At 48.2% G+C, this 107,579-nt stretch overlaps 2 protein-coding genes and 1 long non-coding RNA gene across 35 annotated transcripts; 2 read left to right on the forward strand and 1 right to left on the reverse strand.

The window, feature by feature from the left end:
• The first annotated feature begins 3,944 nt into the window (after positions 1-3,944).
• Positions 3,945-11,106, forward strand: COX4I2 (cytochrome c oxidase subunit 4I2). Of its 4 annotated transcripts, none has more exons than XM_016937636.3 (6): positions 3,947-4,053; positions 5,111-5,192; positions 6,031-6,195; positions 9,501-9,632; positions 10,393-10,445; positions 10,865-10,961. In XM_016937636.3, the coding sequence occupies exons 2-5, from the start codon at positions 5,111-5,113 to the stop codon at positions 10,428-10,430; spliced, it is 417 nt and encodes a 138-aa protein (XP_016793125.2). In that variant the 5' UTR covers positions 3,947-4,053; the 3' UTR covers positions 10,431-10,445; positions 10,865-10,961. The 4 variants fall into 4 exon arrangements, with proteins under 4 accessions (XP_009435286.3, XP_016793125.2, XP_525298.4 ...); XM_054674301.1 differs by lacking the exon at positions 10,393-10,445 and adding an exon at positions 4,585-4,761 and having other exon boundaries at positions 3,965-4,053; positions 10,865-11,106; XM_525298.7 differs by lacking the exon at positions 10,393-10,445 and having other exon boundaries at positions 10,865-11,106.
• Positions 11,107-31,506: 20,400 nt separating this feature from the next.
• On the reverse strand, positions 31,507-91,838 carry BCL2L1 (BCL2 like 1). Of its 30 annotated transcripts, none has more exons than XR_010154187.1 (6): positions 90,438-91,378; positions 89,475-90,150; positions 57,173-57,252; positions 43,932-44,341; positions 34,052-34,208; positions 31,507-33,147 (listed from the first exon to the last, which is right to left on the reverse strand). XR_010154187.1 is itself a non-coding variant. In XM_054674306.1 (4 exons), exons 2-4 carry the CDS (start codon positions 90,036-90,038, stop codon positions 33,066-33,068), a joined length of 726 nt encoding a protein of 241 aa, XP_054530281.1. In that variant the 5' UTR covers positions 90,039-90,150; positions 91,555-91,793; the 3' UTR covers positions 31,507-33,065. The 30 variants fall into 30 exon arrangements, 18 of the variants coding, with proteins under 18 accessions (XP_054530281.1, XP_054530280.1, XP_054530284.1 ...); XR_010154186.1 differs by having other exon boundaries at positions 89,475-90,168; XR_010154188.1 differs by having other exon boundaries at positions 90,237-90,441.
• Positions 42,191-84,652, forward strand: LOC134809162 (uncharacterized). Its single transcript, XR_010154194.1, has 3 exons — positions 42,191-42,526; positions 53,527-53,705; positions 84,436-84,652. It is a non-coding gene; the product is annotated as an uncharacterized LOC134809162 (long non-coding RNA).
• Positions 91,839-107,579: the final 15,741 nt, after the last annotated feature.

A 107,579-nucleotide genomic window follows, 5' to 3' on the forward strand; every position in this document is an offset into this window, starting at 1 on the left:
AAAAAAGACAAGGCATGCTCTCCTCCAGGTTCTTAAAGAAGGAGTGTCTTCCCCTGTCCTCTGTCCATAGGGCTATTCTGTAGAACATCCTGCTCAGCGACCGAGGTAAGGGGTGGTCCTTTTTTTTTTTTTTTTTTTTTGGAAAGGGAGTCTCACTCTGTGGCCCAGGCTGCAGTGCAGTGGTGCGACTTCGGCTCACTGCAACCTCCGCCTCGTGGGTTCAAGCAATTCTCCTGCCTCAGCCTCCCAAGTAGCTGAGATTACAAGTGCCCCCCCCACCACACCCAGCTAATTTTTGTCTTTTTACTAGAGACGGGGTTTCGCCATGTTGGCCAGGCTGGTCTCGAGCTCCTGACGTCAGATGATCCACCCGCCTTGGTCTCCCAAAGTTCTGGGAGTACAGGCATGAACCACGGCGCCTGGCCAAGGTGATCCTTTTGGGGGTCTCTCACGTTTGGAATTACCTTGGTTGGGGAAGGGGAGGAGCAGCTCCCAGAGTGACCAGCAGAAGGCGCTGGGCCCAACATGTTCAGTTCTGGGAGCTGGACTCCTGGAACTCGGGAAGACTCCCAAGCTGCCTTCTCAAAGTTTTGTCTCTGGCAGCGTCTAGAATGGAGGTGATGTGCACTCTAGGGTCCCTCTAACACCTTCCCTTGAGCCCCTCACCTTCTAGGCTCATCTGCCCCCAGGACTAAGCCCCCTCCCTTTATTTATTTATTTGTTTGTTTATTTATTTATTTATTTATTTATTGAGACAGAGTCTCGCTGTGTCGCCCAGGCTGGAGTGCAGTGGTGCGATCTCGGGTCACTGCAACCTCCGCCTCAGCCTCCCTAGTAGCTGGTACTACAGGTATGTGCCACGACACTTGGCTAATTTTTGTATTTTTAGTAGAGACAGGTTTTCTTCATGTTGGCCAGGCTAATCTCGAACTTCTGACCTCCAGTGATCTGCCCGCCTTGGCCCCCCAAAGTGCTGAGATTACAGGCATGAGCCACCATGCCTGGCCAGCCTTTAGAAACTGTCTTTAGCAGGCCCCTGTGGACTCACTAGGGTATAGGAACCCTGATGGAAGGCATGGGGGCTGGGCATACCCCATGGACCTAGAGCCAGGAGACCTGGAAAGCTCTGGTCTCCAGGCCACCGAGGGGACCCCCAGCCCTCTCCCATTCATCCACCATCCGTATACTAACAGTCCTGGGACACATTTACTGAACTTGTGCTCTGCTTCATTTGAACACATCACTCCTCTTCTTAACTTTGGTTGCCTCCCACCTTCATTTTATTTTATTTATTTATTTATTTATTGAGACAGGGTCTCATTCTGTTGCCCAGGTTGGAGTGCAGTGGTGCAATCTCAGTTTACTGCAACCTCCACCTCCTGCCTCAGCCTCCTGAGCACCTGGGACTGCAGGGGTGTGCCACCATGCCAGCTTAATCACCTTCTTTAAATAAAATCCAAGCTCCTCACTACCGCCTACAGGTCCTTCTCGGTGGTCCAGCCCACCTCTCCCTCCATCCAGCCTCCCCTTTAACCATGACACTCTGGCCAAGATGACCTCTCTTCTTTTGTTATTGTTTTTGTTGTTGCTTTGAGATGGAGTTTCGCTCTTGTTGCCCAGGCTGGAGTGCAATGGTGGGATCTCGGCTCACTGCAACCTCCGCCTCCCGGGTTCAAGCGATTCTCCTGCCTCAGCCTCCCGAGTAGCTGGGATTACAGACGTGCACCACCACACCTGGCCAATTTTTTTATTTTTAGTAGAGACGGGGTTTCACCATGTTGGCCAGGCTGGTCTCAAACTCCTGACCTCAGGTGATCCATTCGCCTCAGCCTCCCAAAGTGCTGGGATTATAGGCATGAGCCACCGCACCTGTCTGTCTCTTCTGTTCAGTTGTTTTTTTTTTTTTTTTTTTTTTTGAGACGGAGTCTCGTTCTGTCGCCCAGGCTGGAGTGCAGTGGTGCAATCTTGGCTCACTGCAACCTCCACCTCCCGGGTTCAAGCGATTCTCCTGCCTCAGCCTCCCAAGTAGCTGGGACTACAGGTGCATGCCACCACGCCTGGCTAATTTTTTGTATTTTTGGTAGAGAGGGGTTTCACCGTGTTAGCCAGGCTGGTCTCGATCTCCTGATCTTGTGATCCACCTGCCTTGGCCTCCCAAAGTGCTGGGATTACAGGCGTGAGCCACTGCACCTGGCCTGTCTCTTCTGTTTTTTGAACATGCTGTGTTTTCCTGCCTCTGGGTCTTTGCACAGGCCTTTTCCTCTGCCTAGAACAGAATTGTAAGCCCTGTGGGGGCAGGAACTATGTCTGGTTTTGTTTGGCTCTATAGCCCCCAACATTTATCCTGGTAAACAAGTATGCAATAAATGCCAGCTGAAACAGGTCTTTATAAGTTTTTTTTTTTTTTTTTTTTTTTGAGGAGTCTCACTCTACCACCCAGGCTGGAGTGCAGTGGTGCGATCTTGGCTCACTGCAACGTCTGCCTCCCAGGTTCAAGCGATTATCCAGCCTCAGCCTCCCGAGTAGCTGGAATTATAGGTGTCCCCTGCCACACTCGGCTAATTTTTGTATTTTTAGTAGAGACGGGATTTCACCACGTTGGCCAGGGTGGTCTCAAACTCTTGACGTTAGGTGATCTGCTCGCCTCCGCCTCCCAGAGTGCTGGGATTACAGGCATGAGCCACCACGCCCAGCTTTATAAGTAATTCTTGAATAAATGTGCCTGAGGCTTGTCTATTTTTTTTTTTTTTTTTTTTTTTTTTTTTGAGATGGAGTCTCGCTCTGTCACTAGGCTTGAGTGCAGTGGCATGATCTTGGCTCACTGCAACCTCTGCCTCGCGGGTTCAAGCCATTCTCCTGCCTCGCCTCCTGAGTAGCTGGGACCACAGGCGCCTGCCACCGTGCCTGGCTAATTTTGTTTGCATTTTTAGTAGAGACGGGGTTTCGCCGTGTTAGCCAGGATGGTCTCAATCTCCTGACCTCATGATCTGCCCGCCTTGGCCTCCCAAAGTGCTGGGAACTTTTTTTTTCTTTTTCTTTTTCTTTTTTTCTGAGACAGAGTCTTGTTCTGTTGCCCAGGCTGGAGTGCAGTGGCCCGATCTCGGCTCACTGCAACAGCCGCTTCCCAGGTTCAAGTGATTCTCCTGCCTCAGCCCTCTGTGAAGCTGGGACTATAGGTGCGCGCCACCACGCCCTGCTAACTTTTTTTTTTTTTTTTTTTGAGATGGAGTCTAGCTCTGCTGCCCAGGCTAGAGTGCAATAGCCGGATCTCGACTCACCGCAACCTCTGCCTCCCGGGTTCAAGCGATTCGCCTGCCTCAGCCTCCTGAGTAGCTGGGATTACCGGTGCGTGCCACCACGCCCAGCTAATTTTTGTATTCTTAGTAGAGATGGGGTTTCACCATGTTGGCTAAGCTGTCTCAAACTCCTGACCTCGTGATTTGCCTGCCTTGGCCTCCCAAAGCGCTGAGATTACAGGCATGAGCCACCGTGCCCGCCCAATTTTTCTATTTTTAATAGAGAAGGTGTTTTGCCATGCTGGGCAGGCTGGTCTCAAACTCCTGACCTCAGGTAATCCTCCCGCCTCGGCCTCCCAAAGTGCTGGGATTACAGGCGTGAGCCACTGCTGGCCTAAAAGATGCTTCTGGAGTAGGAGGCATTGGGCCTGGCTGGAAGGTTTGCGTCTGCAAAGGCCTGAAGAGAACATCCCAGGTGGGAGAAACAGCAAGGAGGGGAGGTGTGGAGGAGGCAGGGAGACCGTGTACTTGGGACTACTGTCTGCAGAGGGTCTCCAGAGGCAGGACCCCGGTAGGGACACTGATGCAGGAGTCGCTCTGCAGTGCCTCCCCCCAATCTGTGGGCCGGGGTGCCCCCAGGGACGCAGGCTGTGCGCTCCCACGCCCTGCCGAAGCAGGACGTTCCCACGCTGGGGCGGCCCGAGAAAGGCTGTGGGGCGGGCCGGGGGCGGGCGCCCGCACTCAGGTCCCTCCGCAGCGGGTTCTCAGTTGGTCGCTGGGCAGACCCAGGTCGCGCTCCCACTGCCGAGCCCGCGAGGTGAGTGAGTTGGGGGAGGACCCCGCTACCCAAGCCCGCGCGGGTCAGGGGCGCGGCTCTGTCTCCTGCCTTCGCCGCTGGGTCACGCCCCAGTGGTCCCTGTCTTAGAGGGTTGGGGGGCTTCTTGTAGGTTAGAGTTGAAGACTCCTGGGGAGTCTGCATATGTGTGCCACCTCTTTCCCCAAATATAGATTACATCCTCCCTCTCTTGATATGTGGAGCTCTCCCACCCACTAATCATAATCACTGGCCGGAGCCCCTCTTTTCCAGAAGTGTGGGCCGCCCCCTCCCACTTATCACCTGTAGTGTGCCCCCTCCCTCACTCTATTTGTTGGGTGCCCCTCTCTCCCCCTAGATGTGGGACTCCCCTTCTTTTCCCCAGATGTGTGTCTCCCTCCCTCTGACCCAGTTAAGTCCCCATCCTCTAAAGCCCCTCCCCACCCCCATGGATGCCAAACCCTGAGTCTTCCCTGGGGGTGGGAGACTGGGCTCAGCCAGACTGGCTAAGCCCAGTCCCCCACCCCCAACCAGATCCAGCAGAGCAGGCCTGTGTGCACGTAGGCAGCCAATTAGGGGGGAAGGGGTGGGGGCCAGACCGTCTGTCTGTTCTGCCGGCGCAGGGGCCTCTGGCCCCTGCAGGGAAGAGAGACTCAAGACCTGCTCCCTCTCCACCTGGACCCCACCCAGCTTCCTCTGGGGAGCAAACAGGTGAGCGGGGTTCTCCAATCTGGCCAGACTGAGCTGGGGCTGGCACCAGAACCCAAGCCCTCAGCCTCAAACTCTTCAGACCCTGGCCCAAGACTTAGGCCTCCTCCCACTTCTCAGATGGTGAATTGAGGTCCCAAGAAGGGGCTCCAAAGGTCTAGGACCCCCATTGGCCCCCCGCTGGGGATATCAGACAAAATTAGAAGGGTCAAGGGCATGAGGGTGACCTTGAAACCCTGGGACACCCCTACCACTACCATACCAGTGGAAAAGGATTTTTCCATCTGGCCCTGCGGTTTGGGGGCAGAGGGTGATGTGGGGGCAGAACTCATCTATACCTTCACGCCCCCAGATGCTCCCCAGAGCTGCCTGGAGCTTGGTGCTGAGGAAAGGTGGAGGTGGAAGACGAGGGATGCACAGCTCAGAAGGCACCAGTGAGACCTGGACTCCTTTCTCCCTGCCTAACTCCAGAGATAGGGGCAGGGGTCCCCTCTGCAGGCTGCCCCCTTTGCCCTTCCATGCCACCCTGGGCCTGTTCCTACCACACTTCCCATGTTCCCATGATCCCACTCCTTGGTCCAAGGTCAAGTTTCTCCAGGAAATGGAGTGTGTGGGGTGAGCAGACAGTGGCCATCTCCATTCCAAGCTTCCTTAGGAGCCAGCCCCCAAGCCTCAGGCCCCTAGACCTTTTGTTCTGAGGTGGAGGGTGCTGACAGAACCTTGGACCCTGATTCCTCCTTTCCAGACCCTAGTTTCAATGCTAGTAAGAAGAAAGAGACCTAAAGTAGGAGAGACTTCAGCCAGATAGCAGAAGGGCCTTGCTGACCCATGGAGAATAACAAAGATAACATTTATTGAGCCCTTACTAGTACCCCAAGCTATTATAAACCTCCTTTTTTTTTTTTTTTTTTTTGAGATAGAGTCTTGCTCTGTCGCTCAGGCTAGAGTGTTCAGTGACGCAATGTCGGCTCACTGCAACCTCCGCCTCCTGGGTTCAAACAATTCTCCTGACTCAGCCTCCCGAGTAGCTGGGATTATAGGTGCCCACCACTGCGCCTGGCTAATTTTTGTATTTTTAGTAGAGGCGAGGTTTTACCATCTCGGCCAGGCTGGTCTCGAACTCCTGACCTCGTGATCCACCCGCCTCAGCCTCCCAAAATGCTAGGATTACAGGCGTGAGCCACCAAGCCCGGCCACCTTCTTTATTAATATAGTTAGAGATAGGGTGTCCCAAGGGCAGCCTGGACTCAGCTCCCTCCATTGTGTCTGCAGCCCATGGTGGGGGGAAGATGTCCCCCTACACCAACTGCTATGCCCAGCGCTACTACCCCATGCCAGAAGAGCCCTTCTGCACAGAACTCAACGCTGAGCAGCAGGCCCTGAAGGAGAAGGAGAAGGGAAGCTGGACCCAGCTGACCCACGCCGAAAAGGTGGCCTGTAAGTGTCAGGGTGGGGCTGGCTGGAGAGAGTGGGTTGGGGGCTGACTTTGGAAAGAATGGCCTGTCAGGGATCAGAGGGCAGAGAGAGGCCCCCAAGACAGCCAGAAACCTCCAAACACCTGAGGGGTGAAGTTCATGCCTTTGTTCGTTTCTTTATTCACTCACCTGTTTGTGCATAGCCTGATGCTAGGCAATGCTGGGGACATGAGGTGAATCACCTGGATAGTTCCTGCCCCCATGGTGCCCCCGGTCCCGTGGGGAAAACCAATACAGACTCCAATAATTGTAATACAGAACATGTGGCTAGGGTGAGGTGTGTTCAAGGACTGTGAGATGAAATCTTGGTGGACCTCCCAGGGGAGGGCACATTCCAGCTGGCCTTTAAGGGTGAAGAGGAGGGCACTGCCAGGGAGTGGGAACTGCATGGGGAAGGGTGTCAGAGCAGGAGACTGTGGAGGGCCCTGGAATTGAGTGATGTGGGGGAGATGGGACAGAGAGAGGGAGTTGAGGCGGTTGGGGAGGAGCCCTCTGACCCTGGGAGGCTGGAGGGATGTGTGGTCCCTTGTCATGTCCACCAGAGCATCCCTGAGCTGACCCTTTGAAATTTGGAGCACCTTATTTTCATTCCATGAATGGGAACACTCAGCCTGACCTCCAAGATTTCAAGGGATTCCTAGTGGGGAAACGTTCATGCTTCTCACATTCATTCATTCAGTCAACATCTTATTTGGCACCTACTACAATACCATGCACTGGGAATGCAGCTGTGAGCCAGCCAGGCTCCGTTCCTGCCTGTGAGCTTGCATTTCCAGCCCTCTCTCAGCACCTTTACCCTTTCTCTCTCTCTCTCTTTCTACACACACACACACACACACACACACACACACACACACACACACACAATCTTGGTTTTTTCTTCATCCATTTCAGAAATTGACACTCTTGGGGGGAGAGGGGAGGAATAGCATTAGGAGATATACCTAATTCTAAATGATGAGTTAATGGGTGTAGCACACCAACATGGCACATGTATACATATGTAACAAACCACATGTACCATAAAACTTAAAGTATAATAATAATAAAATTTAAAAAAAAAAGAGAAATTGACACACTTTATCTGAGCATGGTGGCACATGCCTGTCGTCCCAGCTATTCGGGAGGCTGAGGCAGGAGGATCACTTGAGCCCAGGGGAGCTGAGGCTAGAGTGAGCTGTGATTGTGCTACGGCATTGCACTCCAGCCTGGGTAACAAAGTGAGACCCTGTCTGAAAAAAAAAAAAAAAAGAGAGAGAGAGAAAGAAATGATGGACATTCCCCAAGCAAGATGATAATGAGCACCATCCCTAATATGTCCTGCACGCTTACATGTAGCAGGCACCGCTGTGGCGTTAGGTGCTCTCGTTAGCTCACATTTGAGAGACTGAAGCTCAGTGGCGTGCAGTCACTTGCAGTGGTCGCACAGCTAGAGAGTGGTGGAGGCAAGATTTGAAACCACATAGACAGGCACCAGGGGTTTCACCCTTAGCTGCTACACCACATTAGCTACAATGAAGGTTTGGTGGGATGCTTGGGGAGTTGCAGTGTAACCTCACAGCTCAAACAACTTTTTTTTTTTTCCTTTTCTTTGAGACAGGGTCTCTGTCACCCAGGCTGGAGTGCAGTGGCCCCATCTCGGCTCACTGAAATCTCTGCCTCCTGGGCTCAAGCGATCCTCCCACTTTGGCCTCCTGAGTAGCTGGGACTACAGGCGGGCGCCACCACACCTGGCTATTTTTTTTTGTATTTTTTTTGTAGAGACAGGGTTTCACCATGTTGGCCAGACTGGTCTCGAACTCCTGATCTCATGATCCACCCACCTCAGCCTCCCAAAGTGCTGGGATTACAGGGGTGAGCTACCATGCCCGGCTATTTATTTATTTATTTATATTTCTGTAGAGACAGAGCAGTCTCACTATGGTTGCTCAGGCTGGTCTTGAACTCCTGGGCTCAAGCAATTCTCCTGCCTCGGCCTCCCAAAGCACTGGGATTACAGGCATGAGCCATCATGCCAGGCCAAATGCCTTGAGTCTTGTCAGACCTCTTCCAGGGCAGGCAGGCGTGGCAGCACTGGAGTGCATGGCCTGTGTCTATGCATGGCTCTACCACAGCCACACTGAGTGGCCTCCACTGGTTGATTTCATTGTCTCAGCCTGAACTGCCCACCCAAGTATCTTCCCAAAACCTAAGACAGTTCCCTTTTCCCAAGGAATTCTGCTGCCAGCTTTGATTTTCCTTTAGATATTTATTTTCATATTTATTTAATGTACTGAGAAAGGATTACACACATAGGGTAATTTTTTTTTTTTTTTTTTTTTGAGACAGAGTCTCGCTCTGTCGCCTAGGCTGGAGTGCAGTGGCATGATCTCGGCTCACTGCAACCTCCGCCTCCTGGGTTCACGCCATTCTCCTGCCTCAATCTCTCGAGTAGCTGGGACTACAGGTGCCCGCCACCACTCCTGGCTAATTTTTGTATTTTTAGTAGAGACGGGGTTTCACTGTGTTAGCCAGGATGGTCTCGATCTCCTGACCTCGTGATCCACCACCTCGGCCGCCCAAAGTGCTGGGATTACAGGCGTGAGCCACTGCGCCCGGACTTACCTGGCTAATTTTTAAATTTTTTGTAGAGACAGGGTCTCGCTGTATTGCCTAGGATGGTCTTGAACTCTTGGACTCAAGCAATCCACCCGTTTTGATCTCCCAAAATTCTAGGATTACAGGCGTGAGCCACCAAGCCTGGCCCCCTCCCTAATTCTGTTAGAATGAAATCCAAACTCTTCTCCATGGATTCTAACAAGGTCCTGTGTGAACCGGCTCTGCCTCTCATTTGAGAGAGCCAGCCTCTCATTTGCTAAATTCTCTCTCTTTTGCTCATTTCACTCCAGCTACAGTGGTCCTCACTTCACACTTTCCCTACCCACTTCCTGCTTCAGGGTTTTTGCACTTCCTTCCAGTTTTCACCAACTTTCTCCCATTGATTTTTCAAATCTCAGCTCCAATGTCACCTCCTCTGAGACACCTTCCCTGGCCAGCCAACTGTTTGCCTGAAGCATTTGCCATTGTCTCCCCCTCTAAACTCCACAAGGGCAGGGATTTTCATCTGGCTCATTCACTGCTGTCACCTGTTCCTGGTCATGCTGTGCATATAGTACGTGCTCAGTAAGAATTTGCTGAATGAACAGCATCTGCTGCAGGGAGGGGGAAGCCGGGATCACTTAGAGTGGACGCACCTGAGGCCCCTTCCCCACACCCAACTGCCTCCAGTGTACCGGCTCCAGTTCAATGAGACCTTTGCGGAGATGAACCGTCGCTCCAATGAGTGGAAGACAGTGATGGGTTGTGTCTTCTTCTTCATTGGATTCGCAGCTCTGGTGATTTGGTGGCAGCGGGTCTACGGTGAGTGGCAACACCTCATCTGGCTGCAGTCCTGGGCCATGCCCTTGTGGTCACGGCCACCAGACAGTTTCTTAAAGGAACCATGCTGGCACTCATCTGAAGAGCTGAAAATTTCTGAAGAGGTGTAGGGTGAAGGACAGAGCATGGCTGTCTAGGTTTGAATGCAGGAACTTTACCTCTCTGGGCCTCAGTTTCGTCATCTCTAAAATGGGAATAGTAATGTTCCATCTCAGGGTACTTAAGAGGATTTTAATGAGAGAGGGCTGTAGGCCAATGTTTGGCTCATAGTCATGAATGGTGTTGTAACTGATTGTTGTGTATGAACTGTGTGTTTTTCAGTGTATATATATACTGAACTTCTGCCTCCCCAGTTCAAATGATTCCCCTGCCTCAGCCTCCCGAGTAGCTGGGACTACAAGAGTGTGCCACCACGCCCGGCTAATTTTTGTATTTTTAGTAGAGACAGGGTTTCGCCATGTTGGCCAGGCTGGTCTCAAACTCCTGACCTCAAGTGATCCACCTGCCTCGTCCTCCCAAAGTGCTGGGATTACAGGCATGAGCCACCGTGCCCGGTGGCCTGTCCCCATATTTTTAAAGTGAACACTCTTACCTACTTCCTACTTTCAACCCTCTTAGAAAGTAAAAGGAATTATTTCATCCTGGACCCTGCCCAGCAAGTGGGAACAAACTCAGTAATTATATAATTATAGTAAGTAACATGTATCAGGTGCTTAATATTTGTCTAACATTGTGCCAACAGCTTTGGAAATACTCAGGCCCCACAATCCTAGTGGATAGGACCTCTTTTGACAGGTAAGGAAACTGAGGCTCAGAGAGATGAAGTGACTTGTTGAAGGTCACAGGGCAAGGGAGTGATAGAGCCAGGATTTGGATTCAGGCAGTCTTCAAATCAGTGATCTTATTACCACAGACCACAGAGGTAGGTGAGGCGACTGAGCTGTGAAGGACCTTGGCCCAGCTCCCACAGTCCTTGGGGTCTAAGGCAAAGCTGGGATCAGAACCCAGAGGTGCCTGGGACGATGCTCTAGGAGAAAGTCTGGGGTGCGGGGCTAGACAGGGTGGAGTGAGCTCCTCAGTGCAAGATACTTCAACCCTGGAGTATCTTGTACCGTCAGCCTTGTGAGTGGCTGGGAGGCTACAGGGTGGCTGGAGACCCAGGCTGGTGTAGGAAGACTGGCAGGATCCTGATCCACCCCATGTACTCCCTGCAGTATTTCCTCCAAAGCCGATCACCTTGACGGACGAGTGGAAAGCCCAGCAGCTGCAGCGCATGCTGGACATGAAGGTGAATCCTGTGCAGGGCCTGGCCTCCCGCTGGGACTATGAGAAGAAGCAGTGGAAGAAGTGACTTGCATCCCCAGCTGTCTCCCTGCGGCTCCGCCCTGGCTGGGAGCCTCTGGCGGCCCCTCCCCTCCCCTGCCCTTAACCCTAGTAAAGCTCCAAAAAAAAATTTATTCTCTTCTGCCTCTCACCACCACTTCAGACTTTACTTGGCACCTAAAATTAGGCATTTTAACAGGTGAGGGGCAAGAAGGGCTCAGAACTCATCTAGTCAATGAGGGCTTCCTGGAGGAGTGGGGGCTACAGCCAAGGCTTAGGTGGGATTAGGAAAGGCAAGAAGAAGGGAAGGCATTCAGGGTGGAGCAAGTGGCTTAATCAAAGGTGAGGACACTCTTTTATTCAGCTAATTAACAAATACTTGGCCGGGTGCGGTGGCTCACTCCTGTAACCCCAGCACTTTGGGAGGCCAAGGAGGGCGGATCACTTGAGGTCAGGAGTTCAAGACCAGCCTGGCCAACATGGTGAAAGCCCCATCTCTACTAAAAATACAAAAAATTAGCTGGGCGTTGTGGCGGGCGCCTGTAGTCCCAGCTACTCAGGAGGCTGAGGCAGGAGAATGGCGTGATCCCGGGAGGTGGAGCTTGCAGTGAGCCGAGATCGTGCCACTGCACTCCAGCCTGGGCGACAGAGCGAGACTCCGTCTCAAAAAAAAAAAAAAAAAACAAAAATTAGCTGGGTGTAGTGGTGCACGCCTGTAGCCCCAGCTGCTCAGGAGCCTGAAGCAGGAGAATCACTTGAACTCAGGAGGCAGAGGTTGCAGTGAGCCGAGATCATACCATTGCACTGCAGCCTGGGCAACAGAGCGAGATTCCATCTCCAAAAAAAAAAAAACTTATTGAGCACCTACTGTGTGCCAGGTTCTAATCCAGGCCCTGGGGATGCAGCAGTGAACAAACAGGCAAAGACCCTGGCCTCATGGAGGAGACATTCCTCTATGCGGGGAGATAGAAAAATGAATATATAAGTGCAATAATTTGTAGGTTACATGGTAATAAGTGCCATGAAGAAACAAAACAAGGCAGCATGAGGGGACAGGATAAAGGGGATTGTGGGGTGGTAGGTAAAGGCCTCTAGGAAGAGGTAGTATTTCTTTTTTTTTCGGTAGGGTCTCACTCTGTCACCCGGGCTGGAGTGCAGTGGCATGATCATGGCTCAGTTCATCCTCGAATTCTCGAGCTCAGGTGATCCTCCCACCTCAACCTCCCAAGTAGTGGTACAGGTATGCACCACCATGCCCAGCTAATTTTTTTTTTTTTTTTTTTTGAGATGGAGTTTCACTCTTGTTGCCCAGGCTGGAGTGCAATCTCGGCTCACCGCAACCTCCGCCTCCCGGGTTCAACTGATTCTCCTGCCTGCCTCAGCCTCTAGAGTAGCTGGGATTACAAGCATGTGCCACCACGCCCAGCTAATTTTGTATTTTTAGTAGAGACGGGGTTTCTCCGTGTTGGTCAGGCTGGTCTCGAACTCCCAACCTCAGGTGATCCACCTCCCTCGGCCTCCCAAAGTGCTGGGATTACAGGCGTGAGCCACCTCGCCTGGCCTATTTTTTTTTTTTTTTTTTTGAGACGGAGTCTCGCTCTGTCGCCCAGGTTGGAGTACAGTGGCGCAATCTTGGCTCACTGCAAGCTCCGCCTCCCGGGTTCACACCATTCTCCTGCCTCAGCCTCCCACGTAGCTGGGACTACAGGCGCCTGCCACCACGCCCGGCTACTTTTTTGTATTTTTAGTAGAGACGGGGTTTCACCGTGTTAGCCAGGATGGTCTTGATCTCCTGACCTCGTGATCTGCCCGCCTCGGCCTCCCAAAGTGCTGGGATTACAGGCATGAGCCACAGTGCCCAGCCTAGTTTTTTCTATTTTTAGTAGAGACAGGGTTTCACCATGCTGTTCAGGCTCGTCTTGAACTCCTGACCTCATGATCTGCCCGCCTTGACCTCCCAGAGTGCTGGGATTACAGGCATGAGCCACCATGCCCGGCCTTTTTTATTGGTAGAGACAGGGCTCCACTATGTTGCCCAGGCTGGTCTCGAACTCCTGGCTTCAAGTGATCCTCCTGCCTCAGCCTCTCAAAGCGCTGGGGGATTTTATTCTAAGTGTGATGGGAAGCTGTGTCCATTTGGGTTCTTTGAGAAGCAAATGCCAAGAAGGAATTAACCATGTGAAGAGATTTATTGGGGGTGATGCCTGTGAGAGATAAAGGAGAGAGGAAGCAGGAGTAGGTTGGGAGAATCTTCAGACTGTGATGCAGATCTGACACCTGTGGAAGAAAAGAAGGGAAGAAAGGAGAATTGCATAGGAACAGCCTCAGACTTCAGGGCCTCTGGATCATTCTGAGTCCCATCAGGAGACAGAAACCACAAAGCAATTTAAACGGGTTCTTTAATATAAAAAAATTATTAATCTTACACAGGAAAGTAACCATAAAGATGCGAAGGCCGGGTGTGGTGGCTCATGCCTGGAATCTCAGCACTTTGGGAGGCTGAGGTGGGCAGATCACCTGAGATCAGGAGTTGAAGACCAGCCTGGCCAACATGGAAACCCTGTCTCTACTAAAAATACAAAAATTAGCCGGGCATAGTGGCACACACCTGTAATCCCAGCTACTCAGGAGGCTGAGGCAGGAGAATTGCTTGAACCTGGGGGACGGAGGCTGCAATAAGCCAAGATTGCGCCACTGCACTCTAGCCTGAGCAACAGAGCAAGACCTTGTCTCAAAAATAAATAAATAAATAGGCAAAGGCCAAGCACAGTGGCTCACGCCTGTAATCCCAGCACTTTGGGAGGCCGCAGCGGGTGGATTACCTAAATTGCGAGTTTGAGACCAGCCAGACCAACATGGAGAAACCCCGTCTTTACTAAAAATACAAAATTAGCCAGGCGTGGTGGTGCATGCCTTTAATCCCAGCTACTCGGGAGGCTGAGGCAGGAGAATCACTTGAACCCAGGAGGTGAAGTTTGCAGTGAGCCAAGATCACGACATTGCACTCCAGTCTGGGCAACAAGAGGGAAACTCTGTCTCAAAAAAAAAAAGAAGGCACAGAGACCTTTAAAAGGTACCCAAGGAGAGTCCCCAAGGAAAGATAAACTTGATACACTTGGAAGGGGGTGCCCTCCCCAAGTGAGGCTCAGACCTCACTGGAGAAGTTGTGGTTGGTTGCAGCCCACTGGATGGCGAGAAGTTGGGTGGCTTGCCTACGGCCAAAGCTGGTCCATAGTCCCCTGGGTAAGCAGGAATAACCCTCAGAGGGCTAAGGGAGCTGAGACTGGTGGGCGGGTGGAATTGGGGCACATTTGCAGATGTGAGGCCTAAAGCTTGAGGCATCTGCATCAGGAGGATTGCTGGAAGATGGTCCCCGGGCCTGAAGCCTGCAATGTTGCTATAGGCTATGCACACTGGGCTCATGGCTGGGGCAGATCACCACTAAATGTCCTCACCACACTGCTAAGCAACCAAAAAACAGGAGCAAGAACAGCGCGTGCACACACACACACACAAACCTCCTCTCCTCCTGAAAGTCTCTTCTAGCACTGACTACTTGCAAAGCTCAGCATCTCACTGTCAAGGAGTTCAGTTCATCTCCAGTGTGCAGAGCAGAGTGTATTTGGAGCTGAGCGGTAATACATTGATAACTGGCCCAGCATCTTTCAGAAAGTCTTGGCTAGGCCAGTGGGAAGTCCCAGAGCAAGTAATGCCCGCTAGAGGAGTCCTGTATTGGGCAAAATTAATGCATCCCTAGTGTATTAGTCAGGGTTCTCTAGAGGGATAGGACTAATAGGATAGATGTATATATGAAAGGGAGTTCATTAAGGAGAATTTATTCACACGACCACAACGGGAAGTCCCACAATAGGCCATCGGCAAGCTGAGGAGAAGCCAGTCTGAGTCCCAAAACCTCAAAAGTAAGGAGGACGATAGTGCAGCCTTTAGTCTGGCTGAAGGCCTGAGAGCCCCTGGCAAATCACTGGTGTAAGTCTAAGAGTCCAAAAGCTGAAGTCTGATGAAAAACTTGGAGTCTGATGTTCGAGGGCAGGAAGCACCCAGCATGGGAGAAAGATGAGGCCAGAAGACTCAGCCAGTCTAGTACTTCCACATTCTTATGTGTGATTATTTATTTATTTATTTGAGTCGGAGTCTCTCTCTGTCTCCCAGGCTGGAGTGCAGTGCCGTGATCTCAGCTCCCTGCAACCTCTGCCCCCTAGGTTCAAGCAATTCTCCTCTCTCAGCCTTCTGAGTAGCTAGGATTACAGGCATGGGCCACCAGCCTGGCTAAGTTTTGTATTTTTAATAGAGACGGGGTTTCACCATGTTGGCCAGGCTGGTCTTGAACTCCTGACCTCAGGTGATCCGCCCACGTTGGCCTCCTAAAGTGCTGGGATTACCAGCATGAACCACCACACCCGGCCCCTCTGTCTACTTTTAACCCAGCTGTGCTGGCAGCTGATTAGATGGTACCTACCCAGATTGAGGGTGAGTCTGCCTCTCCCAGTCCACTGACTCAAACATTAATCTCCTTTGGCAACACCCTCGAAGACACACCCAGGAACAATACTTTGCATCCTTTAATCCAATCAAGTTGACATTCAATTTTTTTTTTTTTTTTTTTTTTTTTTTTTTTTTTGAGATGGAATCTCGCTCTGTCACTCAGGCTGGAATGCAATGGCGTGATCTCGGCTCACTGCAACCTCTGCCTCCTGGGTTCACGCCATTCTCCTGCCTCAGCCTCCTGAGTAGCTGGGACTACAGGCGCCCACCACCAAGCCTGGCTAATTTTTTGTATTTTTAGTAGAGACGGGGTTTCACTGTGTTAGCAGGATGGTCTTGATCTCCTGACCTCGTGATCCTCCCACCTCGGCCTCCCAAAGTGCCGGGACTACAGGCATGAGCCACTGCACCCAGCTGACACTCAGTGTTAACCATCACACCTAGTAACTCCATTGTGCTCAGTCCCTGGTTGGGAGCGGCCCAGAAAGATCATGGCCTCAGCATGAACACTACAGCAGGTCTGAAAGTGTGGCAGCTGGAGGTGGTCACACAACTACCCTCTTCATAGCAGGTTCTCTTGAAGAGTCTGAGTAGCACGTGTCCATAGATGCCCTAGGTGCCAAAGGAAGAATTTAGCAAAGCAGTTGTGACAACAGTCATTCAACCAACAAATATTTATTGTGCATTTTAACTTAATCAGCTCTTTTATTTATTTATTTATTTATTTATTTATTTATTTATTTATGAGACAGAGTTTCTCTCTTGTCGCCCAGGCTGGAGTGCAGTGGTGCGATCTCGGCTCACTGCAAGCTCCGCCTCCTGGGTTCAAGCAGTTCTCCTGCGTTCAAGCAGTTCTCCTGCCTCAGCCTCCCGAGTAGCTGGGATTACAGGTGCTCACCACCACACCTGGCTAATTTTTTGTATGTTTAGTAGAGATGGGGTTTCACTATGTTGGCCAGGCTGGTCTTGAACTCCTGACCTCGTGATCCACCCGCCTCGGCCTCCCAAAATGCTGGGATTACAGGCGTGAGCCACTGTGTCCGGCTTAATCACCTCTTTTAAAAGGTCTTATCTCCAAATGCAGTCCCATTCTGAGGTGCTGGGGGTTAGAACATCCACATATGAATTTGGGGGAGACACAATTGAGACCACAATAGTTGGGCTCAGGGCTAGGCACGGTGGCTCACGGCTGTAATCCCAGGATTTGGGAGGCTGAGCAGGGCAGATCATTTGAGGCCAGGAGTTCGAGACCAGCCCGGCCAACATGGAGAAACCCCATCTCTACTAAAAATACAAAAATTAGCTGGATGTGTTGGCGCATGCTTGTAATCCCAGCTACTTGGGAGGCTGAGACACAAGAATTGATTGAACCCAGAGGTGAATGTTGCAGTAAACCGAGATTGTGCCACTCCACTCCAGCCTGGGCAATAGAGCGAGACTCTGTTTCAGGAAAAAAAAAAGTTGGACTGAAGGTTATTCTGTTTGTCTTTTTGTTCTGGGACCAGTGGACACCTAGGGCATGTTCTTCTCATGGCAGAAGTCTGAGACTTTGGCAGGGCAGAGGAATGGGTGGGGACACTCTTGAAGTCCAGGCCCAAAACAAGCACACACAAAACTGCACCACATTCCACTGGCCAAGGTATTCCAATTATGATTGCTGCATTACAAACCAACCTGAGACTGACTGGCATAAAACAATTATTTTACTATGTTCAGAGATTCTGTGAGTCAGGGATTTGGGCCAGGTATGGTGGAAACCACTTGCCTCTGCTCTAGAACATCTGGGGCCTCAGCTGGAAACACTCAAGGGCTGTGACTAGGATTGGCTGGAGGTGTTTTCACTCACATATGTAGCACTTGATGCTGGGACCACAGCTGGACCTCAGATCAACTGGAACACCACTTTGTGGCTTCCCTCCATGGTCAATCTGTGTGGACTAGTTTGGTCTCCCTTAAAACATGGTAGCTGGAGGTCGGGTGAGGTGGCTTATGCCTATAATCCCAGCACTTTGGGAGGCTGAGGTAGGCAGATCATGAGGTCAATAGATCGAGACCATCCTGGCCAACACGGTGAAACCCTGTCTCTACTAAAATACAAAAATTAGCTGGGTGTGGTGGCATGTGCCTGTAGTCCCAGCTACTCGGGAGGCTGAGGCAGGAGAATCACTTGAACCCGAGAGGCGGAGGTTGCAGTGAGCCAAGATTGTACCACTGCACACCAGCCTGGAGACAGAGCGAGACTCGGTCTCAAAAACAAAAACAGTGGCTGGGTCCCAAGAGAGCGAAGGGGAAGTGCCTTGTCTTTCTTTCTTTTCTTTTCTTTTTTTTTTTTTGAGACAGAGTCTTGCTCTGTTGCCCAGGCTGGCGTGCAATGGCGCCATCTCGGCTTACTGCAACCTCTGCCTCCTGGGTTCAAGCGATTCTTGTGCCTCAGCCACCCAAATAGCTGGGATTAGAGACGTGCACCACCACGCCCGGCTTTTTTGTGTGTATTTTTAGTAGAGATGGGGTTTCACCATGTTGGCCAGGCTGGTCTTGAACTCCTGACCTCAGGTGATCCGCCCGCCTTGGCCTCCCAAAGTGCTGGGATTACAAGTATGAGCCACCGTGCCTGGCCTGCATGGTCTTTTTATGATTCAGCTTCAGAAGACAAAAAGCATCACTTCTGCTGGAGCCCAATGGTCAAGGCACTACCAAAGGTACACCCAGGTTCAAGAGGGAGAGGACATGGAGTCCACCACCCAGTAGGAGGACATCAAGATCCCATTGTAAAATGTGGTGTGCATGGGAGAAGGGAAATTTCTTTTTTTTTTTTAATTTTATTTTAAGTTCCAGGATACATGTGCAAAACATGCAGGTTTGTTACATAGGTAAACGTGTGCCACGGTGGTTTGTTGTACCTATGAACTCATCACCTAGGTATTAAGCCCCGCGTGCATTAGCTATTTGTCCTGATGCTCTCCCTCCCCTCGCCCCCACAGACCCTGGTGTATGTTGTTCCCCTCCCTGTGTCCATGTGTTTTCATTGTTCAGCTCCCACTTATGAGTGAGAACATGCGATGTTTGGTTTTCTGTTCCTGTGTTAGTTTGTTGAGGATGATGGCTTCCAGCTTCATCCATGTCCCTGCAAAGGACATGATCTCATTCCTCTCTTTTTGAGACCAAGCCTCGCTCTGTCACCCAGGCTGGAGTGCAGTGGAACGATCATAGCTCACTGCAGACTCGAACTCCTGGGCTCAAGGAATCCTCCCGCCTCAGCCTCCCAAAGTGCTGGGATTACAGGCATGAGCCCTGCACCTGGCCAAGAGGGAAAATTTTTGAGATCATTTTCGAAAATACAGTCTACCACCTGAGGTCAAGCCCAGTGTTGATGGACAGATAAATATCCTACAGCCAGGGTGTGCATGGAGGCATGAGGAGAGAAGGCAGAATTGTGAGCAGATAATAAAATATTCTACAGATGTGGAGAAATGACCAACACAAAATGAAGTTGAAGGCTGGGTGTGGTGGCTCACACCTGTAGTCCCAACACTTTTGGAGGTTGAGGCAGGAGGACTGCCTGAGGCCAGGATTTTGAGATTAGCCTGGGCAACATAATGAGACCTATCTCATTACGGTTTTTGTTGTTGTTGTTGTTGTTTGAGACGGAGTCTTGCTCTGTCGCCCAGGCTGGAGTGCAGTGGCGCAATCTCAGCTCACTGACACTTCCGCCTCCTGGGTTGAAGCTATTCTTCTGCCTCAGCCTCCTGAGTAGCTGGGATTACAGGTGCATGCCACCATGCCTGGCTAATTTTTGTATTTTTAGTAGAGACAGGGTTTCATCATGTTGGCCAGGATAGTCTCCATCTCTTGACCTCATGATCTGCCCTCTTGGCCTCCCAAAGTGCTGGGATTACAGGCATGAGCCACCACGCCTGGCTGTGTCTCAGGTCTTAAGGTCCCTAGCTGGTCAGCCTTCTTTCCACTTTTCAGAGTTTCCTTTTCTTTTTCTGTCTTTCTTTTTTTTTTGAGATGGAGTCTCACTCTGTGGCCCAGGCTGGAGTGCAATGGCGTGATCTCAGCTCACTGCCACCTCTACCTCCTGGGTTCAAGCAATTCTCATGCCTCAGCCTCCTGAGCAGCTGGGATCACAGGCATGAGCCACCATGCCTGGCTATTTTTTGTATTTTTGGTAGATACAGGGTTTTGTCATGTTGGGCAGAATGGTCTCAAACTCCTGGCCTCAAGTGATCCATCTGCCTCAGCCTCCCAAAGTGCTGGGATGACAGGCATAAGCCACCGCGCCCAGCCTAAGTTTTCTTATTCTTATTTTATATACAGTGTCAAAGGTTCTTAGTTTTACTTAGGAGGAGAAATAGGGAAAAGTACATCTGCTCCATCTTCCTGGATGTGGAAGTCCAGTGGTTCTTCCTAATATATATTAAAATATCTTTTGATATATAATCTCTCTCTCTCTCCCTACCCCTCCTTCCCCTTCCATTTCATTTGTTGAAAAAAATTGAGTCATTTGTCCTGAGGATTTCCCCCAGTCTGTATTTTGGTAATTGCAATCCCATGTGTCACTTATTATGCCCCTCTGTCCCCGGTGTTTTCTGTAAATGGTGATTACATTTAGAAGCTTAGACTCACGCTTGATTTTTTTGGCAAGAATATTTTATGGGTGTGCTGTGTTCTCTTGGCAGGCAGCACATGACGCCTGGTTGTCTTTGTGTACCATTAGCAGCTTTCATTGGTCATTGTGTAGATTCATTAACTTATTAGGAGTACAGATGGCTTTCAAATACATGAAAAGATGCCAACCTCAATTAGATTTTTAAAAATGAAATTTTAAAGTATGAGTACTATTTTTTCATCTACCAGATTGACAAGGATCAGAGTGTTAACACGAATGTTGGCAAGAATGCAGAGGACAGGCGATTTCATAGGCTGCCTGATTGGACTGTATCCATCAAAATGACTAATGTATACACCCTTTGGCCCAGCAATTCTACTTTTAGGGATGTACCCTGTGGATACATGTGCATATATGCAAAATGATGGATTGCAGTATTGTTTGGATTAGCAGGAGTTAAAGCCTGGGCAACATAGTGAGACCTTGTCTCTACTACAAATAAAAAAATATTAGCCGGGCATGGTGGTGCATGCCTGTGGTCCCAGCTACTTGGGAGGCTGAGGTGGGAGGATCCTCAAATTTGGGAAATCAAGGCTGCAGTAAGTCACGATCATGTCACTGCGCTCCAGCCTGGGCAATAGAACAGACCCTGTCTCCAAAAACAAAAACAGTAACAACAGAAGTTGAGAACTACCAAATTGTTCCACCTGGAGTGCTACAAATTATCACAACTTGTGGCAGACGCTGTGGGCAATGTGCCTGCAGGATGCTCTCTGAAGCTTTGGTGGACAGTTCTCATTAAAGGGAACAGCCACCTGTGTGTTTTTGACCAAGCATGGGGCAGGCAGGAAATGCCAAATGTCAAGGAGAAAGTCCTGAAGCAGCCCTCCTCAGCCAATGAGGGATGAGTTGGTGGATAAACACCTTGGTGTTCTTTTCCCTCAGTGATAGAATTTTGAGCAGTGTTCCACGGGTTTTTCAAAGGATGCCCTGGTGGAGGAGCCCCATTGCCTGGAGTGGCAGCTTACTCATTATTACACCCTATATTGGCTGCCTGTCCTTCCTTGTGTCACTTCCCCACTTAAATCATTTGCCCCTGAATCTTTATTCTAGGCTTTGCTTTTGGGGGAAATCTACACTAAGGCAGAGCTTGGTGGTGGTTTGGCAGCACAGTCTGATACAATTTATAGTAGTTACTATAAAAAATAGTACTTACAGCCGGGCACGGTGGCTCACACCTGTAATCCCAGCACTTTGGGAGGCCAAGGTGGGCGGATCACAAGGTCAGGAGATCGAGACCATCCTGGCTAACACGGTTAAACCCCGTCTCTACTAAAAAATACAAAAAAATTAGCCGGGCAAGGTGGCGGGCACCTGTAGTCCCAGCTATGTGGGAGGCTGAGGCAGGAGAATGGCATGAACCCGGGAGGCGGAGCTTGCAGTGAGCCGAGATGGCACCACTGCACTCCAGCCTGAACGACAGAGAGACTCCGTCTCAAAAAAAATATATATATATATAGTACTTACAGTGCCAGATACCATCCTTAAGCACTTTACGAGCATTAAACCTGTGTAACTACCTCATGAAGTAGGTATGATTAGCACCCCTATTTTTTAGGCAAAAAACTCAGGAACAGAGAGGTTACGTCACTTGTCCAAGGGCACCTGCCTCCCCTGGGCAGTCTCGTTTCAGGGTCCTGCTCCAAACCACTACACTATCCTTTCTCTGGTCCCCTGCTGCTCCACCAGCATGAGCTGAGCTTGGCCAAGGTTGGCCTCTTCGTTTCTGGACCTCTACTGTAGTGGTCAGCTGTGGAGAATGGCCATCCACCTACCCTCTACAGTTTGTTTTCCAGGTGCCCAGAGAGCTTGGCACAAAGTTCAGATAAGATTGATATACCCTTTTGGGGACAGCCAAACAGCTGCGGAGGGATGTTCCACTTCATAAATGGTTTGTAAACTACAGCCCTATCATTATTTTAATTTATTATTATTATTTTTACAGTGCAATCATAACAGTTCTTTCTGGGGGAGGTTTGTTTGCTTTTTAAGTTTTTTTTTTTTTGTAGGGATGGAGTCTTGGTATGTTGCCCAGGCTGGTCTCAAACTCCTGGGCTGAAGCAATCCTCCTGTGTCAGTCTCCCAAAGTGGGATTATAGGCATAAGCCACCACGTCCAGCTTTTTGTTTGTTTGTTTGTTTCGAGATGGAGTTTTCGCTCTTGTTGCCCAGGCTGGAGTGCAATGGTGTGATCTTGGCTCACTGCAACCTCCACCTCCTGGGTTCAAGTGATTCTCCTGCCTCAGCCTCCTGAGTAGCTGGGACTACAGGCACCTGCCACCACGCCCAGCTAATTTTTGTATTTTTACCAGAGACGGGGTTTCACCATGTTGGCCAGGCTGGTCTGGAACTCCTCACCTCAGGTGATCCGCCCACCTTGGCCTCCCAAAGTGCTGGGATTACAGGCATGAGCCACCATGCCTGGCTTGTTTTTTACATCAGTGCAATTAGAGCCTGACGTGGGCACTTGCTGACGTGGGTACTGGTCATTTCCTATTCAGCAACAAATTTACAAACCATCTCATTGGCCAGGCCACTATGTTATGTTTATATTATTTTCTATTTCATATTCAGAAAAACTTTTTCTTGCTTTATGTCCACATTCTTGGTATCTTAGTATTTTAAAAATGAGTTCCTCAAATTTTAACATTGACTTGTTAACAGTTCGTAATATGGCCATTTAAATTTCATTTAAGAACTTCAAGAATTCACAAGACTCTCTATAATGAAATTATTAAAACTAATTATTTATATGTGAATTTATTGAAATGAGATGGCTTAAATAATTCAGGAGAGAATACTCAACATGGTCAGAATTCTCATGTGAGTTTATGCATATTAATTAAAAATCAGGCCAGGCGCAGTGGCTCACGCCTGTAATACTAGCACTTTGGTAGGCCAAGGCTGGCGAATCGCCTGAGGTCAGGAGTTCGAGACCAGCCTGGCCAACATGGTGAAACCCTGTCTCTAGTAAAAATACAAATTTAGCTGGGCATGGTGGCAGGCACCTGTAGTCCCAGCTACTCGGGAGGCTGAGGCAGGAGAATCACTTGAACCCAGGGGACAGAGGTTGCAGTGAGCCAGGATGGCACCACTGCACTCTAGCCTGGGCGGCAGAGTGAGACTCTGTCTCAAAAAAAAAGAAAGAAAGAAATGAACATATATGATCTATATAAATGTAGGTCTTCTTTGATTTTTATTTATTTATTTTATTTTTTTCGAGATGGAGTTTTGCTCTCGTTGCCCAGGCTGGAGTGCAATGGTGTGATCTTTGCTCACTGCAACTTTCGCCTCCTGGGTTCAAGCGATTCTCCTGCCTCAGCCTCCCGAGTAGCTGGGATTACAGGCATGCACCACCACGCCTGGCTAATTTTGTGTTTTTAGTAGAGACGGGGTTTCTCCATGTTGGTCAGGCTGGTCTCGAACTCCTGACCTCAGGTGATTTGCCCACCTCTGCCTCCCAAAGTACTGGGATTACAGGCGTGAGCCACCTTACTTGGCTATGCCCAGCCATTTCTATTATTTTCTTTTCCTTTCTTTCCTTTTTTTTTTTGAGACGGAGTTTTGCTATTGTTGCTCAGGCTGGAGTGCAATGGCGCAATCTCGGCTCACTGCAACCTCTGCCTCCTGGGTTCAAGTGATTCTCCTGCCTCAGCCTCCCGAGTAGCTGGGATTACAGATACCCACCACCATGCCCAGCTAATTTTTTTGTATTTTTAGTAGAGATGGGGTTTCACCATGTTGCCATGTTGGCCAGGCTGGTCTTGAACTCCTGACCTCGGGTGATCTGCCCGCCTTAGCTTCCCAAAGTGCTGGGATTACAGGCGCGAGCCACCACGCATGGCCCATTTCTGTTATTTTCTATATAGTAAGAAATAGTTCTTGTTATTTTTGCCTCATGACAAAGGCTATGATGGTAGAGATAGAAAAATAGAAAGCTGGGCATTATGTAATACATTATTTTATTGTACTTTGTGTGTGTGTGTTTTTTTTTTGTTTTTGTTTTTTGTTTTTTTTTTTGAGACAGCCTCTAGCTCTGTCACGCAGGCTGGGGTGCAATGGCGTGATCTCAGGTCACTGCAACTTCCACCTCCTGGGTTCAAGCGATTCTCCTGCCTCAGCCTCCAGAGTAGCTGGGATTACAGGTGCGCGCCACCACACCTAGCTAATTTTTTTTTGTATTTTTAGTAGAAATGGGATTTCACCATGTTGGCCAGGCTGGTCTCAAACTCCTGACCTCAAGTGATCTGCCCGCCTCAGCCTCTCAAAGTCTGGAATTACAGGCGAGAGCCACCGCGGCCAGTCCATTTTATTTTATTTTCTGAGTCAGGGTCTTGCTCTGTCGTCCAGGCTGGAGTTCAGTGATGTGATCACAGCTCACTGCAGCCTCAACCTTCTGGTCTCAAGCGATTATCTCACCTCAGGCTCCCTATTAGCTGGGAATACAGGCACGTGCCACCATGCCCAGCTAATTTTTGTATTTTTTTGTAAAGACGGGGTTTTGCCATGTTGCCCAGGCTGGTCTGGAACTCCTGGGTTCAAACAATCTGCCCACCTCAGCCTCCCAAACTGCTGGAATTACAGGTGTGAGCCACCACACCTGGCCTATGTAATAAATTTGATCATGACATAAGTTGCTGGTTTTTCTGCATGATTTGTTAATTTTTAAAAATTGCACAAGTGAACCAGGCACAGATGTTCACATCTGTAATCCCTAAACTTTGGGGGGTTGAGGCAGGAGGATCATTTGAGCCCAGGAGTTCCAGACCAGCCTGGGCAACATAAGGAAACCCTGTCTCTATTTAAAAAAAAAAAAACATTGCACAAGCAATACACAAAATTATTATCTTAAACTTCTATAGACCCAGAAGACTATAAAGAAGTGAAAACTGGCTAAAAAGCTTTTTTTTTTTTTAATTTAATAAATCATGAACAGGTGTTGGCTGGGCACTGTGGCTCATGCCTGTAACCCCAGCACTTTGGGAGGCCGAGGCAGGCAGATCACCGGAGGTCAGGAGTTCGAGACCAGCCTCGCTAAAATAGCGAAACCCCGTTGCTACTAAAAATACAAAAATTAGCTGGACGTGGTGGCGGGCATCTGTAATCCCAGCTACTCAGGAGGCTGAGTCAGAAGAATCACTTGAACTTGGGAGGTGGAGACTGTGGCGAGTCAAGATGGCACCACTGCACTCCAGCCTGGGCAACAGAGCAAGACTCCATCTCAAAAAAAAAGAAAAAAATGAACAGGTGTTGAATTTTACAAAATACTATTTTCATATCTCCTGAAATAATCATAAGCATTTTCTTTGTTAATTTTTCAATATAATAAATTACATAGATAAATTTCTTGGCTGGGTGCGGTGGCTCACGTCTGTAATTCCAGCACTTTGGGAGGCCAAGGCAGGTGGATCACTTGAGGTCAAGAGTCCAAGACCAGCCTGGCAAACATGGTGAAACCCTGTCTCTATTAAAAATACAAAAATTAGCCTGGCATGGTGGTGCATGCCTGTAATTCCAGCTACTTGGGAGGCTGAGGCAGGAGAATCACTTGAACTTTGGAGGCAGAGGTTGCAGTGAGCCAAGATGGCGCCACTGCACTCCAGCCTGGGCTACAGAGTGAGACTCCGTCTCAAAAAAAAAAAAGAAAGCAAAAAGAAAAAATTCCTATATGTAGTCAATCTTGTTTACCTGGAATAAACCCTACTAGGTTGTGATATATTATTCTTTTAATATTATGTTGTTTGTTAATATTAGGTTTGGTTTGTTAATATTATAACTTTGGCATACATGTTCATAAGTAATAGTGACCAATAATTCCCTTTCTTTTCCCTCCTTTCTTCCTTCTTTCCTTCTGTGTTTCCCTCACTCTCTCCCTTCTTTCCTTCCTTCCTCTCTCTTCCTTGGTGCTGTACAGCCTTGCCCAGTTTTTTTTGTTTTGTTTTGTTTTGTTTTTTGAGATGGAGTCTCCCTCTGTCACCCAGGCTGGAGTGCAGTGGCGCGATCTCGGCTCACTGCAAGCTCTGCCTCCCAGGTTCATGCCATTCTCCTGCCTCAGCCTCCCGAGTAGCTGGGACTACAGGCGCCCGCCACCACGCCCAGCTAATTTTTTTGTATTTTTAGTAGAGACGGGGTTTCACCGTGTTAGCCAGGATGGTCTCGATCCCCTGACCTCGTGATCCACCCATTTTGGCCTCCCAAAGTGCTGGGATTACAGGCGTGAGCCACCGCGCCCGGCAGCCTTGCCCAGTTTTAATAACAGTTATAATGGTAAAGAAAGAAAGAAGAGTTTAAAAGATTTATATCTTTTCCTGTTTTCTGAACTCATTATTTTAAAATATTCAAAATGAAAACGTACATTTGGATTGATTTCAAATCCAACTGAATACAAGAAATATTAACATTAATTTGTCAGTTATAGAAAGGAAGAGCTATTAGAATGTTTAAATATAATTTCAATAGTAAGCTTTGGAATGGTTTACATTTTTCTCTTATTTCCTACTTGAGATTATAATGTCTCCTTTTTTCTGTTTTGTTTTTTTTTTTTTTTTTTGAGATAGAGTCTTGCTCTGTGGCCCAGGCTGGAGTGCAGTGGCACAATCTCAGCTCACTGCAACCTCTGCTTCCCTGTTTCAAGCATTTCTCCTGCCTCAGCCTCTCGAGTAGCTGGGACTACAGATGTGGGCCACCACGCCCGGCTAATTTTTGTATTTTTAGTAGAGATGGGGTTTCACCCGGGTTCAAGTGATCTCACCATGTTGCCAGGTTGGTCTCCAACTCCTGGGCCCAAGCGATCCTCCCACCTCGGCATCCCAAAGTGCTGGGATTACAGGCATAAGCCACCATGCTGAGCCCTGTGTGAGCCATTTCTTTCTTTCTTTCTCTCTTTTTTTTTTTTTTTTTTTGAGACGGAGTTGCGCTCTGTCACCCAGGCTGGAGTGCAGTGACACAACCTCGGCTCACTGCAACCTCCGCCTCCTGGGTTCAAGCAATTCTCCTGCCTCAGCCTCCAGAGTAGCTGGGATTACAGGCACACGCCACCACGCCACCATTCCTGGCTAATTTTTTCTGTTTTTTTTTTTTTTAGTAGAGATGGGGTTTCACCATGCTGGCCAGGCTCTGGTCTCGAACTCCTGACCTCATGATCCGCCAACCTCAGCCTCCCAAAGTGCTGGGATTACAGGCGTTAGCTACTGTGCCCGGCCGAGCCATTTCAATAATAAAACCTCATATAAAAAGTTGCATTTACAGGACCAAAGTCAAGTTTTTAAAGAACAAATTTTAAAATATTTTATGTATTTAGATGTTTTAATCAAAGTTAAAACTTCATATTTTCTCTATGAAATATATTTCATTTCTTTCATCATAAATATGTAATATATGGAAATTGAATGAGTTTTTCACCAAGAACCACATAGAGAGTCCCAAACCCCCTCCAGCTTTCCCTTTGTGCAATTCCAAGCATGTTCCATGGCAATATATAAAGTTGGGAATCACTGAGCGGTCTGGTTAAAAACTTGTGGAATACCACACAGCTAGAAAAAAAGAATAAAGTTGACATCAGTTGGTAATTGTTGAAACTGCCTGGTGAGTACATGGGGATTCATGTGTGAATATGGAAACTTCTACAAGGCTGGGCTAGGTGGCTCAAGCCTGTAATCCCAGCACTTTGGGAGGCCAAGGTGGATGGATCACCTGAGGTCAGGAGTTGGAGACTAGCCTGACCAGTATGGTGAAACCCCGTCTCTACTAGTAAACACAAAAATTAGCTGGGCGTGGTGTTGTGCGCCTGTAGTCACAGCTACTTGGGAGGCTGAGATAGGAGAATTGCTTGTACCCAGAAGGTGGAGATTGCAATTTTCGAACCGGGAAGGTGGAGGTTGCAGTGAGCCGAGATCATGCCACTGCACTTTCGGCTTGGGCGACAGAAGGAGACTCTGTCTCAAAGAAAAAAAAAAACCTCTACAAGATACAGTATGCAGGTGGAAAAAGCAAGGGAAAGTGTGTTTAGTATGTTACTATTTGTGTAAAAAATCAGTGGAGGATCAAAATATATTTATATCTGTGCCAATATGTGAAAAGATGTTTCTGGGCTGGGCACAGTGGCTCACGCCTGTAATCCCAGCACTTTGGGAGGCCGGGGCCAAGTGATGGCTTGAGACCAGGAGTTTGAGACCAGCCTGGGCAATATGGCAAAACCTTGTCTCTGCAAAAATACAAAAAAATTAGCCGGGTATGGTGGCGTGCTCCTGTAGTCACAGTGGGAGGCTGAGGTGGGAGGATCACCTGAGCCCAGGAGGTCGAGGCTGCAGTGAGCTATGATCAGGCCACTGCACTCCAGCCTGGGCAACAAAGTGAGACCCTCTCTCAAAAAATAAAAAATAAAAATAAATAAATAAATAAATAAAAAGAGCGAGTGAAGACATTTCTGGAAGCCCATGGAGAATGTGAGGAAGGGACTTGAACGGCTATGGCTAGGGGCAGGAGCTGAGGACACATCATGGGGGAAGGCGTGAGTGGGAGGCTGGAGGCTTTGGTCTTGAACCAAACAAGATGGCGATTCTAACAGAGAGCCCATACAAGCTCTGAATCCAGTACCTAAGGGTTGGAAGTGTAGCTGTTTTTCTGGTGAGTAGGGTAGAGGATGGAGGACATTGGGGAAAGTGGCCCCCCGGCGAGAGAGGTCGTGTGCACTGAGCGGGAGCAGCTTGAGCTGGGGCTGGCTCTCAGGTCGCATCCTGTGGCCACCAGGGGGCAGTCAAGCCCACTCCGAAAAGCGGGCGGGGCGGGGCGGGGCGGGGCGCCCGGGGCATGTCCCACCTCCAGGCCTGCCCTCCAGCTGGAGCCCCTGACCGCTTTTCCCAGACCCCTCCTGGACCGCTGGACGCGGCCACGCGGGACTCCGAGAGTGCAGCACCTCCTCTCTTCTCCTGGAGAGCCCGGGGGAATGCCGAGTCCATCCCCGCGGTCACCCTCAACATCCAGTCCTCCTCCACTGCTTCTAGGTTATCTCATTCAATTGCCCATCACACCCATTTTGTAGAGGGGAAAGCTGGGGCACAGAGAGAGTAGGTAACTCACTCACTGGAAGCCACGGCTCGAGAAATGACGACCCGGGACACAAATCTGGCTGTCCATCCTCAAAACCGGAGCATTCATGAAACCATGGCTTCCTCACTGATCTCCGTGTTTCCACTCTGCTTCCCCCTCCGGAACCTTCTCCACCCATCAGCCAGAGTTTTGGGGGCTCTCGGGCTGTATCACTCCCTAACTTACCACCTTTCTCTGGCTGTCACTGCCCTCAGGATCAAGTTCAGTCCTCTCACCCCACCCTCTGTCATCATCTTAAACCCAGCAGCGCCCTCTCACAGCTCTGGACACACCAGCTTTTCAGCCTGAAGACAATGCTTGCTCATCTGGTGCATTTACTGCTTCTTCCCCAGGCCCACTCTCCTGCCTCCCCACTTAATTTTAAGTTAACCGTGATGCACTCTTCAGGCCCTGGCTCTCATGTCAATTCCTCCAGGGAGCCCTCCCTGACTCCTGATTCCCAGACAAGCTCAGATCGCACTTACTATGAGTCTCTTGGGTTGCACTGGCTTCAAACATGCACTTCATTTTTGTATCTATAATTTCATCACTATTCTAAAAATCTGTCATCCTTGAGTCTCTCTGAAGCTATCTCTACTCCATCTGAAATCCTGTGGGATGTGCCTTAAAAATCTGAAGTCTGACCCCTTCTTACCTCCTTCTCTACTAAGTCTTTCATGTCTTGGTAGAAGACCAAACCGCTTCCTCATGGTTGTTGCTTTTTCCTCCTTTGCCCTTACTGGGGCTTAGAAAACAATACCCCAAAGTATGGCACTTTGGCATACCGAATACTTTAAACTAAAGGAGGCTGAAAGGCCTCAGAAACAAGATCTCTGACTTTCTCCTGCCTTGCTGTCTCCCATTTCTCTTTCTCCCCTGAAGCAAGTAACAGAAACTAGCATTCATTCCTCTTCCCCAAGGTGGGTCATAGAAACTAGAACTCCTCTCCCCAAAGCAACTCATAAAACACAGAAATATATATATATATATATATATATATATATTTTTTTTTTTTTTTTTTTTTTTTTTTTTGAGACGGAGTCTTGCTCTGTCGCCCAGGCTGGAGTGCAGTGGCGCGATTTCGGCTCACTGCAAGCTCCGCCTCCCAGGTTCACGCCATTCTCCTGCCTCAGCCTCCCGAGTAGCTGGGACTACAGGCGCCCACCACCACACCCGGCTAATTTTTTTTTTGTATTTTTAGTAGAGACGGGGTTTCACTGTGTTTGCCAGGATGGTCTTGATCTCCCGACCTCGTGATCCGCTAAAACACAGAAATATTACTGTAACCTTCCTCTGCTCTACTGTGTAGAAGCTGGCCACAAATTCTCGGCTGGGCATGGGGATCACTGGAGGCCAGGTGTTCAAGACCAGCCTGGGCAAAATAACAAGATCCCCATCTCTACAAAAAAAATTTGAAAATTAGCCAGGCTTGGTGGCACTCACATGTAATTTCAGCTGCTCAAGAGACTGAGGCAGGAGGATCACTTGAGCCCAGGAATTTGAAGCTGCAGTTATCTATCACACTACTGCATTCCAGCCAGGGTGACAGGGCAAGACCCTCTTAAAAAACAAATAAATACTCTGACCTATGTCTTGTCTCCTGTACAGGGGATGAAGGAATGCTACACAGAGGCCAAGAAGAATCTGGACTGGCCTTGCTGGGTTGGCTAATTTAAAAATTTTTTTGTAGAGACAGGGTCTCACTTTGTTGCCCAGGCTGATCTTGAACTCCTGACCTTAAGCAACCCATCCCCCACCCGCAAAGTATTGAGATTACAGGGTGTGAACTGCCACTTTGTTTTTCTTTTGTTATAGGAATGTCAGTCACAGAACCTTCTGATAGGTGAGGAAAGGCATCACACCTTTCCCCCACACCCTACAGCAGCTAGAGCCGTGCTTATGTCTGTCTCTTCCACTAGAATGAATGCTGTGTAAAGGCAAAGGTTTTGTTTGAAGAAGTCCCCAGTGCCCAGGACTATGTCTGTGTAGAGCAGAGCTCAGTAAACACTTGCCAAGTGGCTGTGTCTCCCACTAGAATGTCAGCTCCTGAGGGCAGAGACTGTGTCTGTCCTGTTCACATGCAGCCCCAGTGCCCAGCACACAGCATCTACTCAGTAAAACCCTGTCACCGTACAGGTAGATAAATTCAGGCCCAGAAGGAAGGAAGGACTTGTCCAAGGCCCTCCCCTGAGGGCAGCAGAGCCAGGACCAGTACCCAGCTCTCCAGCGGCCCCTCCTTTCCCCGTCCCGGAGCACACAAGAGCCCAGGCTCTTTGTTCACTGAGTAAACACAGTTTATTACTGAACTGCACTTTCACCTTCACACAGACTATTTCAAAGAGCTGGAACAAGTGTGGGGTGGGGGTTGGGGGAGGGGCAGGTGCCCCTCAGGAGCCAGGACCCTCGGCCAGCTTCCCTGGACCAGGGCAGGGGAGGGAGCATCAGGCCGTCCAATCTCCGGGCACCAGCTCTCCATGTGCACGCGCACTGCAAGCCAGCAGCTCCTCACACATAAATACAGACACGCTTAACAAAAATAGTATATCATCTTCACAAGGAATAAAAACTAGTCTCAAATATGTACAGCAGAGAGCCCGGGGTGGCTGGGACCCCTGGGGATGAGACAGGCCAAGGGTGGAGCAGAAGAGAGAGGGAGGCCTGAAGAGCTCCTGGCCAGGCCACTCTGGCCTTGGCAGCCTGGCTGCCCAGGCTGGACAGGCATGGGGCACAGATCTGCCTGGCCAGGCAGGACTGGCCCTTCTAGTCAGCCCTACCCCACCCCATGCAGCAGGCTCTCCTTCCTGCCCTTCCTGCCTGAGGTAGGGAAGACCCTGGGGCTCCCATAGCTGTTCCTGATAGCTCCCTTTCACCTCAGGGCTGAGTCCCCTGAACCCGCCATGAGGAGCAGCCCAAGGCAAAGATGCTACAGGCTGCTCTTGTAGGAAGTGAGGCAGCTGAGGCCATAAACAGCTCTGGGGCATCTGTCTTGGGCCCAGTTGGTCCCTCAGTATGGTCATGGGAGCCAGAGAGGGGAAGGGACTAGGGTGGTGCTGAACTGCAAGGGCCACCCTAGCTTTGGCATGGGGTGCTTCCTGCAGCTATAGCCCCCTCCCTCCTGGGTGGGGCTGGCCTCTAGCCAGAGGTTTCTGGAGGACATTTGGACTGGGAGTGAGGACTCTAGCCAGTCCAGAGGTGAGGAGGGAGTCCTGGTCCTTGCATCTTTATCCCAAGCAGCCTGAATCCCTAGTCAAAAGTGGCCCCTAAATGGCTCTTAGGGGGTAGGGATGGAAGGAAAGGGAACCCAGGTTAGTGTGGGGAGAGTGGGGGGAAAATGATCAATTCTGAGGCCACAAACATCAAAACAAAGGCAATCTAGTCTCCTTTCTGGGGAAGAGGTTCTGAAAACTTTCAAGCTCCCTGGCAGAAAAACATTTTCAGGGAGGCTAAGGGGTAAGGGTTGCACCAATCAGGTAGGGCCCTCCTGCCCCCAGCCACAAACCCTTCCATACCTGCCAGCCTCCTTTGGACAGATTTTGTGGAAATTTTGTGAATTCTGAGGCCAAGGGAACTGAGGTGTGGGGGTCTCACAGAAGTGTGATAAATTCTAGAAAACTAACTGCAGGGGACCAGGTCTGGGCCCAACCCTGTGATGGGCAGGTGGGCAGGTGGGCATGGGCTGCATGTAGTGGTTCTCCTGGTGGCAATGGCGGCTGGACGGAGGATGTGGTGGAGCAGAGAAGGGGGTGGGAGGGTAGAGTGGATGGTCAGTGTCTGGTCATTTCCGACTGAAGAGTGAGCCCAGCAGAACCACGCCGGCCACAGTCATGCCCGTCAGGAACCAGCGGTTGAAGCGTTCCTGGCCCTTTCGGCTCTCGGCTGCTGCATTGTTCCCATAGAGTTCCACAAAAGTATCCTGCAGGGAGAGAGAAGGAAGGCGCAGTTTTAGTCCTCAGAGAGTGATGTAGGTGGGTGGGGAAAGGGGCCATCTGCATGCTATGGCCTTGGTGATGTGAAAAACTGTAGCCATCTGTGCCCACTCTGGGCCAGGTAAAGGGCTAAGGGTGGTCCTCTTTCTTGACCCTCCATTGGTGATAATCAAACCGTGTTACTGCTGAGAAACAGGTAGAGAGGAGGAAAGTGCCCTGTCTGAGGTAAGTCAAGAAGTAGCACTTACTCCAGAATCCAAGGTGGGAACGAGATGGGCAGGGTCAGGGAACTGATGGAAGCCAGGTGGCTGGAGCAGAGTGCAGGAGAGGAGGGCATGGGGGAGATGATGGTGCAGGGGTGAGCAAGAGCCAGACCATATGTGGCCTGGAAGCCGCAAGGAGCCTAGAGTTGAGTCTGAGGGTAGTGTGGAGTGTGGAGCCACTAGGCCTCAGATTTTCTACTGCTGCACCAGAGGGAGGGATAAGGAAGCCCGGGGCTAAATCCCCAGGGTCATTTGAAGCCAATTCAGGGGTAGAATGGGTCCTGGGACTTCAGCCAGAGGCTCCTCCCTCTGGAGGGAGCCTCTGGTGGGCAGGTTGGTGACAAGAAGAGCAGGGCAGAGGAGAGAGGGTAACAATGATGCAGGACTGACAGGCCTCCATCATGGGGTCTGTGAGGCCTTGTCCTGGACATCCTCCACTGCAGGGGGTGTGACTCTGGGCCCAGGAGGTTGTGATCAACAGCCCTCTGCCCTGAATCTAAGTCAGAAGGGAAGCACATGATAGGGGGAAGGAGGAGCTGTGGGCTAAATTACCCAGCCCAGGGCGCAGCAGCCTGTGGGGCAGGGAGAGGGATGCTTAGAACGTAACTTTTATGAGTAAGCGTAGTACCCAATTTGTCCTTTAATCCTCCCAACAATTCTGCAATGCAGGCTGTCTCTCCCCATTTACAGGCCAAGAAGCTGTGCCTCTGAGGGTCCAGGGACTAGATCAAGGTCACCCAGCTGTGTCAGTGGTGGAGCCAGAATCTAAAACTGGCATCTGGCACCTAGAAATATGTAAGAAAGAAGTAAGTTCCAGGCTGGGTGCGGTGGCTCATGCCTATAATCCCAGCACTTTGGGAGGCTGAGGTGGGTGGATTGCCTGAGGTCAGGAGTTCGAGACCAGCCTGGCCAACATGGTGAAACCCTGTCTCTACTAAAAATACAAAAATTAGCCGGGTGTGGTGGCACGCACCTGTAATCCCAGTTACTCAGGAGGCTGAGGCACGAGAATTGTTTGAACCCGGGAGACGGAGGTTGCAGTGAGCAGAAATCGCACCACGGCACTCCAGTCTGGGTGACAGAGACTCCGTTCAAAAAAAAAAAAAGGAAGTACGATAGTACCGTGTGTGTGTGTGTGTGTGTGTGTGTGTGTGTGTGTGTGTGTAAAATGAATGAGTTACTGGCTGGTTCTTGCCTCTCTACCAAGACCTCTGCCACACTGGGCCTACATTTCCAACCAGTCCCAAATGGCCGAGTGGCTGCTCCCTCAAGACAGGCATGCCATCTCCAGTTGGCCTCAGGTCTCACCTATCAATTTGCTCACTTATGACCCCTGCCTTGGCCCACTTCCAGTCTTGACAACCCCCTCAGTCCATGCTCCACACAGAGATTTCTAAGAACACTGGAAGCCCTCCAGCAGCATTCTCCTGCACTTAGAAGGGCAGCATCATTTATTTTTGTATCCCTGGTACCTAGCAAAATGCCATGTGCACTGAGCTGCTAACTTGACTGAAGGAATCCTCAACATTAAGGCAGTAGAGAGCAGTGACCCATGAATCTCAGCCCTTGCAGAAGCACACTCCGTTCAGTCACTCCAAGTTCTCAACCTTCCCAGGGCTTCCATCACACCTGAAATAAAGTCCCCACTCCTTACTCTGGCCAGCAAGGTCTAGTGGGATCTGGCTCCAACACTTTCTGGCCTCCTCCCCACCCCTGTCCCCTGAACTTCACTCCAGTCCCACTGGCCTCCTTGCTGTTCCTCCAATGTCTCCTGCCGCAGGAGTCTGCTGTTCCTGCTTGCCTGGAGCACCTGACCCCAGGTCATCGCCTGCCTCACTCCCTCATTTCACAACCATGACTCCCCTCAAATGTCACCTCCTAGGGGAAGCCTTCCCTGACTGCCTTGTCTAAAACAGTACACCACCCCCGTCTCTCTCTGCCTGTCCCCTTACCTTCCTTGATTTTTCTTCTCAGTTTTTTTTTTTTTTTTGAGACACAGTTTTATTCTGTCCCCCAGGCTGGAGTGCAGTGGCACAAACTGGGCTCACAGCAACCTTTGCTTCCTGGGTACAAGCGATTCTCCTGAGTAGCTGGGATTACAGACATGTGCCACCATGCCCAGCTAATTTTTATATTTTTAGTAGAGATAGGGTTTTGCCATATTGGCCAGGCTGGTCTCGAACTCCTGACCTCAAGTGATCCGCCCGTGGCCTCCCAAAGTGCTGGGATTACAGGCACGAGCCACCATATCTGGCCTTTTTTTTTTTTTTTTTTGGAGACAGAGTTTTACCCTTGTTGCCCAGGCTGGAGTGCAATGGCGCGATCTCAGCTCACTGCAACCTCCGCCTCCCAGGTTCAAGCGATTCTCCTGCCTCAGCCTCCCAAGTAGCTGGGATTACAGGCACGTGCCACCACACCTGGCTAATTTTGTATTTTTAGTAGAGATGGGGTTTCTCCACGTTGGTCAGGCTGGTTTCAAACTCCTGACCTCAGGTGATCTGCTCACCTCGGCCTCCCAAAGTGCTGGGATTACAGGCATGAGCCACCATGCCCAGCCACCATTTTTTTTTCTTGTTTTTAAAAGATGTGCCCAGACTGACTTTGAACTCCTGGACTCAAGCAATCTTCCTGCCTCAGCCTCCTGATTACAGGAACTACACTACACAGAATGACCACCATGCCAGCTTTTCTTCTCAGTGCTTTATTTTTTAATTTTTAAATTTTTGTGACAGTGTCTCGCTCTGTTACTCAGGTTAGACTGTAGTGGCGCAATCATGGCTCACTGCAGCCTTGACCTCCTGGGCTCAGATGATCCTCCTGCCCCAGCCTCCTGAGTAGCTGCCACACTACAGGCACACACCACCATGCCTGGCTAATATTTCTAAATTTTTTGTAGAGACAGGGTCTCACTTTGTTGCCTAGGCTGGTCTCAAACTCCTGGGCTCAAGGGATCCTTCTGCCTTAGCCTCCCAAGTGCTGAGATTACAGGCGTGAGCCACCATGCCCGGCCTCACCACCTCACCACATTTTCCCTCCATTAAGCTGTACTTCTCATAACTAGATTCTGTACTTTGTTTTTGTTGTGATGTGTCTTCCATACTAGATGTGTCTTTTTTTTTTTTTTTTTAGACGAAGACTTGCTCTGTCACCTAGGCTGGAGTGCAGTGGTGCAATCTTGGCTCACTGCAACCTCCGCCTCCCGGGTTCAAGCCATTCTCCTGCCTCAGCCCCCCCGAGTAGCGCCTGCCACCACGCCTAGCTAACTTTTGTATTTTTAGTAGAGATGGGGTTTCACCATGTTAACCAGGCTGGTCTCAAACTCCTGACCTCAAGTGATCTGCCCTCTTCAGCCCCAAAGTGCTGGGATTATAGGCGTGAGCCACTGCCCTCGGCCTATACTAGATGTGTCTTGATGAGGGCAGAGGTCCTGTCTCGTTCCTATACACCCAGTGCTCAGAACAGTGTCTTGCTCTGTAAATACATGAGAATACATGAGTTAACAAATGTATTGCATGTCTACTACATGTCAGGCATTGGTATCCCATTTCATCTTCATCAGAATCCTGAGCTGTAGATTTGAGCCACATTTCACAAATAAGATTCCTGAGGTTTAAAGCAGGGAACACTCAGCAAACAGATAGCAGAGTCGGGATCAAACTGCAAGACTGCCTAGCTTCAAAGGGAGGGCTGCTATGTCAGGACACTTCCCTGAAGTTGGAGGCTGGAGGGACCTGTCCTGTCAGTAGTGCTGAAAGGATGGATTTCCAGGAGAAGGAATGTGGGAGCAGGGTTGAGGTGGAGGATCTGGGGAAAGGAGGGCACTAGGGCCGTGGCTATGCTTCCCTGTCTCCCGCTCCATCCTAGCTAGCCTCTGCGGGTCTTGGCAGACAAAAATATTCTTACAGGAGGTTTGATTTTGTTGCTCCCAAGTACACCCAGGTGGAGTCACAAAATAGGCTTATCTGTGATGGGGGAGAGTTCCACACTATGAAGAGCATAGGAGAAGGCCCTGGTTATCCCAAGAGGCCAAATGTATCTCAAGAAACCAGGGACACTGGGGTTGCAGCCAAAATGGGAGAGGCCTGGCTCCCTTGATGGGAACTTTCCTGAAGTAGACGGCTGGCAGCCACAGGAAATTTTCAGCTCTGGGGCTGGGTTGGAGTAAACAGGCGCTGTCCCCACAAGGGCACAAAGCATTCACTGTCCAGGAACAGTCATTCCTGGGTGGAGGGAACATTCTCATTTCAGTGCCATAGAAACATTCTCATTTCACCTGCCCCAGCTTCCACTCATGTGTTCCTGGTCATGACAACCTTCATTTCCATTTCAGCTTCTTTTCCTGGGGAAGGGGAGTAGTATTTCCAAGGGGTGTGGATTCTAAGGATTGCTTTTGCAGAGACAGCATGAGCAAAATGGGGCGTGCTGTTCCAGGGCGGGTGCTGGAGAGGCGGTGGCGTGGGTATATTTAGCCCATGGTTCACACGACACACTTGGAAATAAACAGAGCCATTTTCTCAGCAGGCGGCTGCTCTGGATAAATAAACAGGATTGCAGAGCAGCCCTGGTCTGGAAAAGCAGAGATAAGCCCCTACTGCACCTTGGGTGGCTCCCACTGGTTTTAACCAGGCTGGCATGGTAGGCAAGGGATGAGGTTTAAGAGTGGGTTGCAGGGAGGTCTCTGATGTCACAAAGGTTTCTAGGAGACCCAGGCCCAAGGGCCTGTCTGCATCCTCTGCTTGAGTTAAGAGGAAAGTGGGGTAGCTGACTTCCATGTGGGGGTTTGTAGGGCCACTGGCGACAGGCAATGGCTAATGACCTCCACAGGAGAGTCATGGATTCCTAGCCAGGTAGGCCCATGAAGTCAGCAAGGCCAACCCACCTGCCCATTCTACGTTTCCACTGCTGGTTTGTAGTAGAGCCTACACTAGAAAACTGGGTCTCCTGACTTGGCCCCTAGGAGATGCCCAGGCTAGTATCACTTTCAAGGTCCTTCTTCCAATACTTCAAGAGGCTTCAACAGTCCTGGCCATCCACTTGGAATGGCCCCACACTACATACTCCTGAGTGCTTCAGGCCCTGGTGCCTTTGCCAACACTGTCCTTTAACTGGTCACTCCATATCTTCCTCAGTTAACCAACCCCTACTAAGCCTATAGGACTCCATTTTGGAGTCCCCTCTTCCCTGCTCATCCCTCTCCAACCTCTGGGATGAATGTCTCCTTTCTGCTCCCAGACTCCTTGGACTTCTGTTTATACCAGGGGTATGCACTGAGGCTGGCATTGGAGACTCAGCCGTGAGCAAGGCTTCCATGGAGCTTATGTTCTAGTCCATTCTCAATGGTGGTAAGATCACCTCCAATGGCGTGAAGTGAAGCATTCTTAGACATTACAGTGATTTGTGGCTCTCCACAGGGCCACAGCACATAAGGAGATATAGAGTATATAGTATATATAGTAAATACCTCAGCTATGCTATACTATATATACTAGTATATACTATATACATACTATACATACTATATATACAGTATGTATACTATATATATAGTATATATACTATATAGTATATATACTATACATACTGTATATATACTATAGTGTATATATACTATAGTATATATACAGTACTATATATACACATATGCTATATATATAGTATATGTGTATATATAGTATATAGGTATTGCCCTCCCATGAAATTTGAATACCTCAGCTATACTATACTATATATACCATATATATACACACAATATGTAGTATATATAGTACTGTATATACTATATATATACTTTACATATACTATATATATTATATATTATCTATATCTATATCTATATATACTATATATAGTATAGTATAGCTGAGGTATTCAAATTTCATGGGAGGGCAATTAGGACAAAAAAATCTGAAAAAGACTCCTTGCAGGGGTGGATGATAAAAAGAAAAGGTTGAGAAACCCTGTCTTACTGGGAAGCAGAGAGGATAACAAGAAAAAAAAAAAGATAATTTTAGAGATGATAGGGTTTTAAGTCCTGGGGAGGTGACAGAGAATATCTGGGGGAGCTGGGCACAATGACTCATACCTGTAATCCCAGCACTTTGGAAGGCCGAGGCAGGCAGATCACCTGAGGTCAGGAGTTCAAGACCAGCCTGACCAACATGGTGAAATCCTGTCTCTACCAAAAATACAAAATTAGCTGGGTGTGGTGGCAGGCATCTGTAATCCCAGCTACCTGGGAGGCTGAGGCAGGAGGACTGCTTGAACCCAGGAGATGGAGGTTGCAGTGAGCCAAGATCACATTATTGTACTCCAGTCTGGGCAACAAGAGCAAAACCCTGTCTCAAAAAAAAAAAAAAAAAGCCTGTTTTAGCAGAGTTAATAAGTGCAAAGGCCCTGAGGTGGGAGGGAGAGGAGGGGTGTTCCTGGGTTGATGGCCGCTGTGTGCCTGGTTTCCCCCAACAGTCTGGGGGCTCAGTGCAGGCAGGGACCAAGTCTGGCCCAGGACCTACTCAGACAGGCACAGACTGACTTCAGCTAGATCTCTGCCCAGAGGCAGCCAACTGAATGATGCAGGTCACCTTGTAGGTGCCTGTGACCCTGTAGAAGTCAGGTGAAAAGGTTGGCATGATGCCCTGAGGAAAGGGGCCCAAGTGCCAGGGGACCAGCCAGAGGCTGAAGTATAGTCCCTACTTGAATCTGATCTTTTAGTTCCCATCCTGGCTTCACTGCCCACATTTCCTTTTTTTTTTTTTTCTTGTAAATTTTTGGAGAGATGGAATCTCACTACATTGCCCAGGGTGGTTTCAAACTCCTGGCCTCATCCTCTACCTTGGTCTTCCAAAGTACTGGGATTATAGGCATGAGCAACTGTGCCCACCCTTCCCACTTCTTCCAAGTAGTGTGACTTTGAGCAGGTTACTTCACCTCTCTGGTCCATGGTGTCCTTGCTTTTCTTTTCTTTTTTTTTTTTTTTGAGATAGCCTCTCACTCTGTTGCCCAGGCTGGAGTGCAGTGGCATGATCTTGGCTCACTGCAACCTCAGCCTCCCAGGTTCAAGCAATTCTTCTGCCTTAGTCTCCCAAGTTGCCTGGGATTACAGGCACCCGCCACTACACCTGGCTAATTTTTTGTATTTTTAGTAGAGGTGGGGTTCCACTATGTTGGCCAGGCTGGTCTGGAACTCCTGACCTCAGGTGATCCACCTTCCTTGGCCTCCCAAAGTGCTAGGATTAAAGACATGAGCCACCGCACCCAGCCCTTACTTGTTAACAGTAATAAAATACTTTAGGAGCTGAGGCAGGAGGATTGCTTGAGCCCAGGAGTCTGAGACCAGCCTGGGCAACACAGGAGGACCCTGTCTCTACAAAAAAATTAAAAAAAAAAAAAAATAGCTGGGTGTGGTGGTATGCATCTATGGTCTCAGCAACTCAGGAGGCTGAGGAGGATCTTTGAGCCTGGGAGGTCAGGGCTGCATTGAATCATGTTTGGGGCCACTGTACTCCAGCCTGGGCAACAGAGTGAGACTCTGTCTCAAAAAAACAAAAGATAAAAACAAAGAAACAAAAAACTATTATTATGACAGCTGACCATTACCAAACATTTCAGTGTTTCACCTGTGCTGGGCACTGAGCTAAAGCACTCTATGCACACTAGGCCATATTTCCCAATTACATGTACAATCATCATATTCACTTGAGAGATTATTTTTTGTCCTGTCTCCCCCACTTGACTGTGTGTGGCTCTGTCACCTGTATCTCTAGAACCTGGTGTGCTATACTTGGAACACAGCAGATGCCATTCTAAATAAATCTATTTTAGAAGAACAAATGAATGCTTTCATTTGATCCTCATAACATTTATCAATAGCCCCATTTTACATATGTGAAAATGGAGGCTCCAGAATTTACCCAAGATCCCTATCTAGGAAGTGGCAAGAGTAGGATCTGTCTGAGTTCTGGCCTCACACCATTCTTTTTCTTTTAATCTATCCAAGATAGTACTTCATTCACACTCGTTCTGATGTCCAATCTTGCCATCTTAGACCCTGCTATCTCTACCCACAGAAAACCTGACTTCCTTAGTGACTTCAGCAGCAGCGCACACTTCCTGAGCACATACCCTGTAAGGTACTCTTCTTGGTTTTTTTGTAGATTAGTTCATTAGTTGTCTCTACACTCTGTCAGTGGGTACTACCATTAACCCATATAGCTGATGGATATGTGGCCCACAGATGATTTGTGAATTGCTCAAGGCCAATGTAGTGAGCTGGTGACCTAACTGGGATGCCTACACCAGCAATCTGGTTCAGTGCCTTTACTCCTAACGTTGATGCAGCACTCTGCTCAGTTTCTAAAGGACAATCATGGGCCAGGTCCATGTACTTCTGTGGCTGAGGAAGGCCTTCATTCTAAGTCCAGGTAACCTGAGGCTCAGAGATACTGAGACCTAGCTAAAGTGGATAAGTGGCAGCTAGCTGTGATGGCTCACACCTGTAATCCCAGCATCTTTGAGAGTTCAAGGTGGGCAGACTGTTTGAGCTCAGGAGTTCGAGACCAGCCTGGGCAATATGGTGAGACCCCCATCTCTATAAGAAAAATCTTAGAAATTTAGCTGAGTGTGTTGGCATGCACCTATAGTCCCAGCTACTCAGGAGACTGAAGTGGGAGAATTGCTTGAGGCTGGGAGGTTGAAACTGCAGTGAGCTGTGACAGCACCACTGCACTCCAGCCAGGGCGACAGAATGAGACCCCGTCTCAAAAAAAAAAAAAAAAAAAAAAAAAAGGGAAGCCATTTTTAAGCCCCAGTATGTTTGGCAGCAAACCCCATATTCTGAGCTAGGGCCATGGCCCTGGGTCTGTCAAGGAGGGTAAAGTAGCCTGAGGCCATCAGCTGAATGAATAAGCACTGGCTCCTGCCAGCTGAGGGGAACTGGTGCCACAGGAAAAGGATGTGACGAAGACCAGGAGGGAAAGTGAAACCCTTCCGTCCTGGCTTCAGTGAGGAACAAGCATGCCTGTGCCAGACGAACCCTTCCTTCCTCTTGGGTGACTCTGGAGGGCCCAGGCCCATTGCTTCCTTCCTGCTTGGTTATTTCAGGAAAGAGGTAGGTGGAGAAGAGGAAGAGGCTACTAGCAGCCAGGAAAAGTGCCAGGGACACCAGAACTGTACCTTGTTCTGTCCTTCTCACATCCCTGCATTGGCAGGCTGTGAGTCACCTGCAGAGTCACCTTATGCTCCTGGCCTCAGTTTCCCTGAGGGAGAGGCTGATAAATGTGTGCTGAATAGACAAACATGGTCTTGCTAGAAGATCGCTGGGAGATGGTAGGAAGGGGGTAGGGCAAACGGAGAGGCCTTATCACTCTTTTGGCAGGGAGTTGCAGGCGGAGACTCGGAAGAAGTGAGGTTTGTGGTTGGAATCCACTTCCTCTGGTTTTCCCAGGGGAGCTGTTGGCTCCTGAGATGTGAGAAGAACATGGCCTTTCTCCTCTCCCCCACGGAAACATAGGCCTGGAGGTGGGCAACTTGGAGAGGCAGCTCAGTGGAGGCAGGGAAAAGAGAGGGGTGGCAAGACTGTGTTGGGGTCAACACCTCAGTCCAGCTGGCCCAGGTATGGGTGGGTGCCACAGCAAGCCTTTTGGCTTCTGAGCCTCAGTTTCTCCTGCCTTGACCTCCCTAGCAGTAGTGGTGAGATCAGGGGGTGTCATAGAGGGCTCAAGCCATCTGGGCTATAGGGAATATTTGGTGGTATCCTCACAACAAACTTCATGTTTATCTTCCTCCAACTCTGACCTGTTCAATTCAGCTGCCAGCCTCTCCTCCTCCACCTCCTCCCCCACCATTAGTTCTAAGAAGCTGTGCCTGACAGATGCACTTGCATTTCTCAGAAAAGGAAGCGGTTGTGCCGGGAGGAGATAACACCTCCGCTGGGGAATCGAGAAAGCTATCAGGCCTAGCAGTGCGAGTGTGGGCTCTCCATCTCTCTGGCTCAGAACCAGGGTGATGGGCTTGGGGGCAAAGAGAGAGAATTCAGAAAAGCATTTACTGGGGGCAGAGATGCCCATTTGGGGGCTCATAACCTCCTTCCCTGGAACTGATGGAGATAAAACAGCTGATGTTTACTAAGTACCAGGCATGGTGCTAAGTGCTTCATGTGTAAGAATTTGCTTAATCCTCACAATAATCCCACCGAGTACATGCTGTTATTACTCTCCAGCTTACAGATGAGGAAACAGAGGCAGAGAGGACAAATCACCCTCCCAAGGTCACAGAGGCCACAAGTGGTAGAGTTGGGATTTGAATACAGGCAGTCTGTCTCCAGAGTCCAAACATTTAACTGTTCCTGGGTGGCTGCTATGTGCTCATATAGGCTCATCCCCTGGGATTCCGATGCCTCCCGTCATCTCAACTCTCTCATTTCAACCCTGGTGACTCCCTATTCTTTCGTAAGTAGATAGCCACAGCCCTCCATTCTTCTCCCAGTGTCCAGGGTGAGAAAGACCAATACTCACCCTTGGAACAGAGTCGGAGACTCCAGGGACCTTACAGCATGCCCATCCAACCTTCCATGTAATACTCAAGCTCACCACGAACACCCCCATTTCACAGACAGGGTTCAGAAGGGTGGAGTGCTGAAGTCCCACAGTGGGTCTGTTTCATTCTGATGGTCCACACCCATGGGAGTTGGTAGTCATCTCGAGGGCATTCTCTCCTTATGCACTTATGGAGAGCTCCCTCCTTCCTGGGTAGGACATTTCATCTTCGGACAGCCCCGTTGGAAAACTCTTCCCTGTCAGGGAGCTGATGCTCGTCTCCCTCTGTCTCCGTTGACTGGCTGGTCTTAGTTCTGCTCTCTCTCCGCTGCTGCTCTCCTGCTCTCCTCCAAGTATCAGTTGCCTCATTTGTGAAATGGAAGTGCTATCTGGATAAAGGCAATTAATTTCTACTTCTCTACCAAATTGGGCTGCCAGAGCACAGAGCAGGCAGAGAACCAATAAGTCTTGCAAACTAGATTAAGATATTTTGCTTTTGACCTCATCTGTACAATGTGGATTTTAAAAATCCTTATTTAATTTTTTTTTTTTTTTTTTGAGACAGAGTCTCACTCTGTCACCCAGGCTGGAGTGCAGTGGCACAATCTTGGCTCACTGCAACCTCTGCCTCCCACGTTCAAGTGATTCTTCTGCCTCAGCCTCCCAAGTAATTGGGACTACAGGCATGCACCACCATGCCTGGCTAATTTTTTTGTATTTTTAGTAGAGACTGGATTTCACCATGTTGGTCAGGCTGGTCTCAAACTCCTGACCTCAAATGATCCACCCACCTCGGCCCCCCAAAGTGCTGAGATTACAGGCGTGAGCCACTGCACCTGGCCCAAAATGTCCTTATTTCAAAAGAATACCATGAGGATTCAAATTAATACATGTAAAGGTCTTAGAACTGTGCATGGCACATAGTTAACTTTGAGTAAATGTCTGGTTTATTGTTCTTACTAGTAGACCATGGCTCAGCTTGTGTCTCGGAGCCTTCTCTATGGCCTACAAGGGCCTGCAGGGTTTTCTCAGCTTCACCTAGGGCCAGGCTGCTTCATTCCTCACATGCCATGTTCTGTTCAGACTCAGGACCTTTGCCCACACTGGTGCTTCTACCAAGCTCTGTCCCACTTATCTCTGAGGTCTTAATCCACAGGTCACTTTCTCAAGGAGCCTAGCTGCTCACTTCTTCCCCCATCTGACCATGGGCTCTGTCCCCTAGGCCTTGCCCAGTGCTGGGTCCAGAGAAGGTGCTGAAGAGTCTGGCTGAGTGTTGGACAGAGAGGAGGGAAGAGAAGAAAGGCCAGTTCCCACTCTCTTCATCCCTTTCCTCACTGCCTGGCAAAACTAGAAAGAGGCCCCAATATAGCAGGTGATTATGCAAGGTGTCCAGTATTCTCCAGACACTTTCTCTCAGGATAAGGAAAGGGGACAGGAAGCTTATGGGAAAGTTCTAGAAAAGGCATCTTTTGCACTGTGCTGAGGCAACAGGCAGGAATGGGGTAGCAATCTCCAAAAACTAGGACTTCTTTCTGAGGTCTTTGACCCCAAGTGCTCCATAGTCCAAAGCAGCTTCTCCTTCCTCCTCTCCGCCCAAAGCTATGGCGACTCCCTTGTCTGGTGCAGATCAGTGCTGGATGCTGTGGGGAAGAGAGTACTGGGCTGACAGTCAGTGGATGTGGATTTTGTTTCCCAGTTCCATTGCTGATTTGCAGGTGAGTCCTTTCCCCTGCCTGAGACTCTGGGAAAGTATGGGCCTTTCCCCAACTGTCAAATGAAGTGGGAATCATCTCAAAGGGCTCCGTCTAGGGCTACAGCATAAGGAGAATGAAAGTAACTCATGCAGACAGATGAGTGACTACCGGGGTTCTCTCTCTCAGGGGTATCCAAAAGATCCAGTAATTAGTGTGTAAATTGAGAAGCAACATTCTGAAGTAGGAGAACTTGTTGCCACAAAGGAGTCTGATCCTTCTCCACCTCAAAGCCCACTGGGCATTGCTCTGAACCTGCAGGATTCCAGGGGAAGAGAGCAATAGGCACATCTATGACCAGGCAGACTCCTGGGCAAGGCTAGATCTTTCCACGCTCTAGCTCCTGTGGCCTCGACCTCTTCACCCCAGCACCGCCTCCAACTAGTCCAGACAAGTCCCAAGTATTTTCAGCCACCTTTATCTGATCGGAAATGTTTGGAATTCCACAGCAGAAGGCAACAGCTCTGGAGGATTTGGGGAAGGGAGCAAATCCCTGCAACACCCTTCCCTCCCCACTGTACAGATGAATGCTCACACCCCATGTAACCAAAAACTCAGGGCTGAAGGCACCCACGGTGTTGCATTTCCTTCTATTCTGTGATGTGATGGAACTGGGAAACAAAACCCACATCCACTGACTGTCAGCCTCGTACTCTTCTCTGCAGCATCCAACATTGATCTGCACCAGACAAGGGAGTGGGTTCCTTCTTGTTTTCTACCCTATTCATTTCTGCCCCAGTCCATTACCCCTTTAAGGTGCAGAACAGTAAGATGCCTGAGATGGTGAGAAGTGGGCTAGGGTACTTTGCTTGATGTCGAGGGAGGGGGCACCCAGAGGTGTGCTGTTCACAGTCAATACCCAGAGCACCACCACCAGGAGGCCTGGAAGCAACTCACTGTCCCACTTGATGTGGCCTGTGGACCACCAGAAATTTCAGAGCGTCACAGAGATGTGTGGTTCGATCCTGAGCAGGTAAGAAACTGAGGCCCAGAGGAAGTGAAGGGACACCTCCAAGGCTTCATACAGGGACAGAGCAGAGCCTGGTCTCAGGCCTCCTTACCCTGGAGTGAGACAGTGTGGCTTCCAACCCTAGTTCTGTGACTACCTGGTTGCAGGACCTGGAGCAAGACACTTTCCCCCTCCAAGCCTGGTGTTCCGGCTGCAAAATGAAAACAGCTGTACTTACTTCACAGGCCTAGCAGCAGAGTTAAATGGTCCATGGTAAGTGTTCTGTAAATGTTAGCTGCTGCTGCTGCTGCTGTTATTATTATCGTTATTAATTGAGACGAAGTCTCACTCTGTCTCTGTCGCCCAGGCTGGAGTGCAGTGGTGTGATCTCTGCTCACTGCAACCTCTGCCTCCTGGGTTCAAGCGATTCTTGTGCCTCAGCCTCCTGAGTAGCTGGGATTATAGGCATGTGCCACCACACTAATTTTTGTATTTTTGCAGGCTAATTTTTGTATTTTTAGTGGAAATGGGGTTTCGCTATGTTGGCCAGGCTGGTCTCGTACTCCTGGCCTCAAGTGATCCGCCTGCCTCAGCCTCCCAAAGTGCTGGGATTATAGGCATGAGCCACTGCACCCAGCCTGTTTTTTTACAGCTAAAAAATCAGTGGCTCCATTTGTGCTTCTCATAGTGTCTCTCTTATTTGTAGCTATAAACAAACAAAAAGTAATAGCTAGTATTTGCTGAACTAATATTTACTGTTTGAATTCTCAAAATCTTGCAAGTAGGTGCTGTTCCCATTTTACCAATGAGGAAACTAAAATTCAGCGAGGTGATGAGACTTTGCCTGAGGCCCCTGGTTACTAGTGAGGGCATTCAACTTCACAGCATGTTAAATTTACCAGTGCAACAGGATACATGAAGAGATTTTACTAAGACCTTCTTTCCTTCACCCTTTCACCTACCCAATATTTACTGAGAATCTGCTATTCTTAGGCCTTCGAAGTCAGAGATGACTTTAAGTACATGGAAGTAGCATTCCCCCCTGGTTCCCTGGGTGCCTCGAGGGGTGAGAAAGGGAAGAGTGTGCTGAGGCTACTCAGTGATGAACCCACTTTCCCCTAAGCCAGATCTGCAAGGACAGTACTTGCAGAGAGAGTTCCTCCCTCTGTCTGATCTTTATCTTGGAAACAAAAGTGATGCCACGTAGCTTTGGTGAAGCTATTAGATGAGCTTTCTAAGATGGGACATGACCTATTTGTAAGCCAGGCTGACCTATGGAGTTGTAGGAAGGCCCAGACAAGCTGCCTTGCCTAGCTTTGGACACTCAGTCATTCAACAAATCTTCATTAAGTGCCCACTAAGAGTCAGGCACTCTACTAAGCGCTGGGGATAAAGCAGTGACTAAATAGAATGAAAATTCGTACCTGTATGAGTTTATAATCAAATGGGAAGAGACAGGCAATAAACATGTCAGACGGTGATGCATTAAGAAAGAATAAATGTGAGAAAGGGGGTACAGAGAAACATGGAAGAAGGTAAGATTAGAATCCATGGTCAGGGACAACTTCTTAAGGAGGTGAATTTGATCAGAGACCTGAATGAAATGAGGAAACAGGCACTGCAAAGATCTGAGAAAAGGCTGTGGGAACAAGTGCAAAGGCCCAGAGGCAGGAACATGCTTGAGGTGCTCCAGGAACAGGAAAAATGCCAGTGTGGCTGAAGTCCAGTGAATGTGAGGAGACTGGTTGTGATGAGATCTGGAGGTAGCCAAGGGCCCGATTGTGTAGGGCCTGGTAGGCCATTTAAAGACTTGGGCTTGTCCTGGGAAAGCACTGTAGGGTTTTGAGCAGGGGAAGGACATGACCTGACCTTGGTGTTAAATAGCGTCCATCTGGCTGCTGGGTGGAGATCTCCAGGGGTCTGGTGAGATAATCAGGAAAATATGACAGTGGCTTAGCCACAATGGTGCCAGGGAAGTTGGTGAGAAGCAGTCAGTTTCAGAATTTATTTTTTAAAGTAAGGCTGGGCCAGGTGGAGCGGCTCATGTCTACAATCCCAGCACTTGGGAGGCCGAGGTGAGAGGACTGCTTGAGTCCAAAAGTTTCAGACCAGTCTGGGCAACATGGGAAAATCCTATTTTTACAAAAAAATGACACAAAGTAGCCGGGCGTGATGGCATGTTCCAGCTATTCCGGAGGCTGAGGTGGGAGGACTGCTGGAGCCCAGGAGGCTGAGGCTGCAGTGAGCCATGACTGCGCCACTGCACTTCAGCCTGGAAGACACAGCAAGATACTGTTCTTAATCAATCAATCAATCAATAAAAGTAGAGCTGAAAGGATTTGCTGATGAATTAGATGTGGACTGTGGGAGTTGCCTGCCCTCTTGGCCCTCTGTTTCCCATCTATAAAAGGCGAGAGAAGAGGCCCTTGGGGATTTCTTTCCAGTTTGATAACTATGAGGACCTATATGAAGAAAGAGATAAAGCAACTATTTCTGCTGCTCTCATGGAAGCAAAATCATTTGCTCACCAGGCCTCAAAGTGTGGATGGCAATAAGATGAGGAAGGCAGAGATGGACAGAAACAGTGCAGCAAAGGGAGGGCAGGGCTCTGCCTAGGCTGTGGCTATTCCACTTTCAGCACACACATTACCGCCAGGCATATGCCAGGCCACAGAGTAGACAGGCTCCAGTGGGAGCGGGGGTCAGGGTAGCTTGCTTTATATTAGGAGAGAAGAAGCATCAGAGCTGCCGTTGTCCAGGGCCTACTAGGCAGAAGGTGCTCAGTGACTGACTGACTGAGTGAATGAATGAATAAATAAATAAGGTAATGCCAGAAGGCCAGTATATGTGCAAGAACTTCCCAAGTCCTTCCAAATTAACAGGAGGTAGGCCTGGTCCAAAGGATTGCTCTCCTGTCACTTTATCTGCTTATTCTAGGCTGAGCTTCAAGTTCTTGTTCTCTGTGAATGGGAGACTATGTGGTCTGAATCACTGAAGCAGGATTTTAGAGCTGGAAGGCAGCACAGACACATTTGGTCCACTCTATCCACAATTTCAGCCATCACTGCTTTGACCTTATATGTGATTCTGTTATTATTTACTTAACATTTTTCTTTTCAAGACAGGGTCTCACTCTGTTGCCCAGGCTAGAGTGCAATCGTGTGATCAAGGCTCACTGAGGCCTCAACCTCCCAGGCTCAAGCAATCCTCCTGCCTCAGCCTCCCGACTAGGTGGGACTACAGGTGTGCATCACCATGCCTGGCTAATTTTTTTTTCTTTTTCTTTTTTTGTAGAGATAAGGTCTCACTATGTTGCCCAGTCTGGTCCTGAACTACTGAGCTCAAGCTATTCTCTCACCTTGGCCCCCCAAAGTGCTGGGATTATAGCTGTGAGCCACTGTGCCTGGCCTACTTAACATTATTCTATCAATTTACTTACTTTTTATAAATTTAAATACATGTACTGAAAATTCTCAATTTCTTCCCTAAACCTGTTCTTTCTGCATCTTTCTCATCCTTAAATCCCCTCTAACACTCATCTGTCAGTATATCCTGATGAATCTGTATTCCAAATTTATCTAGAGTCCCACCATTTCCCACCACCTCCACTGCTATTATTTGGTCCAAGCCAGTATCATTTCTTGCCTGTATTGTCCTAACAGCCTCCTTACTGGTCTCCCAGCTTCTTCTCGACTCCATGGTTCCTTCACCACATGGCAGCCAGAGGGGTCAGCAAAGTCAGTTTCCTGTCTGCTCAAAACCCTCCACTGCCTTCCCATCTCACCCAGAGGAAGAACCAAAATGTCTCACCACTGCTCACACAAACTTTCCTTTCCAATCACTTCTCCTCTGCTTACTCTGTTCTAGCCACACTGATCTCCCGTGCTCTTCCTCAAACATGCCAGGCACACCATTCCCACCCTTCGGCCTCTGCACTTGTTCTTTATGTCTGGAATGTTTTTTCCATAGACTGTTACATGGTTTCCTCCCTCAGACAGATCATGCAGATCTCTGCTCATATGCCTGCTCCTCAGAGGCCTTCCTTAATTATCCTTTATTAAAAAGGCAAACACATACCAAAAGCCGCCTACCACCGGCCACCTAATCACTCTCTGTCCTCTTAGAATGTAAACTTCATGACGGCCCGGCGCAGTGGCTCACGCCTGTAATCCCAGCACTCTGGGAGAACGAGGCAGGTGGATCACCTGAGATCAGGAGTTCAAGACCAGCCTGGCCAACACAGTGAAACCCCGTCTCTACAAAAATACAAAAATTAGCTGGGTGTGGTGGCGGGCACCTGTAATCCCAGCTACTCAAGAGGCTGAGGCAAAAGAATTGCTTGAACCCGGGAGTCAGAGGTTGCAGTGAGCCGAGGCTGTGCCATTGCACTCCAGCCTGGGCAACAAGAGTGAAACTCCATCTCAAAAAAAAAAAAAAAAGAAAAAAAAGAAAAAAAAGAATGTGAACTTCATGAAGGCAGGTATCCCCAGTAGCTAGAATAGTGGTTGACAGATAGTAGACACTTAGCAAATATTTGCTAAATAAATAAATGCAATGAAAAGGCAACTTATTATTCTTCCTATAAAGAGTATCATTTGCCCCAGATGGAAATCAACATAAAATACACTGACTATTAAAACAGAAAATGTCCATCTGCATATCACCTCTAAGTTACCTTGAAGATCCTGGTCTAACACCTTTACAGAGGAGATATTTGAGACCCAGGGCAGAGTCAGCCAGCTGACCAGAAGCCAGTCCAGAATGGTCCACAGGTACCCCCCAACATGCCTTGGAACCACGGCCCTGTCCCCCAGGGTGTGGACAAACAGACTGAATCTCAGGAAAGGTATAGCTAGGTTGGACCAAAAGAACCTATCTGAGGGGCCAGAAAAGCCCTCCCTAGCAAGGCATAGAGCTAGCAGTTTTCCTGAAGAGAACAAAGGCCAAAGAGGCATGAGTGTGCCAGGCTGGGAGAGCCTCATGGGGCTGCACCGTGGGTGACAGGCACGTACAAACCTGTAAGTGAGGTCCACAGAGACCAGAGAGCTGAGAGCAGAAATGAAAACAGGATAGGTCCCAAAGGGTGGCAGCTTCAATCCCGTAAACACCAGACAGGCATGGGGTTCAGGTGTAGGTCTGGAGACCCAGCTGAGCCCAGGGGAAGGATGGGACCTCCCCAGTCTCCTCCGTCAGTGATGATTACTCTAAGGTGAGCTGAGCAGAAGCACCACCAATCCAGCTATAGTAACACCAGACATCAGACATTAAGGAGGGAAGAGCCAGATCCACCCTTCTCATCTCCACATTCCAGATGGTCTGTCTCCTCCCAAACCCACTCCACCCATATGAGCCCTTGGGGATCCAAACCCTATTAAGAAGGGACTATCCATTTCCCATCTTTGAGGGGCTTAGTGAACACGGCTACAGGTGCAGGGGTGAAGCTAGAGATGTTGTAACTGCCAAGCCAGCAATGCCTGACCTACATCTCCACGGTTGGTTGCATACAAAGAAAAATACCAGGGATTTCCGTTGGTGTTCACCACATGCAGCTGCCAAGGGAAGGCTGGGCCTTCTGAAGGCCTGTTGTGAATAGGGCAAGACAAGTGATAAGCTTGCTGGGATAGGCGAGAAGGCTGGCCTTTAAATTTACTGGCTCTGGGGACCTCCCTAGATTTTAGAGACTCTATATAATTTTTACCTGCTTTCTACCAAGGTCCTCCATTAAAGCTTTGTTTTTCTTCTTCTAGTATATTTTTAATAAGAATTGAGAAAGACAGCCAGGCGTGATGGCTCACGCCTGTAATCCCAGCACTTTGGGAGGCCGAGGTGGGTGGATCACGAAGTCAGGAGATCAAGACCATCCTGGCTAACACGGTGAAACCCCGTCTACTAAAAATACAAAAAATTAGCCAGGCGTGGTGGCGGGTGTCTGTAGTCCCAGCTACTCGGGAGGCTTAGGCAGGAGAATGGCGTGAACCCAGGAGGCGGAGCTTGCAGTGAGCTGAGATCGTGCCACTGCACTCCAGCCTGGGTGACAGAGCAAGACTCCATCTCAAAAAAAAAAAAAAAAAAAAAAAAAAAAGAATTGAGAAAGAGAGAAAAAGAAGATTCTATTTGGAAAAATGTTCCCCAAACTAAACAGCTGTTCTTATTGTAAACCACTGGTATTTTCAGTGAGGCTCTAGTTCCGCACAGAAAAAAGGCAATTTGAAAGTTCCACATGGTCAGGTTCAAGAAACGTGAGCTTACTCCTGCTTTGTGGTGGCTCTATTTGGCTATGGTCCTGTCAATTAAGCACCACAGGCCTCACTTTTCTCATCTGACAAGTGTGGAGGATGGATCAGATGATCTCTAAGGCTTTCTCTCCAGTTCCAAAGCACTAAGATCCTATCTCCAGGCCCTTTTTTTTCCCCTCAAGGGAGCAGTGGAGTGTAAGGGAAAAGTAAGCTTTCTTGGCAGACAAAAGACTGAGTTCTAATCTCAGCAATGCCATTTATTAACTTACTGTGTAACAATGGCAACCCACTTCCCCTCTGGGGGCACCTCATTTTCTTCATATATAAACCAAAGACCCAAAAGTGCAGTGAACAGGTACTCTAGGAGGCCTTTGGCATTATTATTATGCCTCCCTTACATTGTTCACCCATTAGCATATCCTGGCCTCCCAAAGAACCTGTTCTTTACTTGACATTGCTCTGACTTGCAAACCCCTGTCCTTGAAAATTAACAGGTTCCAAGAGCTATGCCATAGGAGCCCAAAGAGCCTCTGGGTCCCCAACCCCCTTCTGATGTCAATAAAAAGATCACTGCTATTTATTCAATGTTTTGTATATGCCAGGCCCTCATGTGTGTTTAAAATTCTTATTTTATGAAGACATGGACGGTCACAAAGGTGAATTCACTTGCTCAAGATCGAACACACACAAAATGGAGGTGGTTCAAACCCAGGTGTGTCTGACTGCAGAGCCTGTGTTCTTCCCAGTAGAGATGTGGATGCAGCACAAATGGTAGAAAGGACCTGAGACTTAGTCAGAAGACCTCAGTTCACCCAAGGTAAGAGGAAAACCCTATTTACCTCCTCCTAGCATCGTCAGAGGTTCAATGAGATAATGTGTGAACACAAGGAAGCACTAGACAAACTTTAGTTAATGATCCTATGCTATTATTTTATGACTCCAGCCTGGGTTTCACCACATTTGCAGAGAGAGTGGAAGTAGCAAGCTGTAATATCTTAGAGATGTTACAGCCCCACTTCTCTGTTTTGTGTCCTACTCAGGCTTTCTTTTGTTCACATCTGGTCCATCCTTCTAGATTCCTGTTACTTGGACCCTCCAGGCCACCCAGCATGATACCCACAGTGTTCTCCCTGAAAGGCCATGGAGCGGAGGGAGTAAGGGGTAAATGGAAACCACAAGTCTTCTCTAAAACAGTGTGAAGTAGATAATCCAGACTTACCTTCCAGAAAGGGCCTCAAGCAATAAGAAAAAATAAAAAAAGGCAGAGAGAGCCAAGGGAAGCCCATGGAGACCATAGTTAAGTGAGGGCTTTTGAGTCCAATATATTGGACTTGTATTCTGTCTTTATTAGCATTCAACCTTAGGACTATAATTTAACTTACTTTACACTCAGTTTTCTAATCTGGACAATGAGGACAATAACATGTTTCCCAAGAAGGATTATTGTGAAGATTAAAAATACTACACTGGCCGAGTGTGGTGGCTCACACCTGTAATCCCAGAACTTTGGGAGGTCCAGGAGGGAGGATCATATGAAGTCAGGAGTTTGAGACCAACCTGGTCAAGACAACAAGACCTCCATCTCTACAAAAACAAAACAAAACAAAACAAACTACACTGTACCTTACAGCATCTTGCACATGGCAGGCACTCAATAAATAGCAGCAACTATACTGTCATTAGTAAATTAAGCACAGATGGGTCATCCCTAAAGGACCCTCTGATGGCCAATAGATGCACACTGAGAACCAGTGACTTGAGGCTCTCTATAGCAAGTGAAGCTCTGAACGGAGAAAATTCTCGGTCGGGCGCGGTGGCTCACGCCTGTAATCCCAGCACTTTGGGAGGCGTCGGCCTCCCAAAGGAAGGAGTATAACGCAGGAGGATAACGAGGTCAGGAGATCGAGACCATTCTGGCAAACACGGTGAAACCCCTTCTCTACTAAAAATACAAAAAAATTTAGCCAGGTGTGGTGGCACGCGCCTGTAATCCCAGCTACTCAGGAGGCTGAGGCAGGAGAATCGCTTGAACCCGGGAGTCGGACGTTGCAGTGAGCCAAGATTGCCACTCCACTCCTCCAGCTTGGCGACAGAAAGAGACTCTGTCTCAAAAAAAAAAAAAAAAAAAAAAAAAGAAAATTCTCAAACTCTTTCCCTGGGAGGGAGGCAGGCAGCTCAGTGTAGACCAGAGGCCTCTGATCAGACATATGTGGGTTCCTCATAGCTTCCAGGCTGGCTGTTTTGTGGCCAGTTACCCTCTCTGAGCCTGATTCCTTATCTGTATTAGACAATAAGACCATATGTTCTTCCTCCTGAGAGGCAGGTAAGGGTGTACTGTAAGAGTACAGGCGTCAGAGGATTGAAACCTGGGCTTAATCCTAGCTCTGCCACTTAATAGCTGGACCATGACCATGGCACCCTATTTAACCCTTCTGAGCTTCACTTATCTCATCTAAAAGCCTTCCTCTTTGAGTAGTTATGAGGATTATCAGATAATGTGCTGGTGCCTGGCAAATAGTAACAATTTCACTTGATACATGAAAGTGTTTATCTTATATCCAGGGCCAGGTACAGGAAGGCACTCAAGAAATGTGCTGATGGCCGGCGCGGTGGCTCACACCTGTAAATCCCAGCAATTTGATAGGCTGAGGTGGGTGGATCACCTGAGGTCTGGAGTTTGAGACCAGCCTGGCGAACATAGCAAAACCCTGTCTCTACTAAAAATACAAAAATTAGCCCAGCAAGGTGGTGGGCACCTGTAGTCCCAGCTACTTGGGAGGCTGAGGCAGAAGAATTGCTTAAACCCAGGAGGTGGAGGTTGCAGTGAGCCAAGATCGTGCCACTGCATTCCAGCCTGGGTGACAGAGCAAGACTCTGTCTCCAAAAAAAAAAAAAAAAAGAAGAAAGAAAAGAAAAAGAAAAGAAAAGAAAAGAAAGAAAAAGAAAATGTGCTGAACCAAACTCTCCACTTGGGTGGAAGGGTGTTAAGAAAAAAGATTCTCCTGTAAACTGGTACCCACTGCTGTGGGCCCAGGCTAACTACCCCTATTAAAATCCCAAGTACACATACCCTTGGCCCCAGTAATTCCACTTTTAGGGATTCATCCCCCCCAGATATACTGTATTCATATATGGGCCAAATGACAAATATACAGGGCTATTCATTGAGTGTCACTATTATAACTGCAAAAGACTGGAAAAAAATGTGTCTACCAATGGGAACTGGTTAAAGTATAGAATAGTGCCCTGTGTAGAATACTATGCAGCATTAAAAAGACTGAGAAAGCTTTTATGTACTGACACAGAAAGATCTTAAGAGATACAACTTTGATATTTGCATCCTATGACAACAAAATAATACCACTACTGTGTAATCAACCACACTAGGGTTGCTACCATCTCTGACTCTTTGTCTTTGGATGCTGTTAAGCTAAAAGCGGACCAGGATCCATGATGAGGTTCCTCTATCCTCTGGGTTAAGTCTGTCCAGGTAAAATAATAGGGAAAGAAGAATACCATTAAAATAAAAATTGGCTGGACACAGTGGCTCATGCCTGTAATCTCAGCACTTTGGGAAGCCGAGGCAGGAGGACTGCTTGAGGCCAGGAGTTCAGGACTAGCCTGGGCAACGTGGCAAGACCCTGTCTCTATAATTAAAGAAGAAAAGGAAAGGAAGAAAGGGGAAGGGAAAGGGAGGGAAGGGGAGGGGAGGGGAGGGGAAGGGTAGGGGAGGGGAGGGGAGGAGGGGAGGGGAAGGGTAGGGGAGGGGAGGGGAGGAGGAGAGGAGGGGAGGAGGAGAGGAGGGGAAGGGGAGGGGAAGGGAAGGGGAGGGGAGGGGAAGGGTAGGGGAGGAGAAGGGGAGGGGAGGGGAAGGGAAGGGGAGGGGAGGGGAAGGGGAGGGGAGGGGAGGGGAAGGGGACAGGGAGGGGAGGGGAGTGGAGAGGGAGGGGCGGGGAGAGGGAGGGGAGGGGAGAGGGAAGGGAGGGAAGGGAGGGGAGAGGGAGGGGAGAGGGAGGGGAGGGGAGAGGGAGGGGAGGGAAGGGGAGAGGGAGGGGAGGGAAGAGGGAGGGGAGGGGAGAGGGAGGGGAGGAGAGGGGAGGGGGAGGAGAGGGGAGAGGGAGGGGAGAGGAGAGGGAGGGGAGGGGAGGGGAGGTGAGAGGGAGGGGAGGGGAGGGGAGGTGAGAGGGAGGGGAGGGGAGGGGAGGTGAGAGGGAGGGGAGGGAAGAGGGAGGGAAGGAAGAAAGACAGCTGGGTGCAGTGGCTTATGCCTGTAATCCTACTAACACTTCAGGAGGCTGAGGCGGGTGGATTGCTTGAGACCAGGAGTTCGAAACCAGCCTGGGAGACATAGTGAGATCCCGTCTCTACAAAAAAAAGAAAAAAAAAGAAAGAAAGAAAGAAAATAAAAATTATCCCATGGTGGTCCTGGAAGAAACAAGGGAAGGTAGGAAACTTAATCCTAGAGGCAGTAGTAGTCAGGCTCTAGGAGAAGGGCTGGCAACGGCCTGAAAATCCCCTCCCCAGTCTTTCCTTACCACTCCCTCTCCTGTTTTCTTTAAAATCAGTCTCTTCCATGCCTGCTAAGACCACTTTATCAGGAACTCCTGAAAGTAGATGGAGACTAAATTGGCTCTGAAGAATACAAATGGCTAACAAAACGTTAAGAAAAGATGTTCTGCCAGGCGCGGTGGCGCACGCCTGTAATCCCAGCACTTTGGGAGGCTGAGGCGGGCGGATCACTTGAGGTTGGGAGTTTGAGACCACCCTGACCAACATGGAGAAATCCTGTCTCTGCTAAAAATACAAAAAATTAGCTGGGTGTGGTGGCACATGCCTGTAATCCCAGCTGCTCGGGAGGCTGAGGCAGGAGAATTGCTTGAACCCAGGAGGCAGAGGTTGCGGTGAGCTGGAGATCGCGCTATTGCACTCCAGCCTGGGCAACAAGAGCGAAACTCTGTCTCAAAAAAGAAAAAAAGAAAAGATGTGCTACCTCACAAGTAGCCCTGGAAATAGTCCTTGGATATTTTTAACTTTTTTTTCCCCCTGTGACAGGGTCTCACTCTCATCCAGGCTGGAGTGCAGTGGCATAATCATGACTCAGTGCAGCTTCAACCTCCCGGACTGAAGAGATTCTCCTATTTTAGCTTCCCAAGTAGCTAGGAAGCTAGGACTACAGGTGTGTACCACTGCAAATGACTAATTTTTTTTTTTGAGAGACACAGGGTCTCACTATGTTGTCCAGGCTGGTCTCCAACTCCTGGGCTCAAGCCATCCTTCCACCTCGGCCTCCCAAACTGCTGGGATTACAGGTGTGAATCACTGCACCTGGCCAATTTTAAACTTATTCTTATGATAATATTTAATCATGTACAAAAGTAGACAGAATAAAACGAACCCATCATTCAACTTCAACAAGTACCAACTTGGTGCCAATCTGATTTCATCTGTTCCCCAACCACTATCTCTCACTCCAGTAGTATTTTGAAGCAAATCCCACACACAGGTCAGTATGTATTTCTTTTTTTTTTTGCAGACAGAGTCTCACTCTGTTGCCCAGGCTGGAATGCAATGGCATGATCTCAGCTCACTGCAACCTCCGTCTCCTGGGTTCAAGCGATTCTCATGTCTCAGCTTCCCAAGGAGCTGGGATTACAGGCGTGCGCCATGATGCCTGGCTGTTTTGATAAACTCTCTCCCACATGCTGGCTTTGAGAATCAATTGAAAAGTTAAAAAAGAAAAAAGGAAGAAAAGCCCCAACTTTTTCCCAAAGAGGGTACCTTTGTTCATTATGAAATATTAATACAGTAGGCCAGGCACGGTGGCTCAGGCCTGTAATCCCAGCACTTTGGGAGGCCGAGGTGGGTGGCTCACCTGAGGTCAGGTATTTGAGACCAGCCTGGCCAACATGGTGAAACCTCGTCTCTACTAAAAATATAAAAAAAATTAGCCAGGCATGGTGGCATACGCCTGTAATCCCAGCTAACTTGGGAGGCTGAGGCAGGAGAATCGCTTGAATCCGGGAGGCAGAGGTTGCAGTGAGCCGAGATCATGCCATTGCACTCCAGCCTGGGCAACAGGGCGAGACTCTGTCTCCAAAAAAAAAAAAAAAAAAAAAAGAAATATTAATACAGTATATACAATAAGCTCCAGGTACAACTTAAGTCATAAATAATTCAAATTTACAGCCTTTAACACCCTATGGAGGCCAGGCATGGAGGCTCACTTGAGGTCAGGAGTTGGAGACCAGCCTGGCCAACATGTTGAAACTCCGTCTCTACTAAAAATACAAAAATTAGCTGGGTGTGGTAGTGCATGCCTGTAATTCCAGCTTCTTGAAAGGCTGAGGCAGGAGAATCATTTGAACCTGGGAGGCGGAGGTTGCAATGAGCCAAGACCGTGCCACTGTACTCCAGCCTGGGCGACAGAGCGAGACTCTATCTCAAAATAAAAAATAAAATAAAATAAAATAAAATAAAATAAAATAAAATAAACAGGCTGGGTGCGGTGGCGCCCGGCGAACAAATTAATCCCAGCTACTCAAGAGGCTGAGGCAGAAGAACTGAAAGACTATATTTGTAACATGCATAGACAAAGTATTAGTATTCAAAATATATTTAAAAAAGCCTACAAACCCATAAGAAAAAGTCAAATCAAAAGGAAACGGAGCAAGGACTTGAACATTTTACAAAGAGGAAACATGAATGGCCAACAGATGTAAGAAAAGATTCACAGCCCCACTTGTAATCTGAGAAATGCAAATTAAAACCACAAGATACCATCTCACACCCACTAGCTCCATAAAAATTTAAGTCTGACCATATCAAGTATTAACAAAGAGGTAAAGTAATGGAAAACCCATATGCTGTTGGTGGCTGTGTAAATTCACACAAACACAGGAAAACAATCTGCCATTACCTTCTGATCAAGCAATTCCACTTCTGTGTAAACCCTACAACAATGATTCTCAGCGAGGTCCCAGGACCAAGAGTGGCAGCATCAGCTGAGAAGTTGTTAGAAGTACAAATTCTGAGGGCCCCAACCCTGACATACACAATCAAACACTTTGGGGGTGGAGCCCAGCAATCTGAGGTTTAACAAACCTTCCAGGTGATTCTGATGGGCAGCTAAAGTTTGGGAACCACTGCCTGGGAGAAACTCTTGAACATGTGCATGTGCAGGAGACACAAACAGTTTTCATAACAGCATTGTCTGAAACAGCAAAAACAAGGGAACAACCCAAATAACCACTGACAGCAGAATGGATACACAGCTTGAGACATGATCATATAAATGGATACGAAAATGAACAAATTATGCTATGCAAGTAACATGGATGGATCTCAACCTTGAATGAAAAAAGGAAACTGCAGATGATAAACACAGCATAATACCTAAATGAAGTTTAAAAGAATGCACAGGCTGGGCGCAGTGGCTCACGCCTGTAATCCCAGCACTTTGGGAGGCTGAGGCAGGCAGATCACGAGGTCAGGAGTTTGAGACCAGCCTGGCCAATGTGGTGAAACCCCATCTCTACTAATAATACAAAACTTAGGGCTGGGCGCGGTGGCTCACAGCTGTAATCCCAGCACTTTGGGAGGCCGAGGCTGGTGGATCACGAGGTCAGGAGTTCAAGACCAGCCTGGCCAAGATGGTGAAACCCCATCTCTACTAAAACTACAAAAATTAGCCAGGCGCAGTGGCAGGTGCCTGTAATCCCATCTACTCGGGAGTCTGAGGCAAGAGAATCACTTTAACCCACGTGGCAGAGGTTGCAGTAAGCCAAGATCGCACCACACTGCACTACAGCCTGGGCGACAGAGTGAGACTCGGTCTTAAAAAAAAAAAATTAGTCAGGTGTGGTGGCGTGCGCCTGTAGTCCAGCTACTCGGGAGACTGAGGCAGAAGAACCGCTTGAACCCAGGAGGCGGAGGTTGCAGTGAGCTGAGGTCGCACCATAGCACTCCAGCCTGGGCGAGAAAGTGGGACCGTCTCAAAAAAAAACAAAAACAAAAACAAAAACAAAAAAAAGCATGTAGAAGAATATCCTATATTGTTTAGGAATATATACCTACATATATATAGTAAAACTTAAAAAAAAAAAAAAAAAAAGGTAGCCAGGTGTGGGGGCTCACACCTGTAATCCCAGTGCTTTGAGAAGCTGAGGTAGGAGGATCGCTTGAAGCCAGGAGTTCTAGACCAGTCCAGGCAACATAGTGAGATCCCATCTCTAAAAAATAATAATAATAATAATTAAAAAATTAGCTACTTGGCAGGCTGAGGCAGGAGGATCACTTGAGCCCAGAGGTTTGAGGCTGAAGTGAGGTATGATCATGCCACTGCACTCTAGCCTGGTTGACATGGTAAGATATCACAAAAGAAAACACAGAACTCAGGAGTATGGATGGTGGGGTAGCTGTGATTGGGGAGGGGGTACACAGGGGGCTCTAAGGTACTCACGTTTATTTTTGTTTGTTTTTAGAGACAAGGTCTCCCTCTGTTGCCCACACTGGAGAACACTGGCACGATCATAGCTTACTGCAGCCTTAAACTCCTGGGCTCAGGTGATCCCCGACTCAACCTTCTGAGTAGCTGGAGTTATAGGCGTGCACCACCACGCCCAGCTATTTTTTAATTTTAGTTTTTGTAGAGATGGTGGTCTCACTATGTTGCCCAGGCTAGTCTCAAACTTCTGGCCTCAAGCATTCCTCCTACCTCAGCCTCCCAAGTGCTGGGATTACAGGCATAAGCCATCATGCAAGGCAAACATATGTTTGATTATTAATTAATCTGGGTGATGAGTTTACAGGTGATGATTTTCCTATTTTTAAAATTGTACATATGCATTAGATATTCTCTGTTGTATTTATGATAAATTTCTTAAAAAAAAAAAAAAGTGTACTGAAACAGTGCAATACTCTGAGCCAGAACTGTAACAACTAACTCAACATATGCAGTGTCCGAAGGGTTAAGCCTGTTTCTCTGCCTGTGGGTGGGAGGGCAGGCAGCAGCTGGGGCACAGTGGGAGTTCCTGGCTCCAGCTGGCTCCAGCCTGGATCAAGCACCACGCCCAGGAACTGGCACCTGTAGGGGGGGCTTCTGGACAGGTGGCACCTGTAGCCCTTGGTGACCTGATACATGTGAGAGGCTGGGCCCAGTCAGATGGGTGGTGGGCTTCTGTCAGAGCCCCTCCATCTGGTAAGGAAGTTTGCTGGTGGCAGCTTGGAGCTGGTGAGAAGGGGAAGAGGGTCTAGGACACAGGATGGGGGTGGGGAAGGAAGTGGGTGGGCTGGGCTCAGATACCAAGGGAGGGTGGTGGGATTAGCACCTGCTGAGAATGAGATTAGGTTTCTTGGGAAGGGCTCATCTATCTAATGCTCCCCGAAAGCTGTCTCCCTGTGGCTTTTCTCTGCTGGACAGATGGTGTCTGAGCTGCCTCTTGGAGGGCGGGCTCCTTGAGGGGGTGGTGGAGGTGGAGTGCGACCTGCTGCCTGCTTTCCAGAGGACCTTGAGGCCCTGGGACTTCTTGTCTTCCAACAATAGTAATAAGGATTAGAGCTAACTCTTACTGAAGGTTTACCATATGCCAGGCATTGTCCTAAGCCCTTCATACAAATTACCCCCATTTAGTTTTCACAGCACCCAACTGCCTATCATCTAGACAGTAGGCTTACATTGAAGGAAACTAAGGCTTGGCAAAGTCAAACACTTGCTCAAACAGTAAGCAGGGCCTGGTGGTGTACCTATAATCCCAGGAAGATAGAGGCGGGAGGATCACTTGAGCCCAGGAGTTCGAGACAAGCACAGGCAACATAGTGAGACCTCATCTCAAAACAACAACAAAAACAAAACAGTAAGCAAACTAGGACTTGAATGCAGGCAGTTCAACTCCACAGCCCTAGCAGGAAATCACTATCAGCCAAGGCATCTTCCCCTTATTAAATGGCAGTAAGGACTTTCCAGTTTCTTAAGCCAAAAACCTGGACTCCTCTCTCTCTCACCTCTTATCCAGCAAACATCAGCAAATCCAGTTGGTCCAACCTTCAAATTATACTGAAGCTCTGACCACTGCTCGCCACTTCCACCACCCATCCACCCTGGTATAAACTGCTGTTATCACCCACCTGGCTTCTCACTGGTCTCCTGCTCCCGCTCTTACCCATAGAGTTTGTTCTCCACATCAGAGAGATCCTTCTAAAACCTGTCACTTCTTTGCTTAAAAATCCTCCATGCCTTTCCACTGCCCTTAAAGCAAAGTCCCATGTGGCCCTACAAGACCTGGCCCCTGGTGACGTCTCAGACCTGATTCCTACCACTGGCTTACTCTACTCTGGCCATACTGGCCACCTTGCTGTACTTTAAATATGTTGGAGAGTCTTTTTTTGTACTTGCTTTATTCATTTTTTTGAAACAAGGTCTTGCTCTGTCAGCCAGACTAGAGTGGAGGTACAGGATCATAGCTCACTGCAGCCTCAAACTCCTGGATTTAAGCCATCTTCCTGCCTCAGTGTCCCGAGTAGCTAGCTAGGACTACAGACATGCACCACTATGCCCAACTAAACTCTGGCTTTGTCGCTCTGGCTGATCTCAAACTCTCAGCATCAAGTGATCCTCCTGCCTTGGCCTCCCAAAGTGTTGGGATTATAGGCGTGAGCCACTGCATCTGGCTTTTTTTTGTTTTACGGCTTGCTGTTCTCTATGCCTACAACACTATTCCCCCATATATCCGCACAGCTCATGCCCTCACTGCATTCAGATCCAATGTCACTTTATCAGAGAGGCCTTCCTAACTACCCTACCCTTCCTTTTCCCATCCCTAATCCCTTTTCTCTGCTTTATTTTTCCCTATAGCACTAAATACTACCTCACATGTTATTTAATTTTTAGAGGTGGGTTGTCACTATGTTGCCCAGGTTGGTCTCGAACTCCTGGGCTCAAGCAATACTCCCACTTCAGCTTCCCAAAGTGCTAGAATTAAAGGCGAGAGCCACCATGCCTAGCCCTGACATGTTAATTTACTTAAAATCTGCCACCCACCTTGGAATGTGCACTGGGTGAGAATAGGGACTTTGGTTTGTTCAGACTGTATGTCCAACCTTTAGCTCAGTCCCTGATATACGACAGGAATGCAATAAATACTTGTTAATGAACAAATGAATGAATGACCAATATCCCTCAGGAAATGACTCAGACTCAAAGGGGAGTAAGGCTGCCTGAGTGTCCTTGGCTTTCACAGCCCTGATGACCTTTGGTACCCCATGGCAGTGGTCAACGTCCTTCCCTATTACGAAATGTCCTGGGTGCATAGCATCACCACTGTGTCATCTACTTGTGCCTGTACCCATGCAAACACACAGGGACACAAAGCTGGAAAAGGGCTGGTTTTGAGAAGGAGTAACCCTGGGCAGTTGAAACCCAGGTTCGGTGTACTCTAGGGCACTTACTTCTAGGTGACTGTCCTTGCCACTGCTGGCCTACCAAGGTCTCCCAGTCATATGCCCATGCACTGTATACATTTTGGCATTTATTCTCATGAATAAAGCGTCATTAGAGGCCAGACACTGCTGGCTAATGCCTGTAATCGCAGCACTTTGGGACGTCAAGGTGGGAGGACTGCTTGAGCCCAGGAGTTCGAGACCAGTCTGGACAACACAGTGAGACCTTGTCTCTACTAAAAATTTAAAAATAAGCTAGTCGGCCGGGTGTGGTGGCTCACACCTGTAATCCTAGCACTTTGGGAAGCTGAGGCGGGTGGCTCATCTGAGGTCAGGAGTTCGAGACGAGCCTGGCCAACGTGGTCAAACTCTGTCTCTACCAAAAATACAAAAATTAGCTGGGCATGGTGGTGGGTGACTGTAATCCCAGCTACTCGGGAGGCTGAGGCAGGAGAATCACTTGAACCCAGGAGGCGGAGGCTGCAGTGAGCCGAGATCAAGCCACTCCAGCCTGGGCAACAGAGCAAGACTCAATCTCAAAAAAAAAAAAAAAAAAAAATTAGCTAGGCATGATGGCATGTGCCTATATTTTAGCTTCACTATTTTCACATGTAAAATGGATGTCACAGGGCATATGGCTCCTTGGAATATTACATGAGATAACATATTTAAATCATTCAGCAGTATACTTAGCACCCATGGAATGCTCAATGGATGGTAGCTCTGTAGATCAGCTCTCAATAGAGGGACAGGCCATTAGATAAGCTTGGGGAAGGCTTCCTGGAAAAGACTGGCTTGGTACTGGACTTTGGAGCCTGGATAGAATATACATGAATGTTGGCTGGAAGGAGCCTATTCAAATGGAAGAGGGAAGAGGACAGGCTTTGGATGCTGGCAGTTTGCTGTGTAATGACTTTTTTTTTTTTTTTTTTTTTAGACGGAGTCTCGCTCTGTCACCCAGGCTGGAGTGCAGTGGCACGATCTTGACTCACTGCAACCTCCACCTCCCGGGTTCATGCCATTCTCCTGCCTCAGCCTCCCAAGTAGCTGGGACTGCAGGTGCCCGCCACCACGCCCGGCTAATTTTTTGTATTTTTAGTAGAGACGGGGTTTCACCGTGTTAGCCAGGATGGTCTCAAACTCCTGACCTCATGATCTGCCCACCTCATCCTCCCAAAGTGCTGGGATTACAGGCGTGAGCCACTGTGCCCGGCCTAACAGGTGACTTTACCTCTCAAAGTCTCAGTTTTCTTCTCTGTAGAATGTGGATACCACTAGAGCATACCTCATAAAACTGTTGGGAGGATTAATGAGGTGCTATACTGATAAGTGGAAACCACTGAACAGAATCCTCAGCATGTGCTGTTGCTGTTTTTTGTTTTTTGTTTTTTTTTTTTGAGACGGAGTCTCGCTTTGTTGCCCAGGCTGGAGTGCAGTGGCACAATCTCAGCTCACTACAATCTCCACCTCCCAGGCTCAAGCAGTTTTCCTGCCTCACCCTCCTGAGTAACTGGGATGATAGGCACACGCCATCATGCCTGGCTAATTTTTGTATTTTTAGTAGAGATGGGGTTTCACCATGTTGGCCAGGCTAGTCTTAAACTTCTGACTTCAAGTGATCTGCCTGCCTCGGCCTCCCAAAGTGCTGGGATTACAGGCGTGAACCATCGTGCCCAGCCTGGTGATCCTTTAAAAATGTATGTCGGACTGTCATTTCTTGGTTCAAAACCCTCCAATGACTCTTTTTTCTGAGACAGGATTTTGCTCTGTCGCCCAGGTTGGAGTTCTGTGAGATGTGTTCATAGCTCACTGCAGCCATGAACTCCCAGGCTCAAGTGATCCTCCCACCTTAGCCTCCTGAGTAGCCAAGATTATTGGCGTGTGCCACCATGCCTGACAAATTTTTTGTAGAGATGGAGGTCTCACTGTACTGCTCAGGCTGATGTTGAATTCCTGGGCTCAAGTGATCCTCCCACCTCAGACTCCCAAAGTTTTGGGATTACAGGCATGAGCTACTGGACCCAGTCGATTTTCCTTCTTTTTTTTTTTTGGAGACGGTCTCGCTTTGTCACCTAGGCTGGGGTATAGTGGTGTGAACATGGCTCACTGCAACCTTGACCTCCTGGACTCAAGTGTTTCTCCCATCTCAGCCTCCCGAGTAGCTGGGAATACAGGTGCAAAACACCACACCCGGCTAATTTTTGTATTTTTTTGTAGAGACAGAGTTTCGCCATGTTGCCCAGGCTGGTCTCAAACTCCTAAGCTCAAGCAATCTGCCTGCCTCAGCCTCCTAAAGTGCTCAGATTACAGGCATGAGCCACCACACCTGCCCTTTTTTGCTTTTCAATTAGTGAGTCAAGGGGAGATCTCCAATATATCTCCAATAGTGTGGTGGCTGGTCTGCTCTGAAATGTAAGCAGTTTTTTTTTGTCCCCTTGACCAGACTCTAAAAGTCTTAAGGCCAAAAAGTCCACAAATAACGTTTTGTTTACCCATCCTGCAGTGCTAGGCCTAAGCCTCGGACTTAGGCAAAGGAGATCAGAAGGGTCATATGGCTAAATGTAGGTGGACAAGAGGGAGTCGGGGAGGGCCTTCCTGTGAATCCTCCTGCCTCTCAAGGACGCTCTGTTCCCTTAGCTTGAGAAGCCTTGAGGAAAGCTTTTTCCATGAGCAAGCTTTTAAAAACCTTTTAGCTCTTTAAAAGCAGCAAGTACCATTCCAGTCATGACCCTGCAGACAGGTGGAACACCCATACTCCAGCCTCATTCTGAAGAGACTTGCAGAGCAGGAAGGAAGGGGTAATGACTTTCAGTTCCAGTAATGTATCTAGAAGCAGCAGCTGATTCAGCTAGATGATGTCACCTTCCCAAACCTCCTGACCAGCAGCTGAGATGGTAAAAGCAGGAAACAGGGGATACTCAGCTGGCTAAGTCCGAACATGCCTCTGGCAAAGGCCTACAGTAACCCCAGGCTCTGGAGGCATCCTCCTGAAGATGAGGAGAAAGAGTCCTCTCAGCTGGGAGTACAGTAGGTGTCCTTCAAGACCCTCAAACCAAGATGCTTCTCCAACTCTCCTTTTGCTAAGCAGCTTTCTGCACATCCTGAACCAACAATCCTTCATTTATTCCAAGAGTGGAGCAGGGGAAAGAAGCCTGGCTTTAGAGCCAGCCCAATCTAGGTCCAAATCCAGGATTCACCATGTAAAGCTGCAGGACCCTGGCATGCAACTTCACTTATCCAAACCTTAGTTTCTTTACTGGAAAAGAAAGTAGGGCTAATGGACCATTTACCACACAGTCTAGGTGAGGGAATTAAATGAGAAAATGCATGTAGAGTACCTGACATGGGCTAGGTGCTCAATAAATGGTAGTCACCATTATCCCATTGGATCTCTGCAGAGGAGATTTGAAAGATCACCTCCATCTATAACACAAAAGGAAACAAAGGTACCAACTAGACCCAACAGTGTCAAAGCTGAGTAACTGAGTTGGCCCATGCATATAGTTGCTTCCCTAGATATTCCATTACTCAGTTTCATTTTCTGTACAGCATTTAACCCAATCCCTGAAATAATCTTGTTTGTTTCTCAGGCTAGCTGTCTCTCCCATTAAAGTAAGAGTTCTACAAGAGCAATGTCCTTGACCTTATCTTGTTTATCTTAGCATCTTCAGCACGTAGCACAGGGCCTGGCACATAGTTGGTGCTCAATAAACATTTGCCGAATCGCCAAATGAATAGCACCTGGGATGGCCAAAAGCTAAACTGACAATGGCCCCACACTTAACTCCTCCCCTCACTATTAGTTGAAGGCTCTGGCTCCCATTTCAGAAGCTGCCATTGCCATCTGGGAATCAGCAGCCCAACCAGTGGCCAGCATGGGCATTAGTCCCTGGGCACGACCTATCTATTGGGATACCAGGGCTGCCAAGGAGGGCCTTGGAATCCTCCCCCTGGCACTTGAAGATCCTACAAACCTGGTTCTAGCTGACCTTTTTGGCTTTATTACCTAATGAAAGAGACCCCTCCACATATGCCTAAAATTTGACTGCCACTGCCCACGGGTCTCTTCTTGAGAGTTGGTCTCAGCCTGCAAATCTTAACCCACGTTGACTCTCCTACTGGGAGCTACAGCCCCTCTTTTCCCTGCTTTGTGGTAAGGCTCGGTGTAAACCTCACCTCTTCTGTGAAGTCCTTCCCTCATTTGGCATTTAGCATTTATTGTTGGCTTTTACAAGATCTCCTTTCATGTATATTATGTCTTTTCTCTCTAATTCAACTGGAAGTATCTTGAGAGCAGAACTGGGTTTCCAATGGCAATATCTCAATTAATAAACCTTCTACAGAAAAGACTCCTTGAAACAAAGTTAGCTAGGTCCAGAGAGGACTGGAGAGGGGTCTAGGCTCCTCCCTGCTGGACCAGCCCCTTTGGCAAAAAGAGGAGATCGTGTTGCCTCAATCCAGGAGCCCAGCTGATGAGGCAGGAAGGGAGCCAGCAAATCCTAGACTATTAGGTGCAGTCTGGGACAATCCCAAGGTCATCTATGTAATTAGATTTTTTTTTTTTGGAGACGGAGTCTTGCTCTGTCGCCAGGCCAGAGTGCAGTGGTGTGATCTCAGCTCACTGCAACCTCCGCCTCCTGGGTTCAAGCGATTCTCCTGCCTCAGCCTCCTGAGTAGCTGGGATTACAGGCACGCGCCACCACACCTGGCTAATTTTTTGTATTTTAGTAGAGACAGGGTTTCACCATGTTGGCCAAGACGGTCTTGATCTCCTGACCTCATGATCTGCCCACCTTGCCCTCCCAAAGTGCTGGGATTACAGGCGTGAGCCACCACGCCCGGCCTGTAATTAGATTTTTAAAAAACCATCATTTTAAATGAATCTGGGCAATATTTGGTTATAAAGAATGGCAGAAAAACTGCTCAGTTCAAAGGACTTTTGTAACATACATTTGTGTGAACTAATTTTACTTTTGGCTTGTCTTCTTACCCATATTTTCCTTTCACCCGACTCCCTTAGCTACATTAACCTTTTGGTTGTATGAATTTTCCTAAGTTGCTTCCAACTCTTTGTAAAACAGAGCAAGGTTCCAATAAAAAATAAGATTGGTCCAGTTTTCTTTTAAGTGGTACAGTGGTATATATAAAAAATGATGTTCCAAACAACTCATTATAACAATTAAGAATAAGTGGCAAAAATAATGCATGTAAATCACTGAATACAGTGCTTGGCACTTAATGAGCATTCAAAAGTAGGATGAAAGAACACTATTAATTCTCATTAGCTTCTCTTCTCTGGGCCTCAGTTTTTTCATGTCTTAGGTTTTGTTCATTTGTTTAATAATTTATTCAAAAAGTATTCACTGAATGTTTACTACCTGCAAAGAACAGCTGCAGACACTGGAGATACAATGATGAACAAACCAAACGCCCTATAATCATGGGGCTTATATTCTAATAGAAGAGACAGACAAAAACAGGTACACAAACAAAAAGAAAATTCCAGGTAGAGGTTGTTGCTATGACAAAACTACAAGAAGACTGGAGAGGGATTTAGAAATAGCATGGCTACTTTAAACTGAAGGTCAAGGAAAGTCTCTCAGAGGAGGTGACCAGCAAGCTGAACCAAATGTAGGCCTCAGAAAGGAAATACTAGGGGCAGAACATTTCAGGCAGAGAAAAGAGCAACTACAAAGGCCCTTGGGCAGGAAGAAGTTATGCCAGGATCCAGGAGCAGCAAGGAACCCATGCGGCTTGAGTGGAGTAAGGGAGAGACAGAATGATGGAGGGGCAGCCAGGACCAGATCACACAGGCCTCAGAAGTTGGTAAGAAGTCTGGGTTTTGCTGGGTGCAGTGGATCACACCTGTAATCCCAGCACTTTGGGAGGCTGAGGTGGGCAGATCACGAGGTCAGGAGTTTGAGACCAGCCTGGACATCATGGTGAAACCCCATCTCTACTAAAAATACAAAAATTAGCTGGGCGTGATGGCAGGTGCCTTTATTTTTTTATTTTTATTTTTTGAGATGGAGTTTTGCTCTTGTTGCCCAGGGTGGAGTGCAATGGTGCGATCTTGGCTCAACATAACCTCCGCCTCCCAGGTTCAAGTGATTCTCCTGCCTCAGCCTCCTGAGTAGCTGAGATTACAGGCATGTGCCACCAAGCCTGGCTAATTTTGTATTTTTAGTAGAGATGGGTTTCTCCATGTTGGTCAGGCTGGTCTCGAACCCCCAACCTCAGGTGATCCACCCGCCTCAGCCTCCCAAAGTGCTGGGATTACAGGGGTGAGCCATCGTGCCCGGCCAGTGGGCACCTTTAATCCCAGCTACTCAGGAGGTTGAGGCAGGAGAACCGCTTGAACCCGGGAGGCGGAGGTTGCAGTGAGCCGAAATGACACTGCACTCCAGCCTGGGCGACAGGGCAAGACTCCATCTCAAAAAAAAAAAAAAAAAGTCTGGGTTTTATTCTAACTACAGTGGAAGACCACTTGGAGGGTTGTAAACAAAAATGCAATAAGATCTGAACTTGGTTTTTATTTTATTAAATTTTTTGAGACAGAGTTTCGCTCTTGTTGCCCAGGCTGGAGTGCAATGGTGCAATCTTGGCTCACTGCAACCTCCACCTCCTGGGTTCAAGTGATTCTCCTGTCTCAGCCTCCCAGGTAGCTGGCATCACAGGCATGAGCCACCATGCCCGGCTAATTTTGTATTTTTAGTAGAGATGGGGTTTTACCACGTTGGTCAGGCTGGTCTCGAACTCATTACCTCAGGTGATCACCCGCCTTGGCGTCCCAATGTGCTGGGATTACAGATGTGAGCCACTGCTCCTGGCTAATTTTTTGTATTTTTAGTAGAGACGGGGTTGCATCATGTTGGCCAGGCTGGTCTCGAACTCCTGACCTCAGGTGATCCACCTGCCTTGGCCTCCCAAAATGCTGGATTACAGGTGTGAGCCACCATGCCTGGCCTGAACTTGGTGGTTGTTTTTTTTTTTTTTTTTTGAGACAAGAGTCTCACTCTGTTGCCCAGGCTGGCGTGCAGTGGTGCAATCTCGGTTCACTGCAACCTCCGCCTCCTGGGTTCAAGTGATTCTCCTGCCTCAGCCTCCCGAGTAGCTGAGAATACAGTCATGCACCACCACACCCAGCTAATTTTTAAATTTTCAGTAGAGATGGGGTTTCACCGTGTTGGCCAGGCTGGTCTGGAACTCCTGATCTCAGGTGATTTGCCTGTCTTGGCCTCCCAAAGTGCTGGGATTATAGGCATGAGCCACTGAGCCCAGCCCTGAACTTGTTTTTTTTTTTTTTTTTTTGAGACGAGTATTGCTCTGTCACCCAGGCTGGAGTGCAGTGGTGCGATCTTGGCTCATTGCAACCTCTGCCTCCCAGGTTCAAGCGATTCTCCTGCCTCAGCCTCCCAAGTAGCCGGGACTATAGGCCCATGCCACCACACCTGGCTAATTTTTGTAATTTTAGGAGAGACGGGGTTTCGCCATATTGGTCAGGCTGGTATCAAACTCCTGACCTCAGTTGATCCCCTCGGCTTGGCCTCCCAAAGTGCTGGGATTACAGGCATGAGCCACTGCACCCGGCCCTAAACCTTTTTTTTTTTTTTTTTGAGACGGAGTCTCGCTCTGTCACCTAGGCTGGAGTGCAGTGGCGCGATCTCAGCTCACTGCAACCTATGCCTCCCAGGTTCAAGCGATTCTTCTGCCTCAGCCTCCTGAGTAGCTGGGATTACAGGCGTGCACCACACCCGGCTAATTTTTGTATTTTTAGCAGAGACGGGGTTTCCACCACCTTGGCCAGGCTGGTCTTGAACTCCCAACCTGATGATCCACCCACCTCGGCCTCCCAAAGTGCTGAGATTACAGGCATGAGCCACCGCGCCCGGCCTGAACTTGGTTGTTAAAAGACCACTTTGGCTGGAGTATTGGGCAAGAGTGATTTTCTAAGGTCCCTTCCCAGCTTTTTCCCTGTCATTCTAGGCTGCCATGAACTGGTTGCCTGAGCCATAAAGACACAGTTTCTGGATTAGAGTGACTGAAGAGCTTAGAGTGGTTCCTTGCCCTTGGCCGGAGTAGGGAATCTGTGTCACCTTGTTCTGCAGGAGATGGAGGAAGTGACTCCCTCAGGGAGGGGTGGGAATCCCATTTTGGAAAACATCCTCAAACCACCTGTATTGTTTCTGCCTCCTGTGTGGAAGTTTCTGCCAATGACACAGTGCTCTCTGGAATGCACCCCCCCAACGCACACACCCAATCTTCCGTTTACACAGGCATAGCTGTACTTTGCATTCCTCCTAGGATTTAGTTCAAAGCTAGCCTACAGGAAATGGTCGATAAAGAGTTACTGATTGATTACTAAAGAAAGAGCATATTCTCAGCCATTAAGCAAATATTAATGAGTTCTATGAGTATTATGTTGGTCTCTGGGGGTGCAAGGTGATTAAATGGGTTTCTAGTCTTCACTGAGCTCAGAATTCAGTGGATAGACCAAAAACTACAGACAACTACAATGCTGGATACAATAGTTATAACAGCAACATTTACTAGGGCCTTCCTTATCCAGGTAGGACAAGTTGGCTTTGGAGCCAGACTACCTGGGTTCAAATCATGGTTTTACCACTTACTCGCTGTGCATCTTTGAACAACTTTCTTAACTTCTCTATAGGAATAATAAGAGAACCTACCTGAGTGGTACTATTTTGAGAATTCAATGAACTATCTCATATAAAACACTTAAGTGCAAGTGCTCATTGTTAAATATTACTAAAATTACCTTAATACCTGCACCATATGATCTTACATACATTCTTACAAAAGGCTCTTAAATCCTTACAAAAACCCTATGAAGTATTATTATTATCCCCATTTTTCAGATAGGGGGACTGAGGCTCAGAAATGGAAAGGAATGCACCAAAAATCTAACAGCTGATATGTAATAGAGACCAGATTCAAACTCAACTCTGTCTGATTCCAGAGCCCATACTTCCAATTAACAAAATGATCTCCTTTTCATAAAGAGCCCCAGCACAGTGCCTAACACACAGCAGAGACTTTATAAAGGGAGCTATGGTTATTATGTCATTGTCCCTGGAGTTTCCAGCTGTAGATGCTGTAGAACCCAGAGGAGGGGGCCTCTCTTTCACCCTAAAGGGATCTGAGAAGGGTTTAAAGGTGCTGGGTGCCAACTACGGGCTTTGCTTGGGAGTCCCAAAGGTTTCCCTCACTGGGGCTTGGGATACTAATATGGAACCTACACTAGCACCACTAAATCAGACCCAGAAAGTTCCCCCAGGTGTCCAAACACCTGCATGAACAAGCAGGCAGTTTCCTCTAGGTTGACTTCTTGTCTGGCCCTACACATCTCTCAGTTTCATCACTCAGCCACCAGCCCTGGGTCTCATGTATGCACCTGCTGCTTGACCCAGTCCCAGGAGACACTGAGCCTTAGAATTGGGCTCCTTCTCTGGACCTTGCCCCAAAGGCTATTTCTGAGTGACTCCCTGGGACTTCCCTGACATGGTAACCCCTAGGGCTCCAACTGAACGTGGGTGCTGTGAGCAAGGGGAAATTCTTCTGAGTAGCAGATGGAGAGTGGGTAGAACAAGAGGCAGTTGTTCTGGATCAGAGATAAGCATGGGGTGAGAACCATAGTACACTGGATTTTATGTTTAAGCAGCACTGATCCTCGATAGTTCAGAACTCCTGCACTGAAGTCCAGCCTAGGCAGGTAAGGACAACCTGGAGCCAGGCATTAATACTCACTTCTACTTCCCATCTGAGTCATATTCAGAGTCTGGCCTTGCCTGTTACTTTGACTGCAGAAGGCAACCCATGGCTAAATCAAGGCACCTCAAGCCTCATAGAGAAAAGGGAAAGACTCAGCATTTGCTGAGCTTTTACTCTGCACTAGGCAATGTGTAAGTGCACTTTACATGTACCATTAATTATTAGGAATGTTTGTTAATCCAGTCACTAAACACTCAGCCACCAAGTACTAGGCCCAGCAGTAGCTGTTAAGAGTGAATAAGACATAGTTTTTATCCTCAGTAAGCTCAGAGCACCTCGTTTAGTCTTTCTCCCAACAACCCTCTGAAATGAGTATTACTTCCACTTTACAGATCTTCAGGTTTACAGAGGGAAGTAACTTGTCCAAATTCATGAAGCCAGTTAAGTGATAAGATATTGCTTCTACTCAAAAAATGCTTGTTGACTGACTCAATGAATGAATGAATGACACAGCTATGGCTGTGACTTTAGTCAAGGAGTAGCAACAAGACCAAATATTTATAGTTCTCAAAGTGCTTTTTCATCTATCATCTCTTTGGGCCTCCCTGCTAGCCCATGAGGGAGGCAAGGCGGGTGTTATCTTTCTTCAACATATGAGGCAACAGGCAGAGCTTGGGCAAGAGGCTTGAGGCCATAGAGCAAACAAGGAGTGAGTGGGGCCATCCTGGAAAAACTCCAGAGTTCCCACAATGCCATGTTTAATCATTCAAACCCGTGTCAAGCACCTACTGTGTGCCAGGCATGCTCCTTCCCACTTTAAATACTTAACTCATTATGTCTTCCACTCAGTCAACAAACAAGGAGGACCCTGGGAAGATAAAACAAAATATGCCCCATTGCCAAACGTCTAGTCAACAACACTGGCCAAACCTCTACTGTGTACAAGGTATGACTTGGGCCTTGTAGAGGAGGTAGGGGACAAGGTTGTGAGCCAAGGCCCCAAGCTTCAGGTACCTTAAAATCTCTAAACTCTTGGTCCAAAGATATCCACATATTCTGTCAGCCTGAAAGTTCACTCCTGGAGAGTAGATCCAATAGCAATGACAACAATTTGTTTACCAGTGATTGCAATGTGACAATAACAGTAATAATAGTAGCTTGTTATACTAAGTAATTACTATATGTTGGGCTCCTTGGTAAGTGCTCCATGTATCTTTTCAACTATTTTCATGCTCTCAAGAGTGTTTCAAGAAAAGCGCTGTAGGCCGGGCATGGTGGTTCACACCTGTAATCCTAGCAGTTTGGGAGGCTGAGGCGGACAGATCACCTGAGGTCAGGAGTTCGAGACCAGCCTGATCAACATGGAGAAACCCCGTCTCTACTAAAAAAACAAAATTAGCTGGGCGTGGTGGCGCATGCCTGTAATCCCAGCTACTCGGGAGGCTGAGGCAGAAGAATCACTTGAACCTGGGAGGCAAAGGTTGTGGTGAGCCGAGGTGGCACCATTGCACTCCAGCCTGGGCAACAAGAGCGAAACTCTGTCTCAAAAAAAAAAAAAAAGGAAAAAAGAAAAGCACTGTATATTGTTACCTCTTTTCCATACATGAGGAAACTAAGGCTGGGAAAGATTAAGTATTTGCCAAGGATAACTATTAAGCAAGTGAGACTCACCAATTCAACAACAGTTTGTCAAATTTCGTACCTGACTCTTAACAACGATGGAATTTCTCCCAAGGAGGCAAGGCAGACACCAGGAATACCAGGAGCAGCTGCTGCCTGAGAGAGTGGGGGGCCTCCAGAGCCCCCAGAAGAGTCTTCCTAACCTCTTTCCATCAGGTTTTAACATCACACTGAGATAGGGAGGTAAGGAAAGAATGGTTAGGTGTGCTCAATCTATCCTTAGGGCAACAAGGGTCTGGCCCTCTTTGTTGACCCTCAAGGGAAGAAGTTTGTGACTTCCCATTTGTCACTCACCAACTCTCTAGAGAGAAACAGAAGGGGGCAAGGGCATGGGAGTATTTTCTCCCTGGGGTTGGGGGGCACACACAAGGGAAGAAGCAGCAGCCTCACTGGCTCTTTCCTCCCCTGGGCAAGAAGCCTGTACATGTGATACAGTGTATGTCATTCACATGGAACCCCCTTGGGGAAATGCCAAGGTACCTTTTGGACCCAAGAAGCCTCAGAGAGGAGAGACTGGCAAAGCCCTGAACTGCAAGCTAAGCTGACAATTTCTAAGCATTGTAACTAGGTCATCAGGTTCCTGGAGAAGCCAGCTGTGGCTGGGGGATGGGGAGGAAAATTTTGCAGCCTACCAAGATCCCTACTTCCCTTTAGGCCCCACCCTCCCTGAAATCTGCACCTGCTCCCAAACTGACCCCTCCCCCCAGCTGAGCCCAGCTGTCAACGGCTCCCAATGCCCCGCCCTGCCTTCCTTAGGCCAGAACCATGGGGGCCTCTTGGGCAGGAGGTACCTGATTGCCACCTGAGCTTTGCAGAGAAGGAGCTGTGGGGCAGGGAAGGATTGGCCTCTCCTAGAAGATATTTCTTGCTCCACCAGGGCAGCAAGAAAGTTAGGCCCCTTTGGGCCTACCTAGGGTACCCTTCCTGGCATTGTCACTGCAGGTGGCAGGAGACAGGTGATGTTTACCCTGCTGAGGCCAGAGTTGCCAAAAGGCTTCAATCAATCCTTTGAATCTGCACCTGGCCCTGAGTCCCAAAATAACAACCAGGACAGCTTACCTGATCTGCAGGTTGCAGGTGCCTCTGGCTTTTCTCTCCCTGCAGCTCTGCCTGCTGAGCCCTGGCTGGCAAGAGATTCTTTTTCTTAGGGGTTACTGAGACCTAACTGCATCCCACAGGTGCTCTGGGCCTCTCCCCATTAGGCCCACCTCTACCATCAACCATCCCTCTGTCCAGAGGCCTCTGTCATCAGCCACCTGGTTTCTTCCCTGACCAACTTTATTGCTGACACAGACCATCTTCGGCTCTAGCCAGTCTGCCTCCTCATCTCTCAAATGCTTCATACATACTCCACCCTCCAGTTCTGTCTGGGTGGTTCTTACCCGTCTGGCCTGCTCGTGTGTGTGTGTGCGCACGTGCACGCGTGTGTAACTAGCCTGATCTTTTTGGTGTGTGTGTGTGTGGCAGAGTCTCCCTCTGTCGCCCAAGCTGGAGTGCAATGGCATGATTTCAGCTCACTGCAACCTCCATTTCCCGGCCTCAAGTGATTCTCCTGACTCAGCCTCCCAAGTAGCTGGGATTACAGGTGCCTGCCACCACGCCCTGCTAATTTTTGTATTTTTAGAAGAGACGAGCCGGGTGCGGTGGCTCATGCCTGTAATCCCAGCACTTTGGGAGGCTGAGGCGGGTGGATCACGAGGTCAGGAGATCGAGACCATCCTGCCTAACACGGTGAAACCACGTCTCTACTAAAAATACAAAAAAAATTAGCTGGGCGTGGTGGCGGGCACCTGTAGTCCCAGCTACCCGGGAGGCTGAGGCAGGAGAATGGCGTGAACCTGGGAGGCGGAGCTTGCAGTGAGCCGAGATCGTGCCACTGCACTCCAGCCTGGGCAACTGAGCAAGAGCAAGACTCCATCTCAAAAAAAAAAAAAAAAAAAGAAGAGACAAGGTTTTGTCATATTGGCCAGGCCAGCCTCGAACTCCTGATCTCAAGTGATCCACCTGCCTCAGTCTCCCAAAGTACTGAGGTTACAGGTGCGAGCCACCACGCCCAGCCACAGCCTGCTCTTGTTACATTCTTTTCACCTATTTAAACCCATCATGGTCCACATCTTCCTAAGACATAACAATGCCTAACATTGACTGAGTATATCAGACACTGTGTGAGGTGGTCTACACAGTCACTTATTCAACAAATATTTGCTAAGTGCCTCCTATGTACCAAGCACTCTGCTAGATGCTGGGGATGAAAGACAGGATAAAGCCCGTGTACTCTGAGAGCTTATGTTTTACTACAGGAGACAGATGGTAAACATGTAAACATGGTGACCTCTAGGGAGGTGATATCTGAGTTGATACCTGAATGATAAGAAGAGAGAGAGCCCTGATCAGATCCATAGGATGAGTGATACAGGCAGAGGAAAAACAGCAAGCCTATAAGGAAGAGATTACTATCATCTTCATTAAGAGATTAGTATTATCTCCATTTACAGACCGGGAAACTGAGGCCTCAGTGGAAATTGTACAAAGCTACGGTGCTGAGAAAGCTATGATTATTTAAGCTGTCAGTGACCTCTCTCCTTCCTAACCCTTTCCACTGTTGATGCAGAAGACAGTCTGGATTGGCAATGCAGTTGGCTAGGGAAAGGGTGCAGGTTGATGATACAGGCTGAGGGTGGAGGCCTCTGGGCCCAGTAATCAACTGGGTAGCTGATGGTGGAAGCTGGCCCATTTGGCAGAGGCCCAGGGCCCAGCAATGCAGTCAGGTGGGCTCAACTTCTTCCACTTTTGGTGTTTACAGGTTTGGCACAGTTTGCCTCAAGCCATTCACCAAGTGTTTGGGGTCTATTCCTACTGCTTCAAATGAGTTTGCTTCCTTAGGGGCAGAAACTTTTTTTGTAGCCTAACCTGTATCTAATAATAACAACCCTTCACGTTCATTGAGCAGGCCCTGGCTGAGTCCTCACCCAACCGCGGGCCCTGAGCCAGGTAGTCAGGGTAAAATAAGCCAGTCTGGGCTTGTAAGAAGCAATGACGCTTATAGTCTTTTGCATCAGACACATCTGAGTATAAGACCCAGCTCTGCCTCTTAGAAGATCTGTTACTGTGGACACATTAGGGAGCCTCTCTGAACCCTAGATTCTCCATCTTCACAGGAGAGCATTTGTGAGAACCAAGTAAGATGATTATATTGAGGGGATAAACACAGCACCTGGCACAGAGCAAGTAACTACTCAACCCATAGTATCTGTTATTATTGCCAAAAAACACACTTACATTTCACTTTCTCATTCATGCCTTACTTACTCTGGTGGCTTGGCATTATTCTCTCAGGCTTATGGATGAGAATTTGAAGCTGATTTGCTTTGTGTTATGCCACCAGCAAGGAGTCAAGCTGTCTCAAATGTGAGGCCAGAGTTTTGTCTGTGTATGTGTTGAAGGTGATTAATACATATCAACTATAATGAATCTTGCCTGGTGTGTCTGGCAGCTGAGGAGAAGGATGGATGGCACATGTAGACTGATTCAGATGGCAGAGGGACACCAGCAGGACCCAAGGTGTGGAGTATGGAAACAGACCATTGAGGGATGGGACTCAGTTTCAGTTACCACAATATCCACAGTATCACTAGCATTTAGCACATTACAAAGCATTTGTCAATATTTGCTGATTTAACAAAAGAAATGAAACTCCAAGGACAGCTCCAAGCCACACATCCAGCTTTAGGAGAGGCAGACAGTATTGATAATACTGTGTTAAAAGCCAGAACATGAATTCTAAGTCTGATGCTGCCATTTACTGTGGGACAAGACCCCTTATCTTAGTTTCCCCTCTGGAAACAGGGCTGAACATACCCACCTCTCCTACTTCACTGGGAAATAACTTATAAAAGGAGCTTGGTAAATTGAAAGTATTATCATGCACATAAAAAGAATAATCATGACAATACAGCCTACTAAGACAGTAGAGTGTGAATCCCAGCTCTTCTTGGTACTAGCCTGTGAAGCTCTGGGTGTATCACTTTTCTCTGAGCCTCAATTTTCTCAACCATAAAATGAAGGTAACAACACCTACTTTGCAAGATTTTTAAGGACTGGAGATAAAAAGGACAGGCTTCAGAGTAAGAGAGACCTGGTTTCAAATGCTGACTCTGCCTCTGGCTAACTATAAGCCCTCCCAAATCTCAGTGCCTATAATGATAAGGTTGTTGGGATAGTAACAGAGACAGTGTCACTAAAGGCTGTCACATAGTGAGCACTGGATTAATGCCAGCAGTCACCTAGACAATAGCGCACTGGACGAGGGAACACAGTGGAGTGTTTAAAAGGGGGAGGTTGGAAGCTACCCTCCCAGGCTTTGCCTCTTACTAACTGTGCTACTTTGCATAAATTGCTTAACCTCTCTGTACCTCAGTTTCCTCATGTGTGAAACAGGGATAAAAGAACCTACTTCAGAGTGCTGCTGTGAGAATGAAATCTATTAATACATGTAAAGCACTTTGACCAATGGCTGGCATAGAGTAAGCACTCAATAAGTGTTAGATACTATTAATAATAATGTTAACAATAATATTAATCACCAACTGGAGTAAGAGGGAGGGACTGTTTATCCTGGGACATGGGTGTCCCATGAAATAATTACAGAGAAGTCTCAGCAGCTGTTTGTAGGCAAGTTTTTAGCCTCGAAGACTCTATGGAAAGGACACGAGGCTGGGGGCTCCTGAGCAAATATCCCAGTCCCACTGACCAGGAGGCCAGCCTCTAGGGAAGCGAGTCAGGCTCCTTGGAAGGGACACTATGTTCCTATCCCTGCCTGACTCGGGGGAACAAAGGCACGTGTGTATGTGTGTGTGGCCAGGGAGGAGGGAGGGGAATGTTTCCCTTTCAAGAGAGGAACAAAGGATCTGAGGCATAGTTGAGTGCGTTCCAATCCCCTCCCAGGCTAGCTCCCATTCCTCAGATGATTGTCCAACAAGGTTTTCAACCTTCTAGCTTCCTCCTCAAAGGCGACTGGGGGAGGGGAAGGCAGGCTCTGTTTCACTCCACCCTTTATCATCAATTTCCAAGAGGCAGGATTTATATGTGCCAAACCTCAAGTTATCTCTTAAGAATCCCATCCTATGCAGGGGTGGGGTGGAAACTCCTAGGGGAACTCAGGGTTAATGGATGACACAGGGCACCGTAAGCAACAGGTTTAATGCATCTCCAGGGGAAGTCCAGGACTGAAACTGCTAATGCATGATGGAGCCAAGGAGAGAACCTAGGAATTCTAACTGACCTCCCTCACAGCCTAGCCTAGGGTAGGGGGTAATGGCCTGGCAGAACCAAGTAGAAAGGCATTTTCTAAATCTTGAAGGGATGATCACAGCTGGAGGGAGAAGCCAGGTGAAGGAGGAAAGGGTAGGGAGCAAAGAAAGTAATGGACAAGAGGAAAGGCAGGGACACGTCCAAAAAAAGTAGTTTTTGAGGGGCGGACCTCTAGGGACATTGCTTTCCAGTTTCCACACTCTTGCCGGCAGGGCTGGGACAGGAAGCAGTCCATGGAAGTCATCGCAATGGCATTTCCTGAAGAGCTGGAGAAAAACCTCCAGTTCCGAGGGGAGCACCGGAGGCTGCCCAAAAAGCTGTGTGGCTCAGAGTTCGCTGTAAGGCTCAAGCTTGGCCCGAGAGTCTCATCAGGGATGAAACCAAATAGCAGACGGTCCCAAAGGCAGTTTCTTTATACAAAACCACAATTTCAAAAATCAATATGTAAAAAAAGAGAAGCCAGATGATGTGAGTGAAGAGCCCTAGGATGATATGAAAGCCTTAAAAGAATGAATTAATTCACCCAATCTTCAGAAAAAGGTGGCATTATTATAGCCATTTACAAGTTAAAAGACTTGCCCAAGGTCACACAGCAAGCTAGTAGTCAAGTTCCAATTTGAAAGTCCAAAAACTGCCACTTCCTCCTGATGTAACCTTGGGCAAGTCAATTCATCTTTCTCACCTGATTTCTCTCCTTTGAAACGGAGATGTCATCCTTCCTGCTCACCTCTCTGGGTGGTTATAAGGATCAAAAAGGCAAGATGGATCTGAAAGTGCTTTGGAAGCTGTAAGGTGTTACATAAATATAGGGTACCACTATTGTGGGCTCAGTGATAAACTAGCCTGCCTTGACACTGGGTTTAGTTAAGGTGCTGACATATCTGTCAACAGGAGAGAGCCATTTTAAAATATAACTAATGTGAAATATGCCGTAATGGTGGAATCCGCCACAAGGCCTAAGGATAGAGAGAACCAGCATTCCTTTATTGCCTACTTCAAACCCTCCATCTTGCATAAAGGGAAACTGGGGACTGGCGGTGAAGTGACTTGGCCAAGGTAAGACTGAGAGTAGAACTGGGATTCCAACTCCAAGACCAGTGCTTACACCACCATTGCACACAAACACTGTGGAACTCCTACTACAACAGAAATGCTGCAAGGGCCTGCTCTGAGATGTGCTGATGGGTCACTATGGTATTTAGAAAAAGGAGAGTGGATGCTCAAGATTCCGTGAATGGGTCTCTGACATGCGTTCTGTGGAAAGATAATAAGAATAATGATACCAACATGGCTCCAGGCTTTATGCATCTCAGGTATACCTCACTGTGTCTTTACCATCGCCCCCTGTGAGGCAGGTATTATTATTTGTCCCAAGATTCAGAGAGGTAAAAGGAGCTTGCATAGGTAGACACGGATGAGTTGGGAACTGAACTCAGACAAATTTCATTTACTCAGACAGAAATACTGTTGGAGTGGAAGAGGACCATTCATCAGGATATCACATTTGGAGAGAACTATTCCCAAAGAACATCTATCTTACTTAACTTTGATTCTAGGACCTCCAAATAGTTGAAAAATATGGTTTCCAGGATGGCTGGACCCATCAATATACCATGTGCAAGCCTGGTCTTATTCTCCAGTCCCCCTCTCACTACACCTCCACCTCTAGGTCCAAGCCACTATTCTTTTTCACCTGGCAATTGCACCAGCCTCTTCACTGGGCTCCCTGTTGCCACCCTTAAGAATACAGACCAGGCCTGGGACGGTGGCTCACGCCTGTAATTCCAGCACTTTAGGAGGCTGAGGCGGGCGGATCACGAGGTCAGGAGATCGAGACCATCCTGACTAACACGGTGAAACCCCGTCTACTAAAAATACCAAAAATTAGCCGGGTGTGGTGGCGGGCGCCTGCAGTCCCAGCTACTTGGGAGGCTGAGGCAGGAGAATGGCGTGAACCCAGGAGGCGCAGCTTGCAGTGAGCAGAGATCGTGCCACTGCACTCCAGTCTGGGAGACAGAGAAAGACTCTGTCTCAAAAAAAAAAAAGGAATACAGACCATTCCACCAAAGCCAAATCCTCATCATGGTCTGTAATGCTGTATGCGATCTGGCCCCCACCTACTTCTCCATCCTCCTCCTCAACCATTCCCTCCCCACCTTCTACCCTTTTCCCCTTTGCTGTTTCTTCTCCAGCCACATTGACCTTCGTGCTCATCCTTGAAAATGTCAAGCATGCTCCCTCCTGAGTCCATTCCCTCTGCTTTAAACACCCTTTGCTGTAGGGTACCTACATCATCCACCGCCTTACCTCATTTAGCGCTTGGCTCAAATAAATTTAGGTAATACTTTTGTTGGGACTCAGGACATGCCATCCCAAAATATGACTGTAGGAAAACAGAATATGCCACCCCAAAAATATACTTCTTTGGCATATTTTGAACTGGTTATTCTGAGAAACTGCAGACATAAGAGTAGCTCTGAAAAGCTGTCCTTTTGTAAAAGAAATTCACGTCTAAAAAGGAAATCTACACTAGTAAAGGTATCTGTATTAGGAAGAGGGCTGCTCCAGACAAATTTTATTACCAGAGAGACTTTTTATTTTTATTTTTTGAGACAGGGTCTTGCTCTGTCACCCAGGTTGGAGTGCAGTGGCGTGATCTCGGCTCACTGCAACCTCCACCTCCCAGGCTCAAGTGATCCTCCCACCTCAGTACACCCCCTCAACAGTAGCTGGGACCACAGACACACGCCACCACCAATTCTTTCCCTCACTCTGCCATAACTTGGGTTGCTGCCACTCAAGCCCCTAACAGAAGTCCCAAGTCCCATATTCTTTTCTGTAGCTCAGGATGCTATATAAGCTTCAATTATCTGACCCTTCTTTGAGCCTCATATTTTGTAGGATTCCTGTGTACAACTATGTAATTAATTATTTTTCCTCCAGTTAATCTGTCTATGTCAATTTAATTCTCAGCCCAGCCAAAGGACCTAGAAGGGTAGAGGAAAGCCATTTTTTTCTCTCTTACACCTTCTTTGATCACTCTTTTAAAACTGCAGCCCCACCCTCCCTTGCTAGACATGCCCTATGCCCCAACCTGCTTTATTTTCTTCATAGCATGTACAATCATCTGATATAAACATGTAATTATATATTTATTGCCTGTCACTCCTCATTGGAATGTGAGCTCCATGAGGACAGAAACTTAGTTTTGCTTACTTTTGTTTACTGCCATACTCCCAGTATCTAAGACTGCCTGGTACACAGTAGGAGCTCAATAAACATTGTTTGACTCAATGAATGAATTATTAGGCAAATAGCCACTCCCATTATTGTTATTCTGGCTTGACAAGGGTCTGTTTCTTCAGAAATTTAGTGGGTTTCTCTTTCATTAGGTATCTGCTATGCCCAAGGCCTCTGCTCAGTGCTGAGGAAACAAGCATGGACAAGATGTGGCCTCCACCCTGAGGAGCTCCTAAATCTAGGACAGAGTAAATCTGTTAGAAATGTCTTCTCTGCACATAATTTAAGCTCTACCAACTGTTAACTTCTTTTCATTTATCCAAGTTTTGCCAGGTACTATACCAATAAAAAAAGACTCAGTCCCTCTTCCTTCAGATATCTGAAGCTGGTGATATTCTCCTGGGTCTTCTCTTCCCCAGGCTAAACAAAAAGACCCAGTGGGATTGCCTGACTCAGGTCTGCCAACTGGGAACAAGGAAGACAGACTGTCGGATAGAGGGGCAGAAGAGAAGAGGATCCAGGAGTAGAGTGACTCCTTCAAAGAAAAAAGAGGGAGTCCTTAGGGAGGACTCTGTGGAATTAGGTTGGAGGTTGGGTGGGGACAGGGCCTCTGCTTAATTAAGGCAGTAGGAGATTATACTTCCATAGAAAAGCAGTACACTGGGAATTACCCCTATGTCTATCCACATTAAACTCAGGCAAAACCACAGTTGCTTAAAGAAAGCCCCATGATGGAAGGCTGAGGGCACTGGCAAAACCAGGGAGACTGGACACAGAGGAGGACGCTCAAGCCCACTGGCCTCAGGACAGATATCTGCTGGGGGAAGGGACAGAGATAACAACTGCTGCTTCATGCAGCCCAAACAAATCTGGGGACACCCATACAAAAGTCAAGAAAACCCTCCAGGTTCCATTGGAGCCCCCTGAAAAAATACCCGGGTAATTTTCGACAGAAGCTAAAGGGCTCCGTGGGGCTACTGGGGAAATTATTCCTAGGAAGTCTGGAAAACCCTGTGATGGTAACAGAATTTGAAGAGCAACCTCAAATGTACACTCAGAAGAAGTAGGTGTTTCAAGGGGGAGCCCCTGAGACACTTCTACTTAATTTTGGGACCCAAATGAGATTACTAAAAATTTCCACATTTGGGGTTTCTAATGGGGTTTCCCCAAGAAAACCACAGAACTGCCACTATCTGCAAAGAGAGCTCAGGTGCTTCAACTAAGCATACATCCATCTGAAGAAGCCAGATTAGGCAATAAGAGATCTACAGAAACTCAGACCACTGAGCCATACAGCTTAAGAAAGGTCAAGTTATGTTTTCTCCCCCAACACAGTTCATTGCTCCCAACAATTATGTTTCTATCAGGCTAAAGGATTTCTTCAGGGACAGCAATCCCAAAGTGGCAAGGCCCACCTGGGTCCCTTCCCACATTCCCATTGGAAAGCACCAGAAACACTTGTGTCCCTTCGGGGAAGGTCATGTATACAACATTCCAGGTAAGTATCACGGGGACTTTGTTTCTTAAGGAGAAACTCTAGGGGGAAGAGTCAGTTCTCTGAGGGAAGCTGCCCATTCATTAAAGGGTTTCCACCCTACAATTATGGCAGGAGAAGGGCTTTTGTGCTAGATCCTTTACTCGAGTCAAGCTATGGCAGCTGGCTATCATTATTCCATTTTACAGGCGGGAGAGACAGATGGACAAGACAGCCGAACAGGTTCAGCATTTCATCAGGTGACTCCAGGCAGGCAGTAATCTGGCTAAGGGTCTACACTTTCAGTCCTTGAAGCATCACTCCACCACTAAGTAGAGATACCTGGGGCAGGCCACCTTCTCCCCACACGCACACCGCTGTCATCTATTGGCAGGGCCTGAGAGGGTTTTAACAATGAAAAAATTGGCCGGGGCCAGGCACGGTGGTTCATGCCTGTAATCCCAACATTTTGGGAGGCTGAGGCAGGCGGATCACCTGAGGTTGGGAGTTTGAAACCAGCTTGACCAACATGGAGAAACCCCGTCTCTACTAAAAATACAAAATTAGCCAGGTGTGGTGGCGCATGCCTGTAATCCCAGCTACTCGGGAGGCTGAGGCAGGAGAATCACTTGAACCCAGGAGGCAGAGGCTGCAGTGAGCTGAGATCGCGCCACTGCACTCCAGCCTAGGCAACAAGAGCGAGACTCCGTCTCAAAAAAAAAAAAAAAAAAAAAAGAATAAATTAATAAGCAGCTCACTCTGGGCAAAACCCTGATGCCCACTTGAAACCTGCCATGTCTGAGTTTTACCAGTGCCAGAATCTGAGGCTACCAACACGCCTCTGGGAACCTGCTACTGCCAACTATCCTTCCCATAGCTACCTGAACAAAGCCAGTTATCAGTCCAGAGTGAGCACCTTCACAGGCATGGTTTGCTTGGCCCAACAGCATCTCTGGCTTTCTGGGCCAGCATGTCTAGGTCACTTTATTACTCCCTGGACAACCTGATAGGATGAAAAGTGTTGGCTTTAGAATTATGCCAACCTTGGTGTAAATTCTCATTCAGACACTTAACTGGCTGAGGGATACCTGGGGTCAGTCACTTAGGCACAAAGACCTTCATGTGTAAACTGGGAATAAACTCACCTTCCTTGGAAGGTTACTGTAGAATATATGAAACAGTATGCCGTTTCCATGAAGGAAGGTACCATGTGTGGCTTATGGCCAGCACCTAGTACACTGCTAGCTTCACAGTAGATGCTCAAGAAACATTGGTTGCATAAGTAGAGGACCTAACACAGTGCCTAGTACTTAACAGGTACTCAATAAAGACTAATTTCCTTCCCCTTTCCTGTAGGGATGCTAAATTTAGAACATAGCCCTGAGTAGAATAGCCCATAAGTCCTACCCTTAAGGATCTCCCAGCCGCAGTCTCCAGGATAATTACCCGATGCCACCACAGTAGCCAGTCGGTGCAGCTTGGAACAGGATAATACCTGAGAGGAAGGGGGCGGGTACCTTCTACCCAGGCTCAAAGGATCCTGAGTCAAATGTTCTTTACTCCCTGGCCTTAGGGAGAGAATGTGTGCTCAGAAATGGTTCTGATATAACTGGCTCTTCCACACACATCCCCTCTGTTCACCAAGAGGAAGTGACATGTGGTATGTTGTCCAACGGGCTCTGATGATTCTTAAGCAAAGAGATGGAAGATGGAATTTCAACCCCATGGAGATCTAATAAACTTACCCAGAGTTGCTGTGTCTAAGACCTCTTTCATATGCACCACTGGGCAGCTGGCAATTCTCTGGTAGGGGTAGCCTTCTGCAGAGGCTGGCTAGCAGACCAGGCACCTCTCCCAGACTGCCTTTTGTTTATAGCTGGCAACAACCCACCTGGTATTAGGACCACTGGCCAAAGACAATAGTCAGGCAAAGTGGGCAAGCAGCCTCAATCCCTACTTGGAGATGCCTCAGAGGGTGTGTCTGCAGTACTGGAATCCTGTCCCTCCTGTAATCAGCTGAACAAATATTTGCCCCAAAAGAGAATCAAAGCAGGAGGGAACAGAGGAGGTCACTGCACAAACCAACAGGAACTATTTAATCATTTATCCCCCTAGAGAGTTCATTTACAGAATGGCTTTCAAGTCTAGTCAGCTAGCTCAAGAGAACCCACCACCTTTACCTCCCCTGACCCCACCCCAGTTATCTGACCTCTATTGACTTGACCCCCTTGCCTTTTACAAGAGCTGGCACAGACGAGTTGAAATTGCAAAGAAATGCAAAATGAGAGAGGGGGTGGGGTTCCAGGGCAAACTCAGGAGGTCTCTTGCTCAGTGGTAAAGTGAAGTGCCTGCCACACCCTAGGCCCAGCCTATAGACAGTTGCATTCTTGACATTCCTGAGTCCATGGTGCATGTCCCCTTCCACCTCAGCTCCTTCAATGGATGACTTATTTTCCACAGCTTGTTGCTTTTCTGCATACTCTGAGGGGATAGAACATCTCTCATAAACCCTGCACCTCCGCTAGGTAGGGAGATAAGCAAGAAAACAGGACTGAATTCACTGAAGAGCAAAACTTGCCTACAGTGACCACTGGTAAAGAAGCTTTCACCACCATCTCATCCTGGCTCAGTGATGGGCAGGAGAACTCTCCCTCCCTGGAAAGGGAATTTGCTGGTGTCAGTCACTGTGCTCACATTATCGCCAAGATTTACAATACTCTGTAAGGCAAGGAGAGCTTGCCACATTTTTTAGTGAAAGAAATTAAGCCTCAAGAAAGTAACCCAGCCTGTCCAAGGTCACACAGCTAGTTACATGACAGAACTGGAACTTATACCTGCATGCGAAGTCTGTTACTAAATCTCAATGTCCCACAGAGCCCCAAAGACTAGGTTCTTGCTTTGCCAGCAAACACTGCTTGAAGAGGCCCCTGGGCTCTGGCCGGAAAGTAACAGGCAGAGCAGCTGGAGCTCCCCAACCGACCCCAGGCAATGAGGTGCAAAGTCCCCTGGCTTAATGTGTGACACAGCAAGTGCTCCACAAACAAGGCAACCATGCAGAAAGTCGCACACTTTGGGGGAAATGAACTTAGGGGGCGCAGTGCAAACACAATCTGCACAGCCTACACTGCCCCAAAATCTGACAATTCTCAGCCATTCAACCCAGTGGGAACTCCTGCCTATGGCCATGCCCTAGTCTGAGAGGAGAGTGCCATACACGCAAACTTTGAAATAAAGGGAACTCGATTTGGGGGAGAGAAGCCCAGGATAGGACTGAGACCCCTTGGGGGGAACAGATGGAGAGGTCTGTGGGTCATTGATGCTCATCATCTTCTCCAGGCATTATACTCATCATCCCTTTGTGTGTGAACCATTGTATAAGGTAAGGGAAACACCGAACTAACTTCCTACCCTCACAGGTTTGGGACTTAATGAACACATAGGCTACAGTTTTCTTTGCTGAGAAACTGGAACACAAGTATGGAATAGTGGAGTCATGGGGGTGACCAGGGTGAAAGATGCCTGATCTCTGAAGCACAGGGTCATTTGTATTTCCAAGGAGTTAACCTCTTGTGGTGAAATGAGGCCAGTCAGGTTTCCTCAACTATCAACGTCTCCAACAATCACCCAACACAACAGAAAGAGATACAGAAGAAGGGCTGTTGGGGATCTCTGACCAGAGGCCAAAGAAAAGGGACACACAAGGGGCTTGGTTCTTACCCAGCCGCCGTTCTCCTGGATCCAAGGCTCTAGGTGGTCATTCAGGTAAGTGGCCATCCAAGCTGCGATCCGACTCACCAATACCTGCATCTCCTTGTCTACGCTTTCCACGCACAGTGCCCCGCCGAAGGAGAAAAAGGCCACAATGCGACCCCAGTTTACCCCATCCCGGAAGAGTTCATTCACTACCTGTTCAAAGCTCTGATATGCTGTCCCTGGGGTGATGTGGAGCTGGGATGTCAGGTCACTGAATGCCCGCCGGTACCGCAGTTCAAACTCGTCGCCTGCCTCCCTCAGCGCTTGCTTTACTGCTGCCATGGGGATCACCTCCCGGGCATCCAAACTGCTGCTGTGGCCAGTGGCTCCATTCACCGCGGGGCTGTCCGCCAGGTGCCAGGATGGGTTGCCATTGATGGCACTGGGGGTCTCCATCTCCGATTCAGTCCCTTCTGGGGCCTCAGTCCTGTTCTCTTCCACATCACTAAACTGACTCCAGCTGTATCCTTTCTGGGAAAGCTTGTAGGAGAGAAAGTCAACCACCAGCTCCCGGTTGCTCTGAGACATTTTTATAATAGGGATGGGCTCAACCAGTCCATTGTCCAAAACACCTGCTCACTCACTGAGTCTCGTCTCTGGTTAGTGATTCTCTTCTAAGATCCAAAGCCAAGATAAGATTCTGAGGGGAGAGAAAGAGCTTCAGGAAAAAAAAATAATTAATATGCATGCCATTTACCCTAAAAATTCCATTCCCCCTCCAGGTACCAGAACTGGTTTCTTTGTGGGTCTTACGAAGGTCTGGGTCTAGGTTCCAAGATACTTCAATTAAGTCAAATCGAAAGCACCAGTGGACTCTGAATCTCCCACCAGCCTTTTCTACCCCCGTCTTCTCCGAAATGCCTTCCTCGGAAAGTCACTCCCTGGGCAGTCCCCCCCGCCCCACTCCCGCTCCCCCGCACCACCTACATTCAAATCCGCCTTAGGCAAAGGCAGGCAGGTGCAGCCCCCGGAAGATCTTTTGTATCACAGGTCGAGAGAGGAGGTGGCTGCGGGGATGCCGGTAACTCAGCCGGCCTCGCGGCGGCTGGCAAAAAAACCAGCTCCGGCCGGAGGGATCATGCGACCCGGCAGGCTGGGAGCCCAGAAGGCGACACAGGAATTGCGAAGCTCAGGAACCAGCCCCCTCGCTTGCTTCCTCCTCCATCGCCCGGATCGAGGGCGGCCGCTCCGCAGCCGCGGCCTCCTGCCACCCGGGAGCCCAGCCCCCTCTCTCTTGCACGCCCCTTGGCTCTCCGCCTCCTACTGGGAGCCAGGAGTACTCTCCCGGAGGTGGCTGGTATGGATTTAGTTGGTTTTTGTTTTTCTTTTTTCTATTTAAGCACCAGCCCAGGGTGAGGTGGAGGCGTCCGAAACTCTAAAGGGACTTCTCAATGGGGTTCAAGGTTTCAGTGAGGGACGCAGGGAGGGGGAAACTGCCTCAGATCTGCAATCTGACTTTGGGAAGGCCACTCCCAGGCCTGTCTGGGAGGTTGAAGGCCGGAGACCCCCAACAAATGCCGCTGGTTTGCTCTGAATTCCCCAAAGGCCCAGAACGTGGCAGTTGGGGATTGCCGGGTCCTCCATTCCCCGCCCGGACACAATGGCCGCCGGCGCCCTGCACAAAGACCGGGTGAGGGTGAGGCGCTGGGCCTCTCCTCAGGTCAGGAAGAGGGGTCGAGGCCTGCTCGACGGCCCCACAGCTGAGACCACGTTTTCCTGGGGACAGGCCCAAAGTGGCTTTCTGGCGCCCCCGGGAGGGCTCCGGGGCCGGGGGCTGCACCTCTCCAGAGCCCAGGGTGGGCCGGCTGCGGCCTAGCGGCTTCTCGCGCTCACTAGGCCGGGTACCCGCCGAGCCACCGCCCCGTTGCTAGGCAACCGCCCTCCCCCGGGGGCGCCCCCTAGACCTTTCTGAGAGGAGGGGCCTCGCCCCCGGCGGTCCGCCCCAGCGCAGCCAATCAGCGAGCCCAGCCGGCACGGAAGCGGGACGGCGAAGGCTCCTATTGGGCGCAACGGCTGTCACGCACAGGGGAGGCGGCGCTCTCACCTGCGAGCCCCGCGAGCCGTGGGGGGCCACATCCCCCTTCATCGGCCCGGTAGCTTCCAGACGCAAGAGCTCTTCGCGGCCGAGTTCCGCGCCGCGGACCCGGGCCGGCCTACCTGGCTGCCGGCCTACCTGGCTGACTGCTCGCGCCGTCTCTCCCGAACAAGCCGGCCTCAGTTTCCCCTGAAGAGACAGGGGAACTTGCAAGCTCAGTCACTTCCGGTGCCGCGGCAACGCGCGCGAGCCCGAGACGCAAAGGGAGTGCGCGCCTTGAGTGACTGGCATCAGGACCGGGGAGAGATCGCCCCCTCGCGGTAGATCTGGGGAATCGGGAGGCGCAAAAAATCAACATTTATAATCACATTTCCATTTATTCATTCATTCAGTCAGTCAGTCAGTCACTCATCAGTCAATCAGCCTATTTCATCCGTCCGTCAGTTTATATATAGAAGAAGCATCGCCTTGTGGTTAAGCACTTTGTCTGGATTCTAACTCTGCTAGTTAGGCACGTTTCTCAACTGCTCTGTGCTTCAATGTCCTCAATTGTAAAATGGGTAATAGTACCAACCTCTCTCGTTGAGCTATTGTGATGATTAAGAGAGTTATTAATTGTAAACTCCATAGTACAGGCCGGGCGCGGTGGCTCACGCCCGTAATCCTAGCACTTTGGGAGGCCGAGGCGGGCGGATCACCTGAGGTTAGGAGTTCAAGACCAGCGTGGCCAATGTGGTGAAACCCCGTCTCTACTAAAAATACAAAAAATTAGCTGGGCGTGGTGGCGCATGCTTGTAATCCCAGCTACTCGGGAGGCTGAGGCAGGAGACTCGCTTACAGGAGAATCATTTACAGGCGTGAGCCACCGCGCCCGGCCAATCTCCTTACACCCTGAACCACACAGTGTGTTATCAAATGTTTTATCCTTGCCAATTAGATGGGTAAAAACCGAAGGCACTTTCATATTTCTTTTTTTATTATGAATGAAGTTGAGCAATTTGTCATATTTTTTAGTCTTTCTTTGGAGGGTGGTGGATCTTGTATTGGTGAATTTTCTTCATATTGTTTACCCCTTTTTCAGGTGGTCTTTCTGTTGAACTCTTTCCTCATTTTTTTTTTTTTTTTGTTATTGTTGTTTGTTCGAGATGGAGTCTTGCTCTGTTGCACAGGCTGGAGTGCAGTGGTGCTATCTTGGCTTACTGTAAACTCTGCCCGCCAGGTTCAAGTGATTGTCCTGCCTCAGCCTCCCTAGTATCTGGGACTACAGGTGCACACCACCACGCCCAGCTAATTTTTGTATTTTTAGTAGAGACAGGGTTTCACCATTTTGGCCAGGCTGGTCTCAAACTGCTGACCTCAGGTGATCCGACTGCCTCAGCCTCCCAAAGTGCTGGGATTACAGACATGAGCCACCGTGCCCGGCCTTTTTTTTTTTTTTTGAGACAGGGTATGTCACCCAGCCTGCAGTGCAATGGTGTGATCTCAGCTCACAGCAGCCTCGACCTCCCCATCCCAGGTGATCCTCCCACCTCAGCCTCCCCAGTAGTTGTGAATACAGGCTTGCACCTCCACACCCAGCTAATTTTTGTATTTTTTGTAGAGAATGGAGTTTCCCCATGTTGCCCAGGCTGGTCTCAAACTCCTGGGCTCAAGTGATCTGTCTATGTCGGCCTCCCAAAGTCCTGGAATTACAGGCATTAGCCACCACACCTGGCTCTGATTTACATTTTTTTTGTTGTTTTTCGAGATGGAGTCTTGCTCTGTCGCCCAAGCTGGAGTGCGGTGGTGCGATCTCGGCTCACTGCAGCCTCCGCCTCCTGGGTTCAAGTGATTCTCCTGCCTCAGCCTCCTGAGTAGCTGGGATTACAGGCGCCCGACACCACGCCCGGCTAATTTTTGTATTTTTAGTAGAGACGGGGTTTCACCAGTTGGTCAGGCTAGTCTCGAACTCCTGACCTCGTGATCCGCCCACCTTGGCCTCCCAAAGTGCTGGGATTACAGGTGTGAGCCAGCGTGCCCGGTCTGATTTACATTTTTGAACCTATGGTATCACAATTATCTCAATGTGAAAACTATCATTATGGAAGCCTCAGTGTGCTTTGGGAGCCCAGCAGAGGGCAGATAAACTCTGTCCACAGATAGGGGCTTTACTGAACTGGCCCTCAAAAGAACAGAATTTTGCTTGGGTGAGAAAGGATGTAGGAGCATTTTAAGCAGAAGATATTGCTTGAGCGAAGGCCTGGCAGCCCAGCGTGAGAGCCCATGGTGTCCTGGAAATAAATTGGGATGGCTGAGGGGAGTGGTGGAGAGGGGATGGAATATAAATGTGTATCCATGCGAGCAGCACATCAAATAGCACCAGAGGAGCCAGCAAAGATTTTTTTAAACCAGAAAGAACATGAAGAAATTTATATTTTGGAAAGATGGATACAGTATTTTGGAAAAAGAATTTTGCAAGTCTTGAAAATGGCTCTCAAATGATCTTTGACTGGAATCTAATTTAAAGAAAATAAGTTACATTTAAATCTAAAGAAAATAAGTTTTCTTTTTTATACTTCTCTATGTTGTCTACACATAACTTTGTATTTTTTTCTTTTTTCTTTTTCTTTTTTTTTTTTTTTTTTGAGATGGAGTCTTGCTCTGTTGCCCAGGCTGGAGTGCAGTGGCATGATCTTGGCTCACTGCAACCTCTGCCTCCTGGGTTCAAGCGATTCTCTGGCCTCAGCCTCCCTCTTTTTTTTTTTTTTTTTGATACAGAGTCTTGTTCTATCGCCAAGGCCAGAGTGCAGTGGCACAACCTCGGCTTACTGCAACGTGTGCCTCCCGGCTTCAAGTGATTCTCCTGCCTCACCATGTTGGTCAGGCTGGTCTCGAACTCCTGACTTTGTGATCCGCCGGCCTCGGCCTCTCAAAGTGCTGGGATTACAGGCGTGAGCCATTGCGTCCGGCTATTATTTTTAATTATATAACACTATCTAAAAACATGCTAACTTTGGCCGGGCACAGTGGCTCACGTCTGTAGTACCAACACTTTGGGAGGCCAAGGCGGGTGGATCACGAGGTCAGGGGTTCAAGACCAGCCTGGCCAACATGGTGAAAGTCCGTCTCTACTACAAATACAAAAATTAGCTAGGTATGGTGGCAGGTGCCTGTAATCCCAGCTACTCAGGAGGCTGAGGCAGGAGAATCACTTGAACCCAGGAGACAGAGTTTGCAATGAGCTGAGAGCATGCCACCACACTCCAGCCTGGGCAACAGAGTGAGACTCTGCCTCAAAAAAAAAAGAAGAATCCCAGAAACAGACCAGCCATGGTGGCTCACACCTGTAATCCCACCACTTTGGGAGTCCAAGGCGGAAAGATGCTTGAGCCCAGGAGTTCAATACCAGCCTAGGCAATATAGTGAGACCCCCTCTCTACAAAATAAAACAAAAACAAAAACAGAAAAAGAACAATTAGCCAGGCCTGGTGGCATACACCTGTTGTCCCTAGCAACTGAGTAGACTGAGGCAAAAGAATCGCTTAAGCCTGGGAGGTCAAGGCTACAGTGAGCTGTGATCATACCACTGTACTCCAGCCTGGGTGACAGAGTAAGACACCCTCTCAAAAAAAAAAAAAAGGGAATCTCAGAAACATATTGAATGGAAAAAATGGCAAAAGAATAATGTAGGAAGATTCTACTTATACACAGTTTAGAAATAGGCAATATACAATTTAGAGTTTGTAGCATCTAGCTTCCTCCAAGATGGCACCTAAATATCCCTGCCTCTTCGTATTCATGCCTTTGTGTGTTTCCCTCCCACACTGAACCACAGTTGTTCTGTGTGACTAATGACAAATTGCAGCGATGGAATGTTTCTTTCCCTCCCTTCTTCTCTCTCTCTCTCTTTCTTTCTTTCTTTTCTTGACAGGGTCTCGCTGTTGCCCAGGCTGTAGTGCAGTGGCACAATCACGGCTCACTGCAGCCTTGACCTCCCAGGCCCAAGCAATCCTCCCACCTCAGCCTCCCTAGTAGCTGGGACCACAGGCATGTGCCACCACACCCAGCTAATTTTTGTATTTTTTTGTAGAGACGGTGTTTCGCCATATTGCCCAAGCTGGGGGTATGTCACTTTCAAGACTTTGTTACGAAAGATTGTGGCTTCAGCTGGGCGCGGTGGCTCACACCTGTAATCTCAGCACTTTGGGAGGCCGAGGCGGGTGGATCATGAGGTCAGGAGATTGAGACCATCCTGGCTAACATGGTATAACCCCATCTCTACTAAAAATAAAAAAAACAAAATTAGCTGGGCGTGGTGGTGGGCGCCTGTAGTCCCAGCTACTCAGGAGGCTGAGGCAGGAGAATGGCATGAACTTGGGAGGTGGAGCTTGCAGTAGGCCGAGATCCCACCACTGCACTCCAGCCTGGGTGACAGAGGGAGACTCCATCTCAAAAAAAAAAACAAAAAACAAAAAACAAAACAAAAACCCCCAAAAGATTGTGGCTTCCGTCTTTGTGTTTGTGGTCTCTCTCTCACTCTGGGGGAAGCCAGTTGCCATGTTGGGAGCAGCCCTATGGAGAGGCCGACAGTCATGTGAGGGTCTTCCTGCCCCAGTCAAGCCTTCAGGTGATGACAACCTTATTAGAGACCCTGAACCAGAACCACTCCATTAAGCTGGATTCCTGATGCTCAGAAATTGTATGAAATAATACATTATTGTGATTTTAAGCTGCTAAGTTTGGGGGTAATTTGCTCTCCAATAGTAGATAACATATATATATATATATACCTTATATACCTACGTGGTAAGAGAATAACAAACACAAAAGTCATGATAGGCTGGGCGCAGTGGCTCATGCCTGTAATCCCAGCACTTCTGGAGGCCAAGGCGGGCAGATCACTTGAGGCCAGGAGTTTGAGACCACTCTGGCCAACATGGCAAAACGCCATTTCTACTAAAAATTTGCTGGGTGTGGTGGTGTGCACATGTAGTCCCAGATACTCTGGAGGCTGAAGCGTGAGAATTGCTTGCATCCAGGAGGCAGAGGTTGCAGGGAGCTGAGATCCTGCCACTGCCCTCCAGCTTGGGCAACAGAGAGGGACTCTCTTTCAAAAAAAAAAAAAAGTCATGATAGCTATTGGACATTAACAGGAGAGGGTATTGGATTAACCTAGGGAACAAGATGAAATTGGAAGCTTCAAAAATAATGATCTCTGTCTGAAACAGAATAGTAGTAAACAATTTAAATAAAAAGGAAAAAGGCCGGGTGTGGTGGCTTACGCCTGTAATCCCAGCACTTTGGGAGGCCAAGGCAGATGGATCATAAAGTCAGGAGTTCAAGACCAGCCTGGCCAACATAGTGAAACCCCCGTCTCTATTAAAAATACAAAAAATTAGCTGGGCATGGTGGCGGGTGCCTGTAATCTCAGCTACTCCGGAAGCTGAGGCAGGAGAGTCGCTTGAACCTGGGAGGTGGAGGTTGCAGTGAGCCAAGATTGCGCCATTGCACTCCAGCCTGAGCGACAGTGCGAGACTCCGTCTCAAAAAAAAAAAAAAAAAAGAAACAAAGTAGAAAGAAAAGACAATGAAAATGGTTTTCTTGTTGAATTGTACATATGTACAGAGACTTTTTTGCCTCATTATTCTTTATACCTTTCATACATTGCATATATGTATTTGTATCTACTCTATTAATAAAATCAATGTTTAAAAGACAAGAGGAAATATACTAAAATGCTAATAGTAGAGATAGTGCCACTAAAGGCTACGTTATAGTTATTTTTCTTTATTCTTTATTATTTTCAGTATTTTTTCATATATATAACTTTTAAAAATTTCAATAGCTTTAGGGGTACAAGTGGTTTTGGGTTACATAGTAGATGAATTATATAGTTGGTGAAGTCTGGACTTTTAATGTGCCCATCACATAAAGAGTATACACTGTAATCAATAGGTGATTTTTAATCCCTTACCCTCCGTGTATTTTCCAAATATTAAAATAAGAAAGCATTACTTTTGGCCTGGCATGGTGGCTCATGCCTGTAATCCTAGCACTATGGAAGGTCGAGGTGGGCAGATCACTTGAGGTCAGGGGTTCAAAACCAGCCTGGCCAATATGGTGAAACCCTGTCTTTACTAAAAATACAAAAAATTAGCTGGGTGTGCTAGCGGGCGCTTGTAATCACAGCTACTCAGGAGGCTGAGGCAGGAGAATCACTTGAACCTGGGAGGCAGAGGTTGCAGTGAGCCAAGATTACACTCTAGCCTGGGTGACAGAAGAGACTTTGTCTCAAAAAAAAAAACAAAAAAAACTTTACTTTTTAAATGAGAAATTTGAAAAACATATGAACACAGACATTATATGAATATATAAAAATGCGTGTGTGGATAGATATAGATATATGAGGTATCTGTATTTGCATTAAAAAGTCTTCGAATCATTCTTTTTTTTTTTTTTTAAATTGAGATAGGGTCTCCCTCTGTTGCCCAGCCTGGAGTATGGTGGCACAATCATAGTTCACTGCAGCCTCAAACTCCCAGGCTCAAACGATCCTCCCACTTCAGCCTCCTGAGTTGCTGGGACTGCAGGTGTGCACCACCACACCCAGCTTTTTTTTTTTTTTTAATTTTTATAGAGACGGGGACTCACTATGTTGCGTAGGCTGGTCTCAAACTGCTACCACCAATCTTACATGTGCTTACTGAAAATAACCCCCGGCGGCTGGGCGCGGTGGCTCACGCCTGTAATCTCAGCACTTTGGGAGACCGAGGCAGGTGGATCACTTGAGGTCAGGAGTTCAAGACCAGCCTGGCCAACATGGTGAAACCCCATCTCCACTAAAAATACAAAAAAAAAAAAAAAAAATCAGCCAGGCATAGTGGCCTATGCCTGTAATCCCAGCTACTTGGGAGGCTGAGGCAGGAGAATCACTTGAACCTGGGAGGCAGAGGTTGCAGTGAGCCAAGATTGTGCCATTGCGCTCCAGCCTGGGTGACAAGAGCGAACTGTTTTAAAAAATAAAATAAAGAATATAATCCCTTGCGTTAACAGTCACTCCCATCCTGCCTCACCCCTACTGCCCAGCCCCTGGCAATCACTAGTCTACTTTCTATTTCCACACATTTACCTATTCAGAAATTTCATGTGAATTAAATAATACGTTATTCCTTTTTACTCTGGCTTCTTTAACGTAATGTTTCAGATTCACCTATGTTGTAGCATGTAAGAGTACTTCATTCCTTCTATTAAAGAATACTCCTTCACTGTATGAATATACCATATTTTATTTATCCATTCATCAGTTGGTGAAAATTTGGGTTGTTTCTTATAGTCTATATTTTTTTTAGATGGAGTTTTGCTCTTGTTGCCCAGGCTGGAGTGCAATGGCATAATCTCGGTTCACCACAACCTCCACCTCCCGGGTTCAAGCAATTCTCCTGCCTCAGCCTGCTGAGTAGCTGGGATTATAGGCATGCGCCACCATGCCCGTCTAATTTTCTATTTTTAGTAGAGACAGGGTTTCTCCACATTGGTCAGGCTGGTCTCGAACTCCTGACCTCAGGTGATCTGCCTGCTTTGGCCTCCCAAAATGCTGGTATTACAGGCATGAACCACTGCGTCTTGCCTTATATAATCTATTGTTTTTAATCAGTGTGCTAAGGTCTTTGTAATCCTTTCCCTAACATGAATCCCACATCAGCCATGAAGGAAGAGACCAAGAAACACTCAGAACTCCCTTTACTTGTGTAAGGAAGTTTAGACTTCTCCTCTGGAGGTTTGATATGAAGAGTCTGTTGCAATGAACTGGTAATAGACAGATTAATAGAAAAGGCATACTAATTTGTTAATGTGAACATGTGCAGGAGAGCCACACAAACTATGAGACTCAAGGGCCAGATGGTTGAAGTTTAAATACCCTCTTCATAGCAGAGAGGGAAGTGGGGGTGTAGGCAATTTTAGAGGAAGAGTAAATTATATTTGGTAGTAATTAATAAGCCTGAAGAACAGACAATAGCCTGGGAAAAAGTTCCTCTGGGCTGTGGGCAGGTGGCAACAAGTTATGGGAAAGTGAGGGGCAGAACTGCACTGCAAACAAAGGTTGTCTTATTATGCAGATAAAGTCTCCCAGGTTAAAAAAAAACAAGTTTAGGCTGGGTGCGGTGGCTCATGCCTATAATCCCAGCACTTTGCAAAGGAGGCCAAGGCGGGCAGATCACCTGAGGTCAGGAGTTCAAGACCAGCCTGGCCAACATGGTGAAACCCTGTCTCTACTAAAAATACAAAAATTAGCCAGTGTGGTGGTGCATGCTTATAATCCCAGCTACTCAGGAGGCTGAGGCAGGAGAATCGCTTGAACCCGGGAGGCGGAGATTGCAGTGAGCCAAGATTGCGCCACTGTACTCCAGCTTGGTGGACAGAGCGAGACTCTGCCTTTAAGAAAAAAAAAAGGGGGCGGGCGCGGTGACTTATGCTTGTAATCTCAGCACTTTGAGAGGCTGAGGCAGGTGGATCACGAGGTCAGGAGATCGAGACCATCCTGGCTAACACAGTGAAACCCCGTCCCTACTAAAAATACAAAAAATTAGCTGGGCGTGGTGGCGGGTGACTGTAGTCCCAGCTACTCAGGAGGCTGAGGCAGGAGAATGGCATGAACCCGGGAGGCGGAGCTTGCAGTGAGCCAAGATTGCACCACTGCACTCCAGCCTGGGCGACAGAGCGAGACTCCGTCTCAAAAAAAAAAAAAAAAGTTGTTTTGGAACAGTCTCTGGAAGAATAGGCAATAGCCTGTCTGGATGTGGTGGTTACTTTTAATCTCCTCTCTGGTGACTAATCTTCCCTGGTTGTTTGATGAGATTTCTAGGAAGAGAGTTTAAGACAATTGCATTTAATACAATTGGAAGAACTTCCCTCGGTCATATAAGGGAAAGAACTTCAGCAACTGCTCCCTCCTGCTCTTTGGAAGGGAATGATGGGGACAGGGAGCAGAAGGTCAGAGGGAGACCTTGTTTCTGAGGCTTATTTCTGAGGCCTTTCAATCTCCTTTGTTCAAAGCACCCAGCATGCCAAAGCACCATATTTTGGAGCATCATTTTCTGAGCCCCAACACTTGGTTGGATGGAAGACTGGAAGAATAAAAAAAAAAAAAAAAAACAGTGCCACAGTGCTGACTTTTCTGGGGAACCTTTTTTTTGTTTGTTTTCTGAGACAGGGTATGACTCTGTTGCCCAGGCTAGAGTGCAGCAGTGTAATCATAGCTCACTGCAGCCTTGACCTCCCGGGTCCAAGCGATCCTGGGGATCCTTTTGACAGCTGTCATCAATGATTTATACCTGCAACCTTCTCCAGAGGAGTGTCTTTGGGTGATCGAAGTCACCTCGTTTGGAGGTGTCTGGAAGTTAAGTCATCACCCGGAGCCAATGAAGTAGGAAGCCTCCATGAAGCTGGAAGGCAGGTCCAGATTTCTGGCCTAGTGACCACTAGTTAGATGGTGGAGGGACTAAGAGACACAGAGTGGAGGATCAGATTTTTTAGGGGCAGCAGTAGAGGCTGGTTCTTTCTTTCTCGCTCATTATTTATTATTTATCGAGACAGGGTCTCATTCTCTCACCCAAGCTGGAGTGAGGTGGCATCATCACAGCACACTGCAGCCTCAACCTCCTGGGCTCAAGCAACCCTCTCATCTCAGCATCCAGAGTAGGTAGGACTATAGGCATGTGCCACCACATCCAGTTAATCTCTCACTTTTTCAAAACAGAGTTTGAGAGCTTAAATAACTTTCTACCTCACTGGCTCCTCCTTCTCTCTCCTTTGCAGTTTTACTATTACAAAAAAAAAAAAAAAAAGTCTGGGTGTGGTGGCTCATGCCTGTAATCCCAGCATTTTGGGAGGCCGAGGCAGGCGGATCACCTGAGGTTGGGAGTTCGAGACCAGCCTGACCAACATGGAGAAACCCCGTCTCTACTAAAAATAGAAAATTAGCTGGGCGTGGTGGTGCATGCCTGTAATCCCAGCTACTCGGGAGGCTGAGGCAGGAGAATCGCTTTAACTCAGGAGGCGGAGGTTGCAGTAGCCGAGATGGCACCACTGCACACCAGCCTGGGCGACAGAGTGAGACTCCATCTCAAAAATAAATAAAATAAAATAATTACATAAATAAAAAAGAGTGTTGCTGTGTATTATTTGGGTGATTTGAATTTATTTATTTTTATTATTATTTTTTGAGATGGAGTTTCACTCTTGTTGCCCAGGCTGGAGTACAATGGCGCAATCTCAGCTCACCGCAACCTCTGCCTCCCGGATTCGAGCAATTCTTCTGCCTCAGCCTCCTGAGTAGCTGGAATTACAGGCGCCCACCACCACCTGGCTACGTTTTTTATTTTTAGTAGAGACGGGGTTTCGTCATGTTGGCCAGGCTGGTCTCGAACTCCTGACCTCAGGTGATCCACCCACCTCAGCCTCCTAAAGTGCTGGGATTACAAGCGTGAGCCACCGCACCCAGCTAACATTCTTTTTTTTTTTTAATTAAAGACTCAAATTATCTATCCTTTCTCTGTATAAATCCAGTTTAACTTCTCCCCTCTGAATTTCCCATTCTTGTTAGTTTGTTATGAATTTTTCCATAACTTTCTCTCTATATATACATCCACATAGGAGAGGCAGTCCAAGGCAATGGTTAGGGGATTGGTCTCTGGAGTAGGCCTTCCTGGGCTCAAATCTTGATTTTGTCACCACAAAAGCTGTATGATCTCAGATAAATTGTCTAATCTTTTTAAGCCTCAATTTCTACAATCTATAAAATGGGTGTGGTAACATTAACTATCTCATAGGGTTATTGTTAGGATATATGAGTTAATATGTGTAAAATACTTCTAATAGTGGTTAGCATGTGGTAAGTACTAATGGTTACTTATACACACCCATGGGAAAAGTGGAACATTATTTTGAGTATTTTAAAAACATAATGGTGTCATAATGAATTTATGTCAATCAGCAATTCATTTTTTTGAGACGGAGTTTCACTCTTGTTGCCCAGGCTGGAGTGCAGTGGCACGATCTCAGCTCACTGCAACCTCCGCCTCCCGGGTTGAAGTGATTCTCCTGCCTCAGCCTCCTGAGTGGTGGGATTACAGGTGCCCACCACCACGCCTGGCTAATTTTGTATTTTTAGTAGACACCGGGTTTCACCATGTTGGCCAGGCTGGTCCCAAACTCTTGACCTCAGGTGATCCACCTGCCTCGGCCTCCCAAGGTGCTGGGATTACATGCATGAGCCACCGCGCCCAGCCATGCAATTCATTTTTTTTAACTCAAAAATATATCTCAAAGATCCTCTCCTGTCAGTTCAGATCTATGGAACTTTTTAAAACTGCTGCTTAATGTTCCATTCTGTAGGCAGTTGATTGAAATATTCCCCGATTTGTGAAAATTTAGGTGGTTTCCAATTTCTTACAACTACATTGCAATGAACTACTAATTGATTTCCTTATTTCCACTCTTGTCCCCTTCCCTCGATGATAACTGAAATTGTGAACAGAGTGGACCAGATGTGTCTATCCTTCTTTCCAGCCCTGAAATTCTGCTTCAGTGATTCAGACCACATAGTCTCCCATTCACAGAGAACGAGAACTTGAAGCTCAGCCTAACATAAGCAGATAAAATGACAGGAGAGGAAACTCTTGGATCAGGCTTACCTCCTGTTCATTTGGAAGGAATTGGGAAGCTCTTGCACACATCCTGGCCTCCTGGCATTGCCTCATTCATTCATTTATTCATTTAGTCAGTTACCTTCTGCCTAGTAGTCCCCAGACAACAACAGTTCTGATGCTTCTTCCTTCCTAATACAAGGCAAACTACCTTTACCCCCACCTTGACCCGAGCCTGTCTACTCCATTGTTGGCAGGCACATGCCTGGTTGTTGGGTGATGTGGGTGCTGAAAGTGGGACAGTCACAGCCCAGGCAGACCCCTGCCCTCCCTTTGCCCCACCATCTATCCAGCTCCTGCCTTTCTCCTTGTATTGCCATCCACACTTCAGGGCCTCGTGAGCAAATGGTTTTGCATTTATCACCTGCTAATACACTAGATCATTTACTTATTTATCTCATCTGGCATCTGTCTTCTCCCCTAGAATAACAGTTCCACGAGGACAGGAATTTTGTCTGTCTTTTTACTGTGGTATCCCCACACTTAGTATGGTGACTTGGCACATAGCAGGTGCTCAATAAATGCTGCAGCAACTGGGCCTTTGTGTGACTGGATGAGTGTTATCTCTTGGAATGAAACCTAGAAATGGAAGTCCTACATCACAGGGCATACTTATTTGACATTTTAATAGTTGTCAATAGGCTGAGCGCAGTGGCTCACACCTGTAATCTCTGCATTTTGGGAGGCTGAGACGGGCAGATCACCTGTGGTCAGGAGTTCCAAACCAGCCTGGCCAACATGGTGAAAACCCGTCTCTACTAAAAACTAAAAACTTAGCTGGGCGTCATAGTGGGTGCCTGTAATCCCAGCTACTCAGGAGGCTGACGCAGGAGAATCACTTCCTGGAAGGGGGAGGTTCAGTGAGCCGAGATCACGCCATTGCACTCCAGCCTGGGTGAAAGAGCGAAATTTTGTCTCAAAAAAAAAAAAAAATTAAAAAATTAGCCGGGCATGGTGTGAGGTGCTTGTAATCCCAGCTACTCAGGGAGGCTGAGGCACAAGAATTGTTTGAACCCAGGAGGCAGAAGTTGCAGTGAGCTGAGATTGTGCCACTACACTCCAGCCTGAGCGACAGACAGAGACTCTGTCTCAAAAAAAAAAAAAAAATAGTTGTCAATAGTTGTCCACACCCATCTATACTCCTACCTGCTGAGTTACCTTACAAATTTCTGATACTATCAAACTTTTAATTTTGGTTAATCTGATGGGTGAAAAATGGAACTTTCTTGTTTAAATTTCCTTTATTATAGTGAGGCTGAGCACCTTCATGTGTTTGATGGCCAGTTTTGTTTCTTCTTTTTAGTGGAGGGTTGGGGGACAGGATCTTGCTCTGTCTCCCAGGCTGGAGTGTAGTGGCCTGATTTCAGCTCACTGCAACCTCCGCCTTCCAGGTTCAGACGATCTTCCCACCTCAGCTTCTGGAGTAGCTAGGACTACAGGTGAGTACCACCATGCCCAGCTAATTTTTGTTTTTGTTTGTTTGTTTTTTTTGAGACAGAGTTTCACTCTGTCACCCAGGCTGGAGTGCAATGGCATGGTCTTGGCTCACTGCAACCTCTGCCTCCCGGGTTCAAGCGATTCTCCTGCCTCAGCCTCCTGAGTAGCTGGGACTACAGGTGCGTACCACCATACCTGGCTAATTTTTGTATTTTTTGTAGAGACGGGGTTTCATTATGTTGGCCAAGCTGGTCTCGAACTCCTGACCTCGTGACCCCCCCTCCTCAGCCTCCCAAAGTGCTGGGATTACAGGCGTGAGCCACTGTGCCAGGCCTATTAAGTTTTGTATTTTTTGTAGAGAAGGGGTTTTGCCATGTTGCCCAGGCTGGTCTCGAACTCCTGACCTCAAGTGATCTGCCCCCGCCCCCCACCCCCGGCCTCCTGAAGTGCTGGGATTACAGGCGTGAGCCACTGCGCCTGGCCTACTAAATTCTGATATACATGAGTTCTGGATTTTGTTTTTGTTTTTAAAGGCAGGACCCAGCTCTGTCACCCAGGCTGGAGAATCATGGCTCGCTGCAGCCTTGACCTCCCAAGCTCAAGTGATCCTCATACCTCAGCTTCTTGAGTAGCTGGGACTACAGGTACGCACCACCTCACCTGGCTAATTTTAAAAGTTTTTTGTATCTTGCCATGTTGTCCAGGCTGATTTCAAACTCCTGGCTCAAGCACTCTTCCCGCCTCTGCTTTCCAAAGTGCTAAGATTACAGGCATGAGCCACCATAACTGGCTGAGTGTGTTTCTGGACTCTTAAACTCTTCTACTGATTTCCCCCACTTTTAACTTCTACGACAATACCATACTTAAAAATACCTTTATTTATTTATTTATTTTTGAGATGGAGTTTCACTCTTGTTGCCCAGGCTGGAGTGCAATGGCGTGATCCTGGCTCACCACAACATCCACCTCCCGGGTTCAAGCGATTCTCCTGCCTCAGACTCCCGAGTAGCTGGGATTACAGGCGCCTGCCACCATGCCCGGTTAATTTTCTATTTTTAGTAGAGACGGGGTTTCTCCATGTTGGTCAGGCTGGTCTGGAACTCCCGACCTCAGGTGATCTGGCCGCCTTGGCCTCCCAAAGTGCTGGGATTACAGGCGTGAGTCACTGTGCCCAGCAAAAATACTTTTTTTTTTTTGAGACGGAGTCTTGCTCAGTCACCCAGGCTGGAGTGCAGTGGCGCGATCTTGGCTCACTGCAAGCTCCGCCTCCCGGGTTCATGCCATTCTTCTGCCTCAGCCTCCCAAGTAGCTGGGACTACAGGCACCCGCCACCATGCCCGGCTAATTTTTTTTGTATTTTTAGTAGAGACAGGGTTTCACCGTGTTAGCCAGGATGGTCTCAGTCTCCTGACCTCGTGATCCACCCGCCTCGGTCTCCCAAAGTGCTGGGATTACAGGCGTGAGCCACCGCGCCAGGCCAAAAATACCTCTTTTTAGACAAGGTGCCATGGCTCATGCCTGTAATCCCAGCACTGTGGGAGGCTGAGGTGGGAAGATCACTTGAGTCTGGGAGGTTGGGGTTGGAGTGAGCCGTGATCCTGCCACTGCACTCCAGCCTGGGTGACAGCAAGACCCTATCTCAAAATAACAAAACAACCACCACAACAACTACCACTCCCCCATCCCTTTGTTTTTGAGATAGAGTCTTGCTCTGTCGCCCAGGCTGGAGTGCAATGGCACCATCTTGGCTCACTGCAACCTCTGCCTCCTGGGTTTAAGTGATTCTCCTGCCTCAGCCTTCCAAGTAGCACCAGGCAACCACCCCATTTTAATTGTGGAAAATTTCAAACTCATACAAGAGTATATGTATGTATTTATGTATCATGAACCCATCACCAGGTTCAACAATTATCAATTTGTAGCTAATCTTGTTTCATCTAAATCCCCACCTACTTATCTTCACTGCCTACTCCCAATTATTTGGAAGCCAGTGCCAGAGTAATTTCATCCCTACCGTATCTATATGTATCTCTACAACACAAGGACTCTTAAAAAAGAAAACAAAAGGTGTGGTGGCTCACGCCTGTAGTCCCAGCACTTGGGAGGGTGAGGCGGGGGCATCACCCGAGGTCAGGAGTTCGAGACTAGCCTGGTCAACATGGTGAAACCCCGTCTCTATCAAAAAATATAAAAATTAGCCGGGTGTGGTGGTGCATTTTTAATCCCGGGTACTTGGGAGGCTGAGGCAGGAGAAACCAGGAGGCGGAGGTTGCAGTGAGCTGAGATCACACCGTTGCACTCCAGCCTGGGCTACAAGAACGAAACTCCGTCTCAAAAAACAAAATGAAACAAAACAACAACAACAAAAAGAAAACAAAACCAAACTCTGGCAGTTTATGTTTTGAAGGAATTAAATTGTCCTGTGGTTTTCCTGTCTGGATTTTGCTGATTGCACCCCCATGGGTGTGAATTAACTGAACCATACTTTAAAAATTACTATAATTTCATGTTAATATGTACAAAATCTGTACATAAATCCCCCAATCTTTTTCAAAATTCAAGATGCCAATACTTGTGCTTTTGCTCTTCCATAGGAACTTTAGAATTAACTTGGCAAATTCCAGAACAGAACCCACTGGGACTTTCATTGGAATTGCCTTGACCTTTTTTTTTTTGTTTTGAGACAGTCTCGCTCTGTCGCCCAGGCTGGAGTGCAGTGGTGCAATCTTGGCTCACTGCAACCTCCGCCTCCTGGGTTCAAGTGATTCTCCTGCCTCAGCCTCCCAAGTAGCTGTGATTACAGGCACGCGCGAGCACGCCCGGCTAATTTTTGTATTTTTAGTAGAGATGGGGGGGGGGTTTCAACATTTTGGCCAGGCTGGTCTCGAACTCATCGCCTCGTGATCTGCCTGT

Source organism: Pan troglodytes, chromosome 21 (assembly GCF_028858775.2).
Source record: "Pan troglodytes isolate AG18354 chromosome 21, NHGRI_mPanTro3-v2.0_pri, whole genome shotgun sequence".
In the NCBI taxonomy this organism is placed as follows: domain Eukaryota; kingdom Metazoa; phylum Chordata; class Mammalia; order Primates; family Hominidae; genus Pan; species Pan troglodytes.

What these genes read in the sequence shown, in the direction of transcription:
- COX4I2 (XM_525298.7), top strand. Translation starts at nt 5,111, where the DNA reads ATGCTCCCCAGAGCTGCCTGGAGCTTGGTGCTGAGGAAAGGTGGAGGT. An exon ending in GCACAGCTCAGAAGGCACCA is followed by an intron (nt 5,193 to 6,030) that starts GTGAGACCTGGA and finishes TTGTGTCTGCAG; the next exon opens with CCCATGGTGGGGGGAAGATG. An exon ending in CCACGCCGAAAAGGTGGCCT is followed by an intron (nt 6,196 to 9,500) that starts GTAAGTGTCAGG and finishes AACTGCCTCCAG; the next exon opens with TGTACCGGCTCCAGTTCAAT.
- BCL2L1 (XM_054674306.1), bottom strand. Translation starts at nt 90,038, where the DNA reads ATGTCTCAGAGCAACCGGGAGCTGGTGGTTGACTTTCTCTCCTACAAG. An exon ending in TCCAGGAGAACGGCGGCTGG is followed by an intron (nt 57,253 to 89,474) that starts GTAAGAACCAAG and finishes TTTTTTTTGTAG; the next exon opens with AGACGGGATCTCACTATGTC. An exon ending in CCGCCTCAGCCTCCTGAAGT is followed by an intron (nt 33,148 to 57,172) that starts GTTAGTAGGATT and finishes CTCTCCCTGCAG; the next exon opens with GATACTTTTGTGGAACTCTA.